The sequence below is a fragment of the Anastrepha ludens genome, chromosome 6 (assembly GCF_028408465.1).
Source record: "Anastrepha ludens isolate Willacy chromosome 6, idAnaLude1.1, whole genome shotgun sequence".
Classification (NCBI taxonomy): Eukaryota; Metazoa; Arthropoda; class Insecta; order Diptera; family Tephritidae; genus Anastrepha; species Anastrepha ludens.
This window is the reverse complement of record NC_071502.1, coordinates 75738893-75860788: the sequence shown is the minus strand read 5'-3', so window position 1 is coordinate 75860788 and position 121896 is coordinate 75738893. Positions and strand designations below refer to the sequence as shown.

The 121896-nt window shown below is 36.4% G+C and overlaps 2 long non-coding RNA genes across 2 annotated transcripts; one reads left to right on the top strand and one right to left on the bottom strand.

The window, feature by feature from the left end:
* Positions 1 to 3573: 3573 nt before the first annotated feature.
* Positions 3574 to 4284, top strand: LOC128868036 (uncharacterized). Its single transcript, XR_008455049.1, has 3 exons — positions 3574 to 3834; positions 3916 to 4044; positions 4106 to 4284. It is a non-coding gene; the product is annotated as an uncharacterized LOC128868036 (long non-coding RNA).
* On the bottom strand, positions 4137 to 73010 carry LOC128868037 (uncharacterized). Its single transcript, XR_008455050.1, has 3 exons — positions 72852 to 73010; positions 39580 to 39744; positions 4137 to 4197 (listed from the first exon to the last, which is right to left on the bottom strand). It is a non-coding gene; the product is annotated as an uncharacterized LOC128868037 (long non-coding RNA).
* Positions 73011 to 121896: the final 48886 nt, after the last annotated feature.

Genomic DNA, 121896 nt, shown 5'->3' with positions numbered 1-121896 from the left:
GGCAGCTTTTGTTTTTTGTTCTTTGAGGTTATCAACGATTTCTTCTTCGTTTACGTTATTAAGGCAAGGAGCGTAAATTGTGCCCTTGACTGAGTTAAGGTTATCGTGAAAGGTAAACTTGATATTGCAGACACCAGGAAGTTGCTTGGTCGATATAAATTTGTTCGCTATATGGTTGGCCCATCTCTTAGCTCGGATATGTGATCAATTTCCGTACTAATGTTTTTTATGGCCTTATAAATAGTAAAACGCGAATATTTTGATAGTGGTTTGTTTGGATATAGAGACCATTATAAACTTCGGGTTATCGTTTTTTATTAGGAATGATGGCAAATTGTCTTTTCTCTAAAGATGGTATTTTTTGCGTTTTTTTTTCTGGGCTTGCCATTGCGGGGACAGATACCTGTAAACGGCCATATTTTCCCTGATTTTCATTAAAACTATTTAAAATTAAGAAGTCAATACATTTTTTTCAAAATTGGCATACAGTTTATTTATATATTAAAATAATAAAAATTTTTTTTTTTTAATAATTTAAAATGGCGGATGTACACTCACTTCTTCCAGGTAGGTCGCAGCGGGGCTTCTCAATCGGCGGGAATTGTAGCATCGGCCTCAGTCACCTGAATACAAAAAACCAAACATTTATTTGTTTATTAATGCCATAATTTCTATATGAATTAAACAAAAATGAAAAAAAAAAATTCGCGGAATAAAATGCTTCAACAAAAAAAAAAATGAATTTTGGGGCGAATTTTCGTACTATTGTATTTTGTACGTCAATTCGAAATGTATAGTTTTGAGAAAAAATTTGTTTGTTTATTAATGCCATCATTTCTATATGAATATATGGGTATTGTTTGGTAAGTGTCTCCCAACTGTTAGCGGCTACGCTTTGTGAATCCGCCTAGTGATCCAGCGCATTTATTGGTTACCGGGAGAGTGTATCGGCGACGAAATTTTCTTTTCATGGCTTATAGTGAATTTGTGGTTAGTGTAGATTTTCCTCACCACACATCCTCGTTACCAACTTGTTTACCAGTTATTTACGGCATGGCCAATAACCTTATTAGGTTGTTGTTTGCCCAGGGTTAACATTCTGTCTCTTCCATTCACAAAGGAAGAGAAGATTGAGACAGTATGTGTTGTGAGGGATGCCCATTTTGGCTGCTTGTTCTCCGACAGACCAAAATCCAGTTATGACTGCTGTTAGTCGAGAGCATTTCTGCAAGAGCGTTATTCATGGCAGATCCTCCTCTTGCTAGTTCATCTGCTTTTTCGTTACCTTCAACATTCCGTTGTCCCGGGACCCAAATTAAGGTATCATTATGGTTTTCACTCAAGGTGGAAAGGCTATTCCTACTTTGTTCCACCACCATAGAGGTTGTTATAGCTTAATCCAGTGCGTGGATCGGAGCTTGGCTATCCGAAAGCAAAGCGATATTGCCCTTAAAAGAGAAATCTGCGATTAGTAGCCTGGAAGACACTACAGGCATTAGGGAGACGCACAGATTTTTCATTTTAATATATGAGAATATATACCAGCTCCAATACTACAATCCATTTTAGAGCCATCTGTATGGACTGTAGTGTAGTTCCTCTTTAAATAGAAAAAGAGTGGCAAAATTCCTAATGAATGTTATCGTCGGGATGATGGAGTCAGTCCTAACCGAGGTTATCTGAGTTTGTCGCAATAATAGACTGGCATGACCATACATTTTTTCTTTCCAGCGACCCGCTTAGTATGTAGATCGATTCGAATATTCCCTAAAGCTTTCCACCAGATTAACGAACCATATGAATCATATGAAGATCCCATCTTCTTCCAAGCATACGTTTACAGGCAATTAAAGTAATTTCTGCCTTCCTTACCCGTTTTTTGGCGTTTAATTTCCAGCTAAATTGGAGTCCAAAATTACCCCAAAGTACTTTGCACTGGGTGAAAGTGAGAGAGTTTGTCCATTAATATTTGGTAAGTTAAAGATTGGTATCTTATATCTGTTTTACGCGGGCTTAAACTTAGGCCACAGCCTGTGGCTCAAGACTTAAGCTCGTCTAATGTGCTTTGAATGATCCCACTGATCGTATTAGGACACAGTCCTCACGCCATTAGCAACACATCATCAGCGTACGCCAACGCTTTTACCCCACCTTTATTAAGTTTTATTACGATTTTGCTAATCACACACAACTAAAAAAGTGCAGATTATACTCCCCTCTGTGGAGTACCCCTATAGACTCTTTTCTAGCAGTGCTAACGTTATTAAATGCTAGAAAAGCTGCCTAAAGTCCTTCGCTGATTCATGTCCTCTTCTACCTGCCATTGGTATGAAGACGACTCTAACAAGTTTCCAGCTACTTGGACTATAACCTAGGTTGAGACACGCTTTGAAAATTTCCATTAGCCGTGGTAGAATACTATCAAAAGTGTCCTGTAACATCTTAGGAAAGATCCCATCAGGGTTGGCCAGATTTCAAAGGTGAGAATGATTTGATTGCCCATGCAACCTTCTCTTTCGTAACTATTACATCGACAAGATGCTGTGAGTCATATCGGCTCCGCCGGATTCTCCCAATATCACTGTCATGAGCGTTACATCAGAAAAAGAGTATTTAAAAGAAGTTCTAGAGATTATTCTGCCGTAGAGGTCCAAGTACCATCTAACCTCTTCACCCAAGAAGTCATTAAATGATCTTTGGACAAAATACAGCTAAGCCTCGCAGAATCTCTGGTAGATTCGATAGAGGAACAGAAATCTCTCGAGCTTTCTTTCTTGGCGGCCCTAATTGCCTTCTTGTATTGTATCCGACTTTCTCTGTACAAATGCCAATTACCTATTGAGTAGCTGAGATTAGAATTTGATGTGGCTTAATTAATTAATTTTGTGAGCTCATTGCTCCAATAAGGAGAATAGGATTTTTTGCAATATTTAATTGAACACGACATTTTGCCGGCCCTACTGTAGGATCCGCCATATAACTTTACGGAATTAAAAATGCTATAAAAAATAAACTACTCAATATTTTTCCAAACTGTTTCTTTTATTTTGAAGTACAATCCTTCCGGTTAATGAAGTTGCTGCTCTCCTCATCCATCCTCCTCGAAAAAGTCAAGAAACTTATACTTGAAGATCGTTGTTTGAGATTCAAGCAGTTCTTATCCTATATAGAGACTCCAGAGGATGTCAAGCGTTAAAACGCAGTTTGTGTGTTTTCCTCGTGTCAAAATGTTATCGAATGTAGGCAAGGAGAGAAGATAAAGATATATGAAAACTAAAAAGCAAATTTGTTGTATAAATTTGGGCTTTTTGTTATTCCATGTAACGAATGAAAATAAATGCTTTTTCTTTACGAGCCAGTCTTCTCTTTTTCTTTCATATCGTCTTTTCTTTTCTTCCAATCTTTGTTCTGAACTGTAGGCGTATTACCAAGTGTAGTAATTTCTTCATTTGTTTATAAACAAAACAAAATAAATATAATATATGCATATTTAAATTGATCATTCATTCATATTCATATTTTTGCATTTATGACACATGTGCACATTGCTAAGCTTTAACAATTACTAGTTGACAGATGGTCTTACAAACGGACGAAAGTCCCACCGACCCGTGAATATTGGCAACGGTCGTTGAGGACCCTCATCCGGTCGCACGAAACCATTAATATTTGAAATTTTCACACTGAACAGAAAAAATGAAATAAAATCAGATAAACAGCTCGAACCGATTCCGGCTTGTGCTCCACATAACGTATTCAACCAGATGCGCTGAATTTCGGCCATGCCTACATTTACAATGCAAGTATGTTGGTGCAGATGATATATACGTGACGGTGATTAAATATTAATTTATCCATTTATGATTGAACGGAGAACGTTTTTATGTATGTATATTTGTTTTTATGATTTTGCAGGTGGCATGCATCCGTCCATTACTTGTGATATTGAAATACGAAAGCTTCGAGCGTTTTCTTATCAAATCGCAATTAGGTGTCACAACGAACGAACTTTCATAGTGCCGCAAACTACTGCAATCCAAAAAGGTATTAAAAATATGTATGTGAAAAAATGAACTGCTTATGCGAATATACCGTTAAAATGCAGGAATTCTGTTCAACTTTAAACGCCAGCTCACCTGCAGATTTGTGATTTATGACCCTCGAGGAGCGTTGATGCTACGACGACTGCCCAGTTGTCTAGAAGGTGGTTGAAAATATTAAAATAAGAGTTGTGGAGAATAAGTTAATGCTGAAAACTAATGGTCAAAGTAGAAAGTATATATAAGTAAGTACGTAAGTACCTGGTGGACTTAAATATTATACACATGCCGTTGCTTCAACCACAGTAGTAAAAGTTCAATCTGATGATAGTATTTTAGTTAGAACTTCTAGAAAAGGAGTTGAGGTGTTCAATGTATCTGGGGTGTTTTAATAACATGATTTCACAAAAAACCAGGTAAATATACATTATAGTGAATTTAAGTACATCAGAGAGTAGAGGCTCATTTTAGTTTGAAAAAAGAGAAATATTAAACAGTTGTCGATCGACAAAAATTTATTTACGCTGTTATCACATTTACTGAAATCAGCGCTTATTGCATAGAGTGTTAATAGATTTTTGTAATACCTCGTTCGTTAATCGGTTAGTTAAAGGTTTGTCATATTAAAATATATTAAAATGACAAGCTCGCAAAGGAAAAATGCCATCCGGATCTGCGCTTGCCAAAAGTATTGATTTTTAAATACGCCAAACATTCATTTGTACTTATTTTTTATTAAGAACTTTTCATGAACTTCCCAATGAAAAATTATAGCGCTAAGAAAATTGTATGTATCGTTCCCTTAGTATAACAATAGCCTATGTGCTCATAAGCTATTATTTTTTTATTGAATTTTTAGATTCTCCATAGTTGATTTTATATGTGGTCAAAATTTTGTCAAATTCTAGTTCCACAATGTGGGTCAAAACGTCAGTCAAAAAATAATAAATATTTACAGACATAACGAGATTTGAGTGAGAGCTACTTTCGACAAAAAGTTTGAAATTCATTTTCTCAAAACATCAAAAAATTTATAGGCTATTTTAATACTAAGGGAACGGTATATAGCTTCTGCATTATACCATTTTTGGAACGTTGATGCGTATGCATATTTCTCTGTTTGTATCATACGTACTTGTGCATTGTTTGGTGCCGTTCAAAGATTCATAGATTACAGCGCATTGAAACCGTAGCCAGCCCTTCAAAGTCAAAAATTGCTATCTAAACACATCTAAAGGCTTAAAAATGATGTAAATTTCGGATATTCCATCCAAAACTAGATATAGATGATAGTCGATGTTTTCAAACTTTCTTTGATTCAGTCTAAGTCTTAATTTGAGGTATTGCATTAGAAAGTGAACGAATTTCTTCGAAAATAGCTATAATTAACCCAAAATGCAAATTTTTGAATTTTGATTTCAAATTATTCGCTACAAAATAAAACAAAATCGTGAATTCCTTCAAAATCAACCCTCAGTCATTTTAGAGATACATGTGGAATGCATTCAAATTTTCGATGCTAAGGAGGAGAGCTGACAAATTTTCGTTGAGTGTTGTCGTTGCCCTCGCTTCAGAAAATGTGTGACATGTGAGGAAGAGCGTCAATTAATTTTTGTGTGTCTGTGTAGACAAATTCGTCAAAATAGTTTTACTAAAACTTTAATTGTTAAAAAAAAGGAAGTAGATTCTTATGTAAATATATACTACATATATAATTAATAATGTTTTCTTTTATCGAAAAAATGTCGTCCCAATATATGCCGACATTAAGAAAATATTGTCATACGCCCTGTGCAAATCTCTTCTTTTTTCTTTTTAACGTGATCATTCCATCTAAGCTTGGTATCTAGTGTCATACCTAAGTATTGGGCTGTATTGTAAAACGGGATTTGCACGCCGTTTATGTGTAGTGGTAGATATTTTATTTTCTTCTGTGTGAAGTCTAAATGAACCGATTTTGTTTCGTTTAGTTTTATGCGCCATTTAATGGACACAGAGCACATCTTTTTTCCCCAAAGGCGTTTTCAGTGATGCGAGTAATTCTGTGTACTTGATCAATGGTAGAGTGCTTTGTGCGAAAACCAAATTGATGTACTGGTATTATATTTCTTTGCTTAATAATTATGTTGAGACGTTTGGCTAAAAGCTTTTCCTTCAGTTTTGATATAATTGGTAGGGGCGAGATAGGCCGATAAGATGTGACATCATTCGCTGGCTTCGCTGGTTTATTAAATATAATTATTTCAGCAGTTTCCCAATATATAGAGATATGGTGCACTTTGAATGTGGCGTTCATTATTTCAGTAAACTTAGATATTGTGCATTGAGGAAGTTGTTTTAAAATTTCCGCAGTAATAAGGTCATACCCGGGCGCCTTTTTTGATTTTAGCTTATTTATTTCAACAAGCAATTCGGAATCCGTAGTAAGAGGAATTTCGGCATCAGTTTCATAGGTAAGTGTCTGTATTCCGGCTGCCCTCGATGTGTCATATGGCTTAAAGATGCCTTCGAGGCACTCAGCAAAAACATTAGCTTTTTCTTTACTGCTTTTGGCCCAAGAACTGTCTTCTTTTTTGATTGGTGGGTACTGTGTTACTGGCTGTGAAAAGTTTTTTGTGAATTTCCAGAGCGAGTAATCAGTGCTGCGTTCGTTTGATAAGCAGTTGAGATAAGTACTCAGCGATCTGTTTTTAAAATCTTTTATCTTCTGGGAAACTTCTTTCGTAATTTTATTTTTTATTTCATAATTTATTTATTATATATATATATATATAATGAATATATTTTACATCTAGAATCTTTCATATATATATAATATATATTTTATTTTAGGTGCGCAATTAAGTTCGCGCTGTTTGTTAATAGATGCCGCCAGCAGTGTGTGCTAGTCGATTCTAGCATAACCTAAACGTCAAAAACCAAGCTTAGATATATGGTAAACAAACTACTTCGACACATTAGTGATTTTGTTTTGGTATCATATACTTTTGGTTTCGTGAAAATGTGTGATTTTTTGCCGAATAATCGTAATTTGCGGAAAGTGTTGATTTTCCTCTTTCATTCGAAAAAAACGGCGGCTGAAGCGCATCAAGCGCTACAAAAAGTTTATAGAGATGCTGCTTTAGGTGAAACAACGTGCGAAGATCGATTCTGCCACTTCAAAGATGGTGATTTTAATGTTGACGACCGTCCGCGTGAAGGAAGGCCAAAAGCCTTCGAAGCCGCCGAATTGGAGGCATTGCTCAATGAGGATCCGTGTCAAACGCAAGAAGAGCTTGCTTCAGTATTAGGAATTACCGCCAATCCATTTCCAAGCGATTGCATGCTTTGCGAATGATTCAGAAACAGGGGACTTGAGTTCCTTATGAGTTAAAACCAAGGGATGTGGAACATCGTTTTTTCGCCCGTGAACAACTCGCATCGGGACTGGTAACGAAAAATGGATTCATTACAGCAATCCAAAGAGAAGAAAGTCATGAGGACTGCCCGGTCATGTTTCTACGTCGTCGCCTCGGCCGAATATTCACGCTGCGAAGGTTATGCTATGTATTTGGTTGGCCCAAATTGGTGTTATTTATTATGAACTGTTCAAATCAAGCGAAAACAGCACTGGGGATCGGTGTCGACTTTAATTGATGCGATTGAGCCGAGCACTGCATAAGAAACGGCCGCAATACGCGGAGAGGCATGAAAAAGTGATTCTACAGCATAAAAACGCTCGTCCTCACGTTGCCAAACCTACCTGGAAACACTGAAATGGGAAATCCTAGCACAGCCGCCATATTCTTCAGATATTGCGCCGTCCGATTATCACCTGTTCCGATCGATGGCACATGGTCTAGCTGACCAGCAGTTTCATTCATATGAAGACATCAAAAAATGGCTTGATCCGTGCATAGCCTCAAAAAATGAACAGTTTTACCGCGACGCTATACGAGATCTAACAGAAAGGTGGGAAAAAGAGTAGTCAGCGATGGACAATACTTTCAATGATTCACTTGTAACCATTTTTTTCAGAATTAAGTTATATTTTCATAAAAAAAAAACAGCGAGAACTTAGTTGCGCATCTAATATATATATACATATATTTATATAATTTGTATCACTACATATTATAAAACAAAGTCGCTTTTTCTGTCCCTATGTCCCCTTATACGCTTAAATCTTTAAAACTACGCAACGGATTTTGATGCGGTTTTTTTTTAAAGATAGATTGATTGAAGGGGAAGGTTTATATCTATATAATGTGAAGAAATATATAAAGGGGGCGTGGCAATCGGTCAAAATGTGGCAAAAAAACATAATTTTTTTGTTTTCACGGCCATAAATCATAAACGAATGAACCAATTAAAATGAAACTTTCTTGGAGTTTAACATTGAAATATTTACTTTCGTTCTGCATCAAAAAAATTATTGATTTATTTGTTATTTAACCAAAATTGTTTAAACAAAAGCAGCTCTTTTTCCAAAAAAAGCTGTTTGTGTGTGTGTTCGCTGTCAACCGAATGAAGCAACAGGCGTTAAGCGATAATCTCACCACACCTCATTAATGTTGAACTACATCGTATGGTGACGTATGTATGTATGTATTTACGAATCGCTCGCATTATTTCATTTCGGACATATGTACATATGTATCTATGTATGTACTGAATTCCATGTAATTATATGTACATACAATTTTACAGCGAAATAAAACGCTATTTTCAGGTTCTATATTAGTAAATCGCACATAATTAAAATACAGTTTTTGAATAGTTTTTATTGATTCGGAGCGCGTTTAGTTTGCTATCAATTCCATACAATAACATTTTTTGTCATTTACTTTTTACGACAACTAATAGCTTATTTTCGAAGCGATTTCAACAAATGGGTACAACATTAATCCTTATCCAATTAAATACCTTAAATACATTGTTGTTTTCATATAGATCTATGTATATGGCTCTTTACAGCATATAATTAAAAACAATATTTTTCAAGATATTACAACAGTAATTAGTAATTGAGATCTACCGGAAAAATTGCGTTAGCTGTTGCGTCATCCGGCATTGCCGCTACTCTTTTGGAAAGAGTCTTTTGGAAAGAGGCCGAACCACACACTCTACAATGAAGTACCCGCTGAAAATCGCCACCGATGATGATAACAGCGTCTGTAGTGTTTCTAGACAGAGCAATACAGGAAAATTGATGCGTGACTGCTCATTAATAGTCTGGAACGAAGCTACCATGTCAAACAAGACGTCTGTGGAAGCACTGGATAGGACAATGCGCGATTTGCGCAACAAAAATGCACCTATGGGCGGATGTACAATTCTGTTCTCAGGAGATTTCCGTCAAATCCTACCAGTTGTGACTCGAGGAACACATGCTAACGAAATAAATGCTTCGCTAAAAAGATCCCACCTTTAGTCGTATGTCAATAAATTAGAGCTTAAAACTAATATGAGGATTTCGTCATCTTCACGTGAGAACAGGCTATTTCCAGAGATGCTGCTAAAAGTTGGCAATGGAGAATTAACACAAAGTGAGTGAAGGATTAACCTAGAAAACCTTTGTGTTTTGATAGACAACATCTAAGAGTTAGTCAACAATGTCTATCCAGACATTGATAACATAAGTTATAAGACAATATCTTGGTTTAAAGAAAGAGCTATTCTGTCACCAACTAACGAACAAGTAGATAAAGTAAATAACGTGATTATTTCAAAGATTGATGCGCCGACGAAAATATACTACTCGGTCGATACTGTTCTCGATTTGGAAGAAGCTGTTCAATTTCCTACAGAATTTCTAAATTCTTTGAAACCGTCTGGACTCCCTCCTCACAAAATGGAGCTGAAAATAGGTTGCCCTGTTATTTTATTAAGAAACCTAAGTCCACCTAAACTTTGCAATGGCACGCGTTTGCTGGTAAAATCACTGAAAACTTTCATAATAGAGTGCACAATACTCACAGGATGTGGTACCGGAGAATCCCTCTGATACCATCGGATCTACCATTCCAATTTAAACGCTCACAATTTCCGGTAAATACATCTTTTGCAATGACCATTAATAAATCTCAGGGTCAAACCTTCAACGTTGCAGGCTTAGATTTGAGTGTTGACTGTTTTTCACATGGCCAACTGTATGTCGCTCTTTCAAAAGTAACCTCTAGAGAAAATATGTTTGTATTGTCTAATGACAAGAAGGCTATGAACGTTGTATATAAAGACATTCTGTAATATAATAATTGTTGTAAAAGTAAAATAAATACATATGTAAAAATGCAAAAAGTTAATATGCAAAAATATAGGATATGAATTTAGATATCCCAAAGATAGCAGGAAATCTTCATGCTCCAAATTTAACGCGTGCGGGCCACGGGCAATAATGAATAAGCCAAAACTACTGGATCGATTTTAATCATTTTTTCAGTGAGTGACATAGGGTATATATTTTATACCCGTGCGAAGCTGGGCGAGTTGCTAGTTTTATATGAACATAAAATTGTTCAAATTTGTGGAAGCGTTGTATTATAGAATTTTTTATCTATTCTCATATGAAATGCGAAATATTTGCACAGGGCGTATGACAATATTTTCTTAATGTCGGCATATATGGGAGGACATTTTTTCGATAAAAGAAAACTTTGTTAAATAGCCCGACAAAATATTGCACTACCCGCCGCCGTTCGAACAATTTTGACCGGTAAAACAGTATACTCAAATGTGCTCATCGATTTAAATGACTTATTTAGGTTTACTTATACATATTTAGATTTTTCGAAAGGTCAGCTATTCATGTAAACAACTTATTATTCGTCCAAACGTTCATATGTAGATACATATTTTCAATTTAAATAGTAATGTTTTTGTTACTTCCGTACAATTACAATATTGCAGCCATTCAAAATTATTCTATTATTCCTGCGTTTGTTTAATAGAAGGGTATACAGTTTACCAAGGCTTTGATGGTTTTGAAAAATGTTTTTTTGAACGCACTTCTTGTTCAGTTTACGCTGCATGTTTACATTGTCTTACGAGTGGTTTTTCTTGCTTTCGAAAAAAGGTTTCCAGTTTATTTATTTATCTTGAAATTACCTTAGAAACATGCCGAATGGTATTAGTGTTTTCAATGCGATTTTGAAATATTTATATCATTGAATCTTCTCTAATACTTAGACTCAAACAATAAATTTTGAAAGCTAAATCTAGTACTCCTTATGTCACTGACTTAGTATATGCTTTATTTATTTAATTTGCCCTAGAATCTGCGACTGAACTGACAACTCATTTCTACATAGTCAGGTGTTACTTGATACGCTTAAAACAGATTTTGCAAAGTGATTAAGATGTGTAGAGTTTAACTTTATATCTTTACTTTGTTGCAATATTTGTACATTCACTATTGAAATTTGCAGGCCCCTGTGAATGTCTTCACTTCTAATATACTTGTACATGCATGATGCGCTTGTGTTCGCTCTATACCAAGGAGCAGAGAAGCACATAATCTTCTGTCTTCTAGTGAATGTATGCGTCTTTTCTAAATATTTTCTGCCCTCTTTCAGCCTTTTGAATGCTGATTACAAAATAGGGTTCGACATTAAAGTGACTACACTTTAAGTGACTTCTTACTAGAGAAGTGTACAGCCTCAGAACGGTGGATCCTTGGTGGACTTGGATCCACATGTATGAATGATATATCTAATTATTGTTAAATTTTATTTTTACTCACATTATTCTGATTTAATAACCTTCCACAATATTTCCTTTCTTACTTGCCCAATAAGTTTTTTGGGGTTTCTTTGTTCATAGTTCATCCCATATATCGTATAGAAATTTATCACTAGTTTATGTTGTACCAAATTTCATTTGAGCTAATTTGGAGTTTATAGATATACAGACGTTCGAGAAAAAACATGTATAAAGTCCTAAACACCTAAAAGTTTATACTAAATGAAAATTGTACTTGTGTATCTAGATGTGTGTGTGTGTTGTTTTTTATGTATGCTTGGAAGTTGGCAAGGCGTAACGAGGAATTGCTGCAATGCGACTTTTTGCTTTTGGCTACATCAATGCAATAATGTAAATACCACAAAGCACGGAAAAGTTGTGAATGCAATGGAAGACAAAAAGGAAATAAATGAGAGAGAAAAACTGTACAAGTGCGGTACAAATACACAAGCTTCGAAACTTAACGGTGCAGAAATACACAAATCACCGAATTTGAAAAGGATTCACCGCATCACCAATAAAGGCGTGCTGTGTGGGGTGTAGAGTCGGTAGCGCAAAAAATTGCGCACAGCTCTAACTGCACAAAGGCACGTATATAACTGCATGTCTGAAAGGACCAGCAGCAGCCTCACACATACAGAAATGTCTTTTAATGTTAAAAAACTAAAAATAGCGAAACTCTAAAAATACTTTCATCTTGGTGGTAGCAAAACTAAAGAAATTGCGAAATAACGGCTCATAGATTCATGTACGATTCATGTAGAATAGGGCAATTGGCATTTAGAATGAATTACAGACTGCTGGGTAAATATAAATATTTTGGTAAAAGTAAATCGAAACATCTGCCGGCATAGAAACGGCACTTTCAGCAACGAAAAGTCATTTCAAGTTTGTACCGAAGTCGCTACAGTCGCAAAAGTGGCAATAATTGCAATTTATTGTTTTGCAAGGATTTCACAACGCAAAGTTCGGCTTTTTTCCAAGTCGTCATTGAAAGGTTCAAGTATCTTTCACTTCATTCCATTTGTTGCAGTACACATGCACACATCACCAGTGTTTTTGCTTTGTAAGACAAATTGTGGCGACTGCGTTCATTGCTTGTTGGCCTCGATTGCAACCAACGGATGCATCGTTGGCGACACGTTATCTTGATTGACCGCCCAATGTGTCCGAAGGTTAATAGAATAAGAATCTTTATGCATAAAAATATATGAATGTGATTTAGTAAAGCCTACATTGTTGTGGATGTATGCATGTGGATGAGTGCGTATTGATGCATATCTACTTATATTTATATTTAAACCATAAATAAGCGATCCCGTTTTTATACGCCCTAAAGGATAAATGTCCTTTTGCAATGTAATTTTCGAAATGGCTGTTTTTTGTTTTTTTTTTCTTTAATTTTTGAAATGATTTAAGTTATTTCCAACACCAAAGATGATGATTTTATTCCTCATGCTTCACATCTACTAATTGTCTGACTTACGTAGTTTATGGCTTTATTTCTATCTTAGGGGATCAACTAAGGCCTGCTGGAGTAATCGAGCAAATGTGTTTGTAAATACTTTTACTTATTCAGTTTCTGTATACCAAGCAGTTAAAGGAAGCAAACGTTTTCTTAAGATGGCTTTCCTCCTTAGCTTTCAAAGGGTGCATTTAATTTTTTTTTGCTCCTTCATCTTTATTGAATATTCTACTGCAAGATGAACAAACACATACGAGTAAACTGTCAAATGGCTTGTGGTATGGGCCTCCAGGTCTAAGTGGGCGCCTCTACACCCTCATGAATAGTAGCAGCCACCGTAACGTAACCTAACCATTCAATACTGGCTGGTTTAAAAATCCGTAATGTCAATGGAACACAAAAATTTTCTTTTCTTTTCTACTAGCGGTCGCCCCTTGGCAAGCAATAGTAAACAGTGTTGAGTGTTTTGCTCCATATAAAAAAATGCCAACAATATGTTAAATGGATAAAATTTACGAGACCGTCAGCAAAACAAAAAATTGACAAAGTCAACGCTATTTGTGAGTCACTTAAAACTTATACTTTTTATATCAAAATTCAATGGGCTAAAAAATTGCATTCTCTAAAAATTCTGCATTCTCTTAAAGCTGTTTTCCAAGGGTTTCTCTTATACTTCGAAACTTAGTTTTCAAGAATTGTTGCTTATAGAAGAAAGTGCTGATACTACTTTCCTAAGAACTTATAGTTTTTGTGTTCGGACAGGAAGCCTATGCTGCTTTTCAATTGGCAATTTAATATAGCAAGGATCTGATTAGATGTATGATTGGTTTCCTATTAGCGAATCCGTTGGACGCCGAAAATAAGTGGTTACATTCTTTTATTTATTTGATAGATTTAATTAGGCCGACCCAACAGGCGGTGGCTGTTGAGGTATTCGAAATCGATGTGTTTGGATTTGATATTAGTGCGGGCGCAATAGAGTGTCTGTATCTGCTAAATAAAATTTATTTTAATTTTGCCTCTCGCATTTTCCGTTGTAATGAATTATTTTTGTGGGTATTGCTAAGCCGTTAGCTCAATTTAATGCTTATTTTGCTTCCTCAGGCTTTAATTTTTCTTATTCTAAGTCTACTTTGAAGAATTATAAAAAATCTTATAAAATCTTATAAAAATCTTGTCATAAGGTTTTTGCTTGTGTCTATCTGTTGTATAGTCTGTAAGTATACTGTTTACGTTGGATAATGGGGCAGTTCTTTTCATTGTATTGTAAATCGAAGCGAGCTGGGTCGGCCGCCGTAGCCGAATGGATTGGTGCGTGAGAATCGAAGGTTCGAGTCACCGTGAAATACCAAAAAGAAGAAAAAGTGAAAAAGTTGTTTTCTAACAGCGGTCGCCCCTTGGCCGGCAATGGCAAATCGTCGGGTATATTTCTGCCAAGAAAAATCGAATCATAAAAAAAATATCTGCAGTTAGGGGGCGGCGAAGGTCCCTCCATTTGTGAAATAACCTCAAGACACACACCACGATTAGGAGAAGGAGCTCGACCAAACACCCAAAAAGGGTATACATATAATATATATATATATAATATATTTGTTCATTAATAATAAATAAATAGTTGGAAAATGTAAGAATAACTTTTGATTCAAATGCCTGATTAAATTTTAGCAGATTAAGCCAATAAACAATGAATCTGTGTTGATAAAAATTAATAAAATCAGATGTTTTATAATTAAATATAGTAAATATTTGTTTTAAATAGGTGATGTGTTAAGGGGCTGCCAAAGTCAATCGTATTCTTAAATAACAAGCTGATATTTGATTCTGAGTTCGATGCAAACGGTAGAGCCTTCCATTTGTGGGACAAAAGTACGTCACACAAAATGAACTAAAGGAGTGGCGTGGCCTAAAATAGTCCGCGTATTGTGATTATGACATTGATGATCCTGCTACAAAAAGTGCTGGGTTAAGATTCTTCGAACTCCGCTGGAGAACTTTGCAGGCCAACCCCTTTAACTCCGATCATACGTTTTAGTCAAAAATATTTAAAAATGACTTACTTGAACAAAATTTTAAATACTTCGCCGTAACCACTCTTGGGTTATTTAAGCTTTCTGTTCCGGTCCAGCGTTCTCCATTAAAGAGCGTTCCTATCGATTTCTGCACCACGCCTTCCAATATATTTTCTCCCCTTTGCTTCAGTGGCACAGTTATCAAGTTAATGCTAAGTAGTATATTATTAATAAAAAGTATGAACAGAATCGGACAGCAGTAAAAAATTTGTATGTAATATAAATTTAAACAAAGTACATTTGGATGAAAACAGCACGTGGCACAATTTAATTGATGCGTCTCTAACAACTTTTGCTCAAAATAGAATTTTGTATTTATTAAAATAAATAATCATAGTTTGCATAGATTTCTCTTTGTTAGTCGTTTTCACTACTCCATACTAACACCCTGTTTATAATTGTGACTGCATCGCCGTTCTTGATGTAAGTGCGTTTTTTATTATCTGCACTCTGCAGTTGAATGGAATGCAAAATTCTCGAAATTCTTCTTATTTGGAAGAATGAAGTGGATAAACTCCGTCATTTAATTTAAAGTTTTTGTTGTTGATAGTTTGCGCTGGCTGGTTGAGTTATACGAAAAGTTGCGCAATTTTGGTTTGCCCAGGCGTATACTTTACTTTCATATCTACGAATGCTTGCAAAAGAAGCTGCAATATCAGTGCCTGATGCAGCCAAAGTAATATAAGAAATAGAAATTTATTATTTGGTGCTTATGACAATTCACATGGTGGCTACCCTTCCACTACCAAAGGCAACGACTGCTTGTAGGAAGACACAACATTGTAATGAAGAAATAAAAGAAATAAAAAACAGTAAGGTGAATATTCATTTGACAACTCGCATTTTTGGAGTTACAAGAAGGAAGGTGGAATTGAACTCAAGTATCATTGTTCAAAGTGAGCAAAGGTCTGACACTGGCAATAGGGTCAATCCATAAATTGTAATGCTTAGAGAGCAGACCGACAACCAGCAGAGGATTTAAATATTGTATCTTTAATACTTTCGTCTTCAATGCCGAAATGTATGTCTGCTTTTAAAGCATCAGCTCTGAACAACGTAGATAAGTTATTACAATATATATATATATATATAATTGGTGCTTACACCATTTTTGTGGTATATGGCCGAACTCCTTCTCTTATTTGTGGCGTGCGTCTTGATGTTGTTCACAAAGTTGCAGTGGTGGTGGTTGGTGGTGGTTGAGAAACAAGAGAGCTTTTATTTAGCTAAATTTACATGACAATGCTTAGTTCTAAACTTACGTACATAATCTACATAACGTGACATCAACTGTTTATATTATAATATTAATTTATCCTACGATCATACTCAAGAATATATATACATATGGTAAATGATAGTTAATAAATTCTTATATGGTATGTAATTTTTTTTTGATATTTAAAACTTTAGCTCTAAACATAATATATTTTATGCAATGTTATTTGAACAACGTTCAATTAAAATTCATAATCTGTAATTTTCGGACTAAATTTTATGTGTATATGAGATGACAAATAATCAATATCCAAAGATGTTATGCCTAAATTTTTATCATATTATATTTGGTTTATAAATTCCTTAGTTTTATTTTAAATTACTTAACACAAGATAATAATTTTCTAAACGTTTGGGATCTAAATGTGTGTCATAACTGGCATACGTTTATAAAAACCTTCCAGCCTGGAATATTTTTCAGAAGTTAGACTAAGCTCGTTTTTTTCTTTTATCGTTTTCTAATACAAATTTTTCAAGAGGGCTATATACGCTTATTTCTCATTTATACCGCCATTAGCCTGATAAGCTAAGTTGCAACATGATGACATTGTTTTTATTAAAAAAAGAACAATTATCGGATATCGCCAAATTTGTAGTGATTTTAAGTTTTTCGAAATTCCGGCGTAATCAATACCTAAAGTTTTTTTTTCTTTTTTGCCTCCTTTATTAATTACACCTGGCGTATGGCACTAAGTAATTCTTTCTACAGCTTGGATTCCATAACATTAATCATTATCAATATTTCATTTTGATTAAGTTTTTGTGTGAGTTTACAAGTGTATTTACAATGTACATGTCTTTAAATTATTTTAGTTATCAGCTAAGTTGGGGTTGGCCATTTCAGCCGGCTGGAGTTTGCCCTTTCTGCTGATGGGAGTTGTCGCATGTCAGTATTCGTATGGTTCATTAAACGGACGATATGATTTGTACTGCATTTGCGGATGATTTCTGCTACTGCATCGATGTTGAGGTCGCGATGGATATCTTTATTTGAGACATACCAAGGTGCATTAGTTATAGGTTTGAGTATTTTCTATTGTAGTCGTTGCAAAATGTTAATGTTACTTTTACTTGCAGTTCTTCATATTTCTATGCTGTATGCTCAGATTGGCACAATCACATTTTGTATATAAGTATTTTATTCAGCAACGACAGTTTCGAGCGCCTGCCAAGTAGCCAATATAGTTGTTCTATCCAGAGAAGTTTGGAGTCAACATTCATTCCAAGGTATCTTGCTTTGGTGTCTATCGGGATTTGTAAATTGTTTTTTGTCAGATTCTTGTGTCCCACTTTCTTGTTAGAATAAACTCTATGATTTGTATGCCACTATTGATTTGTATACCCCAAGTATTAACCCATATTAGTGTCTTCTTCACCATCTGCTGTAACTTGCTTGTTGCTGCTTCTAAGGTGTTATGAGTTGCCAATAGGACGGTGTCGTCTGCAAAAGTTGCTATCATGTCGATACTTGCAGGCAAAGGAATATCAGCTGTGTACAGCACATATAGTACAGGCCCTAGTATACTGTCCTGAGGTACACCGGCTTCCATGAGTATAATATAAAAGTATTTGTCTCCATATTTCACATAAAAGTATCTGTTTGCTAAACATCTTTTCATTAACAAATAGTAGTCGCGTGGAAGATACTGTTTAAGTTTAAATATTAAACCCTTGTGCCACACGCTGTCGAAAGCTTTCGCTACATCAAGAAACACAGCAACGCATGTATTTCTCTTGTCAATTTCTGACAATATTTTATTTGTTACTCTATGTACCTGTTCTATTGTTGAAATCCCCCTTTAGTATGTGGTCAAGGCGATCAAGTATAAGCTTCTCAAAAAGTATAGATAATGATGGTAATAAACTAATTGATCTGTATGAAGAAGCGTCAGAGGCGTCTTTATTAGGTTTGGGTATTGCAATGACTTCAGCAACTTTCCAAGGCAGTGGAAAATGCTTCATTTGAAATGCTGAGTTAAATTTATTTCTTAAGTAGAGAGTGGCTTTATCAGGCAACTCGTTTAGGTACTCCTAACTCCTAAAGTTAATTAAACAGTTTTAGTTTTGAACGTAAAAGACAATTTTTCACAATAACTAATGCCTGCTGAGCTATAAAATTAAGAGACTTAGTATGCGGAAACTATTTTTATTTAGCAAAATAAATAAATTCATTTATATTAAACTTAAGGTGATTGAAAGAAGGGAAACATGTTGTAATTTTAGTCATGGTGATACTCGAGCTTCGAATAAATATAATGTACCTATGTAGATCATGAGCATCAGCTATTTTTAATCCATATTCATATGCCTACATCCAAGTGCATACAAATATTTTCGCACTTTGCATTTATTTTTATTAAAAAAAACATTTGTTATTGAATAACAACTCTATTTCGCCTGCGAAGGAGCTATCCAAATGACTCAAACTGCAGGGGGATACGGAATACTACATACTCGTATTAATGTGATTTCGGCGGACGCAAACCTCATTGGTATGTGCGGCACATGTGGTGCTACGAAATGCTGCAACATAATTGGGAACACTTAGAACGAAACTTAAATCTGTTTTTATATGCTTTATATCTAGGATATATGCATCTATGTATGTGTGTACGGATGTATGTATGTACAATACATAAGTATCTAAATAGAAGATTGCAAGACTGTCAGTCACGACTCGAGACGAGAGTATTTTAAGATGAAGCGGAAGTGGGGCTGAGCGGAAATTTGTATGTAAGTAAGTATACAAAACTGGCATATCAACCCGGTAGGTCACAGGATGTTCGTAAAATTGCGCCTGAGATGTATTGAAACGCGAGCACGAGCAATTGATGTGTGCTAAAAAGCAATGAAATATGAGCTCTGCAATGCATTCATGAAATGTACGTTTGCTTCACGTACGAACTGATATTTGATACAGTATTGTAGATAACTTAAGCAACTTTTTCTGCTAATGCAATCTATCTGTACGTTGTCCGCGCATCACTACGAAACGACAACATCAAATACGTAAACATTTTTATACATTCATATTTTCGCCCAATGAAGGTTATAGGCATGTTTTTATGATGGAACTCTCTTCCCACAGCCCCCAGGCCGATTTGAATGATTCTGGGTTCAAAATAATCCTAATTACTTACACGAACGACTTCATGCAGAAACAGTTGCAAAAAAGTAGTTGAAAATGTTTTATTTTGCAAAAAACAAAAAGTGCGAAACAGGGTTTTTACTCAAAAATTCATTACTCAAAAACAACTCATTTTAGCTACTGGGCATTCAGCTTAATTGAAGTTTGAGGTGTTCTCTTGATTTGGAAAAAGTTATAAAAAAAAAAATACACTTTTTGAAATTTTGAATTTCGAAAAAATTTCAATTTTTTTTTTGCTAAATAAAAAATTTTCAACTACCTTTTTGCAATTGTTTCTACATGAAGTCGCTCGTGTAATTAATTACGATCATTTTGGACTCAGAATTATTAAAATCGGTTCATTTTTGACTAAGTTGTGGGCATTTAAAAAAAATGTTTCTTATACAAGACAATTAAAAAAAATCGAGTTTGAGCCGAAAAACAAAATTGCCGATAACTCTTGAAAAAAATTTTTTTCGGGCGAACAAAAAAATACGTGTATCATTATTTTGACCAGAGAACAACATATTTCAGTTACATCGAAATCGAAGAACATGACCCGAATCAATTGAAATGGAAAGTCTCTTGAGCAAACTCAACGGCATTTAAAAAAGGAAGACTTATAATTTAAAATACCACGTCTACTTTTTTATGAAGAGCAAATCTTCGTAGCTACATAACCTCAAAAATGAGCAAAAACAGCGTTTTTTGCACTTTTAGGTTAGGATATCTCAAAGTCCTGACGTGATAGAGCAATTTAAACCCCGGATTCGGATTCTACGCAAAAAATTACTTCGAAAATGACACTACACTTTTATAGAACATTCCGAACCCATTTTTTTGCAGACCTGTGTAATCGAATATTTGCTTAAATTTAATCTAAAAAATCTTAGTTTTTCCTATTTCCCACTATTTATAGCACACTCTAGACTTCATAATCCGCATAAGCTGTTCAACTATGACCCAAATGCAAAGTTCAAAAGCGGTTAGAGATAGAAAATTAATAAAAATAATTTTGCTTGATATTTTTCTGATTGGTTGTTTTCATTTTATTCAACGAGGCATAGCAACGATAATAATAAAAACTTATTTTCTATGAAATTATTGTTTGTAATTCTTTTATATACATATCCTAAATCCCTCAAAACTACTCTTACGCGAGCGGGGCCGCGGGTTAGAGCTAGTTTTTTCTAAAATTCAATGGCATTTTGAATATGACAATGCCACTTGAATATTGTTACAATATAAAATGATATTTATTTAAATTATTGATGACGAGTCAGAAACGATCTCAGTCTTATTGATATGTTAAGCGAAATATTTAACTCATTCGACCTTAACAATGTCTGAGAGCAATTTTGCATGTGTACAGGGTTACACGCACCGTTGTTTTTGTTTTGGGTTTGATGACCCGTAATGATAACAGTAGTTATTTTGTCTGCAGAAAGTGGCAGATTAAGTAAAGTATTTTTTAAATATTTGCAGGAATAGTATTCATAGGAACAATTTATTTTTCAGAACTCAACAAGACTTTTTGACTGAGGATTTTTTTAAATAATTGTAAAAGTAAATATAAATGTAAAAATGAAGTAGTTTTCATCAAAATCAAAGAAATATTGCTTCAACAAAAGTTTATGTCACCATTGCCCAAATTTGCATACAAGTAACTCTCCATCCAATTGATCAAAAAAATGATGTTAAAAAAAACAGAAATTCGTGAGGAAAGGTTTAAGGAGCAAAACTCTACTCTGAGACATTTTATTAGTAGTTATGCAAAGTTTTCGTTTATTAGGATTTTTTATATTTAGTTCTCCTGAAATAAAAGGAAGCCAACTCGAATGTTATGAATTTCAGACGTTGATTAGTGAACAATCAATTATTAAGCCGGCCAGAAAATGTCACATTTTGTCAAGGCCTTTTACATAATAAATGAAAAGCTCTATAGTACATTTGACTTGAAAAGACTATTGAGATAGTTACTGATTGAGTGGTTGAGTGATTCATTAATGAGCGCAAGGTTTCCCAATCTTTTGAGCGGCTCAGTATGGATAATGGAAAAAAACGTTCTCTAAATATTATAGTTTGAATTTGTTAAAGTTATTTAGAACTAGAATTTTATGAAGCTCCTTTTAATACCACGAATTTTAAATTTAATTATTGAATACCTTACATTAAATTAATCAAATTCGAATTAGCGCAAGTATACTCAAAGTAAATGAATTAAAACAGGGATAGAAGTTTGTCTCCAGCTGCAGTAAAGGAGCTGCTTAGGTTATGCGCAATACTGTAAGTGGAGGGTAGTTGGGAGTTAAAAATGTTAATTTTTTTCTTTGCTAGTAAAATGTACGTAATATTTATTAAATAGGCTGAGTGCGTACAATATTTCATTATTGTTATTACGGCCATTATTTGGTCAAATGTTAGGAAGAGTAAAGGGAGTATTAAAGCACTTATATATGGTCGTTATTTTAATTTAATTCAGATGGTGGAAAAGCGCTAACATTATAGCCATGTGTGGCACTTAGCGTACTAGGCATGCTCTAATAAAAAAGGAAGATATTGTATCACGATGTAGCGGTTGTCAGCAACTCATGCATATTACAACTGTAATGTTTGAATCTACTGTAGTCGAGAAATAAATGATAGTAGAAGTAACCAGTTAACAAGAAAATATTTATTTATTATTAAATGCTTATGGAGTACTAGCTGCTAGGGTCTTCCACTTAAACACGTTAATATGTATGCCTTTTAGGGTACATCCTACACATAAATATCAACTTTGTTTTCAAGCAAATTATTGTATATGCAGACAAAGTTTGCTGAATTCATATTTAAATTGTATTCTTTTGTATTCTTTTTATTTATGTAGGTTAGGTTAGCCAGGTTGCTTGTCTAAGACAAGGCACTCGGTGGCCCTAAGGCCCATTGTGATACCTGAATTTGATTTCCATCTGCTAACTAAGTGTTTGAAGCACTTAGATTTTTTTAAGAAGGGAACTAGTCCCTTCAATTAGACATTGTGCAAATTTCCCAGGTTTTCAAAGAAATAATCGCCAAGATACACACACAGTTTCTTTAAAGAGCATGACATTCAGAGAGGAGGTGTTGTACCCACTCAATTTCTTTTTCATCTCCACAGCTTCTGCAGAAATCACATCAGGTGTAGCTCACTCATTATACTGGCTAGGGTGTCAATAGCCCAGTGACCCGTTATAACACTTACATTAACAACATAACAAGCAGACATTTTTTCTTTTTAAGATTCGGTTTCGCCAGAGCGTTTTGCAGACACTGCAGTTAGTAGTCAGATACCACTTTCTATTGGCTTGCGCGATTACTCTCAAGTCAATCGCAGTATATAGTTCGTTTGAGGAATGCTTGCACTCCAGAGTGACCGAAAACCTAACAAAATGTGCAGTGTTGCTGTATTCATGTACAATTAAATATATTATTTTGAAAGTATTGGTATATTTGTCAATTTTACCGTCATTTTGAATTATTTGACTTCAATGCATCTACGTACGAGTATCCATATGTATGTATGCGCAATTTATATGGATATCTGCTTATACAGGATGGAAACGTTAAATTAGCTTGAAAATAAAACATTTTCTCACCGCTACTATACCGTTTATTATGGCATTTACAATATTTTTTAATGGCGGCAGCATATATTTTAAATTTAATTTTGCCGGCTGTTGCCTGTGGCTAACACTACTGCCATTTATTAGTTGGATAATGCCGAACCCTTCCACCACAAACTCGTACCGCTGAGTATTCATATCCGTTTCATTCGGCTTTCAGGCATAATAAAATCATTTGCTTTACCATTCATGCACATACATATGTATGTATGCATAATAATGTATGAGTGTGCGTACGCAACTCCTATAAATATATTACTGCAGTGGCGGTGCAACTTTAGTTATACTCAGATGACGGGGTTTACGGCAACTATAATACAGTTACTTCCGTTAGTTAAGTTTTGTCAAATTCAAACGCTGTAAAGCGCGCTACAAAATTTGGCACTTTATTTAGCTATGTACATGCATGCTTGCTGTATTCTCCATACAATCAAATGATTATCGAGAATTTGGTAGCTGCCATCTTAAATGGAAACTTTTAAGAAATTCAGGAAAAATGCGAAATTTATTTTAAAAATGAGATAAATCTAGGCCTCACGTGAATTGGCCATTACAGTGTGAACAGTTTATAGCTCGATTTACAGAATTTATATACCAAACGCGGTTATAGAGCCCTTAAAATATGCAGCAACATCTCTTTGGCTTCAAGTTTCATGAAATTGACTCTCACAATATCCTATGGATATGTAACGATCTTTCAGTAATAAAATTTGTCCGTTCTGACATTACTGATGATTAACATTGCACCTTAACGCTGTGTTGAAAATATTTGCAACGTTACAGCGAGAATAGTTGTGGAGATTTTTAAATTGGATAAACTGTCTGAAATTGGGCATTCGTACTTAATTAAACTGATCTATCAGTCAAAGGCTGACCCTAAGACTATTTTCAAACATACCAATTAGCTGAGGCAATTAAGATTTAAATTGAGTTTGGTGTTCCCACACATAAAATTTAGCTGACACAATTAGTATTTACCGGTGGAAAAAAAATTGTACCGGTCGCTTTTGTTTGTGAAAAAATGAGGAAAAGGAAAAAGACCCTAGTTTTAGCACGAATTGTATGGATTTATAATAGATATTTTGTATTTAACAGCCTGGTTTATCTCAGAAAAGAAGGATAACTTGCTATTTTGTGAAATTTAAGGAGGCAGCAGCTATTGCACCTTCGAGCATTAGAACAAAATGCAACTCTAAGGCCATTGTGAAAGCTAGTAAATTAAATTAAGATAAATTTTGCTCCAATCAATCACGTGTTCTTTCATATAGAATATACAATCTATTATGTAAAGGCTTAGTTACAGCAGCGTTCTTCTGCAACCCACAGAGCTCCTGCACTCCCTCTTGCCAATTAGATGTCCTAAATTCAGTAGTTTTCGCGAAGCGTTGTAGGATGAGAAAAAAAAACAATTAGCCAAATGAAGTTTTGGGGATAGTTTAATATATATTTGAACTAAAAAAAAACAAATTTGTGCAATCTCCAACAATATATTGTAAGCCGAGTTATCAATAGATTCCCAGAGCGCCTTGCCACTGAAGTATCCAACTTCTGTACAAGATACAACTTGCAATTTTCATCTGAAAACAAACAAAAAAACAGATTATTAATTTTGAAGTAATTATCTTCGATGTGAACTAAGAAAATTGGGAGAAACACGTAAAATTCGAATTTTTGGGGAAGGTAGAAAAAAAAGTGGTTTTTCAGGGAAAAAAAAACTCTTCAACTGGGTATAAAAGTCGCTTAAAAAAAGTTTTTGGATGTTTTTTTAAATTCACATAGAAGAGAAAACAATACTGAAGATAACGCATTTTGAATGAAATGGATAGCTCGTTTAGTTTTTTTGCAATCGTGTACATAAATTAGGTAAAATCGTGAAAATGAAAAGCCGAGAAAACGCGCTTCAAACTACAACAATAAGCGCACGGTTGCTCGACGCCGCACTACGCTCGGCTCTGTAGCTCTGCAAATACTTGGAATTTAACTCTGAAAATTTGTGTCTCATGTTCTTGAATATCTAAGCTATTGATTTCAGGAAAAAAAAAAATCGATTTTTTTGACCTTTTAATTGGCCCGCCGGCCATAAGGCAAGCACAGCGACTTCCCTCCGCTCACTCCAGCACTGCTTTTTCCTTTTGAGTATTGGTTTTCTAATGAGTACTTATCATTATTAAGGGAAATTTATTATAAAAACATATTTTTATTCAAAATTCGTTGTTTTGTTTTTCTCTATTTGATTTTAATATAATTCCTTCGTTGTGCTGTAATTTAACTTTCTTATTGAATAGCGTCTATTGGACAGACTACACAGGATTGCATCTAATATCAATTTATTACCAACTAGCTGTACCCGGCGCACGTTGCTACGCCAAAATTTAAGAAAAATAACTTTAAAGAAAAATCAATACACAAATATTCAATTCATTCTAAACCATTTTAATGATTTTGTTTGATTCGAAAAAATTGTGAAATTACAAAGTTTAGTTTCAATTCGATGTTTATTGAAGGGCTGTGGGATACACAATATTTCTTGTTTTTCCATCTGATGAGTAGACGAATAAATCAAAAGGTTTTTCGACAAGTGAGCAAGCCACATAGAGCTGTCCATGTGAGATGCATGGATTCTCCAAATTTAATTCACACACTTGTAACGATTGTCCTTGTGCTTTGTTAATAGTCATTGCGAAAGCGAGTTACACCGGTAACTGTAAACGTTTGAATTCGAATGGCATATCTGTCGGGATCATTGGGATACGTGGCAACAGTACGTCTTCACCTTTGCATTTTCCAGTCAAAATTGTTGCCTCGATAACCTTGTTAATAATTTTCTTGACTGAGAGTCTGGTTCCGTTGCAAAGTCGTGGTGGATTTATGTTTCGAGGAAGAATGATGGGTACGCCAATTTTCAATATAAGAATGTGCGGCGGTATGCCTGGCAAATCAAGCGAATTCAAGAATTCAGTGGGATCTATGAACATGTTTGACAACCGGTTGAACGGGGCAGAAGTTGCTACTCTGCAGCGCCAACTGGTGGCGAGTGGCATCAATGAGCATATTCTACTAACCTTCTTCATGGAAAAATACATATATATACCAATTTTTATAATAATCGGTCCAGTAGTTTTTGAGTTCATCGATGACATACAGATAAACATTCATTTTTATATATAAAGATTATTCTATACATAATTGAAGATTAATAATTTGAGATTATGTATGGTAAATTGTGTTACAATTAAAGCTTAAGTTCCCGTAAAGCAAAGTGGTTTCTTTAAATTCTATTCGATAAGCCATTGCTAAGTCTATCAAATTGGTGTTAATTATTTTTTTGTTAGATCCCCTTTTTCACCAACCAGACAGTACTGACCTCGCTCAACTATATAAACATATGTATATATTTATTCAAATATAATATGTGGCTGCGGTTGTAATACTCGAACACATGGGAATAATGCGGTACAAGCTTGGCAGTGCGTGCTAGTGCGTAAGCGGTTGTGAAAATGTAATTTGGATACTGCATTCAAAATGTGGTAGTTCTGTTTATCGTTTATTTTCCGTAATTTTTTGGTGAATGGTTGAGGAAAAAGAAGGGGGCTAGAAGAGAATTGTCTGGTTGCTCGGAAATTTGAATAAATAAAATTTTAAATGTCCTCATATCTGCATACAAAGGGTAGCCTCATTCTGAATACATTTATGCATGTATGGGTGCCGGTACGACTTTAGAAAAATACTGACTTGTTAAGTATCTTTTATTCCGTACTTTGTTAAGCTACTTAAATCATTGACCTCATCCAAATAATGCTAGTATTCAGAATTTCCAACTAATATAAGCATAAAAAGTAAAAGACTTTAAAATGGTGAAACATGAATATGTATTTCAGACTTACATACTAGTTAGGTTGGCAAAACAGTCTCCTAACTAGTTCCTCCCCGTGGGCGCCGACTAGGCAATTGGCACCACTGTCTGCATTGCATGAGGTTAGGTTTAACCAGTCCTACCTGATTGCTATATAAAAGGTGATTTTTAGCTAAGATCGACCTTTCCTTCCTCTCCGCGGTGACTAACTTTATATGTTATCCCAAGAGGTGGTCGGGGGGTCACAAAGATCATTGCTAATGAGGGTCCTGGCGGCTATGAATAAAACGCTATGGGCTCGTGATCTCTGAAATAAAAACTGATATGGAGGTAGAGAAGGGAAAAACACGGGTTAGGATATTAACCCAAACGTCGGTGAGAGAAGAGGCTGCTACTACCGGCGGGAATAGTAAAGACATTAGCTGTGTCGCCAGCGGCCACACCTCTACTATAATGGGAGCAGATTAGAGTGGTTGTATTGCTACCGCCAACACAAATATACATACGAATACCAAAATCGCTATGCAGCTTGCGAGTGCCATCGTTCAAGTAGATTCGAACCTGGAAAGCACAGCTAGTTTAAATACCGCCGAATAAGACGCTTTACTTTGCTCTGCGGTAAGCTCGAAGGTGCCATTTCAGACAATACGAATGAACCTAGAGTAAAGCTAAGTAAGGAGGAGTTGAAAGCTAAGTCGCGATTCAAATCAGCGGTCAAGATCTGCGACCGACTTGATGGCATGGCCAATCTGACGCAAGCAGTAGCGGAAAGACTGGCATAAGCTAGGGAGGAAGTAGAAAAGTGCTGGATGTGCCGTATCGAACCCAAGTTCGCCAATAAGGTAGAGGAGCAGATAGCCGTAAAGAAGCAGCAATCTACAGAAAGCGAAGGGAAGATGCCCAACACGAAAAGGAAGTGTAAGCGGTCGCTGTAACCCCAATCGCGGAGCACTCAATAAGAGACGGTGAAAAGCCATCAACATCTAAAGCAGCGGCGGCAGTCAGAGGTAGCCAAGAAGCACTTGACCGTGGTGCTTACTGATCGGAGTAACCCGTTAGAACAGATACCGCAGTAGTAATGGAAGGTAGTAGAGATGAAACTATTGGAGGCTCTGTTCTATATTTGATGGAGCAGGTTGGTTCAGCGGCGCCAAGGTAATAAAATGTAAAGACGATCCCACACTCATATGAGTTAATGAAGCGGTGAAAAAACTTCTAGGCTTATGGGAAGGGGCATTTCTTGAAATCGTAGATCGGAGTTGCATACCACCGAAACCATGCACGGTAAATCCTGAGTTTACTTAGATTCGCAAAAGACGCAGTCGTAGTACAAGATGTCTACTACTCCATCACCAATAGGTCTATGTGATGGCTTTCAGCCAGCCAGGTCAACCTAACCTAACCTACATACTAGTTATACAACAAAAAGCTATGGTAGATTTGTCTAGGTGGCATTGGAGTTCCTATCTACATTCACTACTAGAAAACATGCGTTAATTTTCTTTTAAGTTCAAGTTAAAACTAAAAAGATATTAATTATTCTTGAGCGAAGCATCTATTGCGCTAGTACTCAGGTAAGCCTCAGTCTTTTAAATAAGACCCTTATAACTTAAGGAAGTGCTGCTGTTACTGCAATACATTTGCAATATTTGGGTGTGTATGAATTCGTTGTCCTAACTTCGGTACAAATTTAGCAAAGATAAACTTAGTAGTTTAAAGTTTTTTTACTATTATATTATTTTAACAAGGTGAGTTTAGACTTAAAAGATTTGCTTGCTGATTGAAGCAATCACAAACCTTCTCATTTGTATGCTGAAAGTCTGCAAGTTCATCGCGTAAGGTTTGGTTGATCAGTTGGTGAATAATTAATCAACTCTCGGTTGCGCCTTCGCTGGAATATATGGTGTGCTTTCGGTAAAATCAACTTTCGGTAAGTGCAATACCTCGGTTAATGCAACACTCACATGTGTATCATTAGTGAATCAGTAATTAAAACTTTTCTAAAATTGTGCATCAATAACACAAATTTCCATTTATACTTTCTTATTTCGCTTAATTTTATTTTGGTAAGACTAGGATTGGATTGGTAGTTATTTTAATCTCAGAAAACATTCCCTCGTAGATGACATTCCCAGTAGTTGCTTTAGTTTTATTCCAGACATTACCAAGCTGTCTATAAAGTAGATGGCTGAGGTTTTCACTAAATTGAGTGAAAGTGCTTCAGTCAAAGTGTACAAAATCAATTATAAGCAGAATCCGAAAAAAGAAGTAGCTGTACAAGTTTGTATCGGAATGTGAATCGGACCAGGAAAGCGCGTCATTCTGAAAACTTGCCTCCCACTTTAACTCTACAAAAGCTTAAAGATTCGGCCGCGGACAAAAAAGTATCGGACAAGAAAATCCAAGGGAACATATTCGAATTTTTGAAAAGAAATTAACCAAAATATATTTGCATTCATTTCGATTCTATGTGTATGTATGTGTATATAAGTCAGTTTTAAGTGAATTAAAGAATTATTCTGGATTTCTGCGCTCAATATTGCTTTGCTTTTAAAACTTTTATTTTCAGACTAATTTCCCATTTTAGCATACATTTTTTTATGACTTGGTTTTAACAATACCACAATTAATGCCCCCATCCGAATTTTTGCAGATGGCTTTTATCAAGGGCATACTGTATGCACTTACAAACGATCCTCTCTAGTATACAAGAGATTAGTCAACACTATCTTGCTAACGGTGGTCTTAAGAATATTCTTATATCGTCATCAATGCTAGGCTGTTTTAGCATGGGATTGACGGTGATCGGTAATGACCTCAATAAGTTTATCCTAAAAAGTGACGTTCTCTATCTGATAGTTAACCAGAAAACATTTCGCTTTCTTCGCAGAGTATATGTACATATCATCTCTTTAATATCGTATTCGTCTCCGGATAATATTTGTTATTCAAAACAAACCCAATTAAGATACAATTTCGCTGTGAAGTCCACATAGGGAAGAGTAATAATTTGTTCCATGAGTATATATTTATTTTTTAAATAAAAGCTCTTGCAACTCTGCTCACCACGCTCCACTACTTCGTCACGTTATTCGGACCCTTTGCCGTCAGTCTGTTTTTTTATATCCAAGCTCATTTATGTATCCGCCATTCAGTGAACATTTAATGACCCCGTGAAATCAAACTGCAAAACGATGCCAACAACAGCAGCAATTACAACGGACCAATGTAAGAGATAATATACATACATACATATAAAGAAGAGTAGAGTGCATCCATTGTCATAAATGGCTGAATGACCATGGGGCTTAGAATACGTACGAGTAGCTAGGCTGCAATAATGTATGAATATACCAATATATCTGGATTTACATGCATATGTACTCGTGCACTTGCATATGCATACACTGTGCAGGTCACATCTTGCGAGTTCGCCGTTTACTGTTGGCAGGAATGTGGCGGCAACACCAAAAGGACATTTAATATATTATTTATTGCTTAGTGCAATACAACGACCTGGTAATGCAAGACTTATACTTGGTAGTTCACTGCTACTCACACACCAAAAGGTGTATGAAAGCAAATGAAATCAGAGCATCCGTTTTATACGGCTTTCAAACAGTTTATTTTCTACAAATACAAACACCTTTAGTAAGGGTAACTAAAATTGTACGAATTTCATTAAAATCGACATGTTTTACATATGTATACCTACATTTATTCAATCACTGATTATGTACCTACTCGTGGGTTTTACGCGTGTTTGAATACGACTCAGCGCAACGAATAAAATGCACAAAATAAATATACACACAATGTGCGCTTATTTGTACTATGCAATTCATATTAATGCGATTTGGTTATTTATGGAGCTTAATGGCTAGTGATGGGAAGGTTCGGTTATGATTTAATGGTTAAGTATACGCCATGAAGGCATATTTGTGTATTTTTGTATGTACATATTTATGGTTCATGGTGTTAGGAATCTGCAGTGAGTGCGAAAGTGCTTTCTTATATTTTTGGTAAACTGGTAAATTATTTTACACACGTACTGAACCCATCGTAGTACGACTTTCGTAGATTCTACCCCAAAATGCATCCTAAGTTCGAACTGCTGCGTTGGAAGTTTGAAAATCGTACAGTGGTATCCCGACGTGTTTTTTTGTCAGAAAAAAATTTCAAATAAAATCAAGGCAATAACCACTTTAAGAAGTAAAATGTTAGTATCAAATTTAATGCTTTTTGTTAAGAAATACGCGTATATGGGAATTTCCAAACCACTTTTCAACGAAGTCAGTTTATGAATTCCATTAATTGACGGCGACTTCGCAGCGCTTGAGTTATCCTCGTTTAGCTATCTATCCTTATCATAATCTGTAATTTGAAGCTTGTAAATTTACGAATACATAGTTTAGCAAACAAGAATTTTCCTCAAAAAGTATGATGAAGGTTTTCCGCTGCATTTGAAGTACTCTTAAATTTTGCTGCCTTTCTTTATTATTTAAGGTAATGCAAAGTTTGGTTTGTTTACTTTATACCCACATTTTTTATTTGAGTTTGGGAACACTAAACTACTTGTCGTAGGGCAAGGCTGTATTTGTACCTTTTTTACGATAGTCCAAGTGATAAATTCATTTGTAAAAATATCCAATTAACAAAGCTGTTGGATCTTTTCTCATTTTCCTTTACAATTCTAATCAGTACTAATTGGCTATATAGTCGAATTAACCAGATTCATTCATGTGACAAGACTGCTTGAACAGATGGTTCTCAAGATCAGAGTGAACAGAATAGCTAAGTCAAAATTAATTATATATATTTATATATATGTATATATATATTTAGCTTTAAGTCAAAATTAATATATATATAGTGGCGATTACGCTCTCTTTATGTGATTGGCCGAACTCCTCCTCGGTTTTGTGGTATGCGTCTTGATGTTGTTTCATAAATGGAGAGACCTACAGCTTTAAGCCAACTCCGAACGGCAAATATTTTTGGTAAAGAGGTTTTTATGGCAGAAATACACTCGAAGATTTGCCGTTGCCTGCCGAGGGACCAACGCTATTCATTTTGGTGTTTCGTGTACGGATATTAGAACCTACGCACTTCCGAATGGTGGTCACGCACCAATCCATTCGACTATAGCGGCCGCTGCGGCATCAAAATTATTTATTTAATGTTATTTTGTAGTTACCGAAAAAAAGATTCAGATGTCTAGCAGGGTCTTTACTTATGTAATGGACTACTTTTTGTTTAGGTCTTATGATGTAAAGTTCTATAGGAAAAAAACGAAAAGAATTTATATTTTAACAGCATATAACTGTGTGATTCTTAGTCTTAGACCATTTATCCATTACCATCTAGATAATTGGTATTGTTTTAGTATTTACTCTAAAATCACCAACATGATAGCAAGCATCCATCAGCGTAAAAGTGGCTATGGAAATATTTCAATTGTTGGCACGCATTGTTTGCATTCAACTTCATTAAATATTTTTATTGATTTCAAATTCTTCAATGGCTTTGGATTAATTTCGTTGCAAAAATACAAATATTGACTACAGACACATTAAAATATTGCACATCAAAGTATGTATGTGCAAAATTATTAATTTATTATTAATTATGTTTATTAATTTTCTATCTCAAACCGTTTTTGAACTTCGCATTTGAGTGTGCTATAAATAGTGGGAAAGAGGAAAAACTAAAATTTTTTAGATTAAATTTAAGCAAATATTCGATTATTAGTGACGAATGAGAGTGGTAGCGCGGCCTGGGGGCTGTGGGAAGAGAGTTCCATCATAAAAACATGCCTATAACCTGCATTGGGTGAAAATATGAATGTACAAAAATTTTTACGTCGTTTGGTGTTGTCGTTTCGTAGTGATGCGCGGACAACGTACATACATTCACCTTTATAGTATAGATATACAATTATGGAAATATTCGTAAAGGTAAACTCCCATCCCAAACACGGGGAGAGTTTTGGAAACCCCGATTTGGCGATATACTGCCATACTGGGTTATCGGGACAGTCGACCTTGGGTACTTAAGGACTTCATTATATAGGTCACTTCTGATTACATTGGTTATATGAATCAAACCTTAACCCTTTTCGAGATATTTGATTTTAAAAATTACTTCAAACAAAATTTTTTTTGCTGTCATCAATAAAATCTGAACCAAACCCTGCCAGTTTAAAATAGCTGATTCATAAAGTTTTGAATTTACGATTTTTACTAAGTGTTCGAAACTTCTCTGCAAATTATTTTACGAGTGGCCTATGATTTTTAGCTATCTAAAAAGGTATAATACTTAAATTTAAGAAGTAACCCATAGTGGATAGCGGACTCAACTTGTGGAGGGTAAAATTTATTAACAGGGAGAAAAGTTAAAAAATGCGTGAAAAATAGAAATGTCCTTAGGAATCCAGGGCGATCCCGTAATGTCAAGTGATCCATTTTATATAAGTATTTTGCAATTTTTTTCGGACTCAGTATTTATAAGCGAAAATCTCCATAACAATCTTGTCAAATTTTAATTAGAAACCAAGTGTTTGATCAGGAGTTTAGTGTCTAGAGAATATGCGATTAAAAGAGTTAAAGACACATTTATCGACAGCTTGATGTACTCTTGAGATACTTCTGTTTCCTTTTGTTGAATGCACGTAAAGTGTGTATTCCAGGCTAGAAGAGGTGGTGCAAAATAAGATCATATCGATCTCATATCATAGCGATATTATTAGTTTGCGGACTTAAATGTAGAACGGGTTTTCTAACACTGATAGTTCGATTTTAGATTATTTGAAAAGAAACGTTAATGAATATATATAACTGTACTTACTAATGAATACATATAACTTACCAATACGTCTCATAAAAAATATCTGCCGTTCGGAGTCGGCTTAAAACTGTAGGTCCTTCCACTTGTGGAACAACATAAGACACACACCACAAATAGAAAGAGGAGTTCAGCCAAACACCTAAGAGAAGTGTAATTATTTTTTTCTTTTATGTCTAGCTCTTTCACTGAAAATATGCTTTGTCCCACGGCAATGTTGAAATAATGTTCACGGGTTTTAATTATTTAAATATAAATCAGTAGCAAAGTTGCTGTCAATAAAAAATGCCAGAATTTTAATTCCATTAGAGCTTACACTAGCAATACAAATATCAAATAATTTAAAAAAGAATTATCTTCTATCATTATTCAATAAATACTCGTATACATACATATGAGTACACACATACATATGTACTGTATATGAAAATTTCGGAACCATCCGAATGTAGCGTTGCTTAGATTTGTAGTTATTAAATGGTTTCGTGTTTTCTTGTTGCTCAACTTTTGATGAATAATAAATTGAAACTGTCAATATTTTTAATGTGAAATGTCTGTCACACAGCAGCACTGAAGACATGCATATATTTGTACATACATGTACATGTGTATGTGCATATTTCATAGGCAAACAGAGGATTCGGAAAGGAGAGTGTGGCCCTGTTCCTGCCAAGTGTGTATGCATTAGTATTTAAAAATTTTCCTTCTTTCCTCGGAAAAATGTAGCCTGCTCACATGACCACATTACTTTATATTATCATAAGGAGCTGCTATAAAATTTGCAATTATCTGAGAAAGGAACAACTAAAATGATACCCAATTTAATAGACGAAATTGATGAAGTTTTGTAGCTAATTTTCATAGAAAACTGTTTTTAGAATCAGATAAGCTGTTAAAGTAAGCAAAACCTTATAAAAATACCTATGAGTCTCTATAGATCACGCGGGGGTGTATGAGCCAAACGTTAGGCAACTGAAATCCGTGGTGGCAAAGAGTTATAATATATCAAAATACATAATAAGTGAATTTAGCAAACATCGCGAAACATACCGAACATGCGGCTCAAAAAGTATTCTTTTCGTTCACTGAGGGACATTTTAAGTTACAAAGGAAAACCAACTAAGTTAATATTTACAGAAACGAGAAAAATTATTATTGAGTGGTAAAACTATCTCAGAGGCTTTGTGAATTAGAAAAATTATCCCTTTTGGATCGACATTAGTCTAGAGCTTATTAATATTTATATTTTTCAAAAATATATTGCAAAAAAAAAAATATTTTGTGGAAAATTAGGACTCAATGTGCCTCAAATTAAATTTTTAAATGTATTTACATAGCATGCGCGTTTTTTATTATTTAACAAAAACTATCGCTGTGCGAATTCTTTAAGAAAGGAATGATAGCAATCGTAGGAATAAATTTAATTGAAATCGCAATGCAGCACACATCCGTACATACATAATTGGCGCGTATACCTTTTTTGGGTGTTTGGCCGAGCTCCTCCTCCTATTTGTGGTGTGTGTCTTGATGTTGTTCCACAAATGGAGGGACCTACAGTTTTAAGGCGATACCGAACGGCAGATATTTTTATGAGGAGCTTTTTCATGGCAGAATGCAGCACTGGCGAAGTTTAAATTTGGTGACAATTACAGTAATACTTAGACTGATTAAATATTTGCAAGAGTTTTGAACATACTTTCGAAGCTTATGGTTATAAATACGCATTTTTGGATGTTGGCATAGGTCAGACAAAGCACGTAACGTTATTCGCGCAAAGCTAGTATGCAGTGATTCAAATAAGGAATTTCAATTCAGCGCCTTATTTGGGAAAGTTCTCCGGCGTTTGCCAAGTGGGGGTAGCTTGACGTTGAGTATTGAAGTTCCCTAGAATGTGTATCTGTGTAAGTGAGCAGTAATGTAATGCAGAAACGGCATTCCAAAAAGCTATCAAATCCATATGTAGTAATCTTTGCATATACGCAGTATGTGTAAGTGTAACACACTTATGTAAGCATATAATATATATATATATATATATATAATAGGCGCTCACACCCAGTATTTGGATGTTGGGCCGAGCTCTTCCTCCTATTTATAGCGTGCGTCTTAATATTGTTCCTCAAGATATTTTTTATGAGACGCTTTTTCATGGGTGAAATACTTTCAGAGGTTTGCTATTGCTGTCGAGGGGCGACCGCTATTAGAAAAAACGTTTCCTTCATTTTGGTGTTTCGCCTACGTTCTCTCCTAATTCCGAATGGTAGTCACACACCAACTCATTCGACTACGGCGGCCGTAAAGGTAAAGTACGGTACACTAGACAGGGCTAGTATACTGGGGCGGCAGCCCTTGGTCGGGAAAGAAAACCCGAGTCATTCCGGTAACGTAGAACCGGCTGCCATGGGAATGTAGTCCCCAATACAACACCTACACGATGAGGCTAACATGCTCCCGGTTAAGGAGCACAACAAAATGCTCGGCAAGCAGTTTCTGCTAGGGTGTCACCGCAGGCCTCACCCATGCAGACACCTGCTCGAGCCCGAGCCACCTCCTAGGCACATCAGGAGACACTTCCTCAACTACGTGGACGAGATCCTGGACAAAACAGACAGACCACTCCAGGATCAGACAGTATACAGACAGACCATTAACGACATCCATCGGGAGACCCTTACCACCTTCCCGACCCCCGAATGCCGTTATCGGAGTCCAACCGCCACCTATCGCAGATGAAGAGCTCCAGCTTCCCCGAGAGTCCCGCGTAATCCTGGCACAATTACGTTCTGGATACTGTAGCAGGTTAAACTCCTTCCTATCCAGAATCGACCCCGACATACTAAACATATGTCCAGCATGTGAAGGCACCCCGCACGAAACTAACCACCTTTTCACATGCCCCAACAAACCCACTCATCTAACACCCATCTCCCTCTGGACCCCACCCGTCGAAACAGCCAGTTTCCTGGGCCTACCGTTAGATGAGCTAGACGAAGACGACCGGTAATTTACATAACACTGACAGGGCAAAGATACTGCTACAACAACAACAACGACTACGGCGGCCGCGTAGGTACATACATTTGCATATTTCAGAATATTGAATCCAATACAGTAGCAAATAATGTGTGTATATTTGAATGTATCACTTCCCATACGAAAAATAAGGCAAATTCTCATGGGCATCGATATCGCTTCCCAAAAATTATATTTTTGCATGAGACGCATTTTCATCTCGACAAACGCGTTAAAAAGAAAAACCTATGCCAATGCTCTCTGATCGAGTGAGTTTTGAAGCACATTTTTTTTTTAATTATGATTTTTTCTGGCAGTACATTGAAGAATTTAGATTTCAACAGAAAAATCGTATAACAAACGATATTTGGCGCCAATAACCATTCTAGCGAGGTGAGGTGGCCGCCATGGAGTTGCCTCCCTCACACAGATGTTTTGAAGGGCTGTTAAAGATCACTGTTATGCCGACAATTGAAAATACAATACGATTCAGGTAGGAAAAGCAATGGTACATTTGGCTTTGACTCTTCTGAAGTAAATCCTCTCTAGCAATGAAATTCGTGGCCTGGAAGTAATAAAATACTTAATTTCGTCATGAAGTTTGACAGTTAGTAGATACTTTTACAAAAATGTTGGCAAAACTGTATGTGCTTTTCTCTTTTTATGACAGTTTCTGTTAATTTGTGACAGTGGTATGTGAATAATTTGTGAAGAGGATTCAATAGTGATAAATTCATTTAATTAACATTATTTTTAATTATTTCGAAAATTATTGAGAATTTTAGGACTTTGATTTTAGGTAAAACAATTAAATTAAAAACACAGGCTGACATTTAATAAAGTTAAATTTCACAACTAATTGGGTGATTTTCTTTTTCTAATAAATCAAAATCTTTGAACTATATTGAAACGTGTCTTTCTAATGGAAGCCTGACCGGCAAAATTCAAAATTATATTTCCGTTATAAATGTAAATGCCGCTAAATAGGCGTATGTTATATTTACAAAATGAAAAACGATCAGAAGCAGTGTTCTTATGCGAAGACCTTAAAGGTCTAAAAATGTCAAGTTCATCTGCAGCAAAATATATTTGAAGAAGTCATAAATAAGTGGGTGCAATGATATACCGAAGTTAAAAACGTTCACGATTCCCCGGACCAGGCTAAACAAAAAATACCTCTCCAAAACAGGATCAGATAATTGATTTGTTTGTGGCAAAGTCGAACTTATCGTTACACGAAGCTGAGCAGTTTTAAGAAAAAGCGATGTTAGTGTGTCCAAAGTTACGATCCGAGGACTTTTACGTGCGGAATACCTCAAATTCCGGATTATATTAAAAAACCGCTGATCTCTTTATCACATACTGAAAAAAGACCTGTGTGGGTCGGCCCTGCTGCACTGCTGATGATCGACAACTTCGACGAAGTGTCAGGCATCCAGTTGGTTATTCATTTGTGCTTACCGGCAATTTGAATACAGTTTTGATGAATGAAATTTACCAAACAGCATTTTACCATCAGCTGCCAAGAATAACTAGTTGGTAGAACTGTTCAAGCTTTGATTTTACAAGAAGACAATGATTCTTAGCATCGAAGCCGAAGGTGTGCTGTAGAGTGGAAACAGCAAAATGGCAATGAAATGTTGGATTGGCCTTCACAGCCGCCTGATGCCAACCTTATTGAAAATGAAAGAATATACCAAATATGGGCGGTATAATAATTATCAAAGAAAATTCGGCGGATTTGGAGCCAACTACCTACACAACTTGCGCAGAAATTAACATAAGCTGTGACTTGAAGATGTGGAGCCATTATAGGTAATGGTGGTGACTATAGATTATTTTCTAATAGTGGTCGCCCCTCGGCAGACATTGGCAAACCTCCGAGTGTATTTTTGCCATGAAAAAGCTCCTCATAAAAACCACCTGCCGTTAGGAGGCGACGTGCAAAGAAGACGCACACCACAAAGAGGAAGAGGAGTTCAACCAATTACCTAATACATAGAAGTGTACGCGCCAATTATTTATTTATTTCTTATACATTTTATTGAGTATATTGCGTTTAATAACTATTAAGCCCACATATTGCAATTTGGTAGAATCGAATTGAGTTTCTAAGTTATGGCAATACCGCTTCCATTAGATAAACTGTAGATTTGTGTATATATTATAATTGGCACTCCTCCTCGTTTTTGTGGTTCACGCCTTGTTGTTGTGTCACAAATGGAGGAAGCTACAGTTTTATACCGCCTCCGAAACAGGGATGGGTTTTTATGAGGAACTTTTTCATGGCAGAAATACATTCGCAGTTGGAATTTCACACCGGGGCACGCACCAAACCAATCGGCTACGGCGGACACGTGTTTTTGATAGCACCCACTATAGATAAATTTTATGAAATACATACATATGTATGTATTAGTACAATAATTCTACGAGCTCACATCTGCGGTTACGATGTCCGTTGCCAATTCGATTTCCGTCTTGGGACTATGCAAGGCCATTTGAAAAATAAAGTGTTATACTTACTCAAATTCCATTTTTCAGAATTATTTAGTTTTGTTTGGTTTTCATGTTTCGACTTCTTCAGCATGTTTTCTGTACTAAGTATCTTATAAAATGCTTATAACTCCTATTACCGAATATATGCATGGATTTCAGCGTAGAAACAAGCAGTTCTCGAACTTAATGCACCTAAAAATAAAAGATGTAAATTAAAGTTTATTGCAGAAATACAATAAATAAATGCAGGTAATTCAAAAGATTTAGAAAAAAGTTAGAATTTGGAATAGTTTTAGAAACGTTATGCGTATTTTTCAAAATGATTAAATTCTTTATTCTTTTCTAATAAAAATCATATATTATTTGTTGCCATATCATTTACAATCACTTTTTGCCCCGAATTTTATTATTGCTTAGAGAACATGTTGGTAGTTCTACTTGACGTTACGAAAGGAACGTGGTACATAAGTAGGTCATAGGTTCGGTTTCCACTGCATCAAAAGCACCAAAAATCTGTATCTAGTGGAGATGCTCCTTGGCAGGCAATTCCAGATCATGAACCATATATCAAATTGGTGGAAAAGCTTTACCGGCCAATATTACTATCGAAGCTTGGAACCAAAATAGTTTTAGAGAAATGTTAGCCCGATTGAAGGATTACAATAAAAAACTGCGCAATTTTTATAAAGGATCCCTTTACATTAATCAGGCCCGACGAGAGGGGGGGGGTCGGGTACTTTTTCCCCCGGGCCCGGAGTTTTCAGAGGGGCCCGGACTCGAGAGTAATTCGAATTATATGAATTAGACATAATTTGAAGGGGCCCGCATCTCAAGTTTCCCCGGGGCTCGAATACTCTCTCCACGGCCTTGACATTAATATTAAGATGAGTGAATGGCACGTACATATATTCCTATATTTCAATAATACGAGTATGTACGCGATAATATGAGTCATTTCAATTCTACTAATGTTACAATACAATTCTACACAAGTTATAGGGCGTTTTTCAATAGGTGCGCTTCAACTTTTTTCCGATAGGGAGGGCGAACGACGCAATATTTTTTTATTTTTCGCTTGTTATTTGTAAACTTCATTAGTATACATTTCATCATGGAACGCTACACACTTGAGCAACGATTGCAAATCGTGCAAATTTTTTATGAAAATAATCGTTCTGTTGCTGCTATTTTAAGAGCATGACGGCCATTTTACGGTCGATTTAACAAGCCGTCCCGTTTTGGGGTTATGTGAAGTCATTGGTCTACAGTAACAAGCCGGCGACGATTTGTGAGATCAGAGCCAATATTGAACGCGAAATTGCTGGAATTTCGGCCGATTTATGCAAAAGAGTGGTCGAAAATTGGGTTCGACGATTGAACTTCGTAAAACGTGCACGCGGTGGTCATGCAAAAGAAATCGAATTTCATACTTAAATGTATATGTTCAAACTCGATAATAAAAAAAATTTAGTTAAAAAAGTCAAACTGTTTGTGTTTTATTAAAAAAAAAAGTTGAAGCGCTCTTACTGAAAAAAGCTTTATATGTATAAAACTAGTATCTAACGTAAATATTGGTTTTCGAATGTCTTAATTGGTTATCCAAATCATACTCTGTAGCTATATAGAACAGTCATAACAGTAAACTTAATCCTTATTGTAAGTTTTTGGATCTTATTCTAATTGAGCTGCTTATTTATTTGTTTATTTATTTATTTCGGGAATAATCCTAACACAGCAAGGCTAAACTTTATAATTATAAGTGCTACTTATAATAGATAACAAATTTCATGATTAAATTTGCAAAGGAAAAGAAATCGAATTAGCATTCAAAAAAAAAAAGAGAAAAATTACTTATGAATTAATATTATCTGTTTTGGTCCTATTATAGAGCTTGCACGATCGATAAATATAGACACAAGGCTACATATCTGCCCAAGTGAGAGCGCATTTGGGAAAAGATTCGTTGATGTACAAAGAAAAGAAAAGAGGACCAAGAATAGATCCAGGTGATGTCAGTGACCCACCACAGGCAGCTTGTGACCTATTTTCTAGAAAACTGTATAGAAGGAGGGGAGTGCCCAATAAATTTGCTTTATTAACCATAATTATTTGGGTGGTATTTTTATTTTATGAATATTTTAATTATGGCTCAGAGAATGATAACGGTATACATTTTTAAGAATGGAATTTGTCTTTGCTAATTTTACTGATTTAGGTACTTCCATATGCTAAATATTTCGTTAACCCTCATCCTTAATATATATGTATGTAGTATATTTGTCATCAATTTGCGCTATACGTATGCGTGAGTGTGTACTGAAGTACGAGTATAAGCAAGTTAAGTATAGTGAAGGGGTGATATTTTCTGGTTATAAAACCGTTAGTAAAATTGTAAGTATTGTGCACATCTCTAATATGTAATATTCACACAGTAGTTGGGTGACGGCCGCCGTAGCCGAATGGGTTGGTGCGTGATTACCATTCGGAATTCACAGAGAGGTCGTTGGTTCGAATCTCGGTGAAAGCAAAATTAATAAAAACATTTTTCTAATAGCGGTCGCCCCTCGGCAGGCAATGACAAACCTCCGAGTGTATTTCTGCCATGAAAAAGCTCCTCATAAAAATATCTGCCGTTCGGAGTCGGCTTGAAACTGTAGGTCCCTCCATTTGTGGAACAACATCAAGACGCACACCACAAATAGGAGGAGGAGCTCGGCCAAACACCTAACAGAAGTGTACGCGCCAATTATTTATTCTTTGTTTTTTTAGTTGGGTATTACACATTTATCGGAGGTTGAGTGCGGATTGATACATGGATTAATTTAAAAAAAAATTGTCGATATAGCTGCTAGAGTGAATTGACATAAAAATACTCTTTATAATATTTTAAAAAGTCCTGATGATTATGGTATAATCAAGTGCTGGCCAGGCTGTCTAATTTATATTAATTAAGAAACGATGTAAGTGCGCAATTCGCCGTCTAACAGTAAAAAACATGTCTTACCCGTGGATTAAGGCTCAGTTTTCTCTCGATATATTCAGAAGAACAGCCCATCAACCTTGGTCGAAAATAAATTGATTATGTATGAGTCGTGGGAAGTTGAGATGCCACAAAAGTGTACTTTTTTCTAATAATTATTGTTTGTAAAATAACAAATTTGTCGATTTTGCTGGCGGAGCTCGTTTGTTTGGCTTCCAAGTACTACCAAGGGGTGACTTGAAGGAAATCTCTTTTAGCAAATGGATTTCACTTATTTCATTGTTTCAGATGATTCTAAGTAATGTGTACAGCGCATAATAACTTTTTTTCGGGCCGCCTCCGCAGATTCATCATCTCCCGCTCAATTTTCATGATCTTGTAATGAAAATTTAAGGAAAGTGTACTAATCTACGCTATTATATGGAAATTGGCTGAATACAATAATCCTATCTATATCGCAACAAATATCTTAAAGACATGTCGAAAAGCAATTTAATCGAGTCAGGCGTAATGTATTTTAAATTGATAACTTTAATATTGAACAAAGACGCGTTTGATTTTACAGCGCTTTTTTCTGAATATTCACAGAGAACTTAAGGACGAGACTTTGCAATCAGTTGGCTAACTCAATTCGCTACATTGTAAAGAGCATAAGTGGTTGCTTCACACATGTATACACCCATGGATGCATACTGTAGGTATACTCGTATAGATATACATATACTTCCATCCCTATGCATATGTCACGAGCCAGCGAACGACGCTTGTGCGGCAGTCAGTTGGAAAAAACTCAATTGCATTTTGCCAGGCAATGTTTCCACTGCTGTTAGTAACCACTACATGGTTGTACGGTTAGTGTGGCGGGTTAAGCTAAAAATAAGATGCATTACGAACGCAGTCAAAGATATATTTTGAAGGAGCACAACATTTAGTTTCGCATCGCCCACTAACAAGTGTCATTACAGGAAAGCGGGCGTGAACGTACATAGAATCTCGTATGATTTTGCAAATGTAACTAATGTTGTGAGCATGATTAGGGGCATGAGTATATTTGAGGGTGTAAAAGTACATGTGTTCTTAATGCAAGTACTGCACGATGCCACATCCATTTATTTTCCATATACTTGCACTGATATTTTCACTAGTTTTTCCAGTTGTTGGTTGTGAGCTAGCACACGAGTTCGCTACTTTACGTTGTTCGCTCTGGATCCGTGTGACTCCTGATGTGCATACCCTTATTCATCTTATACGAAATTCAAATTAACTCTTGAGTGAGTTGCAAGCGTAAAAGTTCTTAATTAAAAATTATTGTTGACACTTTTCGTTGCACTGCCATAACGCTCCTAACTTCATTTTCTACTAAGTTTTTAGGATTTGCATTTTCTACATTTTTTACATTTTGTTCTTCATACTTTGTATTGTATAATTTATAATGTCAAAATTGTTTTTGCTTTTCTTACACTCCAAGTGCCCTTAAAAGTGGATACGAATGAGGCTGTGCCACCAATTTGTTTGGGACCCCAAAGCGGGGAATTAAGAACAACTGGCTGGAGCTAGAGGAGAAGAATATGAATATAGGAAGATGGAAATTATAACGAATGCATGAGAACTCGTGTGAGGACTTGCACAAATCTCATTTGCAGTTTTGTGTACTTTTATTTGAAAAAATAATACGAGCATATAAGTAGGAAAGGAACGTCTCACTTGATTTTTGTGATTGTGCGAAAAATGCGCTTGTAAATAGAATTTCAGGATAATTTCTAAATTTCATCCTATCAAAAGAGTTAATTATGCAGTACAAATATATTTACTTAAGTGTATTCTGATTATAATATGAATGGTGTGCCGCATACAATTTTGCCAGGAATCTGAGAAGAAGAAAAAATGAAAAATATGATTTTTAAATCACTTTAATTTATTCATACTATTTGTGTACTCATTTAGTGAACACAATTAGTAGGAATGCATTTGTATTGATTGAAATAAATAAGTTAATAATATTAGTTTGTCAGAATATCGATTCTATACTAAGTTCCTCTTCCAAATCATAGTACCTCTTCCAAATTAAAATTTGTTTGATCTTTTTCAGACCATCGATAACAATTTTCTCTAAAAGCAAATAATTAGGAATTTACCTAAAACCACTTCGGTTAGGAAATATATTTACAGGTTATCCACATTCTCGAAACAAGAGAGTGATTGCTCTATTTCATCATATTAGTCAGTCTATCCGTTAAATGCCCACCATGACTCCTCTGGCAACACAGGATGCGTGTAACAAAATTTTCGTTAACTTTTTGAGGTAGATCGGGCTGTATGTCATTTATAATGCTTATGACTTTGTTCTTCGGCTTTGCCGCAGAGAAATAAGACCAATGGTGTCAAGTCAGGACATTTAACTCGTTGTTTCGTGGGATAACAGCCTTTGTTGTATCTTCCGTTCCTTGATTGTTCAAGGAAATCTTATTCAATCCCTAAAAAGTTTATCATCATGTTCATCGTTCACCGTAACAACGTTACCGGCATGATTTTCAAAGAAGTACGATCAGATGACCCCAGCAGCCTAAAAACCATATGAAACAGTGACTCAATGTGGGCGCATATTTTTCCTTGCATTATACTTGTTTGTGGATTTTCGTTACCCTAAATGCGGTAGTTCTGTGTGTCAACGAATTTCTTGCAGAACGACCATTTCCATAAAACATTTGAAACTACTTTTATGTGTTGTTTAACTGAGTATCATTTCGCGACTAAGTTTGCTAAAGTCTATAGTACAGACTGCCTGAAAAAATAATCGAAATAAAATTAAAACTGTCAAAGATCTGCATAGTACAGACTGCCTGAAAAAATAATCGAAATAAAATTAAAACTGTCAAAGATCTGCATCGCTCTTAAATCACCCAATCCCATGAAACTAATATATATAAAGTTTAAAGTTTGCTAACTGCTTGGGTCTGAGGAGGTGATGCTATTTTTCTATAGAGAGTTATCCCATCCTATTCTTGTATTACCGCGAAATGCGCGAAAACTCCATGGAAAATCGTCATTTTTTCAATGAGACTTTTCCTATTCCTTTCTATTTTTTTGATGTGTTAAAGCTTCTAATTTTAATGCAGAATAGTGATATGAGTAGAGGAAGTGCCAATGCAAGCTCTAAGATTTCAAACAAAATATGAAAAAGAAGGGCGTACTAATATTGAAAGTAGCGACAACAAAAGCAACAAACAAAGCGCCAATGAGAATGCCAGTTTACATTGCTCTATCATGACTGACTTTCATGTTTTTCGGCTTCAATTCTTGTTAACGAAATTGCAAAGTTAGCAAAAAGTTTGTAAAATGAACAGACGAAATGAAATAAAAGTATTGAAACTTTGCAATGTGCATTCTCTTCCATTTAATTTTATTTTACTTATTTGCGTTTTCTTGCAGTAACCTCCGCTTCTGCAGCATTTACGATTTTCCCCCTTCTCGAAATTCCCCTCAACATACCTTTCTGCTTTATTACGTTTTCGGCTCAAATTTTATTTGGAACGCTTCAACTTCGATGGCAGTTTAATGAGTTTTTATAGGGCCATACAACGTTCGTGCTGCCCGGTGCATTATCGAAAATAATTTGATATTTTTTATATTATATGTATGTACGAATATATAGCCATATACTGAAATAAATATTCTCTTCCTGAAATATTCAGCCGAAAAAACAAAAATATCTAGATAAGTATGTATATACATTTAGTATAAAACGCTTGCCACTCTGGTTTGGTCGAAAAATGTATATTATTTGGTTAGAAGTTATATGAAATTGTTAAAATATTTAAATATAAAGCCACATGACATAGCCTCGGGAGTAAATCATTATATTTAATATATTTGTATGGTTAAAAAGGATATGTATTACTATTTTATGTATGTATGTGTGTATGTATGTTTGCATTATATATTATGTTTGTAAATTCAATTAAAACTAAAATAAATACTTTTACCACTGTCGAGATACTTCAGTTTGGGAAAATCATGAAATAAAAAAAATAAAATTCTTTAACGGTAAAATGTTCTTAAAATTCTTCTGATAGGCAGCTCCAAATGTTTTCGCAATGATATACAGGTTCCTTCGTCATGCAAAAACGCTGCTATTGTATTTTAGGTACACACACAAGTAAAGATTATTTAACCAACTTGCTTACCCTGGCACACTTTTGTACTGATTTGAGAAACGGCAAGTGCGGCTTGCTTTCTTGTTCATATACTATTATAGGTATGTAGGTACGTATCCATACATAGGTAGTATGCCGGCACATGAATGCTATAACGTTCGAATGCATGCAGAAACCTCCATATTAAGGCATCGCTTGCTAATGTTTTTCGACTCATTTCATGTTCGCAATTCGGTCAACATTGTGTGGGAACACTTTCAGCTTGCAAATATGTTCGATGTATTTAAAAGCCCTGCAGTGAATAACACTGTCTCAAGACCAAGGCAGAACCCGACGACTTTGTAACGGTACTAGTTTATGTTTAGTCTTTAATAAATGATTCCTGTTGTCTAATATAATGTAGTTCAATATTTCCCAATCCTCAATTAAAAGTACCATAAAATTAAATTATATATATGGCGGCGCTTTTGGCACAAAACTGTTTGGAGTTAGTTCTCTTTTGACGCTGCAGGAGTACTAATGGTGCTCACAATCACCAACGTAAAAGTACGCCCGTATCAGCTAACACGATGAAACAAATGAAAGCCCCATGTAGATGAATTCTCACCACCGTTCCGTTCCGTAATGTCGCTGATCGTTGTTTCATCGTGTGAACTGATACGGGCGTACGGACGTACGCTTACGTTGGTGAGTGTGAGTACAATAAGACTTATTGATTGATTTGAGGTTTGCACTTTGACCTCATAGACCTTTGTGCTTACTAAGTGCCTCATTGGATATACATTATAGATTAAAGTTAAAGGCTAAGTAAGGTTCGTTATTTATCGGTACAAAAGTATTCGAGAAATATCTAAAACAATATATAATCAATGAATAAGACTTAAATTAGGAAGGCATATTACACAAAACTAAAACATAGAATTATCAAACGCTATATAAAATCACTGCGCGATCACTGCACATGGCATGACATTTTTAAAGTATATATTTATTTAAAGTTATTTATAATCAGAAAGAAGAGAGGCCGAAATACGTGAGTGCGAGGAGCTTGAGATGCTGGCCGATAGGAGTAACGCCCTAAAATTCTACCAGAAAGCCTGGCGGCTCTCACAAGGTTTAAGAACAAAGACGGTGACCTGGTGACTGACATCCAGAGCATACTTAATTTATGGAGGGAACACTTCTCGAACCTGTTAAACAGCGATAGCTGTTAAACAGAAAATGTGAAAATCCCGATACACCAATCGTTGATGACGGAATTGTCGTTCCGATACCCGATCATGACGAGGTGAGAATAGCGATAACGCGGCTAAAGAACAACAAAGCCGCGGGAGTTATGCAACCAATTAAAGTCGCACAAACAAATAACATAATTGTACAAAAAGCCAAAGCTGGACAAACAAATAAGCTTATGCATGGAAATGTTGATAACGACGAGATCAGCATAATCATGCAGAGGTACTTGAACCAAGATCAAATTTCAAAAGCATAAACAACGGAAGCGTCGCCGTCGCTCCCGTTGCTCGATCAACAATTTATGAAAAAAACGAAATGGGCATTTGCATATGCCAAAGCAAATTATAGATTGAGTCTTAAGATTCAATTGTAACCGGACAGAAGTCCAAGTTCTAAAACTAATAAAGAAACTCACGATATCTAAAGATATCTAGTGAATAAAATTTGTTCTTTCAACAAAATATAATTAGTCTAAGTTCTAAAACTAATAAAGAAACTCACGATATCTAAAGATATCTAGTGAATAAAATTTGTTCTTTCAACAAAAAATATAATTAGTCCAAGTTCTAAAACTAATAAAGAAACTCACGATATCTAAAGATATCTAGTGAATAAAATTTGTTCTTTCAACAAAATATAATTGGCGCAGTCGAAATCGGACAAATACGTTCAGAATTAACCAAAGTTAATCCGCGAGAAAATTTTTAATTTAAACCACAATGGAAGCAGAGATGGATAAATTAAGAGCAGTATTGCTTCAACAGGAAGGAGAGTTGAACCTATTAAGGCAACAAAATCAACAACAACAACAACAATTGCAACAACAACAGCAGCAACAACAACAACCACAATATCAAGAGCAACAACATCAACAACAACAACAACCAATCCAGTGGCTGTCAAACAAAGATATCATCCAGCAGTTTCGCCAGCTAAGGCAGCTCGACGACCAACATGATGTGTTAGCTTTTATAAAATCTGTGGAGTTCCTCATGACATTATGCCAGGGAAACGCATTGCTGATCCAGTTTGGCACTAGCATCGTCGCTAATGAAAAGGTGTCGGGAACAGCAGCAAATTTCATCAGACAATTGGGGATGGAGCCTAGCTGGGACCAAATGAAGACCAAACTGATGGAGCAAATGCGACCCAGGATGACCTACGAGGACGTATTCGATAGATGCAGATTCATCAAAGTGAGTAGTTTAAGAGATTTGTTCCAGGAGTTTGAGAAAGCAAAGTGCGAAATAAATAAAATATATATGTTCGACGAATCCAAACCAGCCATGTATGAAAATGATAAAGTAGATAGAGATTTGTTAAACATGCTAACGAATAAAATAGACACTCCATTCAGGATTCATGTCGATCAGGGCATATCTATGCATGCTTTACAAACGAAATATTCAAATATTAAAGCACTGGACGACCCCAGAGCTATTTTACAGAGGTATAGAAAAAATTCGAACAATACCTATAACAAACAGGCTAACACTAACACTAGCACCACTCATAAAAACGCAACCCAGAATAATCAGTTTGCTAGTAATAATAACAATACCAAACAGAATCAGGGTGGCCGGCCAAACACCAATAATAACGCCGGCCCACCTCAGAGTGACCAAGTCAACCAACAGTCGTATAACAGGTCACAACCCACCCAAAACCCAAATTTTAAACCTAACTATAACAACAAGGGTAACAGCTCAAAACAGACAAGAATGTCTCATATGAGCGTTGACACTCAAAAGAATGATCCCATACCCATGGAGATTGGGACTTTAGAAGAAAATCAGGCAGAAGAAGAAGAGGAAGAACAGGTAAATTTTTTGATTCCTTGCCTAGAGCAACCTTACCCATAATAGTGTGGACAATAGGAAAAGAAAAAATTAAATGCTTAGTCGACACTGGTGCGACAACAAGCATCTTAAAATCAAGAATTCTCGAATTTCAATACCCCAAAACAGAACTCACCAAACCATGCTCTTATAAAACTCTTAACGGCATTAATGTCGTGAAATGCACCGTAACAACACCACTTCCAAAAGAGATACCCTACTCGGGGACACTACAGTGGAAACTTATAGATTTCTCAAACAAAAATTTCTCGGCAATAATAGGCCAAAATTTCTTAAAAGCCTTCAATGCTCAAATCAACAACACAGAGCGATATGTACAATTACTCGATAGAAAATTTTATTTTTTGGATTACGAATACCCAGAAGCAATGCACAATGCTTGTGCTCTGCAACCCGTGAACAGAGAAGAAATACGAGATCGCTTCAACCTCGCTCATTTAAATGACGAGGAACGTCGAGCCGTCGAAACCCTATTCGCGGAATCTGACGACTTATTTTTTCAAGAGGGGGACGTTTTGTCAGCAACAAACCAGACTTCCCACGAAATAATTACCACAGTGGATAGGCCTTTATATTCTAAAATATATAGATATCCCCAAATACATGAAAAAGAAATAAATAGACAGATAAAGGAAATGCTTGAGCAGAACATAATAAAAAAGAGTAACTCACCCTACAACAGTCCCTTATGGATCGTCGAGAAAAAACTAGATAATTCAGGGTCAAAAAAGTTCAGAATCGTCATCGATTACCGTAAATTAAACGAATTCACGGTCGATGACAGATTTCCAATCCCTAATCTAAACTCTCTATTGGATAAATTAGGTAGATCCCAATATTTCACAACCCTCGATCTGGCGAAGGGTTTTCACCAAATTCTCGTAAGAGAGGAAGACAGACCAAAAACGGCATTTTCAACACCGTCAGGTCACTATGAGTTTGTCAGAATGCCGTTCGGACTAAAAAATGCTCCATCGACATTCCAGAGGCTCATGAATGAAGTCTTGAAAGATCATATTAATGACAACTGTGTCGTCTACATGGACGACATATTAATTTTTAGCACTTCCCTTCAGGAACATATGACCACCCTAAGGAAAATATTTAGAACCTTGAAGGAGGCAAATTTGAAAATTCAAGTAGATAAGTGTGACTTTCTTAAGAAAGAAACACAATTTCTTGGCCACATCCTGACCACTCACGGTATTAGACCGAACCCAGACAAAGTAAATATTATACAAAATTTAAAATTACCCAAAACGGCAAAACAGATTAAATCATTCCTGGGAATGACAGGATTTTACAGAAAGTTCGTTAGGGATTATGCAAAAATAGCATTCCCCATGTCAAGGTATCTGAAGAAAAACGAGACGATCAACACTGACGACCCAAGCTATATAGCTGCATTCGAAAAGTTGAAGACACTAGTTACAAACAGTCCAGTCCTACGATACCCAAATTTTTCCAAGAAATTCACTGTCACTACAGACGCCAGTAATTTCGCGGTGGGAGCAGTGCTATCTCAAGAGAGCCACCCAATCGCATATGCATCCCGAACATTAAATCAACATGAATGCAACTACTCGACTATAGAGAAAGAGCTTCTAGCCATAGTGTGGGCCGTAAAGTACTTTCGACCGTATGTTTATGGTAGAGAATTCGACCTCGAGAGCGATCACCAACCCTTAAAATGGCTGATGGCTAAATATACGGGCAAAGATATAAGCCCAAGACTGCAGAGATGGCTCATTAATCTAGGGGAGTACAAGTTCCATATAGAATACATAAAAGGAAAAAATAATAATATTGCTGATTTTTTGAGTAGGATTAAAGAAGACGAAATTAACCTAATGGAGGTCGAATCAACAGACGAAGAAGACAACAAATCCCTGACTGAAACGGTTCACTCTAAAGAAGAGGATCAGGGTTTTAACATGCCCATACTAGAAACGGCAGTCAACAGATTCAAAACACAAATAATTTTCACAGAAAAGAAACCCAACACCATAGTACAAGTGTTTGGCAGAAAGAGAATTTATATTAGCAAAAAAGACTTGGAAAACAACCAAGCAGTAAACATCCTCAGACGAGAAATAACAGCAGGAAAGATAGGAGTTTTCTCACACCCAAGCGACCATGAATTTTACCAATTTCAAAAAATATTAACAAAGGAATACACTTCCAATCCAAAAATAAGGTTCGTAAAATGTACCAGGTTCGCTACAGACATAGAGTCTGAAGATGAGTTGCACACCCAAATAGCTCTGTTTCATAAAAACGAGAGTGGCCATTGCGGGATAGTTGCTACCTATCAGAAACTTAAACTTAAAATTTACCATCCCAATCTAAAAACACATATCCACAGAATAATAAATAATTGCGACGTTTGCAGTGGTGGGAAATATGATAGGAAACCCATTAAAAACAACTTCCATCTAATAGAAACACCAAAAACCTGCAACGAGATAATACATGTGGACACATATGTGAATTCAAAACAATCTTTCATAATATTCATTGATAAATTCTCAAAACACGCCACTTGCTTGCCACTGACCGATAGAAATAGTATCACAATAGTAGAACACATTCAACAGTTCTTGTCCATTAAAGGGAAAGTCCAGAAATTTGTCTTCGACAACGAATTCAATAGCTTGAACGTCAGGGAATTCCTGGAAAAAGAAGGCATAGAATACCACTCAACAAAGCCAAATAGTCATACTGGCAATAGCGATGTCGAAAGACTTAATAATACATTGACAGAGAAAATTCGTACACTAAATATAGAAGAGAAAAGACCTATAATTGAACAAATGGCCAGAGCTGTATACTTTTACAACAATACACACCACACCACCACAAAATCTACACCGTTCGAAGTACAAAACCATAAAGTCGATCACAAAGAATTATATGACAGAATGTCAGCACAAAAAGCTGAAAAAATAGCAAAGCTAAACAATAACAGGGAAACTTACATAGAAACCAGAACAGAAGGATTTATAAAAAATTACAAAAACTTAAGACACAAGGAAGAACCCAAATTTAGGAAAACAAAATTACAAAACATCCATACAACAAACATTAAAAGACCTACAAAATTTTCAGATAACGTTGACACTCCTCATCATGTGCCTGCTGCCAACATTGTCGACGGCAATGATCAACATAACCCCGATCCAGGCTGAAACCGGATTCATATCGCTGGGGGAAAGTACGGTGGAGCTGGTTAGCGAATTCAAAATGGTCCTACATATAATAAGTCCAAAAGAAATATTAGAATTAACCAACATAATCCAGAATAATACGAAAATTCTGGTTAAGAAAGATAGGCATAGGCTAGATACAGAGATAGAAACTATAAAAATCAAAATAAGATCCATAACCCCAAACTCGCTAGCAAGACAAAAACGCGGCCTTATCAACGCAATAGGAAAAACTCAGAAGTGGCTCACCGGTATCATGGATGATGACGATAGGGAAATCATTATGAATCATCTCCTTAATAACCAAGAAAACCAAAATAACATAATTAACAATATTAACAAACAAGTAAAAATAAATAACGACTTACAAAATTCTATTAACACACTTAAAGAAGTAATATTGGATGACAGGGAAAAAATAACCAAAACTCTTAACAACATTGAGACATATAATACCATGCTCAGAACAGACATAATGTATCATGATCAGCTGTTGAAGTTGAAATTTTTGCATGATAAAGTAGACACCATCTTGGACACAATAGCGTCAGCTAAATATAACCTCTTTCACCCCTCAATACTAACGAACGAAGAGTTTATACTCTATAATATAGATTTTTACAAAATTAAATTAATTCGCATGGGAGTCATGACCTATGACACTAATATAATCATAGCAATCAAAATACCAACTAACATAATAACTACCACAGTATTCTTAATAACCCCACTAACTAATCAGAAGAACAAAAGAATCGACATGAGTCCCGAAAGAGTAATAAAAATAGAGAACAAAACTTATACATACGAGGAACAGAAAACAATAAATGAACTCAAGCTTAGCTCTAACTGTATAATTAAAAGAAATTGTAAAATGATAGAAGATGTAGAATTTAAGACAAAATTAATAAACGAAGGTACATTGTTAATAAGTAATGCACAAGATAATGAAATTCAATACAATTGCAACAATACCACCAATAGCGAAATATTAAGAGGAAACTTCCTCATAGAATTCACAAATTGCACAGTCCTCATAGATGAAACATACTACAAAAATAGCCAAGAAATTTATATACAATCATTTGCCAATGAAGAAGAGGAGGAAAACTCATTTAACTTCACCGAAAAACAGACGTTTAAAGAAATCGTATTAAAAGAAATAGAAAACACAAAAACAATTAAAGAAATAAAAATACAAACAATAGTTTCCAACAGTTTCGGCATAGTATCAATTACTCTTGTACTCCTCTTCATAGGAATATATTCCTATAACAAATGTAAAAGAGGAATCCTGGAGAATCCCTCATCAAAGGGGGGAGGAGTTATGCAACCAATTAAAGTCGCACAAACAAATAACATAATTGTACAAAAAGCCAAAGCTGGACAAACAAATAAGCTTATGCATGGAAATGTTGATAACGACGAGATCAGCATAATCATGCAGAGGTACTTGAACCAAGATCAAATTTCAAAAGCATAAACAACGGAAGCGTCGCCGTCGCTCCCGTTGCTCGATCAACAATTTATGAAAAAAACGAAATGGGCATTTGCATATGCCAAAGCAAATTATAGATTCAGTCTTAAGATTCAATTGTAACCGGACAGAAGTCCAAGTTCTAAAACTAATAAAGAAACTCACGATATCTAAAGATATCTAGTGAATAAAATTTGTTCTTTCAACAAAATATAATTAGTCTAAGTTCTAAAACTAATAAAGAAACTCACGATATCTAAAGATATCTAGGGAATAAAATTTGTTCTTTCAACAAAAAATATAATTAGTCCAAGTTCTAAAACTAATAAAGAAACTCACGATATCTAAAAATATCTAGTGAATAAAATTTGTTCTTTCAACAAAATATAATTGACGGACTGCCGGCTGAGCTATTCAAATATGGCAGCGAGGACCAGACAAGGTGCATGCATCAGCTCCTATGCAATATGGTCGGATGAAAGCATGCCTGCCGATTGGAATTTAAGTGTGCTCTGCCCATAAAAAGGCGGATCATGTAATCAGTGCCAATTATCGCGGATTAGTCTTCTAAATAGCGTCTATAAGGTTCTAGCGAGCGTATTGTGTGAAAGGCTGAAGCCCACCATCAACCAACTGATTTGAACTTATCAGTGTGGCTTTAGACCTGGAAAGTCTACCATCAACCAAATATTGGAAAATACCTATGAAAGGAGAATCGACACACAACATCTTTTCGTCGATTGAAAAACTGCATTCGACAGTGCGAAAATAAATTATCAATGCTTTCATTATGCCCGTCCTAACGTATCGCGCAGAAGCATGGACGATGACAACATCCGATGAAGCGACGCTTGGAGTGTTTGAGAGAAAGATTCTGCGTAAGATTTTTAAACCTTGCACGTTGGCAACGGGGAATATCGCAGGAGATTGAACGATGAGCTGTATGACCCTTACGACGACATAGACATAGCGCAGCGAATAAAAATCCAGCGGCTACGTTGGCTGGGTCATGTCGTCCGAATGGGTACAAACGCTCCGACTCTGAAAGTATTGGATGTGGTACTAGCTGGTGGTAGCAGAGGAAGAGGAAGGCCTCCTGTGCATTGGAAATACCAGGTGGATAGGGATTTGGCTTCACTTGGTGTGTCCAACTGGCGCCGGTTGGCACGAGAAAGAAACAACTGGCGCGCTTTGTTACACTCGGCCAAAATCGCTTAAGCGGTTTTCGTTCCAATTAAGAAGAAAAAGAAGAGTTATTTAAGTAATTTTTTTTAGCTACTACTTTTTTGGAGATGCTAAATGCATATGTATATACTGGTGCTTATACCCGGTGACTGTATAACTGGCGCTTATACCAGGTGACTTCCGAATGGTAGTCGGTTACTGCAGCAAATGTTACTCTTAGTTATATTCTCCTAATATCCAGCCAACATTTATAATCTAATGGAAAGTTCTACATACATTATGTTATACCACTCAGCGGCGAAGTAGTCCGACTTGGAGACCTAAATGTGCGAGTAGGAAATCACATGATACCTGGAGTTAAAAACTACCTGTCAACGAGAATGGATTGCAGCTCATAGATCTATGCCTTAAAAATAACCTAGCAATTAATAACACTTCTCGATCATCAGCTCCAGCATAACATAACCTTCTGTAACACGAGGCAAAAACAGACGATTATTGATAATATCACACAGTCAGACTTATCCAAACCATTTAAGATATGTGAGGGTACTTAGCTCCGCGAACATTGCTCGTGAAGATAATCAGGTGCTCTGCGAATGAACGAACAAAAAGCGGCAGCTACTATTATAGAAAAGCTCAACATTGAATCGTTCCAGAATCAATATAGTGAAACGTTTCTGAACCTTCTGAATTCTTAAAGATGAACCCATATAGAATGGATCCGAAATAATGCTACAATATTCGAGGTTTGATCTCACAAGAGAAAAATACAAATTCTTCAGCGTGGAAACATCCTGGAACCCCCTTGAATTCCTTATTACAAAGCTAAGCATAGATCTAGACTTGGCAATCATTAAGTTGATCTGTTTAGAAAACGATATTTTCGATGTTAATATGTTCCCCAAGTCTTTATTTTCATCAATTTTTTTATGGTGGTATTGCCCAGCTTTTAATCGAAATCAATCGTAACTTCGCGCCTATTGAAGGACATGCGCTGGCATTAATCAGCAATAGGATGTAAGGAGTTATCGTTACATCAAGCTTCCAATTTTGTTAAGTCTTCTTGAAGTATTATGCAGTCCATTACGTCCTCTGTCCGATTGTAAATTTGAAGGTCACCTGCATACATCCGACAACGTGATGTCACAAAAACGACTGGAATGTCATTAACAAATATTAAGAACAATAATGGCCCACGTTGTGATATGCCTGAGGTAACTTTGTTGGCATCAGATTTTATGTTATTTATACGAATGAATTGAGTTCTATCTGTTAGATATGATGCAAGTATGAACGCGAATTAACCCAGCTTTTTAAGTACGATACTATGGCTGACTCTATCGAACGCTTTCGAAAAGTCGGTTTAAGACAAAATTTGCGAATAACCCCAAATTCGTAACAGTAGATCTACTCTTAACAGAACCGGGCTGATTAAACGAAATGACATCATGAACTAGCTTTATACAGAGCTTAGTTATGCAAGAGATTTTGAGGACTTGTTTCCAGACTTATCTATCGGTGTGATAGAAGATTGTTTTCCAATTACGCAAAAATTCATCTAGTGACTTATTGAAGTTAATTTTTAATGGTTTTGCTAACAATGTAGCACAGTTTTTTAATAATTTGGGACGAAGCCATCTTCTCCAGGAGTTGGGTAATTTGTCAAGGCCGAAAGGCTCCTGAATAGCTTTGTTTATTGCTTCTTTGCGTTATATAAGCTACCCCATATTGTAATCTCTGACTTGTTAAGCGTATGTCCTGAAACACTTGCCAACACGTGCCACTTTGGACTAAGTAAGCAACTGAGTAGTAAAGTCCTCTTCGACGAACAGGACTAACACTCTACAAGGCTCTTATCATGTTCGTCCTAACGTATGGCGTAGAAGCGTGGACGATGACAATATCCGATGAAGCGTCGCTTGGAGTGAGAAAGATTCTGCGAAAGATGTTTGGACCTTTGCATGTTGGCGACAGCGAATATCGTAGACGATAGAACAATGAGCTGCATGATCTTTACGACGACATAGACATAGCGCAGCGAATCCGAGATCCAGCTCGGAATTGAATAACCAAACTCTGTGAGCGTTTTAAAGAATTTACCACTGTGGCGACTATCTTCATGGAGTTCAGATTGGAATTAACTTGAAAAATAGCTCCAAACTAGTATTTTGCATTGTTGGCGGAACTGCAGGAACTCCAAGAAAGCTTCTTTTCGGCCATATATTAAAAACAAGTGTATTGCATATTACAACATATGCAACATATTGCACAGATCTTAATATCAATTTGATCTCGGATATTTGGGGCGTGTGATCATCATCAATTCTCCTGCTCGGTGATCTTCGGCTGTTGAAATTTAGGGCCTAATTTTGCAAGCTCAAATTATTCAACATTGTTTTAAAATTTGCGATGGATTGCACCAAATCATATTCAAAGTTTATTTGGGATGTTATGCTCGACTTTAAAGTGGAAGAATAATCGGTTTCAATTTTGCGTCACATGCTTTGCAAACTTATGATACACTATTCAATGCTCTTATTCCCTCTTGACAAATCGGGTATCTTAGCAGGACACTTGCTAACTCTAGAAAATTTTAATAAAAGTGGTCGAAAAGAAAAATTTGTAGAAAAAAACTGGCTCAGAAATTTGCAAATATGACCAGGACCAGTATGACACGGAATGTATTCTGTCATACCGCTCATCAAGATATTATAGAGCAATATTTCGAGCAATGCGTGCGCAAGGTGGATTTTTTGACAATTAATGCCCGGTTGCGGAAGTACTTTATTAGGTAAGGTTGCTTTAAAAATACATGAACAAGTTATCAATAATACATTTAGCAATATTTAATTAATCGCAGCTTGCCGCTCGTGGTGTAAACCTAAAATACACATCAGCGGAAAATTTAAAAAGCTTTATTTTTGATGAGTAAGTAATTTGGAGTAATTCACGTTTTGCAGCGAGAAGAGTTTGATAGTTTCCACGAGTCTAAAGAGTCTACCTTTACCATACATTCGTAGATGAAGTTTCCGACGCCAAGAAGCCTTTTCAAAAACAAGAATGTATCAATTAATTAAAACTGTCACAAGTAAATTCAAAAACAATGATTGAAAAAACCCTCTAAATATAACAAGAATTAATTTAAATAGGTACAGGTCCTTTGTCAAGTGGTTAGTAATGGGAATAATCGTGACTTGGTTTTTATGTAATTTAGAAGCTAGTTCACAAAATGTAATTCTAGGATTAAGTTAAACCGTTTTTTGTTTTAATATGTATTACAATTTTGGCTAATAACTTCTATGATTTGACAGCTGAGAATGGCAAACTGTGTTCAGTTAAGTTTGACAAGCCGTCATAACTCATAATTTAGCACCAGAACAACACTTTGAAATTGTGGAAACTCACTTGGAAGAAAATAAATCTGTTCGCGAAGTTCACAGAGCACTTCGTCCACTTTTCGTGCGGTTTACACGCTGACAGAACATCGGTCTTTATTTCTTTTGAAATGAGGAAGGGGCTGCCGTTACGGTGAATGGCGAGCACTATTCGGTCATGTTGACTGAATTTTGGTTTTCAAAAATTAATCAGCTAAACATCTACGACATTTGGTTCCAACAAGACGGCGCAACTTGACATACAGCGCGCTTAACTATCGATTTATTGAACTGATTCAACGGACCATGTTCTAAAAATAAATGCGATGGAATTACAATGTAATAAATAACTCATTCCAACAATAATTGTGTTTAGTATTATCATTTTAAGTTTTGAAGATTTTAAAAAGCACCCGATATTTATTTATTAGTATGTATATTCAAAAAATAATTTTAATTTATTTTGTCAACCGTTTTCTGTTTGTTTCCATTTAAATTAAAAAAATCTTTTTTGCTGATATTTTTATTAAAAGGTTTAATTTTTCCCCACAATTTTTCCCACCTTTCTTAAATGCAACCTTTTGTTAGGGAATGTTAAACTCTAATGTCACATGCAATTTGCAATTTGCCATGAAATAGTACGGATCACTATTTTTAGGGGGAATCACAATTATGCAAATATTATTTTATACAACCAAATGGATTGCAGCGAAAATAATTCAGTAAAGAAATATGCGTCAAATATCTAAAGTGTGGACTTTTGAAACTATCATCAGTTAAAGAGCAGCATTATTGGCTCCACAGTTCTTTTATAATATTATACTTTTTAATTAAACAGCAATCATTGTGCCTCCTTCATTAGGCTACTCTCAGCGCCGACACTCAGTGTAAAAACACTTTACAAAATTTGCATTAATCTTTTCCACCACCTTCGTTCCACCTACTCCTAGTGAAAGAGACAGAAGGACCATGAGTATTACTCGTACTTATTATGCAGAAATCTGCAAGCGAGTAAAAGTCGACGAAGCGCCTTGCTTTGCGGCAAAACGGTTCAACGCGACCAGCGCTAAACGAGAGGAAGTGGCAGGGTGGGAATGTTTATTTTCACAATCATGGAAAAGTTAAAGCAAACTGTGGTGTTATCGTCACAGTAGGAAATAGCGATGATGTCGTCGAGGGCGCAGTGTAGAAGTTTTCACATGTTAAAGGCACTTGAAATGAAAACAAGACGAAATTGGCATAATTTACATGAAAACGGCAACACTAAAAAAAACAATAACAATAACAATAATACGAGTATTAACAACAACAACAAAAGCGAAAACAAACTTCGACGGCAGCATATGGCGAGAGACTGAATGCAATAGCAGAATGACTAACATACAACATACAAAAAGAGAACTTGTGACTTGCAAACTTTTTATTGTTTGCGCAAACAGAATTCAAAAATGTAGAACTCGACGATTACAGTTCTCATATGTTACGTCGCATGTTTCAATGGATATCTGACAACATTATAAGTAAAGTGTTTGTGTTTGTATGTACATATGTGCATATGTATGTATAGACACGAGGTTGGGCGGTTGTGGTTATAGTTATCTGAGTGCGAAAGGTGCCGCTCTAGGCATCGTTGCCTGCATTTTATGTGGTGTGCTTGTAAGGAAGAGGCGAGAGAACAGTGGAGGGTGTTTCGAGCATAAACAGCGGCAACCGCAATGTGTGACGTTGTTGACATCAACGCAATTTGCATGCCAACTAGTCGAAGTTGCAACAGCAGCACTTACTCAAACAGTAGCAAGTGGTCAAAGTATTTAAATGGAGGGAGAGTGGTGTATTGCCGCAAAAGTATTTAAAAATTTAAATAATCAAAAAAGGACGACTATCTGGTTTGAAGGTTATTCTTAATACTTACCAACGGGATAAACTCAAATTATGGTGTTTATTTAATGTTTCAGTGAATTGTGTTAAATATTTTTTATTCAAAGACGACATTTGAAAATGGACCTGAGCCCTTGTAAGCTAATTTAGAAGCATTATGTTATAGTGACTCGATCTTGGTGATTTTCACAAATAACTGAAGTTGTATTAAATTACAGTTCTGTGCAAAATTTTAAACTGAAGCAGTAACCTACAAAAAAGTTAATGTGTAAGAAAACTTGCTAAACAAAATATAAAAAAAGTAAAATAGCAAAATACAATATAAGCATCTTGAAATGTATCGAAAATTTGTTGCTTGCATCATATTGATTAAAAACTGAAAAAAATCCTATAATTTGTGGCGGGAGATAGCTACAGTCATACTGATTAATAGCTTTTTTGGTTTTTGCGATTCAGATAAATAGAAGAGTCAAAATGGAAAACACCGTCCAGGTCCAATTTTTCGGGAGGGTTAACTTCAGCGCCATTTTTAAAATTATTAAAATTAAAAAAAAAAAAAAATTTCATTTTTGTATGTAAAAGAAGTTAAATAAAACGTCTAAAAATTGTAAATATCGTTTTTTTTTTTTACTGTAAAAAAAAATTCCTGAAAATACCCTAAATTTTCGAGCTCTAGACCACCGGGACACACTATACCGGGATACACAATAGAGAGACAAACATTTCCATCACTTTCACTTTTTATTTAATACGCGGTTCTATTGGTTTTCCAATTCTCCTTCACAGAGTTAATTTGAATTCTACAAAGAAGTTTACAGAATCATTATACTTTTTAGTTTTAGTAGGACACAGCACTAACTACGCTCCGGTTTCTAGAACTCGGAAAGACTTAGTTGAATCGTATTGCTTTTCCTTTTACAGCCTCAAAATGTTATTATATGTTTCAGTTAATTAACTTGTAAGTAGTTACGATTTATTTTGATATTTTTAGTATATGTAGTATAGTATATATATTAGAAATATAGCATTTCTAGAGTAAATAAATAAATAAAATTATTTCAAGTTTTTTGTTTCAATTCTGTATTAACGATATATATTCAATTTATGTTTTCCTGTTAAAAAATATCGTAAAATGAGAGAACTTTTTAAACGCGAACGTATAAAGATGTATAGTTTAGCATATACTCGGGTTTTAAATAATTGCCGCTTTCGATTCTGCTCGCTAGAGAGTTCCGCTGCTTACCCAGCGAAAACCCGACTAGAAATTTTGGTAAGGCGGTGATTCGGCGCAAATAAGGCAGACCGCATTCCAAATTTGCGCCTCATAAGACAGCCAAACTAGGCCCAAGTCCCGAAAGGTCTCGCCACACATCTGCCTCATTAGGCGCAGGTTCGAAAAACCGAACTTCGGTAATACTCCGGATGCCCTTCTACAAATCAGTTAGGGATTCCAATTTATGCCTAAGTGAGACACTGCCACATATTTTCGTGACCACAACCAAATTTGGTATTGTTCTGGCATGCCAATCTTTGCCTTGCCTAACGTGGGCCTGGTAAGGTAATAGTGAGGCGTGCCTCAGTAAGGCCTGCCTAATTCGGGCCTAACTGATTCTTCGGCATGCCTCACTCCAATTCTAGTCGGGAAATTGTGTATAAAAAAGCAACATCAAGCGCTGATCAAGCGACTTGGTTTTTAGCCGCTTAGCTTACAAGCGAAGTGATTAAGGCAGTGCTTACAAGTATAAGTAGCGATAATTTTATAATATATTTTGCATAATTTAAGGTAGGATGCTGCAATTACATATCAGTATCAACCATCCCACGTAATTAGTTTAAGAATTGATTCGAAACACGTGTATCAAATGAGCCGCACAAAGTAAACATATTAAACATATGAAACACAAGATTTAGGTACTTGCTTTAAAATGTTATCTTCGATTCACCCTACATTAGCTTGGTTGAATTGGGATTCTCTTACGCAATCTTATAAAAATTAAGGAGCTAAAAGGCTCTGAAAGTTAAGTGTTAGGCGCTGAAAACAACAATATTCTTGAAGCGGAGTAAAGTTTGTCCAAATAATTCCAAGAATTGTAATATAACTAACCCAATTTAATATAAAAGAATTAACTTTATGAGTAAACTAAAGCAATAAATGAAAAAAATGTAGTAAAGTACACTTTTCGGTCGCAATTCCAAGAATTGCCAATTTAACTAAACTTTTCACTAATAGAGTAATTTGTCACTAATAAAGTAAATATTGTCAAATCGGCATTTCCGTTCCTAATCGAAAATGCAAAATTCAATAGAATTATAATTATATAATAATATAATAATTATTAATAAATAAACCAATATTTTTAATTGATAACAAGAACTTGTAACTAGGATAAGCCACTCTTGTTCCTCCCGTTCGGTCAAAAAGTTGTAAAGCTTAAAAATAAGAAAATAAATAAAGAGCATAATAAAAAAATACAACAATAACAAATTTAGTTTTTTTTTTTTAATAAAAATCAATTCGCGGATACGTTAGTCGTGCGATAGGCAGTGTTCCGCTTTAGATCATCTCCTGCCTTTTTGAGGGACACTACATACAAAGTTATATGTTTTTAGAACAGGTTGATATTTTTGAAAATTGTTGTTCTAGTTTTCATAGACTGAAATGACTTTTCATAATGACTTACATATGTTTTACAAAAACGCATGAAAACATGCAACAAACAGTTATAAAATTGAAAATGAAAACAAAACTGATCGGGGATCGCTCAGAACTCAATATATATTACCTCCACATCGCTTGCTAACAAAAAACCTGCATGGCGAAGATTTTCGTCAAATCTTCTTAGCATTCCATGCGTTACATGGCGACTTTATTTAAAGCCCTCTTTACTCACCTTGCAAACAAATGTGAAAACGGAAGGCGCTGAAACAAATTATTGTTATTGTTTGTTTATTACAGTTCTTTGTGCCTAACAGGTCTAAAGCCACACTGATAAGTTCAAATCAGTTGGTTGATGGTGGGCTTCAGCCTTTTACACAATACGCTCGCTAGAACCTTATAGACGATATTTAGAAGACTAATCCCGCGATAATTGGCTCTGACTGCAGGATCCGCCTTTTTATGGGCAGATCACACTTAAATTCCAATCGGCAGGCATGCTTTCATCCGACCATATTTTGCATAGAAGCTGATGCATGCACCTTGTCTGGTCCTCGCCGCCATGTTTGAACAGCTCAGCCGGCAGGCCGTCAGCGCCCGCGGCTTTGTTATGCTCTAGCCGCGTTATCGCTATTCTCACCTCGTCATGGTCTAGTAGCGGAACGACAATTCCGTCGTCAAGGATTGGGGTATCGGGATTTTCAAATTCTCTGTTTAACAGCTATCACTGTTTAACAGGTTCGAGAAGTGTTCCCTCCATAAATTAAGTATGCTCTGGATGTCAGTTACCAGGTCACTGTCTTTGTTCTTACAGGGAAACGCGCCGGTCATAAAACCTTGTGTGAGCCGCCAAATTTTCTGGTAGAATTTTCGGTCACAGCGTCGCTCTATAGGATGCATTTTTTCTTTCTGTGGCAGCATGACATTCCTCGTCGTACCAACTGTTTTTTCGGGTTCGCCATTATTCGATTTCTTCTTCGGCGGCGGTACGTAGAGAGTGAGAAATGATGCTCCATTGCTCGTGCATGCCGGATTGTTGAGCAGTACTCTCTGAAAGTAGGAGGGAGAGTCGCGTGGCGAATCTTCTGGCCGTCTGTTGTGATTGCAGCTTTTCGATGATGAACATTCTTTGCCTTGGTAGATGTACGTCTTTTGCTGCACAGAGGAAGTTCTCAGTGCACAACCAGCTAAGCTTTTCTCACGTTGGCTCACTTCCGAACGGGTGTTCGGAAGCTACCCAGGGGATACTTGGGCTAAAGTCTGAAGTTGTGAGCTGCTTGAACTAAATATATGTAGAACCATCCTCCACTTTTATACATACATACTTTAGTAAACAACAAAAAGTTCCTTGCCTACTAATAGTAAATAAACTGCCTGGTTATATTTCAATTAAGGTGGCATGGTGTTTCGTTTCATGTGAATTGCATGTGGGCTTGTTCAGTATATTAAATATGTGCACATACATATGTACATAGTATAGCTTCGTATAATGTATGTTTGTATATACATATACTCCCATAGACTGCAGCTTACATCTACGCTAGTAGGTTGTTAAATATGGATTTCACCACAATTGCTCTTGCTTTGGACTATCATGCATAATTGTGTAGGTTAGTTTTCAATAACGTTTCATTGTTTTAAAAAGTTAAAATAAATCACTCGCCGTTGATTTTTGCATGTCTGCGTTTTTTTAGAGAAGAAGGTTATTTCTACAAGTATATATTATATTTATAAACGTGGTGTGATGGAGAGATACGATAGAATCAATATTTCGACTTCAAACGTACATGTGCATGTGGTGAATAGCTCGTGTGTTCTAGAGTGTGCATTATTTTGCGTAAACGATACCCCACTCTGTGCTGCATAAGCCTCTGCATGGGCATATGTGTATATATACGTACGTTTGTATGTATGTACTCGTATGTATGTATGTGTGCACACCATGGGAAATGCAAGTGTGTCACATTAAAAGGATAATGGCGTTAAAGCTCAAAATGTTATTCGTTCATTTAACTACAATTGCAACAACAACAAGCGAGTTAAGTAAAAACAACTACTACGGCAAAATACCAGTGGTGTCACTTGCAGCACCAAATTTAAAAGAAGAATAACGGCTGTAGCAGCAAATGTCAAGCGATATGCACAAACCTACTCGAAATGTGCACACAGACACACATTCACTTGAGCACGTGAGTTAAATTTAGCAATAGTTCAAATAGTAAAAACTATGAGGTTTTCAATGGAATGCCCGTTCGTTTTTTGTGATTATTTCAAACACAATTTATTTGTTGTGTTAAGTTATCGAACCAAAAAAAAAGGAAACTATCATACAATATTATCATTGGCATGTCCAATTTGTTTTTCATATTTTTGTTGAATATTTTGACTGTTTGTGATAGTATTTATTGTAAGAGTTTAAATTCTTAATTCCAAAAATTTATTTAGATCTGAATAACTTTAATTTTTTTGAACTGCAGGTTGCTTTATTCCATTTGGGTGCATTTATCTTCCTGCAAAATAAGTTGAAATGCTGCAACTATCACGAAATAAATACATAAATGATCAGCTAAAACCTTACTTACGTACATAAATGGATATGCATACGTCTAATATTATATTTAGCTATACATATTTATATGAAAGAACAAGCTATCCTATTGGCCTTAAAATAAAGCAAAAGTAAAACTAATATTTTGTGTTTCAGTTTTATTCCAACAACCGAGATATAATAATATATGTATCTCTGTATTTCTTTATTACAGTAATTAAATGAAATCAGGTCCTATTCTAAAATATTAAGGGTACAAAGAAAAGTAAATTTAGTGAAAATATGGCTAAGAGCAGGTTAGACATAACCGACGTATGTGTTAGTTAAATGGAGTCAAGGCATCTATGTATTCAACTTTGACTAATCCAATATCATACAAGTATTTCATAGCTTATATACTGCTAAAACGTTGTGACATTCGTTTCAAAGCTGGTCAAATTTTATCATACAGATAATAATTTATTAAAAAAGATATGGCGAAGGATGAATTACGTCGTCCACACTGATTTAGGCTGAACAGCCTTAAAGCGCGGCAGAGGTTTTTTTTATATGCCCTTTCTAAGGTAAAAGACAAAAGTTGTGCATGGCATTTAATAGGCATTTTGAATTGAAGCCCAATAACATTTATAGCATCAGTAATAATAAGATTACTCATTGCTTGAAGCAGTTCTTTATCGGTAGCAACTGCAAGAGGAACACCAAACGAGACAAAGCAATTGCAACGCCCTTCCGGAGTTACCAATTATACGCCTAAGTCCAAAAGAACTTCGCATAAATGATAACAGTAAGTAGTCATGAAATGGAAAATAGTCAAAAGACTGAACATAAAATCGATAGTTGCAGAAAAATCGAGAATAGTTTTAGATACCGCCGTCGGTACCTGCCGTCACAATTTTTTTACGTTGTTCAGATGCCGCTAAAGCATACAAATATTTAATATCTGGTGAATCTTTTAACCGATTAAAAAACGTAAGTATATATCAAATCAAAGTTTAAAAAAAAAATGTTATCTTTCAATTCTACTTTATAATTATTTTATTAAAAATCAAGATATCTGGAAAGTTTAAAAAACTTTTTTGTTTTCTCAAAAAATATAAAAGCTTTCGATTTATATTGCAATCCAGCTTTCGGATTTATATTATAATCCATTTTTTAAGCTGAACAACATATCAACATATAAAAAATTAACACATAAATAAAAAAATTCTATAATAAATATAAATGTTAAGTATTTCCAATAACAACATCACATATTCCAAAAGTATGCCGAGCCGCCCCATAAAGTTCAAATAATGAACCAATAAAGCATTGCACCTCATGCTTTGTATTACGTTCATCACGAGTCTGATGACGCTCGTATCAGCGCATTACATCACGCTCTATCCTTACGAGCAACAAATAAATCAACTTGTGAACGACCTCAGCCGGGGCCTCAGGTAGCACCAATCACTCAATCTGCGGTTTCTTCAATTTCCCTAAGCTAAACAGCAATACCGCAGTACTGCAAGTACCCCAAAGGAAAAGACTTATGGGACTGGCCCAAATACTTAAAGCAAGGAGTACATACTACTATATAATACTACTACGGTTTTCCTTTAGCAGGTGGTGCTAGAACTGATATAATTATTAGTATTGGAAAAAGTTTCCGTCCTTTCTTAGCCATAGTTACGAATAATTTAAACAATTTAATAATACATTACATTATGCGAAATATTTGTCATTGGAAGCTACAACTTTACTCCATTTTTCAGGCAGCCTACGGATTTCTTTGATGAAAAGTTCGAGTTCTTTTGACTTCATCCATGCATTGATTGGAACATATGGTAATCCGAAGGTACAATGTCTGGGGAATACTGTGGCTGGGACAAGATTTCCCAATTCAGTACCTCTAAATATTTCTGGACCGATTTAGCAACGCGTGACCTTTGAGAGCTTGATTCAAACGCATTAGCTGCAATCGTTAACGACCACCAGAAATGGTTTGAGATGGTTTAAGGAGTTCATAATAGATGACACCCTTCTGATCCCACCAGATGCACAACATAACCTTTGTAGCATGAATATTTTTTTCGCTGTCGATGGTCCTGGTTCACTTGATAGGCTCCGACATTTTCAACGCTTTGGGTTATCATAATAAATATATCCATGTTGCATCACCAGTGATGATGCGATGTAAAAAACCTCTTCCTTTCTCCCGTTCAAGAAGGATCTCACACGTCACCAAACGTCTCTCGATATCCTTCTCCTTCAATTGATGTGGCACCCAGTTACCTGCTTTCTAGAACACTCCCATAGCCTGCAAACGTTTACCGACGGTTGATCTGTCAACATCCAACTCTTTAAACATATCATCAAGAGTTCGACATACGTCTTCATCCCATAATTGTTATAGTTGAGTACCTTCGATTTTTTCGGTGCCCCTTTAATACTCACGTCGGAATTGCCCCTTTGGAAGCATCGAAACCACTCTTTACAAGTTGTATTTGATGGAGCGTGATTACCGTAAATATTGATTAATATACGACTCGTTTCAGCTGCACTCTTCTTTAAAATATAATAATGAAGCATGACTTCCCGTAAATGATTTTTTTTTCGGGCCGAACGTAGACATTTTTGATGTCAGATAAAAAAGGATCTTTACGGCTCAAACGAATGGCAACTACTGCGATCGAGACCTCACATATACACCCTCAAATCACCAGTATATTACTAGAGCGAACACAAAAATAGTATCAGCAGCGACAACTCTTTTAAGGACCGAAACTTATACCCAATAGTATTTTTCAGCAGCAGTTGTTTTTAGTTACGAGGGTCGTTTGGAAAGGCCGCGCAAAAATAAAAACTACTTATCTGTCTGTATTCCCTATGAAAAATTACCAAATAAAATCCAGTGCACCTTTATCTGCAACAAAATAATGCAATAAGCTATTCCAAAAAATATGCCTATTCAGTATAAGGAATCGAGGAGTCAGAAAGTATTGATATTTATGCTTCAATTATATTTTATACACAGCTGACACAAAATACAATCGACTACAAGTATTGCCATTTTAAAGTTCACGTAAGCGGGCCCTTTTGGGCAAGAGTGGAGTGATATTCACAAGTATATACTCAAGTATTATACTCAGTATAGTATTTAGTTACGCCACGTTCAACCGATTTTGGCCAAGTTCAGCCAAACGCGCCAGTCGTTCTTTCCCTATGCTAACCGGAGCCAATTACAAACACGAAGTGAAGCCAAGCCTTTATCCTCCTTCCAACGCGAAGGCCCTTGCCTATTTCTCTACTATGGTCAGCAGGACCGCATCGTTTATATTATTTATATATATACTGCTTATTGAGAAACGTACATACATGCATAGGTATACGAGTAAGTAAGGTTGCAAATATTTAGTATAAATTTCCTATCTGTGGTTGACAGCTTGCTTCCTTTACTATAAACTACCATTTAATGGCTGCGAACATCTAACGGAACAACGGTGCCCGCTGTGTGGGTTTTGACTCTTCACTGACATACTCACGTACATATGTATAAATAGTGCATACATACGTATGGATGTTCAAGCTTTACGCTCTGCTTAAAATCGGACTCTCATGCTTGCTATTGAGCCAATCGTTTTAGGACGGTCGTACACTGTGTTTGATCTACAACAAATTAACGCAAATACAATTATTGTTCACAAGCAAACACGTATGTATGTACATATTATACACGATTTTTTTCCAAAATACGTTTTCCGTGTAAAAATGACCATTTATTTGTATAAAATAGAAGAGGCCTCCAATTTGGTATGAGCGGATTTTCTTACTGGATAGTGGATTTGTAAATTATTGAGCACTCTTAAATTTATCACAGGTATTACGTTAAGGTCGTAGTCGGTCTGTACGACCAACCCACTGAGACCTTACAGGTCCGTTGTAATACCACTGCGCTGTATGGAAACTTCAATGACTTTCCTTCATGGAACCATTGATAAGATAATTGAAAAAGTATTTACCTAGACAACTTGCTCTGATTTTAGCTAGGGATGGAAATTGCAAAGGGAGTGCTCAACTCTTTCTTCCTCTTCCTCATCTCTGCAACTTCTGCAATATGCCTTCCAAATAGCCAATGATCGGTAATACAAGCCCCGTCCTTCGAGATATCATCTCCATAGTAGCTCTGCTGTTACGCATGTATCTTTTGGCCTCTTGCATAATGTTGTTTTTGATTATTAGTTTATTCGTGGCCACAGGTATCCCAATGGTACTTTGATCACTGAGCAGTTGAAACGCAGTACCGTCCCTGGGCAGCTCATCGGCTTTACAATTTTTCTACAAGTGAAGGGACCTACAGTTTTATGCTGTCTCTGAACGACAGATGAATTTTGTTATGAGCAGCGCTTTCATGGCAGAAATACACTCGGAGATTTACCATTGCCTACCGAGGAGCAAAAATATTTGAAAACAATTTTTCTATCATTTGGTGTTTCATGACCAGAGATTCGAGCCCGGGCATTACAGAAAGGTAGTGACGTAGCACCCATTCGGCTGCCGCGAGCACTGCTGCTCCAAGCACCCGCTATAAAAGCTGGTACAACGAATTTTGTCGTGGTCGCTGTTCGGCCATCGATGAACTCCATGGAGGTTGGCCAAAATTAGTTTTTGTGCCAAAAAGTGATTGACCAAGAAATTGAGGTAGCTTGAGTATTCGTATGACGACCATCAATAAGATTTGGCATCATCCCCCAATGTTAAAAATTGTGTGTTCGCGTTGGTATCCCAATCCCGAAAATCGGTCTAAGGTTAGGTTAGGTTAGGTTGAAGCGGTTGTCTTGTGGGACACACTCAGGCTCATAGCCCGTTGTGATGCCGCGTAGGGGAGCTTTCCCTATTTCTCCTAAAACCATTGTGCGCTTTTCGAAAATTTTAGAAGATCTCCTATTTCTGTGGAACTGAGATCTTCCAATTCGTTAAAAAATTGTTTGCCTAGAATAGCAAATCTCCGTCTGGATAGAGCAGGACAATAGCACAGAAGGTGCAAGATTGTCTCATCCTCTTCCTCATCAAGACAACTTCTACAGAAGTCGTGTGCTTGCTCACCCATCCTTTGGGCGTGCCTACCTATTAGGTAATGTCCCGTTATGACTGAAATCAGTGTGCCAAGATTGTGTTTATTTTGGCTTAGCAAAGATTCTGTGCGTTTAGCACTAAGAGTCGGCCACAGTTGATGGGCGATTTTGCAGGTGGCTTCATTGCGCCATCTTTCGTTTGCTTTCCTTACGATTTCTTCAAGGATAAGTAGCTTACATGTTTGTAAGGGCATGCCTATGTCATTGTCTATGCACTCATCGGTCAACTTGGTGCCGAGTCTCGCTAGTTCATCGGCTCTACAGTTACCCTCAATGTCGCGATGGCCAGGAACCCATATTATCCTTAGGCGAAATGACTCAGCCATCTCGTTAAGAGATGTGCGGCCTTTCATGGCTACCTTGGAGGTTGTCGACTGTTTTGTGAGGGTCTAAACGGATGCAAAAGTGTATTGACCATCACGGAGAATATTTTGAAAAACAATAAAAACGTCCGACCATCAATGTTCATTTTTCTATTGAGAAATAGAAATATATAAGAGCAACCAGAAATATAAATAGCAACCTTCGTATTATAGTTGATCTCAAACCATTAAGTTGCCACATAAACGGGGATATGTAGAAAATATAAACTAGAAAGGAGTATAGAACTAGAGACGAAAAACTCTGAAGGAATGAAGAGAATTAGATCAAATGGACCGCCAGCCAAGAGTTTCTAAGGCTCACATCAGCTTGCTTGCCGAATATTGTAATGAATGAATACCTTTCGAATAGGATTTAAAGAACGTACACTCAAGTCACTGTAACGATAATCATGCATAATTATATGTTAGTCATTAACTGATACTTATCAAAACTCTCAGCCTAAAGATATACCTCGACTTTCATATGGCCGCTTTGTGTTCATGAACACAATTCTGATAAATGCATTTACATTTACTATAAATGAAATTAGTTTTCTCGTCAGTGTTTTTATTCGTATTTGGTAACATTACACCGCCTTTGAAAAGTGATACGATTATTGTATTGATTCAAATTAAAATAGTGACCAAACCTACTTAGAGCAAAATTATTTGCACTTGAACATGGGGCAAAATTATATTGTTATCGTTACAGAGAGGAAGGAAATTTCCCTAGAGAACAGTGCAGTGCTTTTGAAAGCATTTTTTAGTTTTTTTAATTAAAAACAAATCGAATAATTACTAGGAATGAAACGGTATATGTATATCACGTGGGAGAGAAAATATATCATATGCTGCCAGAAGTGAATATTTATGTTCAAACTACTTCGATTAGTTTTCACAAATAACAAATCAAAATTCCAATTGCAATTGCAATTTTTTCTTAATCTTTACTTTTGATTATTGATGCATTTTTGGTTGTATAAAAATTATAATAATTAATGGTTATAAAAAAAAACGAATGACTAATATGAGAGGCTAAATAAAACAATTTTTGTTCAAGGCTTATTATTTTTTTCGATTTTTCTTTAACGGATCGAAAATATTGGCTGGGGCTTGATAACGATATGCATCTATTATTTGAATACGATTAATCTTCCTTTAACAAGACTTTGTTAGCTTTCCTTAACACGTGCAAAGAGGGAAAAGTGCGTTCTAGACTCAATTACAATTTCATAACCTACAATGCGTACCATACTTTTAGCTACTTTACCTGTTTCATTGTATGAGGCATTTTTCTAAGAATCAGGAATTGTGGATATTGTTATAATTGCGTTCTTTATTTTGCAGGTGAAACATTTGCTCCAGACGATTTAATTGCCGGTCTGCCGGTAAATTTTCCCAGTACTACACCGTTAACTTTCAACACTCCCGTGATGCAAATCTAAAAGTTGAAAGAAGGAAAAATTATAATATTTATTATAAGAAAAAGCTACGTAACAATACAGTATTTACAGAATATATGCAATAGTATGTATGTCACACTAATACCAGCGTCAAAATATGTACTTGACCTAATCACTATTACTACTTGATTAAATCACACGTCTACGATTTCTTCTCATTCGAGTATACACAACGTTGTAAAATTATATACACACCACCATATTCTCCAGTAAACACATATATAATTCATGCTACAACAAATGCTACATATAGCGCAAAGTTTCAAACTTTGTACACAATTTTTCAGAATAAACTCAAAATTTTCAAGTTTTCAACCAGAACTTTTTTGTTGACGTTGCGCGGAATATTAAAAAAAATCTCTCAATAGCACCATGTATTAAATCAAAAATGATCGATAAAGATAGAAAATGAACGTAAATTTTAATGGTTGGTTAGAGTGGTGATTCATTCAGAATCCAACTAGCGCTTCCGCACCATTTTGTTGCCACATCCTCGTTACCAAATTTTTTAACAGTTATTTGCAGCAGGGCTATATCCAGTCCGTGCGGTTTAGGAACCTTATTAGGTTGTTGACGTCTAAGCCAGACAGTTTCTCGAGACTCTCGAACAGCGATTTGCCCAGGGTTAACATTCTGTCCTTCCATAGGGCAGGGCATTCACAGAGGAAATGGAAGATTGTTTCTTTTTTCTCCGGTTGTTTACAACTATGACAGTATGTATTGTGAGGGATGCCCATTTTGGCGGCTTGTTCTCCGATAGACCAGAAGCCAGTTATGACTACCGTAAGTCTACAGGTGCCACGTCGTTTCATGTATATTAATGTCAACGATTGCTTGAGGTTGTAGGTGGGCCATAACGTTCTGCTGATTTTGCATTTCGTCTGGTCTCTCCATCTACAATCTGCAATTCGAAGGTATTTTAGGGAAATTGCATTCTTGAGCGCACTTAGTGGAGTGAATACTGGTACTGCAAAAGCGCTATTCATGGCAGATCCCCCTCTTGCCAGTTTATCAGCTTTTTCGTTACCTTCTATGTTCCGGTGTCCCGGGACCCAAATTAAGATTACTCTTTGGTTTTCACTCAAGTTGGTGAGGCTATTCCTACTTTGCTCGACCACTTAAGAGGTTGTTATAGTCGCGTCCAGCGCCTGGATTGCGGCTTGGCTATCCGAAAGAATAGCGATATTACCCTTAAAAGAGAAATCTGCGATTAGTAACCTACAGGCTTCCCCAATTGCTAGTACTTCCGCTTGGAAGACGCTGCTGGTATTAGGTAGACGCACAGATTTTTCAATTCCAAGTCTATGAGAATATATATTATACCAGCTCCAACACCGCAATCCATTTTACTGCCATCTGTATAGACTGTGGTATCGAAGTTGTTTAGAGAGAATCCCTTATTCCATTCTTTTTTAGATGGAAAGAGTGTGGCAAAATTCCTATTGAACGTTACCATCGGGACGATGTAGTGAGTCCTCACCGAGGTAAATTTTAATAGTTATATAAAAATAGTAGTAAATACTTCTATATCATTCTTGATCCAACTATAGCGCAGCACGTAATAATTCGAATTGCCACGTAATTGCAAAAGCCTTGCGTACCGACTCGTTAAGATGTCTTACTATATATGTATCTTTCTATATTATGTATAGTATACTCATCGCTTTCAGTATATTTCAAACGGGCCACGCTTACAAGGTATAATATATTCCATATATAAAAGGTAATCAATTCAGAAGTATGTGATTTTAAATTGACATAAAACCACGAAAATTCAAATTGATTGAGCAATTTTCATTTTGTTTGTAGATTCGTCACATTTATTTTTTAAGGATAATCCCTTCAAAATGTTTGCGGCAACTGCGCCGTAATTCGAACATCGGTAAACACCAATTTTTAATGACTCGCTGTGGGTATCTACTGAATAACTTTAGTAATGTTGGCTTCCAATGCCTCAATCGAAGCTCCACAAAAACTTAAGATTTTACATGCCCCCACAAATAAAAATCCAAAGGTGTGATATCACGCGATCTTGGTGGCTAATCCACTGGTCCAAGACGAGAGATAAATGGCTCACCGAAACTACGATGCATTAAATCTATTGATTTAAGAGCTGTATAGCAAGTAGCGCGTCTTGTAGGAACCAAATGCTGTGGACAGACTTCAAAAAGTCGTTTGGGGCGATATCATTCGCCATCACTCACGCGCCAAACGGTGGTTTGTTTTCAATGGGTGTAATGGCTTCGGGTTGCTCTACAGCCCAAATATGGCAATTTTGTTTATTGACGTAGCCATTAACCCAACAATGTGGCTCGTCCCTGAACACAATAGGTTAGCTTGTGCGCGCGACGAACTATTTTCACAGAACGTTGATTTTCGTAATGCAATCTATGATTTGTAAACGTTGTTGAGGAGTAAGTCTTTCCATGATGAAATGTCAATGAACTGAAAGAAATTATGTATTTAGTTTGACAGTAGTTATGCGTGATCGGTCTAAAAATTCCTATTGGAAGGAGTACCTCTAATCTGATCACCCTCTACAAAGTTTGCCTTACATTTTTACACTGAACTCAACTTGTTGTGATATCCTTATTTGCTTTTGGGTGATGATAAGTCGGAGTTTCCAGTACCGCTAAGCGTATTTAGAGAGAGTGAAAAATATAAGTCCCACTAATTTTAGTGGTATTAGAAAAAAATATGCTTCACTGTTTTTAATATTAGTGGTACTTGGAATTTAGGGCACTACGCCCATGTCTGGTCGGAGAAGTACTAAACTATTTAAAAAGTTGTCTTGAGCGTTGTCGCAAAATTGTCTTAAGATTTTACTTAAATATCTAACTTGAAGTCTAAGAAAACAATACCGGTTCCATTGTAGTCTACTGAAGTACAACTTATAACACATTGATAAATCGCTGCTAATGACAATATTGGACAATATTTGCTTTTTTTAATCCATAAATAACGGGTGATTTTTTAGCTATTCTCTTTTTAAACAGTTGGTCACTGTCAAACATTTTCAGTTTGGTCTATAATTTAACCATGAATTGTCTTACAAACGAACAGCGCTTGCAAATCATTACATTTTATTAAAAAAATGCGTGTTCTCTTAAGAAAGTTTATCGCGCGCATCTTCCATTTGATGGTCAGCGGCTATTCGAGCTATTGTGACTAAATTTAGAACCAAATTTACTTTATTGGACATCAAACCACCAACAAGCTTACGTAGAGTGCGAACTGAAGAAAATATCGCAGCTGTATCGGCCAGTGTTAATGATGACCATCAATTATCGATTCGTCGCCGTTCGCAGCAATTGGGGCTCTGTTACTCAACAACGCGGAAAATTTTGAAATGATATCCTTTTCTAACTTTTTTTGCCCAAAATGCAAGAGCTTGACTTGCATGACATGTGGTTTCAGCAAGACGGTTCCACATGCCATACAGCACGCGTAACAATGGACTTGTTGAGAGGCGAGTTCGATGAACATTTTATTTCACGTTCGGGAACTGTCAATTGGCCACCCAGATCGTGCGATATAACGCCTTTAGATTATTTTTTGTGGGGCTATGTTAAAGCTCATGTCTATTTAGACAAGCCTGCTTCAATTAACGCATTGAAAGACAACATTAAATCATTTATATGTGAGATACCGGCCGAAACATTGGAAAGAGTCTGCCAAAATTGGACTAAGCGGATGGGCCATTTGAAGCGCAGTCGCGGTCAACATTTGCATAAAATAATCTTCAAACATTAAATTATATGGACTGTACTATCGATTTAAATAAAAATTGAATGTATTTTTTTGAATTTTACATGTGTTTTTTTGAAAAACTTTCCTATAGCTCTTAAAAAATCACCCTTTAGTTAGTTTTTTTATTTCCACCACTTTTAATAACGGTAATGAGAAGAAATGTGAAGTGTATATACTTGTATAAGTATAGTTTTATAGACATATATACATTGGATGTTGGTCGGACTTTTCGTGTTTTTGCTTTCATTAAGCTCCTTCGAATTTAAAAGGCTTGAGCCATATGAGAAGGCAGGGAATTCAGAGGCGTCCCTCTAGAAGAATCTGCTGTAGTCATACTTATAACTGTATGTATGTTATATGTAGTTTACATATTTATTTTGCACACACATATTGCATCGTTTCGAATTCCACAAAATACTATAATACTATACTATTACAAATAAATATATATTAGAAAAGGATTATTAGGTAATAAATGGCCTAATGGCTTAATGGAGTAATGGACTAATTTACTATTTTTTGCATTATGTAAGCTATGTTTAAGTTTACTTCTGTTCCACAATTGTAATTGCAGTTTTTTATCTTCTGACTGTCACACACAAATTTATGAAATTGCCGATTGAAATCCAAAGCATAAATTTTACAAACATTTTATTACATTTTTGCCAGAGAAACACGTTGGTAAGTGCTCAAAAACCAAAAAGCAGTATTTGCGATGTGGACAAACCACGGACTGCCATACAAATATTTGAATACAACTAATTTAATTTCAAGTCTATGGTGATACTTACAATGACAATAATAATTAGTTAACTGATATGCCATCGTAGATATACGGGCGTAAACACCAATTTCGCGATGGGTATGGGTGATAACTATGGTGCATAGTAGGCATAGGAGAGTAGCCGCTGAATCTTTATTCACTACGCTATGTCTATGTCGTCGTAAGGGTCATACAGCTAATCGTTCCATCACCTGCGATATTCGCCGTTGCCAACGTTCGAAGGTCCAAAAATCTTCCGCAGAATCTTTCTCTCAAACACTTCAAGCGTCGCTTCATCGGAGGATGGTTCCATATGTGGAAGTCCACACAAGTGGAGAAAGTTAGTGATTGGCATTCATTCGGAAGTGGCCAGTACGATTCTTCTACTTATGGTTCAAGCAGCTCCCAACTTCCGACATTAGCCTAAGTATCTTCTGGGTAGCTTCCGAACATCCGTTCGAGAGTGAGCCAACGTGGCGAAGACGATGCATCCCAGGATAGCTGGTTGTGCGCTGGGTTTGGACCCACCACGTAGGCAAAGTAAAATATTTCTTCAGTTTTTGACGCCTGTGAGCATGCAGTTTCTCGCAGTATCACATTTTAACTCCCCAATTCAATTATTCCAGCTTAGAAAGAATGTCTATGTCCATATGGTAAAAGGTACAAAGGTCCAACAATTTTCCGCAGAATCTTTCTCTTAAACACTCAAAGCTTCTGCGCCATACGTTAGGACGGGCATGATGAGAGCCTTGTAGATTGTTAGTTTTGTTCGTCGAGAGAGAATTTTACTGCTCAATTGCCTACTTAGTCCAAAGTTGCACTTGTTGTCAAGAGAGATTCTACGTTGGATTTCAAGGCTGAGATTGTTATCGGTGTTAATGTTGGTTTTTAAATAAACGAAGTATTTTACAACCTCGAAATCATAACTGTCAACAGTGATGTGAGTGCCGCTACGCAACTGTGCCGACTGTTTGTGTGGTGACAGGAGGAACTTCGTTTTGTCCTCGTTCACCACCAGACCCATTCGCTTTGCCTCTTTATCCCGTTTGGGACAGGCAGAACTAACAGCGCGGATTCTAAGACCGATGATGTCAATACCATCGGCATATGCCAACAATTGCTAGGCCTTATAAAAAATTGTGCTTGAGCGATTAAGTTCTGCGGCCATATTAGTTTTGCGGAGTTACCAAATTCAGACATCACGGCATATAGGTAACTCATTTTCGTACTGTTGAATGCAGCTTTAAAATCGACAAAAAGATGGTGTGACTCGATTCTTCTTTCCAATACTTGGCGTACTGTTAATATCTGGTGGATTGCGGATTTTCCAGGTTTAAAGCCATACTGATAAGGTCCAATCAGTTGGTTGATGGTGGGCCTCAGCCTTTCCAGATTGCTGGATCACCTTTCTTATGGATTGGGCAAAGCACACCTAAATTCCAATCAGCAGGCAAGCTTTCATCTGAACATATTTTGCACAGGAGCTAATGCATGTACATTACCAGCTCCTTGCCGCCATGTCCAATAGCTCAGCCGGCAGTCCGTTGGCTCCCGCGGCTTTGTCCCGTCGTCAAAGATTGAGGTATCGGGATCTTCACATTTTCTGTGATATGCACGGCTGTCACTATTTAATAAGTTTGAGAAGTGTTATCTCCATAACTTAAGTACGCTCTGGGTGTTAGTCACCAGTCGCCGTCTTTGTTCTTACAGGAAAACGCTCCGGTCTTAAAACCTTCGCTAAGCTGCCGATCTCAAGCTTCGCACTCCCATATTGCGGCCTCTTGTTTTTCTTCCCTATAATACGTTTCTCTTCCTATCTTAGCTCTCGGTAGCGATCCCACATTGCTAACGTTGTGACCGATGTCGAACATTCTTTATGCAGTTATAGCCCGGAAGTTGCGAAGTTGGGTTGTTATGTTGAAGGATCGTCCTGGGCACACCCAAGTGAAGGGCGATCAGTAATTTCCCCCATTTGCGTGATCTTCTACATATGGTACCATCCATCGTTTTCACTTAATTTTTGTTAATTAACGACTTCGAAAGAAGAATTGATAACAAAATTATTATTATTATTATTATTATTTATTTATTAAATGATAACAAAATTGTTTCCGAATATTGGTGGAAATTACAGAAACCTTATTTGGTTCAGCTAACTAGCTATTTTCGAAGGTAACAACAAGGACGTAAGTGATTTGAAAATAGCAACTCAAAGTAAACGGTCAGTTTTCGATTCGCCTAGCATTCGCCATGGCGATTAATAAATCGCCATTAGAAGCGTGTGGAATAAACCTAGAGATGCCGTCACTGAAATTGTTTTATCTACATATATTCAAACAAATGTTAAGAAAAATTGTACATGTACATAGAGTTACACGATGAAAAACAGTTGTAGAGAAATTAATCACGGCAGCGATGGAAAATTCATCCTTACATTCAATGTGGAAATTTGCACGGGCTATGTCGGGCATGAGCAACAAGTTTTATATAAAGATCCTGTTTAAAAGTATATTAGGTGCATATTGATTAGCTCGTTTGAAGAAGCATTTCTTGACATAAGAGAGCGTGCTATCCACTTCTATGTTCTATGCTTATGTTTTATTAGTTACCTTAGTCCCCTTTAATACCAAATCATGTTTTCCAAACTAACAGTTCCGCCTCCAATATTTTTTATCTTTCTTGTTCTAACTCAGTTTCCGCTTGTCTAAGGGAAGACACGTTTAGCCGAGAAAATATAAAAACGGAAATCGAAAAGAAATAAAAAGAAAATAAAAAACTGCTGCCGTTGGCTTTTCATTTTATGGGAAACTTTCAAGTGCCCGCATACACACACATGCATACATCCGCAGTATTCCACTCAAAGTCTCTGTTTTTGCTCAGGCAGCACAATGAATGGAAGAAACTGCAAATGCATAGGTTTCATAGACTAGCAAAGTGTATGCACTTTATAGCACCTAGAAATTATTTGAAATACGTATGTACATTTTACATGTGTGTGCGTCTTGTTGGATCTGTGAAAGAAAGAAATATGTTTAGGCAGCCAATGGATTGGCTAAGATGAAGTGCAGAGAAGTGAAGATAAATAACTGGGCAACGAAAATGGTAAAGGAATATGTGAGAAAGTCGTGAAAATGGCGTCGGCGATGGTGATATTAGTGGCAGGAGAGCACTTGTAAAGCTGCCGCATAAGCTGATCAATTAGTACGCATCAATGGGCACAACACTCAATTTTGCTCACTGCAAGACGGGCGGCGCCATTACCAAGGCAAATATGTAGTTAATGGAACACTCTTGCACGCACAAAGCACACTCAGACAAATCACGGTGTCGACGAGCTTCGTGATTATAATGTCCAAATACAGTCGTTTGAGGGCATAGAGCGGTTAAAAGGATGTAAAAAAGCTAGGCAAACAGCAAGAAAAGCAACCCGTAGGACCCAATAAGTTAAATTAAGTATTCCATATAACTAGATGTGCATAAGTATTTACTCACATGTAACATTTGTACATACATATACCATACATGCATATACTAACATACATATAGTACAAGCAATTCGTTATGCAGTGACCGAGGCAGGAAGCGTTTACATGCTAGAAGGTATTTGCACAACCCCAATACCGAATTCGTTCTAATAGGATATACTCGTATTTTACTCGTATATGTATTGTTATTGTTGGGGTGCCAATATTAGATGGCAGAGATAGTCATAACCAAGAAAAGTGCACGTTTCACTGAGGCCATACTAATACATCATCGAGCAATATGCAGAAGTTAATTAGACATTTTTATTGCATGGATATATGTATATGTATGTATATTTATAATATCGAAAAACCTCCCAAGTCGAAACCTGAATTAGTTATAGTCATGAACATAATAACGTACTTATTTACTAAAGACCGCAAAGGCATTTTACTTTAAATTAACTACAAATAAGCATATATATATGTATGTTAGGCCGGGTCGATTTGTGGGGAGGCAAAAAAATCGCCCATTGCTCTGTGAAAATCATATTCTAGGGATCAAAATAAGAAACTTTGTAGAAGGAACCATACCTCTAAAACGAATTCTGATGTCCCCCAATTTGGGTCGACTAAACGAGATTAGTAGAAGCCCTAGGTATCTCACTGAGCAGTGTATGCAATTTTTTGACTGAAAGTTAGCTATGTGCACAATGGGTGCCATATTCGCTAACATTGGAACAAAAACACATTCGAATGCGACATTTCTCAGCAACATTTGTAGCGCTTACGAGAGGATAAAGTGGATTTTGTGCATCGGATTCGTTACTCTGGACGAGACTTCGTCTATTACTATGATCCTAAATCAAAACAAGAAGCTAAAGAGTGGCGTGAAACAGGTTCTTCGGCTCCGAAACGAGTTCGTGTCCAGAAATCGGTATCAGTTTTTTGGGATGCGAAGGGATTTAGTTTGTGGATTACTTGCAAACTGGTGAAACCATAAATTCTAAATGTTATTGTAACCTTTTAAACCAACGGAAAGGAAACATTCGTGAAAAAATACGTAGTTGGCAAAAGAAAAAATTCTTTTTCTTCAGGACAATGCATAGTGTCACACGAGCATTTTGACAATGCCTAAGATTGTTGCTGGAGCACCCACCGTATTCACCAGATTTGACCCCTAGCGACTTCCATCTGTTTCCATACCTAAAATAATGCATGGGTGGAAACCGTTTTTCTTCAAATGATGGGGTCATAACAGCTGTGGAAGCGCATTTTACAGTCCTTCCAGATATTCACTTCAGGGATGGAATTCGTAAATTGGAATCTCGTTGGAACAAGTGAGTTGCGCAAGGAGACTATACTGAATATTAAAGTGATTTCCGCAAAACTTATTGAGCAAACTAGTAGATGGTATGTTCATAGTACTCAATAGTTAGATGCAAGAGTTTTTACTTCGTCTTATTTATGAGAGCTTAGGTGTTAAGCATTTCGCCATATTTGATTCGTATTTATATCAAACGCAATCGCACTCATATCGAATAACATTAAATATCCTACTCCATTAGGTGGAACATTGAAAATTAATAAATCTCCAGAAGCAAAATATATATATTCCATTGATGTTTTAAACATTTTGATCTTCTTATTCTGTCCAAAAAACCACTCGCCTATTAGTTGACGATGAAAGTCGATTTTGGCTTGTCCAGTGATTTTCTATGTCATACATTTTCTTAAACAAACATTGTTACCTCCATGCAAGTGCTCCTTGGCCAAGAAATTTTTTTTTCTATGATCATTTTTAGCTTTTTAGAAGAATTGTTTTTAGAAAAGTTACTGCGCTGAACTTGAAGATTTTTGAAAATAGGCGCATACATATATAATATATTAAAAAGAACGTGAAAGGTATTTAAAATTAAGTGTAAACGAAAACTTTGACTGCCTTGTTTGTTATTGATTTATATTTGTTGTTGCATATTTGGCTTTGCAATGGTTTTGCAATTTTTATCTTCCATGCTTTATATGTTAAAACCGTCCGATAACACTGTGGAACAAATTCAGGTTAGCAAAAATTAGGTCAATTCTGAGAGTGGCGGGTGAAAATAGAGGCGAAATTAGAAGACCCGTATCGCGCCGTTTTTTAATGTTAGTTCGAATTTTTTTTTAATCGGCCGTCGAAGTCCGAAATCGGAGCAAAATTGTTTATATGGTTTTTTGGCTATAACTCGTCGACTAATTGACATTTTTTTAATCTGTAAAAGCCAAATTATTGCTAGAGACCTGTGCAACAATTACAATTTTTGAAAAAATTTATTTCGAAAACTTTTGTGGTACTTATGAAACAATATACCACAGTGTGGGTTGGTGCGTGATTACCATTCGGAATTCACAGAGAGAACGTTGGTTCGAATCTCGGTGAAAGCAAAATTAATAAAAACATTTTTCTAATAGCGGTCGCCCCTCGGCAGGCAATGGCAAACCTCCGAGTGTATTTCTGCCATGAAAAAGCTCCTCATAAAAATATTTGCCGTTCGGAGTCGGCTTGAAACTGTAGGTCCCTCCATTTGTGGAACAACATCAACACGCACACCACAAATAGGAGGAGGAGCTCGGCCAAGTACCTAACAGAAGTGTACGCGCCAATTATTTATTTTTTTTTTTTTTTTTAATATAGACACGTATGTATGTATACGTGTACAAACAGTGGATGTCAGTTACCATTACCTTATTTGTTCCTACAGGATTATTGACGTAATCGCTTAAGTGGAAACGCGCCTCGTCGCTCATGAAGATTTTCGACACAAAATCGTTTTTTTCGTTGTTCGGATTGAGGATGGCTTCACAATAATTCACACAATTCATGTTACTCCGCTGTATTGTTTTTTTGGTTACAAAATTCAGCTATTTTTTGGAATTTTCTATGAGTTTAAAATCACAAAAACGATTTTGAGAAATTTAATAATTAATTCAATAAGCTGCAAAACCTATGCAAAGAGTGCTTTGACCAATAGCCTTTTGAAACTTTTCCCAAGTTACAAACTTTGTTATTGAATAAGTCTCAAAATACCTATTATTCTCTTACTCTACTGAAACAGTTACTTAGCCCTCAAGTTCCTACTGCCATTTACATATGAAACCATTTGAGTTAACGGAAAAAATTTTAGATTGTAAAATTTGTATGTAAAAATTGAGGAACTGCAAAAATAAAATTATATATGTGGGCGTGAAACATCAAATGATGGAAAAAGTTGTTCTAATACCGGTCACCTCTCGTCAGGCAATGGCAAGCAACCGAGTCTATTTCCGTTATGAAAAAGCTCTTCATAAATAGTCATCTGTCGTTCAGAGGTGACATAACACTGTAGGTCGATTAATTTGTGAAATATCATCAAGACGCACACCAAGGATTGGAGAAGGAGCACAGTCATAGATGCAACAACGTATATGTGCGACAAATATAAACAATACTGTATAATTATTACAGTTCGAACACACCTCTTGTTTCAAGAAAAAGTTGATAAGGTTTCGCAAAAATATTTTGATTAATTTTCCTTACCGATAGAACGGTCGTGGCAGAATGGGGTGACACCACTCTCCGCCGGCAAGTGAACAGAGGCACTCCGTAAGGCGGTGTTCTCTCGCCACTACTCTGGGTTGCCGTACTTAACGGTCTGCTGCAGGAGCTGGAGGGGAGGGGCTGTAAGGTGATTGCCTACGCGGATGACGTGGCACTTATTGTCAGAGGCAAGTTTCTAGATACTCTGATGGAACTGATGCAGGGTTATCTGAATCTAGTTATAAATTGGACCGCAAATTGCGGCCTATCGATAAATCCTCTGAAGACGGAGCTCGTCTTATTTACGAGGAAATACAATACAAAATACCAAGAGTGTTTCTCCCCTCGATATCGGGCGCTCCGTTGGTGCTCTCTGACAAGGTGAAGTACCTGGGATTCATCCTTGACAGAGGTCTTACATGGAAGCCAAACATTGAGGAGAGAATCAGAAAGACAACAGTCGCCTTGTATGGTTGCAGGAGCGCTATCGGCAAAAGATGGGGCCTCTCGCCTAAAGTCACTTTTTGGCTTTATAACACGATTATAAAACCAATCTTGCTATACGGAGTCCTTGTCTGGTGGAACTCGCTAGAAAGGATGGTATCAGTTAAGAAGCTGGAGAGGGTACAAAGGTCTGCCCTCATTGGAATCAGTGGGACTCTCCGTACCACTCCTACTCTAGCGCTTAACGCTGTTCTGAATGTGGCGCCCGTGGACATTGTAGGAAAAACTACCGCTGCACGCGCCGTAATCAGATTAAGGTGTTCGGGCCATAGGCTAGACTTAAGTTACGGACACTCTAGCTTTCTTAAAAACTTTCATCCCTGCGGTGCTGGACCACTGTACACCCACGCTAGGTCCGAGCGGACCTTTTTCTACTCACATTCCCTCAAGGGATGAGTGGGGGGTGCAACATTCGGCGGCAAGGCATGGCAAACATGTTCACGGATGGCTCGAAGTTAGACGGAAGGGTTGGTGGGGGAGTATTCTGTAAGGAGCCTCCCATCAAACTTAAATTTAGGCTCCCGGACCACTGTAGTGTTTTCCAAGCGGAGGTATCCGCAATTAAGGAAGCGGTGGACTGGTTGCTTAATTCGGTAATTACCGTTAAGGAAGTAAATATTTATTCCGATAGCCAATCGGCAATTAGGGCCTTGGGCTCGCTGTTTGTGCGTTCGAGATTGGTCGGGGAATGTCTGGCTTCTCTCTCGATTGCATCCGAATACTTCATCATCAGGCTCATTTGGGTTCCCGGTCACAGCGGCATAGAGGAAAACTGCTGGGCTGATGAGCTGGCTAGACAGGGAACTTTGGAGACGGTTTCGTCGCGAAATGAGAGAATTGGGGTTCCCCTGAGAACCTGTGGTCTGCTCCTGGAAAGATGGGCCTCGAGTCAACTCAGCGAGCGCTGGGCTAGTGCGCAAACGTACAAGGTCGCGATATCCTTCTGGCCACGGGTAGATCGGGGACGCTCAAGGGAACTCCTAAGGCTAACAAAGCCCCAGCTCTCAAATTTGGTGAGCATCCTTACCGGACATTGTCCGTTAAGTGTTCACGCCGTAAGACTTGGGATTACCTCAAGTCCGTTCTGCAGAAACTGTCTGGAAGACGAGGTGGAATCATCTCAACACCTTCTTCTCAGCTGCCCTGCTCTCGTCTGGCAAAGACTTAGAAATCTGGGCTCCCACTTTTTCGCTACGCCTGCGGATATAGCCGGCGTAAATATCATAAATTTGGTGAAGTTCATTAGTAGCTTGTTACGGCTAACTACGAACGCAAATCAGCCCCCGTCGGCGCCGTCGTAAAATGTATGGTCATCATCGTATTTAATCCCAAGGCTCCTTCTTCCTTCCCATCTCCTTTCTCCTCTCCCATGTATGGCACCACAACGGACGAATTTCTTAACATTTGTCCAAGTGAGCCCTTTAGCTAGGGCAGCCATTTAACCTAACCTAACCTAACCTTACTTAGTTTAAAGTAAAATATTATACAGATTTTTATTTTATATGAATATATTCCACGGAACAAAAGGACTGAAATATAATGCAGGCCGATAGCCTCTGCTGATGGTGGTACTCTTCTTTATATTTATATTTTATGTAAATAAATAAATAAGTCAATACATAAAAATAATGCAGATATATTTAAAATATCTCAGCTGAAAGTGGTGCTTGGATTATTCATAATACTGTTTGCGTACTGGATATCCTTGGTAGTTCCACTTAAATAAAAATACAGCTACTTCAAATTTTTAAACTCCTTTTGCAGAACTATGTATATAGAATTTACAAGCGCTTTCAATAATGCAGTCTTAATAAGTACATACACACATCTTTAGAGATTATATTCATTTACTTAATTTTGTTTTGATTAAACAAACGTAAAACTTAATTCAGTCTTCATTTGTAGAATTAGTACAACTTTACTTGTGTGCAAATAGCATACAAGTTTCCGTGAAACATTATTGTTGCCATTTGTTCATTTGCGGCTAGCCAAAGCTGCATTAAGTATTCAATGGGTGTCTGCCCTTCGCCATTTCTAATCTTTATAACTAAAAAAAAAATATCCGCCACACGAAACCTCACTACGGGAGCATACACACATCCATACAGTTGATCCGCCCGGCAAAAACAGCAGAAAAATGAAACAGGAAAAAGAATTCCACATACATGCATAGTATGTATGTAGGTTATTTCCGCGTACAGGATGTGCTCGGTCGCACTGGCCTACCAAACGAGTTTGGCGATTGCTTTGGATGAGGCCAGAAAGGAAGTGGTAGCACAATCTTTTAGCTATACTCCTATGGTTCATTTATGTACATACATACAAAACATATGCAAGTAACTGACTACGTAATACATATCAGTGTGAGAACTAGGGCGGACCGGCTATTGGCAACTGATTAGCAAGCTAAAGTCGGAAATGGGCAAAACACATTGTATATGGGTGTGGTAAATGTAAATCGAGGATACTGTATCTAAAAACGATATCCTTATAAACGCGAAAAACGATTTTTAATCTTAAACTTCATGGCAGTTTTGTTCAAAATGCAGAATTTCTCTTTGGTTATATACGATTCCCCAACATAAGTTGACCCGCCCTAATGTGGGTATAACCACTTATTGTATATGTACCAATGCATACCGAAATGTTAGTAAATATTACAACAGAGTACCGCGGGTGTGTTTGCGTGCAAATGAGAGTGACCAGTTTTTAAGTGGTTGGTTGGTTTCGGCCAGCCGTCTAAGCCAACTGGTCCTTTGTGCCGATAATTTTCCTGTTCTATGAATGTGTTAAAGTTCCTAACCGTGGGCAAACTTTTTGAGGTTACTTCTTTCAAATTCGCTTAATTGTTTTTAGGATTTTCACACGTTAAGTGAATGGGCTTAGAAATCTTTAATGCGCAGAAATTTTAAGCAGAATAAAAAAATGTGCAAAGCGCTACAATTTAAAGTAAGATTGATGAATGAATAAGTATTTAAATAAGTCATAAAATATTGGAATACATAAAAAATAATTGGATATTTATTAATTGTACTCAGGTTAAGGAAACCGAAACGTAATAGACTGTTTTCGAAATTTATAGCAAGTAAGACAAAACAAAAATTGAAAAATCAATAAAATCAAATCTATTTTAGCGTTTCCAGTAAAATAAGTTCATAAACCGTGTTTTTTCGAAAAAACTTTTAGGCAGTCTATGAGCTGCAGAACAAATATAACTCATCCGCGAACCAAAACATGTAAGTAAGAAAACAACTTTGAGGCGTCCTATTTTGATTCTTTGTTAGCCCCTTGATGCAGGAAAATTGCAGTAGAAAGTAGAACAAATTACAATGAAGAATTCTTTGTATGTGTTTTATATCACTAATATTTCCGGGACCTTACATTTTTTTAAATAAGAGACTAAAAAGGCATTAATTATACTTTTAAAACTGATACATGCTGAAAATAAGAATTTGTTTATAAATATATAATGTGGATAAAGAAAGTTGCCTAAGCCAGTAATGAATCCAATCTTGGAACAAACCACATACAACATATAGGCTCGGAATTAAATTTATATTTTAAGAGATTCCTGTTTACATGCGTAAGAAAGTTTCCAGCCACTGTTATCGTTTCAGGCGTTATGAGCATCAAATGACATATCCAAATGACATGGTATGATATTTATTCAAGGATTTCGAGTGAATTTTGCTGCGTATATCGCGGTTCTAGAGACAGTAGTAAAATTTTTGATTGATAGTGTACGTGGTGAGAGCCCATACCTCTTCCAGCAAGACATTGCACCTTCACACAAAGCGATGGTGACACAAGATTGGATGGCGGAAAATTTCCATGATTACATAATACCGAACTTATGGCCACCGGATTATTACTTATGGGGCGTAGTTGAATGCAAAAGCACTAAGCATCCTTATAATGCCATTTATTCTCTGAAGGCTTCAATTAGTACCGTATTGGTCAAAATTAATAAGGAGTATATGATTCCGCGTGGCGGCCGCCGTAGCCGAATGGGTTGGTGCGTGATTACCATTCGGAATTCACCGAGAGGTCGTTAGTTCGAATCTCGGTGAAGGCAAAATTAATAAAAACATTTTTCTAATAGCGGTCGCCCCTCGGCAGGCAATGGCAAACCTCCGAGTGTATTTCTGCCATGAAAAAGCTCCTCATAAAAATATCTGCCGTTCGGAGTCGGCTTGAAACTGTAGGTCCCTCCATTTGTGGAACAACATCAAAACGCACACCACAAATAGGAGGAGGAGCTCGGCCAAATACCCAAAAAAGGGTGTACCGCCAATTATATATATATATATATATATTTGATTCCGCGTCCATTGATCATTTCCTGACTCGGATCAAGGAGGTTAATGCAGCTAATGGAAATTAAATAAATTACTAGACATACAGCGCACGCTCGATAACGTGAACTAATTTAAACCAAGGCAGTTCACGTTAACAAAAGTGTTCACGTTTTGGAATGCCCAAAAGGACTGAGTAAATATATTTTTTCACATTTAAATTCACATTTTATTCTTGTTTTTGTTACATCTCAATTAAGTCATACGATGGTTTTATTTGAACAAAATCAGTCACCTTTTTTTGTATCTTCTGTTTTTCTAAAACTTGAAGCACAGCTTTCTGCCTTAACCGTCTTAGCACACTCATATCATTTTGATCGACGTCTTCATGACCAGCCCATAATAACGCCTTGTTGAAAATTTCAACTGCTTCAGTCAGTTTAATTTTCTCCAGTTGCTCTGATACGCTAACCCATATACATATCTTTGAGCATATCTGCGAACACAAACGAACCTCAGGATTTAAACTACTAAGGAGATCGACGGTGTTGCTCATCAAGGTGCGAAGTTCAGCTTCCCATTTTTCTTTTAAAACCGCCAACGGAACATTATCTTCGGGATCATCATTGTTTACCACAAAATTTAACTTTACTGTTCCAGCACTTAGCTAATGTTGCTTCATCAACACGAAACCAAGCCGCGTCCAAAAGATTTATAGCTGTTTTAAAGTTAATTTTTTTCAACGACTCGAGCAAATCAGACTTAGTCGCTGCTATTGAAGCTAGAAGGCTGTCTCTGTAATACAACTTAGTGATTTTTATTGCATTCTGATCCATCGGTTGAATGAGGGGAGTAACTTTTGGTGCCATAAACATCGTCGAAATTTGCCCATTCTTTGTTGTCAGTTCAGCTTCATTTGGGTGAGAAGGAGCGTTGTACATTAGGAGCAGAGCTTTAATTGATAAGGCTTTCTCCTTTAAAAGCGATGTAACCTTAATAAATAACCAGTGAACCTTAAAAATCGGATAAAACTTAAAAGAAATATTCACCTGTGGAACAAATGACTCATGAAACCATTGCTTGAAAATAGCTGACGTCATCCAGGCGGATCTCGAGCTCTTATAGTCGGTGGGATACTGAAAGTTTTTAAAACAGCGTGGATTCTTCGCCTTTCCAATTACCAAAAGCTTAAGCTTGTGGGATCTAGTGGCGTTTGAACAGCATAAAAACGTGATTCGCTGCTTCTCGAACTTTACTCTTGGGGCTCTCTTCTCCAAACGTGACGCGAACGTTTTCTCTGGCAAAAGTCTCCAGAATAACCCCGACTCATCAGCATTATATAACTGATTGTTGCACAACTCCAATTCGGCCATTTTAGCTTTAAGGTTTTCGTTGAACGGATCCCCTAGTTGAGGTTGCGAAAACAGTTTTTCGCTTGATATTTTGAATAGACGAATACCGTACCTCTTCTTGAATCCTTGGAGCCATCCATCACTAGCGAAGAAGTTCGCTTCATTTTCTTAAAATTTTGGATGCAGTGTTTTTGTATTTTCTTTCAACATTAGAGCACTTACTGACCAGTTTTTATCTCGCATTCAGATAAACCAACGGTAAAGAGCTTTCCCCATTTTGGGCAACTCTGAAGAACACAGTGTTTTTCTATTTCCAGGTCCACAATACGTGTTGTTTACGCATTTTAAAATCACTTGCTTTTTCGCTTTAATGTTACAAATTGTTGATTTAGCAACATTATATTTCTTTGCTAAAATCGTCACAGATGAGCCGAGAATTTTAGCCTTTTGTTTTAATGTCAAGCACTCGGGTTTTTTAGAACTAATTTTCACCACAAAACATAAGACGAAACACTCTTTGCAAAACCAAAACCGGGACTGAAATATTTTACTCCTTACATGCAATTACGAATAAATGCCTATTTTATAATTAGTGGATTCCCCAATTTCAGAATTACTTGAGAGCAATGTAAGCTACATTCAAATAATTGTAACGTTTATTGTTCATGTTATACAGCTTTTTGGGTTTCTTCACGTTTTAGAGTAGTCAATGCACAAAAAATGTTTAGGGTGTTCACGCTTTAGAGCGTTCACGTAATCGAGCGTGCGCTGTATATTAGGGTAATGTTTTGTAAAAAATACGTGCAGCTCCATTGAATTTTGTTTTTAATAAAAAATATTGTTTTGCTCTCAAGCACACCTACATGTGCATTCGTGTATTAAACTCCTGCGAAGTGTATTTATTTAATATTATCTTTATATTTGTGTACATTTAATATTTAATTAAAGTTGGTTCATTCAAGCTACATAAACTGATGATGCCACTGATAAAGTTCAATACCTAACGATACCAGAATGTTCCTCAACTTAACAACCTGATTTATCAAAGCAGAGATAGTTTTAGAAAAACCTTAAAAATGCTAAGGTGCAAATTGGGCAAAGTGAAAAAGTATGGAAACTTGAACGCTAATTCTAATTATCTACTTTAAAAAGTTTTAAAATTTTTAATCAGAGTTTGCACTCACTGCCATTTTACTCATTTAATGAAATCCTAAATATACATTTATTTTAATCTCACTCTCATGTGTATACTCGTATATATCTCTTTTTATGCATCCATGCTGTAGGTATGTATGTATGTACTCCCATACTGTTTTTGTATGCCTCTAAAGCGTTAACGAACGTTAAAGGACCCAAGAACGCTGCGGGTAATGGTTGACTGGGTGTGGTGGTCTCTAGATTGCCTATGGCTAACTGTCGTGCACTTTGAAATTTGTTTGTTTTTAATTAATTGCACGTAGAGTTTGCTGTGCTCGTGGTTGCAGAGAATGTCAAAAGACAGTTCTTTTTATTTTGTTTATTTATTTATTTTAGTGTGAATTTTTTGCAAGATTACTTTAGCCGCTTTGCGTGCTGAAAAGCTATTTTACCGCTGAAAATACCGTGAATTCAGGTAAAACTAGGGACAAAAAATGTGGAACACCTAAATGTATGTAAGTGCCATGCCGTTTTTAATAAGGGTAGCTTTAGATCAAGTTAGAAAACTTACGATTGTAAAATTTAAATTTCAAAGGGAACATTCAAACTTTAACAATTGTTTAGATACTCGTATATGACTTAGCTAATATATAATGGTTTCCTCTTTCGCAGAATTTCGAAATAAATTTGACAATACCGGTAGTGACGAATATTTTTAAATGTTATTTTTTATATCTTCATATATGAGTAAATGAATACTATATACTACTACTACAAGTTTCGAATATAATAAGCTAAGTGCTCCTCCGACTCCATGGATCTAGGTGCAGTCCTGCAGTTGTATATCGAGATGTTCGTGGTAGAAATTTACTCGGTAAATTGTCGATTCCTGAACATTAACTTGCTCTTAAACTATGTGAGATTGCAGTTTGAGTTACCCACAGAACCTTTTTACGGTATGTGATGAACAGAAATACTCGGCACGCCGCTTCAAAATTAAAAGCTGGCGCAGAATTAAATTTGGCATGTACACTTTTGTGAATGAAAAATAATCATACTAACTTATACGATGTTCGGACATGCACCTTAATTACGGAAATTAAGTCCTAAAATAATTTATTGGCTTTGGCATTCGCATAGCAAGTGTACTAAGTTAGCATTTGGCATCTGAAATCGTCTTGATTTTGTGTGTGAATCTTTAGTTAGAAAAATTGAAACAAATTTAAAGAAATTTTGCTTTACAAAAATTGACATTTACTTACAGCTCCCTAGCTTACAGCGATCAGTCGCCTGTGTCTGCCCATTTTGCTGTTCGTCAAGAAGCTTCACCACTCATTTAATCACAAATCAATGAGATCACTAACTTTATTCAATTTCAGTTTTCTCTCTTTCTGTTTCGATGCTAGTCGTGACATTGATTATATTGATATTTGCTACGGTAGCCAATTTCCCATTGCTGTTTGCGCCAATCTTTTTCTTATAAAGTTTGATCTCCAAAATTGTATTTTTTTTTTTAATTTTCTCGGACTTTTTAAAAAGACAGTTCAATAAATTTTTCAAACATATGGAAAAGAACTTTAGTCAACATTCAGCGGCATATTTTATTATTTTCCAAAAGTTTCACGAAAATTGAGAGACTTTTTTTCGGAATTCATATTTATCTAAAAATTTACAAAAATTAAATGATTTCCTACGCATGAAGGCGGTACTTTTAACAGTAATTCAGAAAATACGATTTTAGTGAAAATAACAGACCAAAGATGCCCTGAAAGAAAGAAATACGTTTTTATAAAAATTAAAAAAAAAAATGGGCAGCATTTGCAATTAAGACATTAGTATTTTTGTAAATATTTAAATATTTAGAAAACTTAGTAGAATCGGCTAAAAAATAATATGTAATACAATTTAAATAATATGTAATAAATAAAATCTTTTAAAATGTTATTTGCCTTGAAAATGTTTGAATAATTATTATAATAATTCTTTAATAAAGGCCTAGATTCAACTCAAACATCTTAAACTGTAAATGCTACTTATAATCCTAATAGTGTAACAGCTAATTTTAATGGCAAAGATCCTGTAAGCTCTGCAAGGCGAATTGTCAAAAATGCCAATAAAATAATGATTACTCTGGAGCCAAACAATAACAAGCAGTTTGAAATCACTCGAAAAATACTGGATAGAAAGGAAGCTTGAATTGTGGGTATCACACGAGTTAACGCAAAAATACTTCATGAAAAAATTCATCATGAACTTCCGCTGTTGAATCGTAAACATTCTAGAACGGATGATAACTTGTGATCAAGCGGATGATGGTGAGTTAGTTACGACAATGCAGTCGTAAATGGATTAACTATCAGGAAGGTTTCGCTGTGTGGTTGGTGGGATTGTTCGATCGTCTACTATGAGCTGCGTCCAAACTTTTAATTTGGATCTGTACTACCAAAATTGAGTCGTCTGGAGGAAGCAAGAGGAGGTCCATAGAAGAGGAATTGTGTTGCTTGAAAACAGTGCCCAGTGGTTGGTCTTTTTGCCCAAACTTGGTACCAAGTTATTACCACCTGTTTTTTGTGTATAGCGAATGATTTTGCTAGTAAAAAATTTGCCTCAAGAAAACTTTTGGAAATCAACCATTCCAGTTGTTTGACAAAACCAACGTAAATTCTAGTTATGCTAATTAAACCTTTAAAATCATTCGTAAATAATGGGTATTTTGTACTAGACCATGATGCACGAATGTCAAACAAAAACAAGTAGAACTTTATATCTGCAGTGTGTTTTATTATCCAGGCATTATTATCTAGGTGTCTGAAAGATCTGGTAACCCACCATATGGATAGGCTTAAAGTGCAGCACGATAAAAATATAGTATAAGGAGCTGCCAGGAATATGGAGACTAATAGATTTTAGCAAACTGAATAAATATCAACGAGTTTCGCCTAAAATTTGGACTATTTTTCGTTCTAAAGTTCTTACATACTAGAGTAATTATCATGACAAATTCTGAATAGAAGGACTCAAGAGTTCAAACCGTTCAAAATAAGTTGAATTCCAGCGTCTAGCATAATTCAAATACAGCGCACGCTCGACAGCGTGAACTAATTTAAACCAAGGCAGTTGTCGTTAACAAAAGTGTTCACGTTTTGGAATGCCCAAAAAGACTGAGTAAATATATTTTTTCACATCTAAATTCACATTTTATTCTTGTTTTCGTTACATATTAATTGAAAATTAAGTCATACGATGGTTTTATTTAAAACAATCAGTCATCTTTTTTTGCATATTCTGTTTTTCTAAAACTTGAAGCACAGCTTTCTGCCTTAACCGTCTTAGCACATTCATATCATTTTGATCGACGTCTTCATGACCAGCCAATATTAACGCCTTGTTGAAAATTTCAACTGCTTCAGTCAGTTTAATTTTCTCCAGTTGCTCTGATACAGTGTCATCATCGGATTCATCCTCTTGTTGATGATCGTCATCTGCATTGCCCTCCTCGATATCTTCGTTTCATTCATGAATGGCTGGTAACGTGAATTCAATGTGAAATTTTTAATAAAAAAAAGTTTTTTCAATAACCCACATATATATCTTTGAGTATATCTACGAACACAAACGAACCTCAGGATTTAAACTACTAAGGAGATCGACATAAACGAAACATTATCTTCGGGATAATCATTGTTTACCACAAAATTTAAAATACCGTTCCAGCACTTAGCTAATGTTGCTTCATCAACACGAAACCAAGCCGCGTCCAAAAGATTTATAGCTGTTTTTAAGTTAATTTTTTTCAACGACTCGAGCATATCAGACTTTGTCGCTGCTATTGAAGCTAGAAGGCTGTCTCTGTAATACAACTTAGTGATTTTTATTGCATTCTGATCCATCAGTTGAATGAGGGGAGTAACTTTTGGTGGCATAAACATCGTCAAAACTTGCCCATTCTTTGTTGTCAGTTCAGCTTCATTTGGGTGAGAAGGAGCGTTCTCGATTAAGAACAGAGCTTTAATTGATAAGGTTTTCTCCTTTAAGATGTAACCTTAATAAATAACCAGTGAACCTTACAAATCGGACAAAACTTAAGAGAAATATTCACCTGTTGAACAAATGACTCATGAAACCATTGCTTGAAAATAGCTGACGTCCAGGCGGATTTCGAGCTCTTATAGTCGGTGGGATACTGAAAGTTTTTAAAACAGCGTGGATTCTTCGCCTTTCCAATTACCAAAAGCTTAAGCTTGTGGGATCTAGTGGCGTTTGAACAGCATAAAAACGTGATTCGCTGCTTCTCGGACTTTACCCTTGGGGCTCTCTTCGCCAAACTTGGCGCGAACGTTCTCTCTGGCAAAAGTCTTCAGAATAACCCCGACTCATCAGCATTATATAACTGATTGTTGCACAACTCGAATTCGGCCATTTTAGCTTTAAGGTTTTCTTTGAACAGATCCACTAGCTGAGGTTGCGAAAACAGTTTTTCGCTTGATATTTTAAGGAGAGCAAGACCGTACCTCTTCTTGAATCCTTGGAGCCATCCATCACTAGCGAATAAGTTCGCTTCATTTTCTTTAAATTTTGGATGCAGTGTTTTTGTATTTTCTTTCAACATTAGAGCACTTACTGACCAGTTTTTATCTCGCATTCAGATAAACCAACGATAAAGAGCTCTCTCCATTTTGGGCAACTCTGAAGAACGCAGTGTTTTTCTATTTCCAGGTCCACAATACGTGTTGTTTACGCATTTTAAAATCACTTGCTTTTTCGCTTTAATGTTACAAATTGTTCATTTAGGAAGATTATATTTCTTTGCTAAAATCGTGACAGATGAGCCGAGAATTTTTGCCTTTTGTTTTAATGTCAAGCACTCGGGTTTTTTAGAACTCATTTTCACCGGAAAACATAAGACGAAACACTCTTAGCAAAACCAAAACCGCGACTGAAATATTTTACTCCTTAGATGCAATTACGAATAAATCCCTATTTTATAATTAATGGGTTCTCCAATTTCAGATTTACTTAAGATCAATGTAAACTACATTCACATAATTGTAACGTTTATTGTTCATGTTATAGAGCTTTTTGGGTTTGTTCCCGTTTTAGAGTAGTCAATGCACAAAAATGCCTGTTCATGTTTTGGGGTGTTCACGCTTTAGAGCGTTCTCGTTATCGAGCATGCGCTGTATTTAAGTTTTTAAATTTATGTGCAGACTTTTTATACTGCTTTCTACGTAAATGTGAACGTGCAAGTAAATGCACTCATACTCGTATACTCTTCATTGTTATTGCTATGTTGCCATTAGCCCCACTGCGTATACTATGCACACAGCTTTCGAGTAGCTACTAGCTGCTGTCATATTTTGTGGCTGCTCGTGATGAGTTTGTAGTTCTATATTTGTGTAGTGCTATTTTGCTTGTCACCTGGTATGGTATTTTTTTATTATCGGGATAATTCCTTTTTCTGCTTTCCTTTCTTTCACGAAACTCGCATGCTAGTTGGCAGAGTCAAAGTTACGAACGACACGTCTTATACGTATCAATATCTATGTATATATGGAGAAAAACTTACAAACTGCAATACATTTACTTACATAACTCATGGGCTGAAAAGTCCCGGGGCAATTAGCTTCACTCATCAAATTAATTTCTTACCGGTGAGCAATTCTTTGATTTGTGCGAACAGCCAGTTATCGCTGAGAGCTAAATCTGGCGAAAGCGGTGGATGTTGGAGCAATTCGAAGTTCAATTCATGTAGTTTTGCCATCATCAATAAGTTCTTGTTTTTGGTCAACAGTGAGCAAACGCGGCACCCAAATGCTCAATGAACACAAGACAACACGTTTTGATAACTCACGCAACTTCACCTTTCGATCATTCAAAATGATTTTGTGGATTGTTTTGATGTTTTTTGGTGTCACCGCCGCATTTGGACGTCCGTCATCAGTGTCTCTACGACCACATTTGAAGTCAGCAAACCATCGTTTTATTGTTGTTTTTGAGCACTTTTCAAGCTATTGCTTCGCTTGAATGGTATTTTTGCCATCAAGAAGCAGTGAAAAATTAAAACATGATATTCTTTTTGATCCATTGTTTTGAAAATAACAAAAGTAGCGTCACTCTTAATACAATAGCTCACGAACTAATAAATCTAATATCAGGACATTTTTACAGCTGTCTCTTTAAGGTGAGCACTAACTGAAAAAGAGGTGAATGCAATAAAACTAGCGCTATCTATGTGCTAGACCCGAGACTTTTCAGCCCAGGTGACATAAGTGTCAGCCAAAGCGTACAACTTTTCTATGCATTTGAAGTACGAGTATACAAACTCACTGACGTTGGACAAAAATTTATGCATTTAATGAATAAAAAAAATAATCTTTAATTCAAATCGTATTGGGTAAAACATGATTTATCTCATAATATGAGTGCATAGATATAAATTAAAGCTTCTCATTTGACGTTTATGTAATTGTTTCAGACATGGTACTCAAATTTCCTAGTACTGCCGACATTCATTCCCATTTGCACCCCGTGCACATTACCAGCAATTGTAGTAACTAGAAATGCGCTGTTTTCTAAATTTGGAATATGCATTACATTTTCCCTCATAATTTTTCAACTTGTGTCTGCTGTCTTCCAAGTTTGGGTCCTCTCCCTTTTCCCCCCACGCATCTCTAAATACGAGGTGTGTTCAAAAAGTTTCACGAATTTGGTGTTTTTTCGAAAATTATTTATTTATTTATTAATATCTATTATGTCCCTTTCAAAGTAATCAAAGTAATAAGATATTATACACTTGTACCAACGATTTTTCCAATCTTCGAAGCACTTCCAAAAACCATTTTTTTTAACTTGTTCAGCTCCTCCTTCGATGCCGTCTTTACCTCGTCAATCGTAGCGTAGCGTCGTCCTTTCATGGGCCTCTTCAGTTTCGGTACAAGAAAAAGTCACAGGGGGCCAGATCTGGGAATACGGTGGCTGTGTCATCATTAGCGTGTTGTTTTTGGCCAAAAAGTCGCGCACAAGCAACGATGTGTGAGCAGGGGCGTTATCGTGATGCAAGAGCCCATTTTTGTTCTTCCACAAATCCGGGCATTTCTGGCGGATTGCTTCGCGCAAATTGCACATAACTTGCAGTTAATATTCGTTATTGACCCATTTACCCTGTGGCAAGAACTCATGATGCACATCGCGCCTGCAATCGAAGAAAATGGTAAGCAAAACTTATACATTCGACCGAACTTGGCGCGCTTTTTTCGGCCTTGGTTCATGCGGCAGCTTCCATTGAGATGATTGAGCTTTGGTTTCCACATCATAACCATAAACCCACGATTTGTCGCAAGTAATGACCCTCTGGAGCAATTGTGGAGCATCTGGAGCAGTTTTGGTACGAATTTTGCGGCGACCCGTCTCATGCCCAAATCATTGGAAAAAATCGAATGGTACGAGCCAATCGATATGGCACGAGCATTCACTTCATAATTTTTTTCTTCTGTTGTTGAACTACTCGGGCGTCTGGCACGCTTTTCGTCGTTCACATCTTATCGGCCTTCTGAGAACATTTTGTACCACCGATAAACATTGATTTGGTCCAAAGTAGGTTCTCCGTATGACACAGTCAACATTCGGAATGCATCCGCGCATTTAATTTCGTTTTTCAACACAAAGTTTTATACAGGATCTTTGTACGGAACACGTACAAGCAAAGCAGCTATCAACAATTAACTGAACATTCGAAATGGCCGAACTCGTCGGCATGAGTGAGGGACATGAGTACCAACATATTGCCACAAAAAAATCGAAATTCGAATATACGTAACCTGCGAAAATTCAAAATCCTCGAAACTTTTTGAACACACCTCGTATACATACATTGCAACTAAAGTGTACAAGTCCTCTTCATGGCTTATGACGAATGTGACGTGCTATTCAAAGTGACATTTATCGCTCGTAGACAAATGTCTACATCCTGCGAATGCAGGAATGCAATGAATTGTATTTTTTATTTTCCCCTCTAATCTGCATATTTGCATGCAACTGATAAGCGACCAGCATGAATATAACAATATCTTTTGTCAGCAGTGAGTGTGAAGCGGGTACTCGTATAATGAACCAAATACTCACATATACTACTCGCATGTATTGTATATGTATGCGTATTTGGCGTGGGAGGATGCAAACTGTCTGCGTACATATTTTCATTAAGTTGGCCCTTATAATTAAACCCACGAGTTTCTTACATATTTTCAGAATAATTCCTAATCGAATATGCCAATATGAGCAAATATCATTTAATTTGCTTCGCCCCAACTTGGAGTTTATATACATAAATAAATTATATTTTGTTGTAGCCAAAAGTATATTTATATTATACCATTGCATTTTAATACACCAAAATATTAATGAAAGTTAACAGATCTGCTTCTTGTGTACTTAAAACCCGAATAAAATACCAAATCGTGATTTTAATCACAATTTTACTTTCGATAACTATACCGACATAAAAAATAAGATAATATTAGTTTTATGGAATTGTCAACAGTTTTACACCTAAACGCCACGTAATGAAATGCCGCGGTGACAAGCGTAGCAATTCGATCGGTATTTGGTAAAATAACAACCAACGGTTTGGCAATTGGCATTTGATAGGCAGGCGCGGAGCTCATGTTTGAAATATCAAAACATTAACGAAAAAAGTAAGTCAGTTATCTTTGTAGTCTAAAATATGTAGGATATTTCAAGAATATTTTCTTCCGGTGCACATATGAAACGAAACTAACGTTAAGTGCCAGATCCCCCAAAAAAATGGATGGATGAGAAGCAGAACTTATTTTAGATGTTTTGAATATGGAAATAGAGGTTTCATGTTTCTATACATATTTATATTCTTCTCTAAACGCTTAGAACCAATTGCTTGAAATTACTGTTGAAAACTGCTTGAGGCAACTAAAATAGAAGCAACATGTGAGATGGTGCGATACCTTAAGCAAAGCTTTCAGTGGGCGACGAAGTGGCGGAGAGATTCAGTGGCCCAATAAACAGTACCGTATTGTTATAATAATTTGTGTAATATATTTAAGCTGTTTCCGTGGGCGGCCGCCGTAGTGGATGGGTTGGTGCGTGATTACCATTCGGAACTCACAGAGAGATCGTTGCTTCGAATCTTGGTGAAAGCAAAATTAATAAAAACATTTTTCTAATAGCGGTCGACCCTCGGCAATGGCAAACCTCCGAGTGTATTTCTGCCATGAAAAATCTCCTCATAAAAATATCTGCTGTTCAGAGTCGGCTTGAATCTGTAGGTCCCTCCATTTGTGGAACAACATCAAGACGCACACCACAAATAGGAGGAGGAGCTCGGCCAAACACCTAACAGAAGTGTACGCGCCAATTATTTCTTTTTTTAAGCTGTTTCACTTAATTTAAATATTTATTGTAGAACTAAGGAAAAATGCCCGTTTTACAATCGCCTCATGGAAATATTTTCAACTAAAGAAGCAAACAACGTAGTTGCGGAGTCGATGACAGCTTTAGTCCGCTAGACGTTATGTTCGTGGTAGACCAAGCTTGGTACGAATACCAAGCGCATTTGTATTAAAATGGTTTGAACGAACAATTGAGCTCCAAAGAAGAAGAAGAAGTTGTTTGGAGAGAAAATTTGTCTACAGCGAAATATTGTAGACTACAACTGGGAAACAAATTGAGTTTCAAGTAGAGAAGTTTGGAAATCTAATAGGAAAGTTGGAATTATATGAGGAAATTATGCGAACGGAATTCAAAATTAAAATATTAGAGTTAGAACAAAAAGGAAGATTGGTAATAATGGAAATGGAACGAAGAAACTGAATATTAATCTAAAGCTAACAGAAATAAAATCATTCTAGCTAATTAGTTTAATAGTGTGAGCACATGGGTTCAAAGTAATACTAGCGCGACTAGCCACCAGGCTTTAACTGTTCTTTTATTGAATTTTCTTTAACAGAGGTGCATATATGTATGTATGTATATGTATATAAGTTGGTATTCCAATTGAATTTATATTTTATTAAGAGAGAGATCTAGAGACTTAAATGGATTACTGTGTTATGTAAAATAAAACCAAACTGAGTATTATTTATATTGCTTTCATATGGACATTTAATGTTTCCATGTAATATTTTTGATTTTAAGTCATTAGTAAAGGCTCTGGCACATAATATTAAACAATGTTTGCCGTTTGAATTTAGAGCTACTTCCACTCGTGTTCAGTGCTATTTTCACTGATTTTCAATCAACGAATTTTCTTCAAGCTGCTCATTTTGCGTGGTGTTTATTAATATGTAGTGTGAGATACAATATTCCAAAAACTGTTCATTCCAGAATTTATGGCTGCTTCGATTTTAATCGGCACCGTTTTTTAATCGACACTGTTTAAGAATGCCAGAGGGCACTCCACCCTAATATTGTATTTGATATGTTGCTTATTGAGCGTTTTTGTAAATTGAAATATTAGAAGTTAGCTCTGTGTAGCGTTAGGACGATATTCCTTAATGGGTAACCAGAATCCCCTGCGATCCATTATTGCCCTGAGAAATATATATTTTGCTGCTTAAATAGTGTTACTATACCCTACAACTACATCGCGAATTCCAAGTTTGTAATCGCATATCACTTGCGCTTTAAGGTAGTAACTTATTTTGAAAATTTCGAATTTCGGTTTTTTACATATTTTGAAAGTGCGATATATTGGTAATATACTGTACAAATTTTAGACCGAAATTCGAAATATTGACGAAATTATAGCACATACATGAGAGCGGCTCGTACTTGCGCGCGCTAAGCCGCTAAAACTTTAAACGCGTTTTTCTCAAAATAACGTTTTTCCGGATGGCCGTCGTGAAAACAAATTTTCTATCTAACGGATTGAGCTGAAATTTAGATATGTTTTTCTACACATCAATAGTTCTGGCGGGTAGTAGATTTAATTTATTTCGTCCCTAACTTTCCATTTTTTAGTCCGATTTCCACTTTAAAAAAGGCAATTTTCTTACGAAGTCCGCCATTTTGTTATTTTTTGTCAAAATCATTTGATCTTACTACCCGCCAGAACGACAAGCTCACTGATTAATAAACAATTTGTTTTTTCTGTTTCAGATGACCACAAGTGACGAAATCACGCCGGCCAGCCACTGTACCTCTTTTTTTTGCCGCTTGCTGCAGTGTACAAAAATAGTATGAAAACATTAAAAAAAAAAAAAAAAATTTTTTTGTACTCCTTCTGATACCTTTAATAACATATCAGAAAATCAAACCATTGAATTTTATTTTCCCTTCCAAAAAATGTCCCAAATATGGCCTCAAAAAACGTGTAAGTTACCAGACTACTACCTTAACTAAAACAATTCATGGGTGCCTCAGCAAGTTTGATCTCCGTGCCATCCACGTACCCAGTACAAAATGGCAACTCTGCACGTATGAGAAATGCATGGATACTCTCTTGGTATTTTTGGCTAACACTAACAACAACACTCACTAACAATAAAAGCTGAAGCCACATTGGCGATTGGCCCACTTTCGCCAAAACAGCTCAATCTATACAATATAACAGCACGCTGCATTTCTACTGAAAACTTAACATTTGTCCAAAGATGAAAGTATACTTGCCAACCATATGCCGGACATGGGACCAATTGTTACACGCAAGTCCTCCATCAGCTCATCACAAATATTGTCGATCATATCATCGTCCTCGCTAAATAGTTCTGTGCATCTCTTAGTTGAATTTTGCACAATTAATTGAGACGTAAAATTTTTTACCTTTGATTAACTTTCCCCGCAGCGCTTTTTATTACTGGTTTGATAATTTTTTCTTTTTCGCTATATTCCGGCACTGTTTGTTTTTTATTTAAATCCTATTTGTGTATAGTGAAATTGCTATATAGCAATTGGTGCGAAAGAGCATTGCCAAATTAGTAAAAATTTGTTATTTTCCTTAACGATTTTACCAGAAAACAGAATTTCGCAGTGCGTGAAATGACAAAGACGGAGTAATTTATTTCCCTGAATCAGGGAAGATTAGTTTGTCTGGCACATTAATTGAAATTTTTCGGTAAAAATTTTACCACGGTGCTGAGGACATAGATGATGAGCAACATATCGCTCAACGGAAAACGTAATCACCCGAGATTTCATTTAAAATTTACGTACTTTCGTTAACTAAGTAACAGTCAAAATATCTGTAGAAAAAAGGAATTGGAATTGTATAAATAACTTGTTCATTTATTGTCTAATGTCCATAGTAGGCATCGAACCAAGGTCCAACCGAGTGGTAGCCGTATATAAATCCATTCGGCTAACACATGCGATTGTCGTCCTATCGAAAAGTCCTAAAATTTTGATAGTACATAAGACAGAATGGTATATTTTTCCAAAACATGTAATGGCAAATAATATTTGATCTTTGTATTGTAGAAATCTCTATAAATAACAAAGACTTTTTTATATTCATTATGTTTTTACATATGTATGATATTCGGAGTAAATTAGTAAATTTTGTTTTTTCATGTATTAATTTACATGCAAATTAATGGAACACCCTAAACAATATATCAGTATAACAAAGGTATAAATGAGTTCGCGGCCAAACAGCTGCATGCAGAACTACAATTATGACTGCTGCCAACGCCATTGTCATCGGCTGTATCAGCATTTTAAAACGTACTTTTTTCTCTACCACCATCACAAAAGTCATGATGAACAGTGCCTAGCTCGTTAAGCTGTGCGATAGTGTCAAAGCAAATGCAACTGCAGTAGCGGCTTCAGGAAAGAACGGGTGCGGGATGGGACGTAGTAACCGCGCATTTGCGGTAATTACGTGCGGTATAGCCATAGGCAAGCGGAAAACGTACCCAGCGCGAAGGATAACAGCAATACGGACTGCTCTGCTCTATGCGATCAGGGACTTGATGACGTTGATTTTCGGTTGCGGCGTAGAGTCTAATGATGTCATTGCTTAACAATCGTTATTTAGTTTTACACTCGTAGTAGACTTATATTAAATCTATTCCCACGTTCCCGCATTCTCAGTTGCAACACTTAGTCATCGTCTGTCCGGCATTTACGTTAATGCATCAATCCATTTCCTTTTACTGCATAAGCAACAAAAGCCAAAATTATTTAGGTATATACAATTTTTTTATCTAATCCTAAAAAATTTATATTAAGCAATACATATTTCTGGCTAGATGGCACAGTGTAATACTTACACTTCTAATAAGAATTTAGTAGATTGGGAGAAGTAGCTTGTTTTTGTAACTATTAAGCAAGTTCTTATTAGGTAAGTTTTATTCGACCACTTTCGTACAGAACGGATTTTGTCGCTTCAACTTTTCAAATTCTCTGCGGATGTTCCAGTAGTGTTCACACACCTTGCAATTTTTAGTTTTTGGCCTATAGTCAAAAGCAACATTGCGAAAAATGAGAACACAAATGATGTTGACAGAGCACGAGCATCGCAAAAAACGAGTTGAAGCAAGAAATGTTTCCCTATATGAACGCGATCTTCGGTTAGGTTAGGTTGGTATGGTTGCCCAGGGAGTGAGCGCACTTGGACGAAGAAGGATTCGTCCTTTGTGATACCATTGTGAAGGAAGTGAGGTGAAGGGAAGGACCGATAAGGTGCAGGGAGAGGGCGGGGAGAGGTGGTGATGGAATGGTTAGGAGCGTGCGGATTATGAACGATGACTATGTTTGCGTCAACCGCTTTGTGCTGCTCATGAAACTCATCAGATTTTTAATGTCAGCGCTAGCTACATATATCAGCAGGCGTGGCAAAGAAGTAAGAGCCAAGATGCCTGAATCTTAGCCCCGCCAGAGCAGGGCAGCTAAGGAGAAGGTGCTGAGATGATTCCACCTCATCCTCCATACATCCAGCACCAAAAGGACTCGAGGTGATTCCAAGTCTCTCAGCATGCATTCCTCGCGCATTGTGTCCTGTGAGAGAACCCACTAGATTGGAGAGCTGATATTTTGTCAGCCTCAGAAGCTCGCCCGAGCGCCTTCGGTCCACACGTGGCCAGAAGGATTTCGCGACTTTACCCGTTTGTGTATTTTCCCAGCGCTCGCTGAGTTGGCGCGATGCCCATCTTTCCAGGAGCAGACCGCAGGTAGTCAATCCCAATTTTCTCCCCCCGCGGGGAAATCACCTCACATGTCCCTTGTCTGGCCAGCTCATCCGCCTCACAGTTTCCAGCAATGTCGCTGTGACCGGGAACCCAGATGAGGCTGATGTCAAAGAATTCGGACGATGTCGAAAGTGAGGTCAAGCATGCTTTGACCAATTCCGAATGCACCATCATAGACCCGAGGGCCTTTATTGCCGCTTGGCTGTCGGAGTAAATATTTACTTTTTTGACTGTTAGTACGCATTTGAGCAGCCAATCAGCTGCCTCCTTGATTGCGGCTACCTCTGCCTGAAATACACTGCAGTGGTCCGGTAACCTGCATTTTAGTCTGATGGGGAGCCCTTCGCAAAATACTCCTCCGCCAACCTTTCCTTCCAACTTCGATCCATCCGTGGATCGCTCACCAGGCTCTGCCCCCAAGTGTAGCCCTCCGTCCACTCTTCCCTTGACGGGATGTGAGTGGAGAATGTTCCGGTTGGACTAAACGAGGGTGTACACTGGTCTGTTGACAGAGGGATGAACTCAAAGTTTCTAAGAATGCTTGAGTGCCCATAAATGAGGTTGAGCTTATAGCTCCAGCCCCTCAATCTGATTGCGGTACGTGTAGCGGCAATTCTGCCTGCGATATCTACGGGTACCACATGTAACATTGCGTTGAGCGCCAGAGTAGGAGTCGTTCGAAGCGCCCCACTGATTCCAATGAGTGCCGACCTCTGAACTCTCTCCAGCTTCTTCACCAATGTCGTCTTCTCTAGTGAGTTCCACCAGACTATGACTCCATATTGCCATCTTTTGGCAATTGCGCCCTTGCACCCATACAAGGCGATTGTTGCCTTCCTCACCCTTTCCTCAATATTGGGCTTCCATGTAAGCTTGGTGTCAAGGATAATACCTAGGTACTTACTAAAGGGTGATCAGATTGGAGGTATTCTACATAATAAGGTTTTTTGACAGAGCACGCATAACTACTGTCAAACTAAATACATAATTTCTTTCAGTATTCATTGAAAGACTTACTCCTCAACAACTTTTACAAATCATAGATTGCATTACGAATATCGACGTGCTGTGAAAAGTGTTCATCATGCGCTCAGGCCAACTTATTGTGTTCAGCGATGAGGCACACTTTTGGTTTAATGGCTATGTCAATAAGCAAAATTACCGTATTTGGGCCGAAGAGCCACCCGAAGCCATTGCACCCATTAAAAACAAACAACCGTTTTGTGTGGCCTATGGGCTGCAGGAATCATCGACGCATATTTCTTCAAAGACGCGGCTGGCGTCCATGTAACAGTGAATGGCGAACGCTATCTGTGATCTCCACAATATTTGGTTCCAACAAGACGCGCTACTTGCCACACAGCCCGTGAAACAGTGGATTTACTGCTTAGTTGTTTCGGTGAGCCATTTATCTCTCGTCTCGGACCAGTGAATTGACCACCAAAATCGCGTGAGTTTAGCCTTTCATTTGTGGGGGTACGTAAAGTCTAAAAGCTTTGTGGATAAACCAGCTTCGATTGAGGCATTGGAAGCCAACATTACTAAAGTTATTCAGTAGATACTGACCGAATTCCTCCAGCGAGATATTCTTTTAAAAGTAAATGTCATAAATAATTCTACACAAAAATAATACAATTGCCCAATCTCTAAGCAGATCACCCTTTAATACTCATTAAGTGTTTTCACACAAATGTAATTTTTTGCAGCTCTTTTCATCTTACCAACATATGTTCATTTATATAAGTTGTTTCATTTATTCGCCTAATCTAAGAGTATGTGAGTATATTCAAGAGCAGTGTTTGCAAATTTGGCGAGTTAATTTAGAAAATGGTAATTTTACTCTCACCTTAATTATCAAAAGGGCATAGTTCGAGTAACGTTTTGCAAATTATTTATTGTGGCAATATGTAAAACCGCTTGTATACGAGGTATGTTAAAAAAATAAGCCCAATTTTCAAATTTCGTGGTCTACGTACATTCGACTTTCGACTACATATTATATTTTTTAAGTAGGTACACTCGTCTCAAAGATTTCTTCACGGTTTTAGCAATATAACATGTAACATACAATTTTGGGAAGAAAAAAAGGAATTAATGAAGGAATGCTATAAATGGTAGAAGCTTTTCACAGGTCGGGAAGAGGTGAATGACGAAGCTCGCTCTGGACGCCTCAGCCCCATTTGAAAGTTCACCTTCATTTTTGAACACACCTTGACTTATGATAAAAATTTACCACATTTGTTAAGAACATACCTATGTTAAAATAATAGATATGGTGAAAATGAGATAGGAGTAAAACTTTTTTATATGGTACTTTCTAAAATGTCAAGTCCTTACCGAAGTTTATTTAATTGGGTTGAAAAGCGCTTTTCTGAAATTAAAAAAAAGAAGAAAAATAAATCTTTAATTATGAATATTTAAATCTAAATTTTAGCATCTAAAATTAAAGTGAAAGTAAATATGAATACTTAAAATTAAAATAAAAATAATACATTATATTTTTATTAAATTCACTTTCAATTTGAGTCTGTGCCTTTATATTTATCTGAATTAAATCTTATTTTGAGATTCTTTTACTTAAAGAATTTAGAAGGTTTGCCAAACTATCCAGTAAGATGCTTTATTATGACAGTAAGTTAAAATGAAATGCAATAATTGTTATACTATATGAGTTCGAACTTCTTAAAGTGGCACCTCGTCGTTGTTCCCATAAAAGCCAAATGAGCAAAGTCGCCGACAATTCTAGCTTCAATTCCTCTTCTTCTTCTTGATTGGCGCCCGTTGAATTTCAAGGGCAGCATTGTTATCGGTGTTAATGCTAGTTCTTAAATAAACAAAGCCTTTTACAAGAGTATGCTTGCTTGACGACCGGAGGTACTTAGTTTTGTTCTCATTCACCACCAAACCCATTAGCTCTGCTTTCTTATCCAGTTCGGAGAAGACAGAACTAACAGCTCGATTGTTAAGGTCGATGATATCAATATCCGATGCCCTTCTCAATTCTGACGGCGCTGCTGGTGTTGAACAAAGTCAAACCAAGTCAGATACCAAATTCAGACATCGCGGTATATAGGTAACTCATTTTCGTACTGTTGAATGCAGCTTTAAAATCGACAAAAATCTGGTGTGCCTAGATTCCTCTTAGCGGATTGTTAATATTTGGTCGATTGTGGATTTTTCAGGTATAAAGCCACATTGATAAGGTCCAATCAGTTGGTAGATGAAGGGCTTCAGCCTTTCACACAACACGCTCTCTAGAACTTTATAGGCGATATTTAGAAGACTAATGCCGCGATAATTGGCACATATTGCAGTATCACCCTTCTAATGGATTTCTTCTTCGGCGGCGGCACGTAAAGCGCGAGAAATGTTGCTCCATTGCGCGTGCATGCCGGATTGTTGGCCTGTACTCTCTGGGAGCAGGAATGAGGGTCGAGTGGCGAATCTTCTAGCTGTCTGTTGCGATTGCAGTTTTCCCATGTTGAACATTCTTTATGTAGTTAGATGTACGTTTTTTGCTGCACAAAGGCGTATGCATAGTTTGATGATCCGAGTCGATGTTGGGGCCTCGGATCGTACATGCATCTAAAACATTAGAAGCGTGTCTTCCATTTATCGCAACATGATCGTTTTCGTTCTGCGTTTTCCGATCAGGAGACAGCCACGTAGCTTGGTGTATTTTTCTATGCTGGAATCTGGTGCTGCAGACTACCATGTTACAAGCCCCAGCGAAATCGATTAGGGGGCGTCCATAAATTACGTGAGGTGTTTTTTTCAATTTTCAGTACCTCCCTCCCCCCCTCATCTCATCGTGAGATTTTATTCAACCCCCTCCCCATCCCCCAATCTCACGTGAGATTTTTCAAAATGTGGGTTTCTTATGTAAACGCGTTAGATTGTTATTGTAAAAAGAAAAAAAATTGCTTCGTGCTTTTATTTACGACTAGTTAAGACAAGTAATCAATATTGCTGAGAGTTATAAATGTAATAAAAATTTAACAATACTCGTAGAAGACTTAAATCGCAACTACTGCGATTAAAAAAAGAATATCTACTCTAATTCAGTCCATGGCGAATCATGCGCGGTTTCAAGAGAGACTATTGGAACCAACATGTCCATATGATTTTCAGTAAAATCATCTGCTCCTTCAACTTCGTTCTGATCTATCCACTCTAAGCCGTTGACGCTTGCGCACAGTAACTCATCAGCTCGTCTTTCGACAATCCGTGAGGGTCGCACTTTGCGGTACATACGCGCTTGCTTAGCTGGTGCAATGTGAGCTGCTCGCCTGTGCTCTGCAGCTCTTGTGATAGATGCGAAGTAAATACCGCATGTACTGCAGCATATTCTAAATCATCACGTATACTTGGGCAAAAGAGATCATAAAGCGTGCTGGTAAAGGCATTCAGCGGTTGAATCGGTAGGCGTATTAGAAATGGAGCAAATGACTTTCCGTCATGTTCTTTAAAGTCCGGAATTATCAAACGTCAATCAACCTAAGTGATGGGGTATGGAGGTGGCAGAAAACGGTCGTGAAGAATCATATGCAGATCACTCCGGCGTGCGCTGCAGCAGTTCAGATCATCGCATTTCACAACCTAAAAAAAAATTAAAAACAATTTCCCTTTGTAACCCTTAATAAAAATTTGTTGACATTCGCGCTCGTTACAAAACTAAATAAAAAACAAAAAATAGGCACGCATAAAAACTTGATATGAATCAACTGCAATGTACCTGGAGTAAATATTGGCTCTCTCTAAACAAAGAAGGTTGGAACCTGTCCGTGTGTCGCTGCCACTCAGCTCGTACGCTCTTGTTCATCGAGTCGCACGTTCGGCTGATAGTGGCGCGAAAACAAACGACGGGCTACACTGTACCGTAAATTCAGATTAAATTGAGCTATTTGGTATAAAACAAATATGGTGGTTTGACAGCAGTAATGTATAACGTCGAAGTATGAATGAAATTATTTTCTTTCGAACGAATTAGTGAATGATCTTAATCATACTACGATTACGCTTAAGATTAAATCATAAGCATGTACAATCTGGATAATGGACCAAAATAGTATAATTTTTTTTGTTTCAATCAGAAAAAAAATTGCGTGATATTTGCCGAGACCGCCCCCTCTTTCCAACGTAAGATTAGATGAGATTTGACTCGACTCCCTCCCCCCTTAAATATCTCACGTAATTTATGGACGCCCACTTAGCCTCTGCCCGTTTCCTGATGTTTCGTTGTGCAGGCTGAATTTTCCGATTGTGGCCCAAAAATTTGGTGAATGGTGATGTCACCTTTTGCTCTTACGAGGACAGTAATCAGCTGGGCAGAGACACCTTCCCCATTAAAGGACCGAACATTCCAGGAGCATGCCCTCAAATCATAGTCCTTAGTTCACTTGCAGGGGTATGTAAGCAATTTAAAAGTAAAGTCCACGTTACGAGTTTTCCACATTGCAGATTTTTTTATTGCACAACAGCTTGAACGATTACAATATTCGATGAGGCTAAAGAAATATTAAGCTGCGCTCAAATTTAAAATCTTAGTGTTTCATATATAAATCGATTACTTATACTTCCTTGGACTATTTCGTTTATCATGCGAAGAAACACACACACACATATGTACCTAAAAAGAAATTAAGCTATGCTTAGATTTTTCTGCACGTGGGTATTTACATCGTTACGCCATCAAAAGAAAAGCAAATCCGGTCGAGGAAATCGTGGATTAAACGAAAGGTGGAAACTATGGAAGTTAGATAGTTTTTTTGGCAGCAGCCGCTGCTACGTGTATACTACCAGCGGCATAAACAAACAAAAGCTGGTAAATACAATATGAGAAATGGAGACCATTATGATATACAATATTAATAAGATAGGTAAAATGCGAAATGTGCCAAAGCTTACTAAACATGAATGGCGGCAGCTGTTTCGATGAAATATAGTACATGCACTCACAGCAAATATAGTAAAGTAAGTAAGTATATGTAAAATATCTATGCCAAGAATCGTCCCTTATTTCTTGCTTTTAGTTGCTTATTGTGTATAAATATTCACAAAATTAGTTCCTTATACATTTCCAAAAAAAAACAAAAATATATACATATACATATGTAAGACAACGAAGGATATGTAAGCAACATTTAGTTGATAGACGAAAAGAGCATATCCCAGTTGTGCATAGTATTTAATAGTAAACACAAGAAAATCCTGAAGCCAATATGCAAAAGCCTAACGGACATAGGTATACACACAGTTACATATTTGTTCAAATTCTTTTCAAAGCTCTTTAACTTTAAAATAAAAGTTTATTTTATTTAATATATTTCAGTTTTCTCCTTTTTTTAATAATTTATATTATGCTATTTATTCTAGTTTTCTTTAATTAATTAAGAAATTTGTATTCTTCAAATCAAGCCATGTCTGTTCTTGTTGTTAATAATACTGAATTAAATGTCAACCAATTATACCAAAATGACTACGAACAAAACAAAATACTCTCGGACAGCCAATCAGTTCTAAAAGCTTTAGATAGCTATACCTACAACTCAAAAACTCTCTTAGAATGCCACAAGGCACTCAATAACCTGGCATCTAAAAACAATGTCTCATTAATTTGGGTACCAGGACATGAGGGATATGACGGCAACGAAAAGGCAGACGTTCAAGTCAAAAATGGGGCAGATGCAAACTTCATCGGACCTAGTCCCATGTTCGGATTCAACAAAAACAGCCTAAAACCAAAAGTAAAATACTGGTCCAAAACTCTATTAAATCAACATTGGAACAACGTAGAGGGTCTTAGACACTCCAAAAAGTTCCTAAGTTTTAACGCTAAAAGAGCTAACATGGCCCTCACGTTAAACAAAAAGAGCATCCGCACTCTCACAGGCGCCCTCACGGGTCACTTCACCTGCAACAAACACCTACATAAATTAGGCATAACTAACCCCAGCACCTGCAGATTTTGCTACGAAGATGAGGAGTCTGTAGAACATCTCATCATCGAATGTCCGGGGTTGACGCATAGAAGGAAAAGGTATTTAAACAAGTTCATGCTTATAGATGAAGACCTTCAATCACTCCCTCAGAAGAAGCTGGTACAATTCATAAGCATACTTAACAGTCAATAGACAGCATAGGGTGCACAATAGATCAATATGGTCGCAGTGCTAAAGGGCCATACCTTAACCCTTTACTACGATTAACCATTAACCATTTTTACAGATTGAATGTCTCCGATTCAAATTAAGTAAAAATTTGTTTAACGACATTCTAAATTAGACTTAGACGAAAATAAATCGAAGGCTAAAGAATTCGAAAAGGAATTCAATTCTCTTAAGGCATAAATTTGAGTATTTATTTCATAATTACTTTTAAAAAAGATCATTATTCCGAAGACAGCGTTGAGTGAGAATAGATATAATAATTTTAAGATGATTAGCTTACACCTCCCTTATACGATGGGATTGAGTCCTCAAAACTCAGAGATCGGAAGGCGAAGCGAATAAATACATACTTTTTGAATACCAAGTTTTTTAATGTGACAGTAAAAACAAGGTCTCTAAATGAAGAGTGCATATTAAAGTTTGGATCGACCAAGTGCTTCAGGGTATATGGATCACTAGAGCTAGAGTGACGGAAAAAAGCTATCGGATATAGGATTCCGCAATTAATGTAATTTAGGCATAAAAACTTTGAGCCAAAAATAACACCCAGGCCGAAATCTTTCAAAGAGGGGAGCCTGTTCGGCTATATTTAGTTGAAGAATTTTTTAGGTGCAGATTTTCGAGATACTTCTTCAAACGCTTTATAGCGCTAGGTATTTGTTAATAGGACTATCAATAAGTTCGTGCGGTTTTTTTTCGAAATTTGAAACTTTATTGACGTAAAATGGTTACAAATTTAATATTCAAAATATTGTCCATCGCTTACTACTACTTTTTCCCATCTTTCTGGCAATTCACGGATTCCCTTTGTGAAAAATTCGGTCGGTTTTGCCGCAATCCACGAATCGATCCATTTTTTGACTTCATCGTAATTACGGAAGTGCTGGTCAGCCAGGCCATGTTGCATCGATCGGAAGAGATAGTAATCGGATGGCGCAAGGTCTGGACTATACGGCGGGTGGGGTAGGACATCCCATTTGAGCGTTTCTAAGTATGTTTTGACCACTTGTGCAACATGTGGCCGAGCATTGTCATGTTGCAAAATAACTTTGTCGTGTCTATCGGCGTATTGCGGCCGTTTTTCTCGCAGTGCTCGGCTCAAACGCATCAATTGTCGTCGGTAGACATCCCCCGTAATCGTTTCATTCGGTTTCAGTAGCTTATAATACACAACACCCAGCTGGTCCCACCAGATACACAGCATAACCTTCAGGCCATGAATATTCTGCGCCGACGTCGATGTTGAAGCATGGCCAGGGTATCCATACGTTGCCCGACGTTTTGGATTGTCGTAATGGACCCACTTTTCATCGCCAGTCACAATTCGATGCAAAAAACCCTTTCTTTTGTGCCGTTGAAGCAGTTGTTCGCATGCCATAAAACGGCGTTCAACGTCTCTTGGCTTCAATTCATACGGCACCCAATGGCCTACCTTTCGGATCATTCCCATGGCTTTTAAACGTTTGGAAATGGTTGATTGATCAACTCCCAAAGTTTTTGCAACCTCTTCTTGCGTTTGAGCCGGATCTTGATCGAGCAATTCCTCCAATTCGGTATCCATGAACTTTGGCGGCGCACCCTCGCGTTCTTCGTCTTCCAAGCCAAAATCACCACTTTTAAAGCGTGCAAACCACTTCTGGCACGTTCGCTCAGATAGAGCATGCTCACCATAAACTTCCACCAAGATACGATGACTTTCGGCTGCTTTTTTCTTCATATTAAAATAATGAAGAAGAATTCCCCGCAAAAACACATTATTTGGCACGAAATTCGACATTTTCAAGTGTGGTAAAAATATTGTTGTTTACGCTTCAAATAAAAAACTTATACTGACGTTTGTGCCTTACGACAGTAGCTCTCCAATGAATGTTTGGAAATGTGGATCGATGGAATAATAATCAAGTTACGCCATCTGTTGTAAAACCGCACGAACTTATTCATATTCCTAATATTATATTTATTGAAATGTACCGGTTGTTTTTATGTATTTTCTGTGAGCTCAAATAAATATCTTTGAATAGACATGCGACAAGACGCGTAAAAAACAGATATCAAACTAAAAATTTAAATAAATTGCTGCAATGAGAAGTGGAAACAATTCACAGTTGATGCAATGGTACGATTACTTTTGATGCAAATTGGATGTTCGCCTCATCTCTGAAGTTTCGCAAAGGGACTATCTATTATATATATACTTAAAAAAAATGCTGACAACACCAACCCAAATAATCAACAAATTTCCAAGCTAAAAATGCCGACGCATAATTAAGTGGAAAGTTGAACAGAAGCACTTATTCCGCCCACTTTAATGTGTACCATGGCGCAGGACTGTCAACAGTGTGTAAAGGATGATGGAGCATTACGACGAAGACCCACCATTTATTTTCAAACAACGGATATTTCGCCTAATTGTAATGTAGACACACATATGTATATATATGAATATAATCTGCTACAGTATATGTAACAGAAAACGTGATTACACTGACCGCTGGGACGTTGAACAACGATTTCGTGATTAGTATTCAAGTAAGAGTAGGAGCACTTAGTAGATGTCAATGCAAATTATATAGGTTAAAGAGAAATCATCAGTTGTTTGGTTACTGTATGACTTTAATGAGCTCCTCAAGCAGAATATATGTATTAACACTATCAGTTTATAACCAAAAACCATCTACTAAAATTATTTTACAACAATTCTACCAGGTATAACTTGTGTGAAAAATAGTCAGCTTCTTTTCGCTAATGCCCATGCTAGTACACCAAATGCAAACTTTTTCTCTCATAACCAACTTTAAATCTTGAGAGCAACTTCAAATTGGGCGTGTAATATAATACAATTCTTATTTTCCTATCTGACGTTTTACTTAAAAAAAGTACCTCATCTTTTATTATTGTAACACGGCGGCCATTCCCCTGCTGCAAAGGACAAATATATCCCCCCAAAAACGAAGAGGACTGAGATGACAAAGACGGAAATATGTTAGTTGATAGTTAATTTGATAGCTTGTGATTACGAGTGTAAATTCCTTCAACAAATAAAATGTGTGTGTTTTAGTCAGTATCAGCAATTGTTTCCAAACTTGTATCCTTTTATTATCCCTTTTTCGTCCCAATAGCCCACGAAACTGTTGACTATAGAGGGGATTTACTTTTTCCTTGCTTTCTTATGTGCCATTCCACGAGCGGAAATTTAAACAAATATAGGTCAGATGATAAAGCTCAGACGATAAAAATTTTTCGTTTGTAAATTTTCTGAAAAGCATCTTGTAATACGGAAGAAAAGGAAAACCTCGCGGAAGAGCATAATATTCATTTAAGATGTGCTGAATTGGCCAGAAAATCAAGATTTGGCCCGAAATAATCCAAATGTATATTTCGCTTTTTCATTCGACTTAGAAAAGGCGTTACCTTTTCCAAAATTGTATGTTTCCATCGCCTATTACAAACGTAACATCTACATTTTAAACCTAAATAAAACTTAATTTTCACAATAATGAAGTTTACATGTATGCCTGGGAGGAAACTGTGGCATCGAGAAGTTCTCAAGAAGTAGTATCTTGTATATCAAAACACCTCAAAAATCTTAAAAATCAGAAACATAACATAGCTTACAGCGATATGTGTATGTCCCCCAGGATTACTATGAAACCATAAAACATGTCGAAAGCGTAACAAATTTATATTAACTAAAATGAAACGTGAAGATTTTTTTTCTACAAAACCTCTGGAAGAAGCAATTCATGAAAGATTAAAAAACACTAATGGCGAACCTGTAAATTGGCTAGGGATATGTTGGATGCGATTTATAAAAAGTGAACCCTATAAAATTCTTTATAAAGAATCTATGGAAGTGGATACAGAGTTCAAAGTACTTGATTTATTACCTTGTCGGGGAAGACCAAGGAACTTCAAAAAAATAAAATTAACACCATTATACAAAAATGTACGTTCCATTTCAACTCCTAAGTATAAGGATATGATGGAGTTACTACGGTATATACCACCTGTGCACTATGAATACTTTAACAACCTCACACATAATCTAAATGAGGAGGCTTAATAAGATGGCAATATCTTTAATATGTATTATTCTTAATAAATGAATGTTAGCTTAATTTTTTAATAAATGAATTAATATTTATTTTTAAATACATCTTTTTCTAATTACATAAATAAAAATCTGTATCTAAATTGAAAGCTTCCCTATTTATTTTTAAGCTATTACATTCTACCTACTACATCAAAAATAAAATATTTACAATTTCTATTATTTAATTTCCTTAAAATAATAATTTCAAGAAATATCAAATATCTTCGCTCTTAAGGCAACAACAGTCCAACTGATTTGAAAAGAAATACTGTGCTGTAAATACATATGTATATTCCAAAAGCATGTAAAAATTTGTATAATATAACGCATTAAAAGCCTTAATATGTTGATGTAAATTTAGTCGATAATGTCGATATAACGATGGAGGGTGCGAAAACCATCGGCATTTATCGATAGTCAATACTATCTACTACTATGGAGTAGCGCAGTTAATTTATTCTTCTTTCCACAGTCCAGCTGACAACCTATCTCATTCAAGTGTATAGAACAACGATTGAGCGCTTCATTTAATGAGTATTGATCCTACAATGAGGAATACCAAGCGTTTAAGAGTACCTTAGATCGGGCATGAGGCAATTAAAAGTAACATCAACAAAAAAAACGAATCCAACGTTGAAAATCGTTTCTGAATATTTTTGATTCTTCAGAAATACACGGTATAGCAAGGAGATTATTCAATAGTGCTGCAAGCTTGGATTTTTGAACGCAAGTATCCGTAATTAATTATGCATTTGCATCTACTGAATGACATACCTGGCTAGTATTAAAAGTGCAACAAACAGCCAATAAACTCGATATAAATAAAAATTAATTTGTTCAACTTTTTTTTTTTTTCTAGAAAATATAGTGCAATTTTTTTTGTATAGAAATCACTATATTCACTTTTTAAAGTTGGCTTTTCTGTTTTTTAGCAGGTTTGAAGTACTACAAATGAACTGCGTGCGCATTATCAAAACTTTACTAATTACACCGCGTTACACACATTCTGTCCTATGAACCAAATATACTTTTTCGGAAAGGGGATAAAAAATAAAAATACACGTGTATCGGCGATTTTCATGTACACGTCAAAAATTTTTTTTTGTATTTTATAACTTTTAACGAGCAATTCTTGTATGCATATCTGTATAGCCACACGATCTCAGGATTCGCTTAACGGATATGAATGAAATTGGGCACACAGATAGTGTATCACGTTTCTAGACTTTTCAGCTAGGTGTTGCCACTGACAATGTTTCCCAGGGTTGCCACCTGTTCGAAATTAAAAAAAAAAATTCCATGAGATATGCCGATGTGGGTATCAAAAGAAAGGTATTTCACTCCGCATTACAATAGAGATATAAAACCCCGAATTTTTTTATTAATTTTATTATATTAAAATTAAAAATTGTTACATTAAAAATTTCAATGCTTTTAAAGCCTTTTATTTTTGCGTTTGTAAGCATTTGTGCAAGTATCGCGACAAATAGACCAACAGTATTCGCCAAGCATATGCGTAATGTCTTGTCCTTTAAAGCGCTTTTCAATAGCCGAAATGTCCTGATGGAACCTTTCGCCATGTTCATCGCTACAAGCTCCTAAATCACCAGGGAAACAATCTAAATGATTGTGAAGGAAATGGATCTTTAGCGACATTATTATGCCCATTTCGCCATATGCCGAAATCATTTCTGCAACAATATTTTTATAATTGTCAGCTCGTTTGCTGCCCAGAAACTGCTCAATAACGGCAACTGTGCCTTTCCATGCACGTTGCTCGATAGCATTCAATTTTGATGAAAATTCATAACTTGCAACTATTTTTTTTAACTGCGGACCACTGAAAACACCTTAAATTATACACATCATTAAAAAAATAAAGTTACTAAAAGCCTGCATGAATCTTTGCGCCGCTCAGTTTCGGAAAAATATTGCGCAAACTTGCAATCGCCTCGCCTTCACGATCCAGTTTTCTAACAAAATTTGAATTTGATTTGACAAATGTAACAAAAGTTATTTCGAGTCGGGCACTGCATTTTTCGTAAGATGAAATATACAGATAGACGTTTTCGCGCAACAGAACTTAAAACAATTGTCAAAGTACACATCTCCTAGTAGCGCAACTGTCAGGTGATCGGAACTTCCGGAACTGTAACAAACACACAAACGGCACAGAGTATGTTGTATGAAACAATAAATTAAAGGTTAATAAGTTGTTTAAAAATTTGGAGTCCCTTCAAGTTATGCCGAAAATTTAGAAAAAATTTTTTTTTAGAAAAAAGAATTCAAAAAAATCTGAAATTTTTTTTTTTAATTTTACATAATAAAAACATTTTCACGAGTCTGCCTGCAGAAATTCAGCGCGATTGGATCACGGAAAAAGGGTTAAAAATTGATCCAAAGTTTTTCACACAGGCAGACTACTATACATAATAAAAAAAATTGTGACGTGTACATGAAAATCGCCGATACACGTGTACTTTTATTTTTTATCCCCTTTCCGAAAAAGTATATTTGGTTCATAGGACAGAAAAAAAGTTCGTTTTTGTAACGCAGTGTTAAGAATAAGAGTGAAAGAAAATAGAAGCGGTCTGTTGATACTTTAGAAAATATATGCACACCTTTGCACCTTAAAATTCCCACAATGTCCGTCTTCGAATGTATTCAATATGATAGCCGCAGGTGGTAACAAAGGAAATTTGGGGCCTCCTTCACTCGTTTCTTATAAACATGAAAAAATGTATGTGTTTTTTATATTTTTGTAGTTTTCCAAGTATACTTTGATATCCACTATAAATATGCACATATATGTATGTGTGTAGAAACATAAAATAAAATGAAATCACTGTTTTAGAAAATCATATATAAAAAATCTGCTAAATGTTGTGGGAAAATAAAGTGGCCGAAGACTCAAAAGCTTTAATTAGAACAAAAAGTTGCAAAAATAAATCTGAAGCACTAAGCGTAAATTCTTTAGTGTATGTGAGTTGTATATAGTAGAACAAGGTTAAAGCAGAAAAAGTACCTAAATAAGAATGAACGTCCCATAGAAAAAATTAAGAATGAAGTGAGAGACCAGAAACACCAACATATCCATTGCCTGTACTATTCGCAGACTTGTATATACACGCACACATGCACAAGCATAGGAATAGGAACACATAAAACGAATTTATATTATAAAAGTATTCATTATACCATATACATGTACTACATACAAATATTTTTGCACATATGTTCGTATGGTGTAGCAATTCAGGTATGTATGTAAGATTGTACAAAAGCCGAAATTGCTATTTTCGTAAAAATTACGTCAGAAAACGCCCGGAAAGTACTTTGGTATACGCAAACATTTTTGTTCCGAAGTTTGTGTGCTCCTCATTTGTAATATTTAAGGTACGATCCGCAGAGCGGCCGTCTCATGATCGTTTGATAAGCAAGACAAGCCAGCAGTACAAAAAAGGAAATTTTTATAAACAACCACCCGCACCATGTCTTTTATAGCTCTACAAATATGCGTAAAAATTGTTGTATAGTATGTGAAAGTTTGCTTTGGACTGTATACCTGTAGCTCAGAAGAGTCCGGTTAATAAAACTGAATCGAAAAATTTGAGTCGATTGGCTAGGCACAAGATATAAAAATACTAATTTGTTCTATGCGTAGGAGCGCATACAGTTTTCCCCCGCCTCCTAATAGTAGATGGCGATGGAGAACTTTCTTTATGACAATAATACGAAAATACGCTTCGATGTTTGGTATTTCCAGCCGTAAGGCCTTTTGGTATTTATTGATAAAAAATATAAAAATTACCATTCCAATTCATGGCTTAACCTAAAATTAAAGAATAAAAATGTGTATCAGAAGAAAGAGATAATATTTAAGCAATTATAATAGTTAAGTTTTGTAGGGTAAGTTAAGATACAAACTAGCCAGTCTTCCTTTCCGAAATGTGAAATTAATTATTAAAACCGATTAGTAATAGTAAAAAGAAAGCTGGATTCTGTGGCTTCTGACATAGTTGTTTGTGGCAGTAAGTTTTATTCGGCATACAGTTCGTGCCATATATATTTCAATTTAACCACTTTTAAACAACACAATAAGATATAAGCCTAGCCGAATGTACTTATGTATAATTAATACCTGCTTTCTGCTCGCTAGATAATTCCACTGCTCACCAAGCAAAAAATTTGTATGTGAAAGCAACAACAGTTTAGCGATCAAGCATCTTTGTTTTTAGCATTTTAGCTCACAAGCGACATGCTTACTTTTCACTAATCAAAACAAATTGCTTTACAATTTTTTCTTTGCGAAGTGTCAAAATAAAAATATTGTTGCGCTGCCAAATCTCACTCAACGTAAGATTCGAGAGAAATGTTTGTTTTCTTCACTACTCGCTTAGTGGTTGCTGAATTGAAAAGCTAATAACTCTTAGAAATACTTGGATAGTCTAAAAGAAATCATAATCTTTGTTATGCTCGAAATCCGCAAAATAGTGGATAAATTCTATGTATCCTTTGCATATTTTGAATTATATAAAATTATGTATTTTAGCAATATTGTTGCTATATAGCAAAGAAGTTCCAAGTTGTGATATTATATTCCATTCCTC